The sequence below is a fragment of the Corylus avellana genome, chromosome 4 (assembly GCF_965113065.1).
Source record: "Corylus avellana chromosome 4, dhCorAvel1.hap1.2, whole genome shotgun sequence".
In the NCBI taxonomy this organism is placed as follows: domain Eukaryota; kingdom Viridiplantae; phylum Streptophyta; class Magnoliopsida; order Fagales; family Betulaceae; genus Corylus; species Corylus avellana.
In genome coordinates, this window is record NC_142493.1 from 12,762,918 (window position 1) to 12,884,813 (window position 121,896).

General features: G+C 38.8%; 3 protein-coding genes across 3 annotated transcripts; 2 read left to right on the forward strand and 1 right to left on the reverse strand.

Moving 5' to 3' along the window:
• The first annotated feature begins 11,489 nt into the window (after positions 1-11,489).
• LOC148586334 (uncharacterized) lies at positions 11,490-12,151 on the forward strand. Its single transcript, XM_088515570.1, has 2 exons — positions 11,490-11,745; positions 11,913-12,151. Exons 1-2 carry the CDS (start codon positions 11,490-11,492, stop codon positions 12,149-12,151), a joined length of 495 nt encoding a protein of 164 aa, XP_088371696.1.
• A 32,145-nt stretch (positions 12,152-44,296) lies between these two features.
• Positions 44,297-48,199, reverse strand: LOC148586335 (uncharacterized). The gene is made up of 5 exons (XM_088515571.1): positions 47,652-48,199; positions 47,066-47,166; positions 46,322-46,959; positions 45,126-45,322; positions 44,297-44,822 (listed from the first exon to the last, which is right to left on the reverse strand). Exons 1-5 carry the CDS (start codon positions 48,197-48,199, stop codon positions 44,297-44,299), a joined length of 2,010 nt encoding a protein of 669 aa, XP_088371697.1.
• Positions 48,200-63,084: 14,885 nt separating this feature from the next.
• Positions 63,085-109,301, forward strand: TOC64-V (translocon at the outer membrane of chloroplasts 64-V). Its single transcript, XM_088515770.1, has 13 exons — positions 63,085-63,453; positions 63,956-64,108; positions 64,201-64,325; positions 65,409-65,534; positions 71,979-72,161; positions 72,386-72,530; positions 79,769-79,937; positions 88,516-88,650; positions 88,742-88,942; positions 99,722-99,849; positions 99,940-99,991; positions 106,790-106,859; positions 108,901-109,301. Exons 1-13 carry the CDS (start codon positions 63,206-63,208, stop codon positions 108,981-108,983), a joined length of 1,818 nt encoding a protein of 605 aa, XP_088371896.1. The 5' UTR covers positions 63,085-63,205; the 3' UTR covers positions 108,984-109,301.
• Positions 109,302-121,896: the final 12,595 nt, after the last annotated feature.

Below are 121,896 nucleotides of genomic sequence, written 5' to 3' on the forward strand. Positions count from 1 at the left end.
TGCACTTTGAGATTCCAATTCATTGTAAAGATGGAGTTCATCTTTTTAAGCTCGCTTATGAATGAAAATCTTGATCTTGAAGTGATGCTTTAATTTTTGGAATAACATGAACTGTGCATGATGTTTGTGGGTAACATTTCTGGAAAACCCTCACGAGACTTCACTCGTCCACTAGGGAATTCCTAGGAGTTTAAAAGGCTTGTTGCATATGCTAAATGTAATCGTACATCCCACGAAAGATGGATTTATCTTTTGTTTTCTGTTTTTCCATTCTTGTTTTTAGTTTTGTATTGCTAAGGGACTAGCAATATGTAAGTTTGGGGTTGTGATAAGTGCTAAAATATTCATATTTTCAGCCCTTAACTTGCATATTTTAATCCTTTGGTTTTGGTTAATTAGGTCATTTTAATTCATTTTTGTGTTTTTCATACTTTTGTAGACTTTTGGAAGAAAATGAAGTAAATCTAGAAGATTTGGGCTCAAAAGAGAGAAGATGGAAAATTGAGAGCTCTCTGACACTGCGATCGATCACAGGGTACCTACGATCGAGCACAGTACCCGAGAAGACAAAGCACAATTCAGGTCAGGAGCGATCGAGGTCATGCCAGAAGAGGATCAATCGCAGACCTGCGTTCGAGTGCACACGGGTTGCGATCGATCGCACCCATGCGCAGGAGACATACCAAGTGGCAGCCAGATTGTCATTCTTTCCATATTAGGGTTTTCCAACTCCCAATTGTAATAGGTTTTGAAACCCTACGAAATTCCTAGGTTTACTACTTTGTCAAGGACTTCTAAAGCCTATAAATAGACCCTTAAGCCTTTAGAATAGGGATGCTTTGTAAGGAGAAGAAGAGGAGCTCTTGAAGTTCAAGTCTCGGGTTTATTCTTTTCTTTTCTTTTCTTTTATTTATGAAGATCTTTAACATCAATTCTTTGTGTAGCTAATTTAATTAGTAGGGCTAGATTGAAGCCCTAGTTATGTTTAGTTAATATTTCAATATTGGCGCCCTAGTGATGATCTTGTTGTGCTATTTAACTTAATTAATGCCTACTTGCATGAATTCCTCATATGTGTGTGCTTGATCAACATATGCATGTGGTATGGACTAGTTAGTTAAATCAATTTGGATGGCCGAGTCCTGGGTTTATCATAAGTAACAAAAAAATCCACACCACGATTCTTGGGTTAATCAACATGGGGAACTGGGAGTATATGCCATGCCTTAGGCCTCATGTGTTTGTCGATTTCCATAGAACATATGCTTTCCTAAGGAACAACTTAGTATACACCATACTAAATCCCTCAGAAAAGAAAAGAGCTAGAGTATACGCCATGCATAACTCATTGCTTAGGGAAATCTATAGCCTTAGGAGTATACGCCATGCTCTTAGGTTGACAAACATTAGATATGCATAACATGATCAAAGCATTGGCATATTGTTATATTAGCTAAATATAATTAGTGGTGGATATCAAAGCCCTACCTTTTATTATCATCACTTAGACAATCAATCTTTGTTTTACTTAAGGAATTTATTTTTAAACATAAATTCAGCAATCCTCGTGGGAATGATCCTGTACTTGCACCATATACTACTATGTTGACCTTGTGCACTTGCAGGTAAAACGTACAATTATTTACTTATTAATTTAGGTAGATATTTTGCACATCACTGTGTAAATAGTACCAGACATATACCCCAATAGTACCGGACGTCCGCTACTTTTTAGAGAAGTTGGTAGCGCCCTCTGCTATAAATACCCCCTACCCCCTTTAGTTTTACACGCTCTGTTCACTCCCTAACTCACCCCTAGGCTCTACAGTAATCCATCTTTGTGAGTGTGTTTTATGTGAGGTTTGTGAGTTTGGTGCTATCGGAGAGGAGGTTCTCGAAGTTTCGCTTCAAGGAGTTAATACCCTTAAGCCTAGGTCGTTTTTAGGTTGTTATGCTGCTGAAATGTTGTCTTAAGTTGCTAGTTTTAGTTCTAGCTAGGTTGCGTCTTAAATCTTGAGAATGTCAGCAATTGACTTGGTTTAACATGATTTCGTATGCATGGAGGTTTCATTTTGAGTTAGGAGACCCTAAATAGCCTTTTGGTAACCTTAGAAATTAGTTCGGGAGGATAGGAGGACGGTTGAACCAAATGAGGTTCTACTTGAAACTCTCTGAGCGGACGTACGGCTTCGAGCCCGGACGTACGGTACGAAGTAATTACGTGGACATACGGCCACGAGCTCGAACGTAAGGTCAGAAGCGTTCCAGGGAAACGCCACTTTGGCCAGTCATTCAACAGTTCCTGTTTTCATGTTCTAGGTTTGTTTGATTTGGATTTAGAACTAATGATAGGTTTTTTCTCAGTATTCGAGGTTATAGAGCCTCAAGGAAATTTTACGGAGGAGCCTTACGACTCGAGTGAGTGTAAACTCACATGGATGCTTGTTGTTACTTTTCCCGCATTGCATGTCTATTTTACATATATCAAACATGCATATTTTGCAACTCTCATGAAATATATTTTGGAACTACTGTGAACTCTCTTCTTGGAGTGAGTTGTTCACGGTGGTTCCAGTGATCGTAGGAGGTGGGCAGCGACTTTGTTAGGGCAGATTCTTTAGGTAAATCCTCTTTCCCAGTGTTATTTGTTTTCTCTCTTCGTTTTGAAGTTGGAAGCTGCTGTGGCTTTGATTATATGTAAACAATTTAGGTTTTCTGGCCTAAAATGAAAAATACTATGATGATTTCGTCTGGCTAATTTGGCTTTTATTATAATAGATATTTTAGTCAAAATAAATTGGCAAAATAAATAAAATTCATAATCTGTTTTCAAATAGACTCTCTAAGCCATAGTGCAAATCTATTATAAGTATATTTTTCAATCTTAAAAGTGTTCCAAATCTACTGATTACCTAAGTTAAAGAAGTAGTCAAAAAGGGAAGAAAATTCTTCTTGTGGTATGATTGTTAAACATATATCCACTATACATAAACATGAAAATATCCACTGTACATAAACATGAAAATTCTTCAAAAGACAATTAGTTTACATGAGAATATCATACATAACTTATTTCATATAAAAGCGTATCATACATAGCTTTACAAATACATGTTGTTTACTTATAATGTAGTCACACTATGGACAAAAGTTGGATGACAAAGTTTAGGGGTTCGGAAGAGTATATGAATGGAGCCAAGTCATTTGTGAAATTTGCAGTTCGCAAGTCTACAAATAAGGAGTACATAATCTGCCCATTTAAGAAATGTAAATTCAACAACAGTCTTAGTCCAGAGTTGGTTTTCACACATTTAATAGGTGGACTTGGTATTTTGCCTGGTTACACCGAATGGATGTTCCATGGAGAAAGGATGTGTGATCTTGTTACTGATCAAAGAGAACCAACAATAGAAGGATTTTCTTCGGCCCCCGTACTTGACGAGTCAAGAACTATGAATGCCATGCTCCATGATGTTTTTGGCATGCACGCATCAAGAGCAGACAAATTTGCTGGTCACATGGAAGCGCAACCTGATGTTGTAGAGTCAGTACAGGATGTAGTTGATGATGAGGCTGCGAGAAAATACTACAACTTGCGTATGGAATCAGAAAAGCCACTACATGATAAAACCAAACATAGCAAGCTAGGTGCTATTGTACATCTATACAATTTGAAGTATATGGGTGGAATTAGTAACACTATATTCACATCATTGCTTGAGTTCATCAATTAGTTGCTCCCGACGGATGGTGAAGCCTCTCCAAAAAATACATATGAGACCAAAAAGTGTTTGAGGGACTTGGGGCTTGGATATGAGAAGATTTTGGCTTGTCAATATGATTGCATGTTATTATGGAAGGATACTGAGCATTTAGATTTTTGTACAAAATGCGAATTATCAAAGTGGAAGGACAATATTAGAGTGGCTGAAGATGGGCAGTCCTGACCATCTAAAAGATGGCCCATTAAGGTGAAGCATGGAAGTCGTTCGATGAGAACCACCCAGAATTTGCATCGGATCCATGCAATGTAAGGCTTGGACTAACTTCAGATGGATTTAATCCATTCAGTAACATGAGTACAACCCACAACACTTGGCCAGTTATGGTGATTCCATACAACTTGCCTCTTTGGTTGTGCATGAAACAGCTGAATTTAATTTTATCCTTGATTATTCCAGGCCCAAGTTCACCTGAAATTGCAATAGATGTCTACTTACAACTCTTGATATCAGAACTATAAGAATTATGGAATGTAGGGGTAAGAACATTTGATGTATCGATGAAAAAGTCCTTTGTGTTGCGCTCGGCATTGACGTGGACAATAAATGACTTCTCGGCCTATACAGATTTGTCAGGATATAGTACAAAGGGGAAAAAAAGCGTGTCCAATTTGTGGCACTTCAACATGGTCTAAATGGTTAACACACAGGAAGAAATGTTGTTATATGGGGCATAGGCGATTATTGCCTATAGATTATAAGTGGAGAATGAACAAAAGAGCTTTTGACGGTACACAAGAGCTTGACGGTCCACCTGTTGTGCCAAATGGCGAGGACATCCTGAGGCAATTAGACGTTTTATTTGAATGTGGGGACCATGACGTATGTAGAGAGAAAAGACAAAAGACCGCGCAAGATATAATTGGTACAAATGTTGATGTTGGGTGGAAGAAGAAAAGTATTTTATTTAGTTTGCCATATTGGAAAGATAATTTGTTACGACACAACCTCGATATGATGCACATAGAAAAAATTGTCATGGAAAAGATACTTGGCACACTACTTGATATGACAGGGAAGACAAAGGACAACCATGAAGCCCATAAGGATCTGCAAAACATGGGGTTGAGAGAAAAACTTCATCCATTCACCGGCAACAATGGGAAAATATACCTGCCCGCAACTTGCCACACTATGTCCAATGAGGAAAAAACTAATTTCTTGACAGTGATTAGAGATGTACGAGTGTCGGATTGATATGCAACGAATGTCTCCCGATGTGTCAGACTTAAGGAATGTATCATAGTGGGTTTGAAGAGTCATGACAATCACATACTCGTGCAACAACTTAAGCCTATTACGTTGCATGGATTCTTGCTAGACAAGGTTAGGCCTCTAATAGAGTTGTCGCTATTCTTTCGAGGCATATGTCCGAAAACATTGTCAAAATCAGATCTAAACCGACACGAGAGTGATATCATCATAATTTTGTGCAAGCTGGAACAAATATTTCCATCCGAATTTTTTACAATCATGGTTCATGTTGTTGTACATTTAGTTCGAGAATGTCGGCTTGGTGGACCGGTAGCACTTCGGTGGATGTATCCGGCTGAGAGGTATTCAAATATATTTTATATGCGCGTGTGTGTGTGTGTATAATGAATGACTTCTATGAGCAACGTGATTAAATGTATGCAGAAGTCTTGGAGTATTAAAAAATGACGTGCACAACAAATCTGCACCGGAAAGGTTTATTGCGAAAGGCTACATAGTCAGAGAATTGGTGTCATTTATTTCCATGTATTTAGATAATGCACCAACAATACACAATAGGCCTCAAAGAAACACATATGAGGCTAAAGGGGTGGTAAACCGAGTCAAACTTGACAACCGCACCTTGGCACAGGTTCACCAATATATTCTGTTTAACTCGGACGAGTTCCTTCAATTGCGGATGTGAGTTGTATTCTTAACGCATATTACTTCATTTCTTACTGTTATTGGTGAATCATAAAACATTTATTTTCCATATATATATATATATATATATATATATGGGCATATAGGAGACACTTGAATACGCTTCGGCAAGGATGCAATAGGAGGTGAATGATGGACATTGAATTGGACACACAACATAAGGAGCAATTTTGTGATTGGTATCGTGACTACATAAGATGCAAGTTATGTATTCCAAATAATAACTTAACTTACAAGTTTGAATGACATATTAAATATTTTTCTTATTACTACTGAATTGCAGGTTAATCGAATGGACACAACATGCCGCACTGAACTAAGGGTGAAGCTTGTGTGCCATTCTAAAGGGCCGTCTAAAGACGCCCTAAAATATAACCACTACGTAGTTAACGGTTCATTGTTTCGCACTTTGGCTCACGATGAAGGTAAAAAGACTCAAAACAGTGGCATATGCGTGCCAACAGTTGATGGCCATACATATTATAGGAAGTTGACTTGAATAATCGAGGTAGAGTACTACGACAGCACTAGATTTGTGTTGTTCAAGTGTGACTGGGCGGACATAAGAAGGGATATGGGCTACAAGGTGGACCACTATGGGTTCACGCTTGTGAATTTTAAAAACCTGATACACACGGGAGAGCAAATTACTGATGAGCCGTATGTGTTATTTTCACAAGTATTTTATGTGGCTGATGAAAGGCACCCAAATTGGTCTTGTGTTGTAAGGACTAAAACTCGAAACGTGTACGACATTGGTGAGGGCGAAGGCAATGATGATTCATGTGCTAACTACCATGAGAGTGAGCCGCTCAACCTAAACATTACTCAAGATTTGGACGATGTCGTTGAATGTTGCCGAAACGACCTACCTCTAATCGACATACCCATACCCTCCAAACGACAAAAGAGCAAACGACCTACCTCCAAACGACATGGGTATTCGTTTTTTTTATTAAATTATTATTATTGTTTGTAATTACAACAATTGTATATATATTTATTCTAATATATTGGAATGTGATCTCACCTTCCTTGTTTATCTTGTAGGAGAAAAAGATGCCAAGGAAAAGAGCATACTTGAAGTTTCCAGTATGAGAGATTCCGATGAAAAGCCCGCGGTCACAACAATCGGCTTCCTACGACGACGATGAAACACAGGACCTGCAGGTCGGAATATACCGACCTATACCACCTCAGGATCAAGTTCATGATGACGGTGAATGGGCTAATGATCAACATTTATATACTAACATGGATAGGTTAATCGATCAACAATTCAATCTGTTCAATGGTGATGATGAGAATAGGCCTCACTCTACACATGGGTCGGATCATGAGACAGATGACACACAGGAGCCGGATGGGCAAGGTCATGTGATAGATGACATACAGGAGCCGGATGATCATCCTGTGTTAGCACATAATGAGGTCCAAACAATAGATACGTATATGTTTTGTATTTATTTATGTTATAAAATATTATAGTGATGTCGTTCATATGCTATAATTATTACATACAACCTCATACATGATTCTTGTGTTAAACATAAATACTGATAAAGAAAATAAATTTCATGTGCGCACTGTAAGTGGTCCGCTTAATATGTGGGGTATGGAAAGGGGAGAGATGATTGTCGTTGAGTTCAATAGTGTGGGTCAGCCCGTAGGTCTAAGTGGTCAAAAATTACGTAGGTGCGCTGGAAATCTTGTTCGTACTAGTGGCGTTGTGGGCATAGGTGCACCTACTTGGAAGTAGGTTTCAGATGACAAAAAGGAAGAAATCTGGAACATGTTGATGCTATGTGTTTGATGTAAGTTATTGTTGTTTTTGTGTTTTAAATTATTTTTTGCATGTTTCTACCTGTTGTGTCCCTTCTTTTTGTAGATGAAATTCTATGTCCCGCCCCATCTACAGATGGATGATATTAAACGGTGCACATTCATGGACTTCGGGAAAAAGTTGAGAAATCACAAGCATGTGGTGTAGAAATCTCTTCAAATCCAAGACGACGATATGAACGAAAGAATTCTACAGTCGATGCAGCACTTTGGCCAAGTCGACCCAGCGGCATTGGAAAGCGTCGTTGACATATGGATGACTCAGAAGAATAAGGTATGTCATCTTTGAGTCACTTATCATATTGATGCAATTGTATGAAGACTACCATATTCATAATGTAAATTGTGTAGGATTTGGCTAAAAAGAACAAGGAAATACGAGAGAAGTACAATATGCCACACTCAATTGGGTCGAGGAGCTAGCCTATATTGCACACAATATTGTATGTTATTTTCAACATATTTCATATTATATATATATATATATATATATATATATATAATAAATTTTATGTTGTTTTTTTTTTTTAAGAGGAAAAAAGGGAAAACACCTACGAGGGCGATCATTTTCAACGTAACCCACACGAGAAAGGATGGCACCTTCCTAAATGACGGCATTGCGGACAAAGTTGTATGTGCTTAACTTATAGATTTAATTTGTGTATGCATGTGTTGAATTTTTCAAAAACACTGTACTATGGTAAGTCTTTATGAGTCGATTAATTGGTGCGTAACACTTTTCCATATTCTATATATAGGAGAAGATGAGGGCTCTGAGTTCACAGGACATTGCAGAAAGCTCGAAGAGCTTGATGTAGGGACCAATAAATTGGCACCTGACGACGCTTATGCCACGGTCATGGGGAAGGCAGAATACACTAGCCACGTACGAGGAATGGGACTTGGGCATCTACTAGTCAAAGGCAGCACACATGCAAATAGATCATTGGCCTCAGCTGCACAAGTCCCTGCACTACTTGAGTGTATAAATGAACAAGACCAACAGATTTCCAAACAATCCAAACAGATTGCCGCGTTAACATCAGCCTATGTCAACGTCCGTAAATTGATGGAAACTTTGTTGGCGAGCCAAGGAATGAGCAACGTAAACATTTGTACTCCACATGACACCGAGTGTCCAGGACTTGTGAGAGCGAGATCATCAGTTGCTAGTTGACTGGGTAATTAACTTAATTACCTTATATTTGTTATATTTACATTTTCATGATTATAAATGTTACTTCCACATTGTAGTTGACTTAAGAACACACACACACACACACACACATATATATATATATGATTGCGTAATATACATTCGCAACGAATTATATGTAGGTGAGAATTCATTAACAAATGAAGATGAGCATGCAACTAATCATGTAGAAGGCGATCGTCGTGGATCATCACAAAGTATGTGTAGATCTTCATATCTGTGTCACTTACTTGTAATATAAAATCTAGTTATATATAGGTTTGCAATTCCAAAATAGTTAGATATAGGTTTGTAATTTAATTTTTTTTTTGGTTTCATCATTTGCAGGTAATCGTTAAGTGACGTACATATACTTGACTTGTTAGATTGGGTATGTATTTGACACCAAATGAAAAGTGAACCAGTTGTTTATATTTTATTTCATATGTATGATACAATTTTTGTTAACTCTTTGAGATGTGGTGGAGACACTTTGTGTTTATGATATCGTTTTTTGGATATTTTATTTCATATGTATGGTACAATTTTTGTTAACTCTTTAAGATGTGGTGGAGACGTACACTTTGTGGTGGAGACACTTTGTGTTTATGATATCGTTTTGGATATTTTATTTCATATGTATGGTACAATTTTTGTTAACTCTTAAAGATGTGGTACACTTTGTATTTATGAGATACGAGATTGTATTATGAGATATAAGATTGTATGAGATTGATGAATGGAGAAAATTGTATATTTGACTTTATGAATTGTATTGTGTATAAGTGTATTGTATATCAGGGGAAAATATGGATTGGATTGGATTGGATTGTATTATATGGGGAAATTTTTTTTCCCGTATATATTAATTAGGGGACGTTTTAGTGTTGAAGCGCCCTCATATGAAAATGGGGGCCTGCTATACCATCGTTTGATCTTGTGCACTTGCAAGTAAAATGTACCAAGTATTTGCCCATTAATTTATGTGGGCATTTGGCACAACATTTACCAAGAGAGACTTACCAAACTGATATGTAGTTCATTCATTGGTACGTGTTACATTTATTTTAATTAATTGTTTTGTTTCTCTCCATTGAATGAGTTACACATCAGTTTGGTAAGCTTCTCTTCGTAAAAAATTTGATACCTATATTATTTCTCTTGATAATTTGGTCGTTAAAGACAAAATTTCCAAAAACATTTTGCCCAAATTAAAGAGAAATAAATTTCATCAAAAGTTGTATTGCAAAAAATAAAAAAATAAAAAAACAAATTGTCAAATTAATTTGCCAAAAGTTAGTATTCTTTGAGGACCAATGGAATATACATCTTCACTTGTTTAGGCAATTTCCAATTGAAATCTTCGAAGAATATACAAATTGACTGTGACAAATTACTTCTTAATTGAATATTGCTTTTATGAAAGCATGTGACTTAGCTCAAGAGACAGTACTTTAAAAAGAAGCCTCTAAAATAAAATTTGTCAAATTTTAATTGGCCAAATTCTAATAATTTTAGACCAATAAATTATATATTTTTAATTGCTTAAATAGAAATGAATTAAAATCTTTGGAGAATACACAAGTTTACTATATATAAAAAAGAACTTAAATACCTGTAGCTTTTATGGAGTCATCTAAACTAGCTTGATGGATCTTACCTTTAAAAAAAAAATAAAAAAAAATCTCTAATTGAATTTTCCAAGAGGTAGTATTCTTAGATCAATGATGTTGATGACAGTTTTCCGAAGAGTGACGTGACACAAAGTCCGAGGAGTTGACGGTCTGCAAAAGAAAAAAAGTAGGATAACAGCTGCCGGGGTGTGCCGGCAGGGGATAGCTACGATGCATAAGTCAGTATTTTATTTGAGAGGGAGTAATAAGCAATGAGAACTTGAGTTTTCAGATTAACAAATAATGAATTGGAGCTTACCTTTTATAGGCATCTGGTAGAAGTTGTCTCCTCGCAATAATCGGCCCCACATTCCTAAGGATCCACGTGTGCTAAGTTGGCGAAGTGGGTCGTGGGTTGTGAATTACTCCACAATCATGAGACTGTGGAATGTGTTACTGGGTGGCTCTTCCATGCTTGTGTCGGACGTGGGTGCCCTAGAAATCCTCAGGTGCACGTGTTTCGATTTGGCGCTGATAACTATGCCACATTCTGGCAAATGTGGGTGTTGTGTTTGGGCGTTGGATGGATCCTGATCTACTCAAAGACATCGGAGGAGCATGAGGAACATCTACGGAAGGCATTAGAGAGGCTTCGAGGGAGTAGCTCTACGCTAAACTCGAGAAGTGCGAGTTTTGGCTGGACAACGTGTCTTTTCTCGGGCACGTGATTTTCTGGTGAAGGTGTGTAGCAGTGGACCCGGAGAGGGTCAAGGAGGTAGTAGAATGGACCAGGCCGACCAGCATGTTTGAGATTCGTAGCTTCTTAGGGCTCGCTGGTTATACGAGGGTTTCTCGAAGCTATCAGGACCACTTACTGTGATGACTAGGAAGAATGCTCGCTATGTTTGGACAGACAAGTGTGAGAAGAGTTTTCAAGAGCTGAAGAAGTGCTTGATAACTGCTCCTGTGTTGGCATTACCTACTTGATCTAGAAATTTCGTAGTGTATAGTGACACCTATAAGAAGGGATTAGGGTGCGTGCTTATGTAAAGTGGCAAAGTTATTGCCTACGCTTCATGCCAACTGAAGACTTACGAGTAGAATTATCCTACGCACAACTTAGAGTTGGCAGCGGTCATGTTTTCCTTGAAGATCTGGAGGCACTACTTGTTTGGCGAGAAGTGCGAGATTTACACGGACCACAAGAGCTTGAAGTACTTCTTTACTCAGAAGGAGCTTAACATGTGGCAGAGGAGGTGGTTGGAGCTAATCAAGGATTATGATTGTGAGATCAATTATCATCCTAGCAAGGCTAACGTAGTAGCAGATGCGTTTAGTAAGAAATCAATGATCAAGGAATTCGCTAGGATAGGACTAGAAGTGGTAGGCGAAGGTGCGCCTGCACACTTGAATAACCTAATGGTTCAGTCAGAGCTACTTGCAAGGATTAAAGCCGCTTAGTTGGAGGACCCTTAGTGTGCCAAGATCAAGCAATTGCTAGGAGAAGGGAAGGCACAGGAATTCTGCCTAAAGGACGATAGGTTGCTCATCCATTTCAAGCAAGTGTGTGTGCCGGAAGGCAAAGAGGACTAAGGAAGGAGATAATGAGCGAGGCTTATCGTTCTCCATACACGGTACATCCTGGAAGTACAAAGATCTATAAGGATGTGAAGGGGTCATATTGGTGGAACAATATGAAGCGGGACATTGCAAGGCATGGAACAATGTTCAACCCACCAACTCGTGAAGACGGAGCATCAGAAACTGCCAGGAATGCTCAAGCCGTTGCTTGTACCTAAGTGGAAGTGGGACGAGGTCACCATGGATTTTATTTTGGGGTTACCCAAGACACCTACCAGAGAAGATTCCATTTGGGTGGTAGTCGATCGTCTCACAAAGAGTGCTCACTTCATTTCGATGAAGGTTAAGGATACGATGGATAAGTTGGCCAGACGATAGGTTCAGAATATAGTCCGATTACACGGAGTACCATCAGCAATTGTTTCGGATAGAGATTCTCACTTTACTTCAAGGTTTTGGTAAAGTCTGCAGAAGGAGATGGGGACGACGGAGCTAAAGTTTAGTATCGCTTTTCACCCGCAAATAGATGGTCAGTCAGAGCGAACCAACAAAATCTTGGAGGATATGTTATGGGCTTGTGTATTGGATTTCAAGGGTAGTTGGATCCAGTACCTACCTTTGATTGAGTTTGCCTACAACAACAATCAAGCGACTATTGGAATGCCACCTTATGAAGCACTTTATGGAAGAAAGTGTCAATCGCCCTTATATTGGGACAACGTCAGTGAAAGACAGACATTGGGGCCAAAATTGATTCAAGATACTCAAGACAAAGTACTTATCACCAGAGAAAGGATGAGTGCAGCCCAGAGTCGACAGAAAAGTTATGCCGATAATCGGAGATGTCCGTTGGAATTTGAGGTAGGAGATCGTGTATTCCTTAAGATATGGCCCATGAGGGGAGTGATGCTATTTGGGAAGAAGGGGAAGCTCAGCACCCAATTTATTGGACCGTTGGAGATCACCCAAAGAGTGGGGAGATTGGCGTATAGAGTCGCCTTACCCACAGACTTGGTCAAGACGCGTGATGTTTTCCATGTCTCAATGTTGAGGAAGTACATCACTAATCCTGATGTCATTTTAGAATATGAGCCATTGGGAATACAAGAAGGAATGACGTACGTCGAGGAGCCAGTGGAAATCATGGACCGGAAGGAGCAAGTGCTACATACTAAGACGATTCCTATTGTCAAGGTACCATGGTGTAACCATGGTGTCGAGGAAGTATCATGGGAAGTCGAGCTGGACATGCTGAATAGATGTCCGCATTTGTTTGAAGCTTGACTTTGTAGGACTCTTTTCTTAAAAGATTGTGCTTGGATAGTATACCTATTTCCATTTTTGGTAATGGAATAGTCGACTTAGAAAGTGTTTGTTTTCTCTACAGGACTATGGCACCAATACCAGTCGATCCGGATTGTATGCGGAACTACTCTTTTTGTGAACTGATGCATTTAGGAGTTGAGATTAATGATGACTGGTATAGTGTGGGTAACATTGAGTATGATGCGCTAGACAATTTACGAGGTCACTATCCACAGCTGTTTGATGACAAAGAAGTGCAAGTTGGTGAAAGGGAGGAGCTAGCCCAAGAAACTACTCAGCACGATACTGATGATACTACGAACGGAAGGTAACATTCTACTTCTTTTCTAAGTGCTATTCTTTTGGTATTTTCCTGAAATTCCGAGGATGAAATTTTTATAAGGAGGGGAGAATGTAGTGACCCAAATAATTAACTAAGCTTAGGTAGCTTAGTTAGAGGGTTAATTTGGGTTTTAGGTCACTAGGGATAGCTGAAGGGGCATTTTAGGAATTTTAGACTTTCAGACTGTACGTACGCCCAATAGTACCGAATGTATGCCCTTGTTTTTGGTACGGACATACGTAGGGGGACCACCGTACATACGCTTACAAATAGTACACGGACGTATGTAGGGGGACCACAGTACGTACGCTACTTTTTGAATAACCCCTAGATAATACCAGTACGTACGACACAACCTTTGGACTGTTGAGTAAACAGTACTGGATGTACGCCCCTATAGTACCTGATGTACGCAACCTTTCAGAATTATTTGTAGCGCCCTCAACTTTTTCTCACCTATGAATACCCCTACCCCTCCCCCTCTCATACCCATTTTACGCCCCCAAGCTCTCTAAAACCCCTTGTGTGAGTGTCTTTGGGAGTGAGTGTAGTTTGTGGAGAAGAAGAGGTGATTCCTTGGAGGTTTTGGCTTCTAGGAGGTAACCTTCTTGGCCCTGCTTGTTTCTTAAGTCATTATGCTCTTTTAATGCTTTCTAGACTAGCTTAGTTGTTAATTTAAGTTTTTAGCTAGGGTGTGCCCTTTGACTTTTGCTTAAGTTGGGTTAAGCATTTCATTATGCTCAATGTATTTTCTTATGCATGGAGGCTTTATTTTGGGATAGGAGGTCTTTGAAACCCGTTTAGATAGATTTAGAACTAGTTTGGGAGGATAGGAGGACGCTTGGACAAATGAGGTTCTACTTGAAACTCTTTGAGAGGACGTACGACCTTGAGACCAAACGTACTGCTAGAAGCATTCCAGGGAACACCATTTTGACATGTCATCCGATAGCCTCTGTTTTCATGTGCTAGGTTCGTTTTAGTTGGACTTAGGTCTAATATAAGGTTTTTCATAGATTTGGAGGACTCGGGACGTTTGGAGGGATACTCAGAGAATTTTTTCGACCCAGGTGAGTTTTAACACACATAATGCTCGCCATTTTTTTTCCCGCAATGCAAGATTATTTTGTGTACCAAAACATGCATATTTACAACAGTCACGATATACTCCTTGTTGCACATGAACTCTAGCTTTTTGTGAAAATATGCTACTTAACAAGATAGTGAGATTGAGATATGTAAAAGGATGCATGTAAAATACAGACAAGATTAATTGCATCGTATGACATGGTACACCGGCATGTGCTGGATAACGGCCATGGGCTTTGTTGTGACGATTACCCACTTAAATTAATAGGCGAATAATCGGTACGTTTTACTTACAAGTTCACAAGATCAAGACGATAGTATAGCAGGCAAATACGAGATCATTCTCACGAGGATTGGTAATTTTGCTTAAAGTTGATTTCCTATTTATTTAACGGATTTAAAACAATTGTCACAGATTGAATTAAAATAAAGAAATAAAATAAAAGATTAACTAAAAAGACTAAGACTAAAAAGGATTAGGGTTTCGATATCCACCGCTAACCATAGTCGAATAAAATAAACAATATGTCAATATTCCAATTATATTTAGATATCCAATGTTTGTCAACCTAAAGGCATGGTATCTAATTCTTAAGCTATTGATTTCCCTAAGCTACGAACTAGGCATGATATCTACTCTATTTTTTTTTTCTTTCCAAAGGATTTAGCATTACACTAGGTTGTTCTTCAAGAAAGCATAAATCTATGGAAATCGACAACCACATGAAGCCTAGGGCATGGTATTGACTCCCGGTTCCTCATGTTGATTAATCCAAGAACTTGTGATGGGGTTCTTTTGTCACTTTATTAAGCCCAGGACTCGGTCATCCAAATTGACTTAAATAACACAAATTCAAACACACACATATGTTTATCAAGCACATTCATATGAAGAATTCAAGTAAACAAGTATTAATCAAGTTAAAGATCCAAAAGATAATTGTAGCAAAGGTGCCGATATTGCAATCCTAAACAAACATGATTAGAGCTTCAATCTCACCCTAATTAAAGTACTAACTACATAACAAAATAAATGGGGAAGAGAAGGAAAACCCAAAACCTCTTCTTGATTTAGCCTTCAGTTCTTTTTCTCGAGCTTGTGTCTACTTCTCCCCCCCTTTTACTTGGAGGAATAGAGGGTCTATTTATAGGGGTTCAGAGAAACCTAGAAGCCCTAGAAACCCTATGAAAATTGGAGGTTAGTCTCCTAGTCCAATTAGGAAGCAATCCTAGTACAAATCGGAATAAGATTCGTCCAAATTTGAGTTCTTATATTGCGGGATGATTTCTGCATAGTAAACGTCCGAATTAGGAAAATCTTATTTCACAATTATTTGTAGTATTTTGAGTTAGCTTGCGAATGCCGTTGGTTGTACCTCAATCCGATGTTTAAGCAGAAAGTTATTGTTAAAATATTGAGACATGTGCAGAATCCAAAGTTCCAATCCGATTTTGACTCTAATTGGAGAAATTCCGATTTAATCATTTCCTTGATTTAATTAAACTTAACCTCATTATATAGGTCCTCTATTATGATTGGTGAGGCTTAACCACTTCTTTTAGGTCTTCTCAAAGTATGCTTTAAGCCCAATGCTTCCAACTTTCTCCCAAATTGTCTCTTCAGCTTGGAACTTGCCAGAAATGCATGCTTTTCCTCAAAACCCTATAAAAAGACAGAAAATACAAAAAGAAAGTAAAACAACACATAATAACAAAACTAAGTGATTAACATATGTAAATTAAGGGGCTAAATATCTATATTTTAGTACTTATTACACCCCAAACTTACATATTGCTAGTCCCTTAGCAATACAAAACTAAATATAAAAAGAAACAAAAACAAAAGCTATCTACCTCCACTGTCGTAGGAAATATGATTGCATTTAGGATATGCAACAAGCCTTTTAAACCCCTAAGCATCCCTAGTGAGACAAGTGAAGTCTCGTGAGGGTTTAACAAAAATGCTACCCACAGACATTGATGTACAAATTTAATTGTATTCGCAAGCGCACAAGTCGTTAGCAATAAAGTGTGTGCAAGTATGAGGTCGAACCACAAGGAATTGTGTTGCAAAAACCAATTTTCTAATTTAAATTAACCCTATTTCAACCTAGTTTCGAATTTTCAAAATGTATCGTGCAAAATAAAATAAGCAAGGTGTTTTAAAAACAATTAATGGAAAAGCACTAAGGTTTTCCGAATCCGCCTCGCCAAATCAAACAACATATTCTTGCATTTTATGCATACACCCGACAAATAATTGGTTTTATACATTGTTCAAATTTTGTAAACATGCATGTTAAATCATTCGATAAATCCAACCGTTAAACGAATCACAACGAATATAAAATTGAAATCAAATCATCCACTGTATCCATAGATCATAATGGATATAAGTCTCAATCAAAACATTCGTTGTATCCAAGGATGAAACACAATGAATATAAGACTTTGCATGAATAAAAAACAAATCATCCATTGTATCCGTAGATCACAATGGATATAAGTCTTAAAGAAATGAAATTAATCAAGCAATTGAATTAAATTTGAACAACAATTTTATTAAAAATCGAATTGTATACATAAAATGACAAGAACATGAATGTTTATCAATGACGACGCTTCATCTTCAACCTTAGTTGAAGGTTTTAGCCTCTAATGATAACAAAAATCATAACAAAATGAATTGGCATGATGAAAAATGTAAAACATTCAATGGAAAATGAAGCAAAAGCTTTAGAACGACTAAAAGGTCGAAATATGGCTCTCAACGGCGCCTCCACATGTCGGGTTACAAGAAAAATATGCTATAAAGAATAAAAAACTAGGGCTTTAGCGCCACCAAGTCTGCTTGAGTGCGCTTGATCGCACTCACGGTGCGGTCAATCACACTCGGGGTCGTCAGAGCTTCTACGGCGCAGCACTTAAGCGCCGCGTGCTAAGGCTGACATGGATGTGCGCTCGAGCGTGCCGTGCTTGGGCTCGAGCGTAGGTGCGCTCGATTGTGACTCTGTGCGCTCGATCACACTTCCAAGGATCTTTAATATCTTTGCTTATTTCCACCCTCAAACCGTAGTTTTCTCTCAACAACCTGCAACACACCAAAACTAACAAAAACTAAGAGCTTAACAAATGCAAATTAAGGGGTCCAAATATGCAGTATTTGGCACACATCAAATACCCCAAACCATATCAAAACAAGAACATAAGTCCACTATCATGGGAGAAACGATTGCATTTAGCGTATGCAACAAGCCTTTTAAACCCCTAGGCATCCCTAGAGGACGAGTGAAGTCTCGTGAGGGTTTAACAGCAATGATACCCACAAACATTTTAAGCACTACGTTGACAAGCAATGACTTCCACACAAACATATGGTTCATACATCATGAGCAAGTTTAACCAAGTGAACACCACAATCATCAGGACATCCAAAAATCATTCAACTCATAGTTGGAAAATTGAGACAATGTTTGCTCCAATAAGTGCAAAGTGGAAATTAACATAGACTCGTGAGGTTTCAATTTTTCCCAAAGCTTGTGTACCTCAAAACTCATAGGAATTTGTTGTGCAAAAATATACCTAAATTAATAGGTAAATAATTGTTTGTTTTACCTGCAAGTGTACAAGGTCAACATGGTAGTATAGGGTGCAAGTACAGGATCATTCCCACGAGGATTGCTGAATTTATGTTTAAAAATAGATTCCTTAAGCAAAAGCAAGTTAAAGATTGATTGTTGATGATGACAACAAAGGGTAGGGCTTTGATATCCACCACTAATTATGTTAAACTAGTATATCAATATGCCAATGCTTTGATCAAGTTATGCATATTTAATGTTTGCCAACCTAAGGGTTAAACTCTAACTCCTTAAGCTATTGATTTCCCTAAGCAACTAGTTAGGCATGGGTGTATACTCTAACTCTTTTCTTTCCTAAAGGATTTAGCATGGTATAGACTAAGTTGTTCTTTAGAAAAGCATATGTTCTATGGAAATCGACAAACACACAAGGCCTAGGGCATGGGTGTATACTCCTGGTTCCCCATGTTGATTAACCCAAGAATCGCGGCGTGGATTCTTTTGTTACTTAAGTTAAACCCAGGACTCGGCCACCCAAATTGATCTAACTAACAAGTCCATATCACATGCACATGTTGATCAGGCATACACATATAAGGAATTCATGCAAGCAGGTATTAATCAAATTAAATAGCACAACATGATCATCACAAGGCGCCAGTATTGAAATATTAATTTAACATAACTAGGGCTTCAATCTAGCGCTACTAAATAAATTAGCTACACATAGAGTTGATGTTAAACATCTTCATAAAAGAAAAGAAAAGAAAAAAAAGAATAAACCCGAGACTTGACTTGAGAGCTCCTATCCTTCTCCTTTCTCCAAGCCTCCTATTCTAAAGGCTTAGGAGTCTATTTATAGGATTTAGAAGTCCTTGGAAAAGTAGTAAACCCTAGGGTTTTCGCAGGGTTTCAGTCCTATTACAATTTGGAGTTTGAAAAACCCTAATATGGAAATAGGGACATTGTAGCCGCCACTTGGAATGCCTCCTTTTAAACCCTTAGGAATACCCTAGAGGACGAGTGAAGTCTCGTGAGGGTTTTCCAGAGATGTTACCCACAAACATCATGCACAGTTCATGTTGTCCCAAAAATTAAAGCATCACTTTAAGATCACATTTTTCATTCATTAGGAAGCTTAAAATGATGAACTCGATCTTCACAATGAATTAAAATCTCAAAGTTCAATTACTTACAAAGGACATGCTAAAATATCACAAGTTTGAAAATAGTGTACGGTGAACTAGCACAAAATTATGGCGCTTCCAAATCCTTCCAATGTGTAATGTCTCAATATCTCAAAATTCACTGAAATCCCTATTAGAATGAACAACAATGGCATATTTCTTTTTCTTCTTCTCTTTTTTTTTTTTTTTGGTCAGGTTGTGCAATGTTTGGTTCTCTTAAGCTTTCTAATTGATCCATGTAATGAGTGTTCAGTCAATGACTCCTAAACCAGATGGTTTTAAGGTATTAGGTTTAGAGACACCCCTAAGGACCTACTAACTTGAGTAAAAAAGGCTACAAAACCAAACTAACCATGACATCAATCAAATCAAAAAATTTCAACTTATGGCATGAACACTCAATGCTTTGAGGCAAGATGTCTAGTTCTTCAGTGAAAAGCTTATCAATGATCTTATATATATATATATATATGCCAAAGTGTCCATCTAATAAGTCATCAAATTCATCCAAGATACAGAAACACACACATCAGACTTCATGTCATACCTCACAAATTATGTGCTAATGTGCTTGTGTGATCAAATCAAACTTATGATTTTTCAACTGTCCTAAGCAAGTAATCAAACTAACAAATTCACTCATCAGATCATGTGTTCAAAATTTTAAGCTCACTAATGAATTCAAGCCACAATTCTTTTAGATTATCCTAAAATTTAAGGGCAAACATGAACATGCATAATTTGTTTTTTCTTTTTTCAAATAAACAAACAACAAACAAAACAAATAACATGAAACTGGGATAAACTGTGTGGAAACAACATGTATTCCCATACCCCCAAACTAAAATGACACATTGTCCCCAATGTGTCTAAATTAAGGAAAGATTTCACCCGGGAGATGGACGACATTGTTTTGGAAAGCATGGCTCATAGCACACTCCCAAACTTGAATCGAAGCACACTTGTCCCTGCAAAATAAAATAAAAAAAAAATAAATAAAAAAGACAAAAACAAGTAAAAGGAAATAGAACTACAGATAAATAAAAAATATTAACAAAACAAAATAAAAGGATAAACTCTGGGGTGCCTCCCATGAGCGCTAAGTTTAACGTCTTTAGCCAGACGGTGGTCCCTGCTCAGTGCTGTCCTGAAGAAGATGCTCCAGCTGGTGGTGGCAAACAGCTGGGAATGGAACGCATCAATTCTTCTAAGGCAGCTAGTCGTTGATCCATCAACTCTTTTTACTCCCGAGCCTCCCTTCTTTGATCAGCCAACTCTCTCTAAAAGCCGGCCATTTCTTCACTGAGTGAGCGATACTATGCTGCACGAAAAATGATCGAGGCCTCTACCTCTGCCTCTGCTGCTTTCGGCTCAGCTACGGGTTCATCTTCTGCCATTGGCTTGGCTTCACTCTCTTCCATGCCAGTGGCTAGTGCTAGAGGTACCCGGGGTATATGGGAGCAGCTCTTGTTCCATTGGCGAATGCCAAATATGGGAGTAGTGGTAACTGGCTCATCAGTTGCGGTGCCCTTGATGCCTTTCTTCTGGAGGATGTAGGTGATTAAGTATGGGAAGGGTAACCCCCATGAGTGTGTGGACTCAGCTCCTCCAATGTGCACTCCATTCCAAAATTTGTGAATTTGGCTCCAGATGATATCAGGAATGGAACACCAGGCACCTTTATGGAAGGCGTAGAGTGTTTGGAGAAATTGATCTTGCATTTGAGTCTTGTGCCCCAAGGGAAAAGCATTGCGTTGCAATATGGAGTCCACAAACCAAAGCCGTGTCGGCATTATGATGGGCTTCGGCATATTGCCCTTGGCACATGTCCTCAATGATTTCCTCCACATAGAATCTGGGCAGTTGCTCGGCAAGTTGTGCTGCTTCTGGAGGGTCCTCATCATTGCATTGGAGGGCAGCAGCAATGTTGGCCCTTGTCACGTCAACAGCTCAGCCCTGCATTGTGGAAGAGAAGGCAGCCATCCTGTTGTAGTCATGAGACAGGTGGGCATAGAACTCGGTCATCAATTTTCTGTATGCAGTGGAGGTGACCGGCTTGAAAGCATCTTGAGCCCCTGACGCTTGAACTCAGTGATCACCCATTGAGTCGCCTCAAGGATTTGAAAATTTTCTCGAATGGTGAAAGTTGTCTCAAATAGTAGCTCCAGCTCCTCACAAGTGGACGGGGGAGAAGTGGCTTGGGCATCGAACCCCCGGGAGGATGAAGCTCGAGTTCTTGGCATGATGAGCTTGGTTTGGGATTTTTGTCGAACACCTGGTGAGCACTGGGATGGCTAAAGTAGCAACACACAGCAATAACGGCCCAAAACCCCCTGCAAAGACAGTAAAATCAAACCACAGGAGCAAATGTAAGTGGAGAAACTCCCATAATTTGCTAAAATGATGAAAAAAAATAAAGGTTGGGGGGGTGGGGGGTGGAGGGGGGGGGGGGGGGAACGGAGGTGGGTATGTGATATGTGAAGGGGAAAAGGGGTTGTGTGTTAGGTTTATGGAGGTGCGGTGGCCGGAGAGGAGAACTGTTGTTGCGGTGGCGCGGCCGTGCTAGTGAAAAACGGTGGAGGAGCGGTGAGAGCTGGGGGTGTGCCGGTGGAGTTGGTTGCAGGCGCTGGGGAAGGGTGTACAACACAAGGGGAGTGTGGTGAGAGTGGGGGAGAAAGTGACCTAAAATAGGTCACTTGATCGTCTACCCGAGTGCGCTCGATCGCACGCAGGGTGCGCTCGATTGTACTCATGCAGTAGTGTGCGTGTGTGGGTGATGTGCGCTCGAAGGCACACATGGTGCGCTCAATCACATTGACAGAATGCAATGTGTCCTAAAGTGGGGATTTGTGCTCGATCGCATGCAGGTTGCGATCGATCGTAGTAACAGACTAAAATATATATATATATATATATATATATATATATATATATATATATATATATATATATATATATATATTATGCATAATGTACAACAATTTTTTGAAATAAAAAGAAAACACAAAAGATAAGTGAGATATTAAGAGTATTTCAGAAAATAATGTAAAGTAAGGAAATTGACAAAATGAGAAACAAAGTAAGAGATGGAAAAGTGTACCGTCTCCAGTAGCCTCAGTACCATAGTTCTAAGTTGATGCGCTTGAGCTCCTGGCCAGCTCAAACCCTTTTACTTGAAGTTGTAGTGCTACTAGTGTGGAGAGCTGAACTTGAGCTCCACATAATGTGGCTCAAGTGCCCTTGGTGGTGCAGGGACAGGACTTTCTTTATAGGTCCACAATTTCAGTCCCACATAGGACTCCTTCTTGACACGTTTTCTGTGATGATGGTCCTCGGGTCTTTTCTTGTGGAGCATGGTGTCCTCACTTGCTTCATACCTCAATTCGTCCTGTTCATGTAGCTGTAGCTTCCTCTTAGCACTTGGATATGGTGGAAAGGCTTCAAGGGGTTGCTTTGCTCCACTGATGTCCTCAATGACATCTTCATAGACTAGCCCAATGTCCTGCCTTGTGAACTTGTGAGTGAGGGGGGTCTTTATTGGATCTTTTTGTGGGTCTTACAAAACTGGCTCACTAACACCTTGGATTATACAAACATCAAAACATTTGAAATCATCTTGAGGTAATTGCATTGTATAAAATATTTTGAACTCTATTGTCTCACCATTAACCTTCATACTCACAGTACCCTTTTTCACACCAGTTGTAGTATCAGCAGTTCTCATAAAGGGTCTTCCTAAGATGATAGGCAAGGGTGATGGCATAGAGGATTCCTCCACATCCAACACAATAAAATCAGCAAGTAAAATAAATGTACCTACCTTTACCAACACATCCTCAAGTATACCTCTTGGTCTTTTGATGCTTCTGTCTACCAATTGCAAGGTGACAGAGGTTGGTTGAAGCTCCCCCAAACCTAGCTTTTCATATATCGTGTAAGGCAGAAAATTAACCCTTGCTCCTAGATCCAACAATGCATGCTCAAAAAGATGGTCTCCTATTCTGCAAGGAATGGTAAAACTACCTGGATCTGTTAGCTTTGGTGGTAATTTTCTCAACAAAATTGTACTTACCTCTTCTGTTAGGGCCACAGTCTCATGCTCCTGAAACTTCCTTTTGTTAGTGCAACAATCCTTTAAAATTTAGCATATGAAGGAATCTTTTTAATTGCATCTAATAAAGGAATGTTGATTTCTACTTTCCTCAAAGTCTCAAAGATATCCATGAGTTGTTTTTCTTTCTTTGGTTTGACTAACCTTTGAGGGAAGGGTGGTGCATTCACATTCTCCATTTTGTTTACCTTGGAAGTTAATGCTTCATCTGGAGATGCTTGAGGTGGCTTCAGTTCCTATGACCTTGCCATTTCTAAGAACTGTGACTGCTTTTAACTGTTAGTGACCCCCTGGACTGGGTATTGTTTGGGCTGGAAATTCTCCCTGCTTTCTTTCACTCAACTCCTTTGCCATTTGCCCCATTTGCACTTCCAGTCTTTGGTTGGCTTGATCAGTTCTTTGGAACGCTTCATCGGCCCTTGTATTGATTTGTTTTTGATCAATCATAAATTGCTATTGTGAAGTCACCAGGGTGTGTATCATACTATCCTGTTAGTTCAACTTTGACTCTTGAGTTGGTTGGCTTGCTTGTTGGGGACTCTTCTGCTGTGCTTGATTGTTACTCCACGAGAAATTGAGATGGTTGCTCCACCCTATATTGTAGGTGTTGGAGTACGGATCGCTCTTGTGGGGGAAATTGTTTTATCCCACATAATTCACCTCTTCTTGATCTGCAAATTGAGATAACTGACATGTCTCAGTAGTGTGATCTAAATGGGAACATATAGCACATACCTGGATTGGTGTGTCCTTTTGAACAGGTGAGATATTTTGAGCAGTAATGGCTTTGACAATCATATCTAACTTTCTTTCCACAGCAACCATCTGATTTGGAGATCCACCATTGAGGCTCACTTCATACATGCCCTTACTTTTTACTCCTCGCCTCCCTCTAGAGCAAAACTGTTGGGAATGCTCACTTAGCGTTTCAAAAAGCTCCTTTGCTTCCCTACTACTCTTTTCCATGAGTGCTCCTTCACAAGCTGAGTTAACCATCCCTTTGTTAGTATCATCTAAACCTTCATAGAAAATTTGTTCCTGACCATCTTGAGGGATGTTGTGATGTGGGCACTTGAGAAGCAATGAATTGAAGTGATCCCATGCCTCAAAGAAAAGATCTCCATCTCTTTGTTGGAACATTTGAAGTTCCCTTTTAAGCTGTCATGTCTTTTGAGCTAGGAAAAACTTCTTCAGAAACTTGGTGGCTAATTCCTCCCAAGTATGAATGGAATTTGCAGGCACAGAATTATTCCACAGTTTAGCATTATCTTTCAAAGAGAAAGGAAAAAGGACTAACTTGAGTCTCTCTGGAGTTAAGCCTTGGATGTGCTACATCTTGCATAGATCAAAGAACTCCTTAAGATGTAAGTTAGGATCCTCAGTAGCTGTACCCCTGAAGTGAGTCAATGCATTGAGGATTTGAGGAGAAATATAATAATTGCCTTCCACCTCCGGTTGATAGGCAATGCATGATGGTTGATTGAGGTTCATTGGGACGAACGCCTTCTTCATCAGTCTCCGCACCAGTGGTGGATTTGCCTCTAGTGGTCTTGGCACTATTGGTGGATTCTCTTGCAAATCTTCCATTGTGTTCTCAATTTCTTCCTGTTGTTCTTAGTCTCTAGGTCTTTGTCGAATTGTTCGCTCAATTTCGGGATCAAGTGGAATGAGTGTTGAATCTTGAGATCGACGACCTTACATCAATTGAATTGCCTCTTCTGTAAAAGCAGCTTCAGTGCTGCCTGTCCGGATGCTCCCTGGAACTGCACTCGATCGCACTCGGCTGACACTCGATAGCAGTAATAGAATGCTAGTTAGCAAACCTGAAATAGAAAACAGAAAAAGTTAAGAAAAAGGGAAAATATTTTTGGTTTTTGTTAAAAACAAAATTGAAAATTGAAAATTAAAAATAACACAAATAAAGGAAAATCATTTTAAACAAAATTCGCCGCAATCTCCGGCAACTGCGCGAAAAACTTGTTGTTACAAAGATCTACCTAAATTAATAGGCAAATAATTGTATGTTTTATCCGCAAGTGCACGAGGTCAACATAGTAATATAGGGTGCAAGTACAGGGTCATTCCCACGAGGATTGCTAAATTTTGCTTAAAATAAATTCCAAGAGTAAAATAAAACAAATATTGGATTTGAGTTGATAATAATAAAAAGGTAGGGCTTTGACATCCACCACTAATTATATTTAGATAATATATCAATATGCAAATGCTTTGATCATGTTATGTATATCTAATGTTTGTCAACCTAAGGGCATGGGTGTCTACTCCTTAAGCTATTGATTTCTCTAAGCAACAAATTAGGCATTGGTGTCTACTTTAATTTTTTTCTTTCTTAAAGGATTTAGCATGGGTGTCTACTAAGTTGATCGTTAAGAAAGCATAATTCTTTGGAAATCGACAAACACGTGAGGCCTAGGGCATGGGTGTCTACTCCCAGTTCCCCATGTTGATTAACCCAAAAACCCGATGTAGATTTCTTTTGTTACTTTTGTTAAACCCAGGACTCGGTCATCCAAATTGATTTAACTAACTAGTCCATACCACATGCATATGTTGATCAGGCACACACATATGAGGAATTCATGAAAGCAGAATTAATCAAGTTAAATACCACAACATGATCATCACAAAGGCACCAATATTGAATATTAACTAAACATAACTAGGGCTTCAATCTAGCTCTACTAAATAAATTAGTTACACAAAAATTTGATTTTAAACATCTTCATAAAATAAAATAAAAGAATAAACCCGAAACTTGAACTTGAAGAGCTCCAATTCTTCTCCTGAGAAAGTGTGTCTATTCTAGAGGCTTAAGGGTCTATTTATAGGCCTTCAGAATATTCTAGAAACCCTAAAAATCGTAGGGTTTGAACCCTAGTTCGCATTAAGTTACAAAACCCTAAAAGTTGCACTTTCCATAATGAGGCTGGCGGCTTACTTGCCCATCACACACAGGTGTGCTCGATCGCAGGTCTGGGATCGATCCTTTTTGTGCTGGCGTTCAATCTCAGGTGCCTCGCGTGTTGTGGTCTTCACCTGTAGTGAGCTAGATCGCAGTTTCCCCGCGATTGATCGCACTACCAGAGTCTTCCATATTCCCAAAGTAGCTCTTTTAAGTCCAAAATTCTGAAATTGCTTCTTTTTCTACCAATGACCTACAAAATCAAGGAAAACACATAAAAGAGCTAAAATGACATAAATGAACTAAAACTACATGATTAAAACATGTAAGTTAAGGGCTAAAAATATGAATATTTTAGCACTTAATACACCTCCAAACTTATATATTGCTAGTCCCTTAACAATACAAATCTAAAGACTAAATGGAAAAAGAGAAAACAAAAAGATAAATCCATCTTTAGTGGGATGTACGATTGCATTTGGCATATGCAACAAGCCTTTTAAACCCCTAGGTGTTCCCTAGAGGACGAGTGAAGTCTCTTGAGGGTTTTCCAGAAATGTTATCCTCAAACATCATGCACAGTTCATGTTATTACAAAAATTAAGGTATCACTTCAAGATCATGATTTTCATTCATTAGCAAGCTTAAAAAGATGAACTCTATCTTCACAATGAATTGGAATTTCAAAGTTCAATTACTTACAAATGACATGCAAAAACATCACAAGTTTGAAAACAGTGTAAAGTGAACTAGCACAAAATTATGAGGCTTCCAAATCCTTCCAATGTGTAATGTCTCCATATCTCAAAATTCACTGAAATCCCTATTAGAATGAACAACAATGGCATATATATATATATATATATTTTTTTTGGTCAGGTTGTGCAATGTTTGGTTCTCTTAAGCTTTCTAATTGACCCATGTAGGAAGTGTTAAGTCAATGACTCCCAAACCACAATTTTTTCAGATTATCCTAAAATTTAAGGGCAAACACGAACATGCATAATTTTTTTTTTCTTTTTTTTTTTTTAAAAAAAACAAATAACATGAAACTGGGACAAAGTGTGTGTAAACAACATGTGTTCCCATACCCCCAAACTTAAATGACACATTGTCCCCAATGTGTTTAAATTAAGGAAAGAATTTACCCGAGAGATGGACGACATTGTGTTGGAAAGCATGGCTCATAACACACCCCCAAACATGAATTGAAGCACACTTGTGCCTGCAAAATGAAAAAAAAAAAAAAAAATACAAAAACAAGTAAAAGGAAATAGAACTATAGATAAATAAAAAGATTAACAAAACAAAATAAAATGATAAACTATGGGATGCCTCCCATGAGCGCTAAGTTTAACGTCTTCAGCCAAACGGTGGTCCCTGCTCAGTGCTGTCCTGAAGAAGATGCTCCAGGTGGTAGTGCTACATATTGGACAGACTGAAGTGCCAAATCTTGTGATGCAAAATCTTGATCTCTTGGTGCAATGTTTATTTCAATGTAGGGTTTTACTTTGTGTCCATTCACTTTGAATGATTGATTTGTCTATGGATTGTGAACCTCCAAAGCTCCATGAGGGAATACTTGTGTAACAAGGCAAGGTTCAGACCATCTTGACTTAAGCTTCTTAGGGAAAAGCTTCAATCTTGAATTATAGATCAATACCTTCTGTCTCACTTGAAACTCCTTCCGGACTAGTTGCTTGTCATGGTATGCTTTGGTTTTGTCCTTGTAGAGCTTGGCATTGTCATATGCATCACACCTCAATTCCTCCAGTCCATTTAGTTGGAGCTTCCTTTTGTCACCAGCTTGCTTCATATCAAAGTTAAACTTCTTGATGGCCAGTACGCTTTATGTTCCAATTCCACTAGTAGATGACATGCTTTCCCAAAACCAAACGATATGGAGACATATCGATAGGTGTCTCGTAAGCAGTCCCATAAGCCCATAGTGCATCATTCAAGTGTAGTGACCAATCCTTCCTACTGGGATTCACTGTCCTTTCAAGGATACCTTTGATCTCTCTGTTGCTGATCTCCACTTGACCATTGGTTTGGGGGTGGTATGGAGTGCCAACCTTATGAGTGATGCCATACTTCTTTATCATAGAGGCAAAGGCATAGTTGTTGAAGTGGCTCCCTCCATCACTAATGATTGCCCTTGGTGTCGCAAATCTAGCAAAAATGTTTTCCTACAAAAAATTCACAACCACTTTGTGATCATTAGTTTTTGAGAGGACAGCCTCGACCCATTTAGATATATAATCCACACCCACAAGAATATATAAATAACCAAATGAGTTAGGAAATGGTCCCATGAAGTCAATACCCTAGACATCGAAGAGCTCTACCACTTGAATATTTTGCAATGGGATTTGATTTCTGGATGAGATGTTACCTGTCCTTTGGCATCTATCACAAGAGCTGCAAAACAAGAAAGCATCCTTAAACACATTAAGCCAAAAGAAACAAGATAGTAATACCTTAAGAGCTGTTCTCTTGGCCCTAAAGTGTCCACCACAAGCAAACTGATGACATTGTTGCAAAATACTCAAATGCTCTTCTTCTGGAACACATCGTCTAATGGTTTGATCAGGGCAGAATTTGAACAAATAGGGATCATCCCAATGGTATTATCTAGATATGGACATCAACCTCTTCCTTGCTTGACTAGACATACCTGGAGGAAAAACCTTGGCAGTTATATAATTCACAATGTCTGCAAACCATGGAAGTTTGATATCAACTGTGAGCTCATCTGGAAAGTTTTCATTCAATGGAAGCTTATCTCCTTCCTCCTCATGGAGCAGTCTGGATAAGTGATCTGCCACTACATTCTCACTTCCCTTCTTGTTTCTAATCTCAAGGTCAAACTCTTGTAGTAGTAATACCCATCTGATCAATCTAGGTTTTGCATCTTTTTTAGCAAACAAGTATCTCAAAGCAGCACGATCAGTGAGTACAATAACCTTAGAACCAATTAGGTACGACCTGAACTTCCCCAAAGCAAATATGACATCTAATAATTCTTTCTTAGTAGTAGAATAATTTAGCTGGGCATCATTCAATGTTCTATAAGCATAATAAATGGCATGAGGTACCTTATTGATTCTTTGACCTAAGACAGCTCCCAAGGCAAAGTCACTGGCATCACACATGATCTTAAAAGGTAGACTACAATCAGGTGCCCGCATTGTTGGTGCAGATGTGAGTAGCTTTTTTAGTGTGTTGAAGGCAGTTATGCATTCTTCAGTCCATTCAAACTTAGCCTCCTTCCCCAGCAATGCATAGAGGGGTCTAGAGATCTTGGAGAAATCCTTGATGAATCTTCTATAGAACCCAGCATGTCCAAGAAAACTCCTCACCCCCTTCACTGTCAGAGGTGGGGGAAGTTTGGAGATGATGTCAATCTTAGCTTTATCCACCTCAATGCCCTTGCTTGAAATAGCATGACCTAATACAATGCCTTGTTGAACTATGAAGTGGCATTTTTCCCAATTGAGCACTAGGTTGCATTCTTCACATCTCTTGAGAACACTCTTCAAATGGTTGAGGCATTCATCGAAACTAGACCCAAAAACACTAAAGTCATCCATAAATACCTCAATGGATTTCTCCACCATATCTGAAAAATTGCTCATCATGCATCTTTGGAATGTGGCTGGGGCATTGCATAATCCAAATGGCATCCTTCTGTAGGCAAATGTGCCAAAAGGACATGTGAAGGTGGTCTTCTCCTGATCCTTTGGTGCTATTGCAATTTGATTATAGCCACTGTACCCGTCCAAGAAACAGTAGTAGCTATGGCCAGCTAACCTCTCTAGCATTTGATCAATGGCGGGTAATGGAAAATGGTATTTTCTTGTTACCTTGTTCAGCTTTCTGTAATCAATGCATACCCTCCAACCAGTGGTTATTCATATAGGTATCGGCTCATTATCTTCATTCTTCACCACTTTGATCCCACTCTTTTTTGGAACTACTTGGACTGGACTAACCCATTTATTGTCTCAGATAGGATAGATAATGCCCACATCCAATAGTTTTACAAATATTTAGACAATGAAGATAATAGGAAAATAATTGTATGTTTTACCTGCAAGGCACCCGAGAGATGGACCACTTTGAGTTTTCTCAAATAGTTTCCATCTTTCGTGGGATATACGATTGCATTTGGCTTATGCAACAAGCCTTTTAAACCCCTAGGAATTCCCTAGAGGACGAGTGAAGTCTCGTGAGGGTTTTCCAAAGATGTTACCCACAAACATCATGCACAATTCATGTTGTCTCAAAAATTAAAGCATCACTTCAAGAGCATGATTTTCATTTGTTAGCAAGCTTAAAAGGATGAACTTCATCTTCACAGTGAATTGGAATTTTAAAGTTCAATTACTTACAAAGGACATGATAAAACATCAAAAGTTTGAAAACAGTGTAAGGTGAACTAGCACAAAATTATGAGGCTTCCAAATCCTTCAAATGTGTAATGTCTCCATATCTCAAAATTCACTGAAATCCCTATTAGAATGAACAACAATGGCATATTTCTTTTTCTTCTTCTCTCTCTTTTTTTTTTTTTTTTTTTTTTTGTCAGGTTATGCAATGTTTGGTTCCCTTAAGCTTTCTAATTGATCCATGTAACGAGTGTTAAGTCAATAACTCTCAAACCAGATGGTTTTAGGGCATTAGGTGTAGAGACACCCCTAAGGACCTACTAACTTGAGTCAAAATGGCTACAAAACCAAACTAACCATAACATCAATCAAATCAAAAAATTTCACCTTTTGACGTGAACACTCAATCCTTTGAGGCAAGAGGTCCAGTTACACAGTGAAAAGCTTATCAATGATCTTTTATATATATATATATATATGCCAAAGTGTCCATCCAATTCATCCTAGATACAGAAACACACACATCAGACTTCATGTCATACCTCATAAATTATGTGCTAATATGCTTGTGTGATCAGATCAAACATGTGATTTTTCAACTGTCCTAAGCAAGTAATCAAACTAACAAATTCACTCATCAGATCATGTGTTGAAAATTTTAAGCTCACTAATGAATTCGAGCCACAATTCTTTTAGATTATCCTAAAATTTAAGGGTAAACATGAACATGCATAAATTTTTATTTTTTTTATTTTTTATTTTTTTCAAATAAACAAACAACAAACAAAACAAATAACATGAAACTGGAACAAAGTGTGTGTAAACAACATGTGTTCCTATACCCCCAAACTTAAATGACACATTGTCCCCAATATGTCTAAATTAAGGAAAGAATTTACCCGTGAGATGGACGACATTGTGTTGGAAAGTATGGCTCATAGCACACTCCCAAACTTGAATTGAAACACAATTGTCCCTGCAAAATAAAATAAAATAAAATAAACACAAAAACATGTAAAAGGAAACAGAACTAGAGATAAATGAAAAAGATTAACAAAACAAAATAAAAGGATAAACTATGGGGTGCCTCCCATGAGTGTTGTTCCACAATTACCCACCTAAATTAATAGGAAAATAACTAGATGTTTTGCCCGCAAGTGCACAAGGTCAAGATAGTAGTATAGTGTACAAATACGGGGTCATTCCCACGAGGACTGCTGAATCTTGTCTAAAATTAATTCCCAAAGTGAAACAAAACAAGAGATTGGATTTAAATTGATAATGATAAAAAGGGAGGGCTTCGATATCCACCACTAATTATATTTAGCTAATATATCAATATGCCAATATTTTGATCATGTTATGAATATCTAATGTTTGTCAACCTAAGGGCATTGGTGTCTACTCCTTTGAGCTATTGATTTCCCTAAGCAACGAATTAGGCATGGGTGTTTACTTCAATTCTTTTCTTTCTTAAAGGATTGAGCATGGGTGTCTACTAAGTTGTTCTTTAAGAAAGCATAAAACTGTGGAAATCGACAAACACATGAGGCCTAGGACATGGGTGTCTACTCCCGGTTCCCCATGTTAATTAACCCAAGAACCCGGTGTGGATATCTTTTGTTATTTATGTTAAACCCAAGACCCGGTCATCCAAATTGATTTAACTAACTAGTTCATACCACATGCACATGTTGATCAGGCACACACATGTGAGGAATTCATGAAACTAGGTATTAATCAAGTTAGACATCATAACAAGATCATCACAAATGCGGCAATATTGAATATTAACAAAACATAACTGGGGCTTCAATCTAGCCCTACTAAATAAATTAGTTACATATAGAGTTGATGTTAAACATCTTCATAAAATAAAAGAAAAGAAAAGAAAGGAAAAGAATAAACCCGAAACTTGAACTTGAAGAGCTCCAATTCTTCTCCTTACAAAAGCATACCTATTCTAGAGGCTTAAGGGTCTATTTATAGGCCTCAGAAGTCCTTGACAAACTAGTAAACCTAGGAATTTCATAGGGTTTCAAAACCTCTTACAATTGGGAGTTGGAAAACCCTAATATGGAAAGAATGACACTTTGGCTGCAGCTTGATGTGTCTCCTGCGCACAGGTGTGATCAATCGCAGCCCGTGTGCGCTAGATCGCAGGTCTGGGATCGAGCCTCTTTTGTTATGCGCTCGATCGCTCTTTTGTTATGCGCTCGATCGCTGGTTGCCTACTTCGTGCTGTGTCTTCTCTAGTACTGCGCTTGATCGAAGGTAACTTGTGATCGAACCAAGTGTCAGGGGCTCCCATTTTCCCATCTTCTCTCTTTGAGCCCAAATCTTCCAGATTTACTTCATTTTCTTCCAAAAGCCTACAAAAGTATGGAAAACACAAAAGGAAATTAAAATGACCTAATTAACTAAAACCAAACGATTAAAACATGCAAGTTAATGGCTGAAAATATGAATATTTTAGACTTAACAATGAGCGCTAAGTTTAACGTCTTCAGCCAGATGGTGGTCCCTACTCAGTGCTGTCCTAAAGAAGATGCTCGAGTTGGTGGTGGCAAACAGTTGAGAATGGAACACATCAATTCTTCTAAGGCAACTAGTCATTGATCCATCAACTCTTTATCCTCCCATACCTCCCTTATTTGATCAACCAACTCTCTCTGAAGGCCCGCCATTTCTTCATAAAGTGAGCGATACTGTGCTACACGAAAAGTGATCGGGGCCTCTGCCTCTGCTGCTTTTGACTCAGCTGTGGGTTCATCTTCTGCCATCGGCTCGGCCTCACTCTCTTCTGTGCCAGCGGCTGGTGCTGGAGGTACCCGGGGCATATGGGAGCAGCTCTTATTCCAATGGCGAATGCCAAATATGGGGGTAGTGGTAACTGGCTCATCAGCTGCGGTGCCCTTGATGCCTTTCTTCCGAAGGATGTAGGTGATTAAGTATGGGAAGGGCAACCCCCATGAGTGTGTGGACTCAGCTCCTCCAATGTGCACTCTATTCCAAAATTTGTGAATTTAGTTCCAGATGATATTAGGAATGGAACACTAGGCGCCTTTATGGAAGGCGTAGAGTGTTTGGAGAAATTGATCTCGCCTTTGAGTCTTGTGCCCCAAGGGAAAAGCATTGTGGTGCAATATGGACTCCACAAACCAGAGTTGTGCCGGCATTATAATGGGCATTGGCATATTGCCCTTGGCATATGTCCTCAATGATTTCCGCCATATAGAATCTGGTCGGTTGCTCGGCAAGTTGTGCTACTTCTGGAGGGTACTCATCTTTGCATTGGAGGGCAGTGGCAATGTCCGCCCTTGTCACGTCAATAGCTCGGCCATGCACTGTGGAAGAAAGGGCAGCCATCCTCTTGCAGTCACGAGACAGGTGGGCATAGAACTCGATCACAAATTTTCTGTATGAAGTGGAGATGACTGGCTTGAAAAGCTTCTTGAGCCCCCGACGCTTGAACTCGGCGACCGCCCATTGAGTCACCTCAAGGTTTTGAAAATCTTCTCAAATGGCGAAAGTTGTCTCAAATAGCAGCTCCCGTTCCTCAAAAGTGGGCGGGGGAGAAGTGGCTTGGGCATCGGACCCCCGGGAGGACAAAGCTCAAGTTCTTGGCATGATGAGCCTGGTTTGAGACTTTTGTCGAACACCTGGTGAGCACTGGGATGGCCAAAGTAGCAACACATAGCAACAACGGCCCAAAACCCCCTGTAAAAACAGTAAAATCAAACCACAGGAGCAAATGTGGTGGAGAAACACCCACAATTTGCTAAAATGATGAAAAAAAAATGGAGGTTGGGGGGGGGAGGGGGGGAGGGGGGAACGGAGGTGGGTATGTGATATGTGAAGTGGAAATGGGGTTGTGTGTGTGTTGTGTGTTAGGCTTATGGAGGTGCGGTGGCCGGAGAGAAGAACTGTTGTTGCGGTGGTAGTGAAAAATGGTGGAGGAGCGGTGAGAGGAGCGGGTGTGCTGGTGGAGTTGGTTACAGGTGCTGTGGAAGGGTGTACAGCACAGGGGGAGTGTGGTGAGAGTGGGGGAGAAAGTGACCTAAAATAGGTCACATGATCGTCTGCCCAAGTGCGCTTGATCGCACTCGTGCAGTAGTGTGCGTGTGTGGGTGATGTGCGCTCGAACGCACAAATGGTGCGCTCGATCGCACTGACAGAATGCCATGTGTCCTAAAGTGGGGAACTACGCTCGATCGCATGTAGGTTGCGATTGATCGTAGTAATAGACTGAATTTTTTATTTTATTTTTTATGCATAATGTACAACAATTTTCTGAAATAAAAAGAAAACACAAAAGATAAGTGAGATATTAAGAGTATTTCTGAAAATTATGTAAAGTAAAGAAATTGACATGATGGGAAACAAAATAAGAGATGGAAAAGTGTACCCTCTCCAGTGGCCTCAGTACCACTGTTCTAAGTAGATGCGCTTGAGCTCCTGGCCATCTCAAACGCTTCTACTTGATGCTGTAGTGCTACTAGTGTGGAGAGCTGTACTTGAGCTCCACAGAATGTAGCTCAAACACCCTTGGTGGTGCAGGGACAGGACTTTCTTTATAGGTCCACAATTTTAGTCCCACATAGGACTCCTTCTTGACACACATTCTGTGATGATGGTCTTTGGGTCTTTTCTTGTGGAGCTTAGTGTCCTCACTTGCTTCATACCTCAATTCATCCCATTCATGCAGCTGGAGCTTCCTCTTAGCACTTGGATATGGTGGAAAGACTTTAAAGGGTTGTTTTGCTCCACTGATGTCCTCAGTGACATCTTCATAGACTGGCCCAATGTCCTGCCTTGTGAACTTGTGAGTGAGGGGGGTCTTTACTGGATCTTTTTGTAGGTCCTGCAAAACTGGCTCACTAACACCTTGGATCATATAAACATCAAAACATTTGAAATCATCTTGAGGCAATTGCATTGTATCGAATATTTTGAACTCTATTGTCTCACCATTCACCTTCATACTCACAGTACCATTTTTCACTCCTATTGTAGTATCAGTAGTTCTCATAAAGGGTCTTCCTAAGATGATAGGCAAGGGTGACGGCATAGGGGATTCCTCCACATCCAACACAATAAAATCAGCAGGTAAAATAAATGTACCTACCTTTACCAACACATCCTCAAATATACCTCTTGGTCTTTTGATGCTTATGTCTGCCAATTGCAAGGTGACAGAGGTTGGTTGAAGCTCCCCCAAACCTAGCTTTTCATATACTGTGTAAGGTAGAAAATTAACCCTTGCTCCCAAATCCAGCAATGCATGCTCAAAACGATGGTCTCCTATTCTGTAAGGAATGGTAAAACTACCTGGATCTGTTAGCTTTGGTGGTAATTTTCTCAACAAAACTGCACTTACCTCTTCTGTTAGGGCCACAGTTTCATGCTCCTGAAACTTCCTTTTGTTAGTGCAACAATCCTTTAAAATTTAGCATATGAAGGAATCTGTTTAATTGCATCTAATAAAGGAATGTTGATTTCTACTTTCCACAAAGTCTCAAAGATATCCATGAGTTGTTTTTCTTTCTTTGGTTTGACTAACCTTTGAGGGAAGGGTGGTGCATTCACCTTCTCCATTTTGTTTACCTTGGAAGTTAATGCTTCATCTAGAGATGCTTGAGGTGGCTTCAGTTCCTATGACCTTGCCATTTTTTAGAATTGTGACTACTTTTAACTGCTGGTGACCCCCTGGATTGGGTATTGTTTGAGCTGGAAATTCTCCCTGCTTTCTTTCACTCAGCTCCTTAGCCATTTGCCCCATTTGCACTTCTTGTATTTGGATGGTTTGATTGGTTCTTTGGAACGCTTGATCGGCCCTTGTATTGATTTATTTTTGATCAGTCATAAATTGCGGTTGTGAAGTCACCAGAGTGTGTATCATACTCTGCAGTTAGTTCAACTTTGACTCTTGAGTTGGTTGGCTTGCTTCTTGGGGACCCTTCTGCTCTCCTTGATTGTTACTTCACGAGAAATTGGGATGGTTGCGCCACCCTGGATTGTAGGTGTTGAAGTACGGATTGCTCTTGTGGGGGAAATTGTTTTGTCTCACATAATTCACCTCTTCTTGATCTGCAAATGGAGATAACGGACATGTCACAGTAGTGTGATCTAAATGGGAACATATAGCACATACCTGGATTGGTGTGTCCTTTTGAACGGGTGAGATGTTTTGACCAGTCATGGCTTTGACAATCATATCTAACTTCCTTTCGACAGTAGCCATCTGATTTGGAGATCCACCATTGCAGTTCACTTCGTACATGCCCTTACTTTTTACTCATCGCCTCCCTCTAGAGCAGAATTGTTGGGAATGCTCACTTAGCGTTCCAAAAAGCTCATTTGCTTCCCTACTACTCTTTTCCATGAGTACTCCTCCACAAGCTGAGTCAACCATCCCTTTGTTAGTATCATCTAAACCTTCATAGAAAATTTGTTCCTGATCATCTTGGGGGATGTTGTGATGTGGGCACTTGAGAAGCAATGAATTGAAGTGATCCCATGCCTTAAAGAAAAGATCTCCATCTCTTTGTTGGAATATTTCAAGTTCCCTTTTAAGTTGTCATGTCTTTTGAGCTGGGAAAAACTTCTTCAGAAACTTGGTGGCTAATTCCTCCCAAGTATGAATGGAATCTGCAGGCACAGAATTATACCACAGTTTAGCATTATCTTTCAAAGAGAAAGGAAAGAGGACTAACTTGAGTCTCTCCGAAGTTAAGCCTTGGATGTGCTGCATCTTGCATAGATCAAAGAACTCCTTAAGATGCAAGTTAGGATCCTCAGTAGCTGTGCCCTTGAAGTGAGTCAATGCATTGAGGATTTGAGGAGAAATATAATAATTGCCTTCCACCTCCGGTTGATAGGCTATGCATGATGGTTGATTGAGGTTCATTGGGACGAACGCCTGCTTCATCGGTCTCAGCACCAGTGGTGGATTTGCCTCTAGCGGTCTTGGCACTATTGGTGGATTCTCTTGCAAATCTCCCATTGTGTTCTCAATTTCTTCCTTTTCTTCTTTGTCTCTAGGTCTTTGTCGAATCGTTCGCTGAATCTCGGGATCAAGTGGAATGACAGTTGAATCTTGAGATCGACGACCTTGCATCAATTGAATTGCCTCTTCAGTCAAAGCAGCTTTAGTGCTGCCTGTCTAGATTCTCCCTGGAACTGTGCTCGATCGCAAGTAAGTGCGCTCGATCGCACTCGGCTGACACTCGATAGCAGTAACAGAATGCTAGTTAGCAAACCTGAAATAGAAAATAGAAAAAGTTAAGAAAAATGGAAAATATTTTTGGTTTTTGATAAAAACAAAAATTAAAAATTAAAAATAACACAACTAAAGGAAAATAATTTTAAACAAAATTCGCGGCAATCCCCGGCAACGGCGCCAAAAACTTGTTGTTATAAATATCTACCTAAATTAATAGGCAAATAGTTGTATGTTTTACCCGCAAGTGCACGAGGTCAATATAGTAGTATAGGGTGCAAGTACGGGGTCATTCCCACGAGGATTGCGTAATTTTGCTTAAAATAAATTTCAAAAGTAAAATAAAACAAAGATTGGATTTGAGTTGATAATAATAAAAAGGTAGGGCTTTAACATCCACCACTAATTATATTTAGATAATATATCAATATGCCAATGCTTTGATCATATTATGTATATCTAATGTTTGTCAACCTAAGGGTATGGGTGTCTACTCCTTAAGCTATTGATTTCTCTAGGCAACGAATTAGGTAGTGGTGTCTACTCTAATTCTTTTCTTTCTTAAAGGATTTAGCATGGGTGTCTACTAAGTTGTTCGTTAAGAAAGTATAATTCTGTGGAAATCGACAAACGCATGAGGCCTAGGGCATGGGTGCCTACTCCCGGTTCCCCATGTTGATTAACCCAAGCACCCGGTGTAGATTTCTTTTGTTACTTTTGTTAAACCTAGGACTCGGTTATCCAAATTGATTTAACTAACTAGTCCATACTACATGCATATGTTGATCAGGCACACACATATGAGGAATTCATGAAAGCAGGAATTAATCAAGTTAAACACCACAACATGATCATCACATAGGCACCAACATTGAATATTAACTAAACATAACTAGGGCTTCAATCTAGCCCTACTAAATAAATTAGGTACACATAAATTTGATGTTCAACATCTTTATAAAATAAAATAAAAGAAAGGAAAAGAATAAACTCGAAACTTGAACTTGAAGAGCTCCAATTGTTCTCCTTGGAAAGTGTGTCTATTCTAGAGCCTTAAGGGTCTATTTATAGGATTTAGGAATACTCTAGAAACCCTAAAAATTGTACGGTTTGAAACCTAGTTCGCACTAAGTTACAAAACCCTAAAAGTTGCACTTTCCATAACGAGGCTGGAGGCTTACTTGCCCATCACGCACAGGTGCGCTCGATCGCAGCCCATATGTGATCGATCGCAAGTCTACGATCGATCCATTTTGTGCTGGCTTTCGATCGTAGTTGCCTTGCGTGTTGAGGTCTTCGCCTATAGTGCACACGATCGCAGTTCCCCTGCGATTGATCGCACTACCAGAGCCTTCCATATTCCCAAAGTAGCTCTTTTAAGTCCAATACTTCTGAGATTGCTTCCTTTTCTTCCAATGACCTACAAAATCAAGGAAAACACATAAAATAGCTAAAATGACATAAATTAACTAAAACTAAGGGATTAAAACATGTAAGTTAAGGGCTAAAAATATGAATGTTTTAGCACTTAACACTAGGCATCCCTAGTAGGATGAGTGAAGTCTTGTGAGGGTTTAACAGAAATGTTACCCACAAACATTGTGCAAAATTTATGTTATCCCAAAGGTAGATTGATGTACAAATTTAATTGTACTCGCAAGCGCACGAGTCGTGTGCAATATAGTGTGTGTGCAAGTGCGAGGTCGATCCACAGGGAATTGTGTTTGTGAAATTTAATTTCTATCTAAATCAATTATATCTTAACCTAGTTCCGAATGATTTTGATTTTGAAAATAAACTAACATAAACTAAATAAAATAAAAATAATCAAAAGATAAACGACTAAGGTTTTAGAATTCACCTCACCAAATCAAAGCTTACATTCTTATGTTTTCATTCATGCATCCGACAAACAATTAAACCCTATATATATGTTCTATTGTTTTTTTATAAACCAATTGAATCATTCGATGAATCCATCTCTATTACAAATCACAACGAATATCCAATTGAGATCAAATCATCCATTGTATCCGTAAATCACAATGGATATAAGTTTCAATCAAATCATTCGATGTATCCGTTGGATGAAACACAACGAATATCCAACATTTTCACGATTTATAAACAACAATCAATCACAATTTTGTCACACAATTGAACTGAAACGAACATACATTACATTAAACGACGAATTTGTACGAACGAAACATAAAAATATAAAACTAATCAATGGTGAGGCTTCATCTTCAACCTTAGTTGAAGAATTAGCCTCTCATGACAAAAGAAATCATAAAGAAACTAAATTACTTCATTAAAATTAAAAACTTACAAAAGAATTCGAGTTCCAAGCTACAAAAACCCAGAAAACACGGAAAGCGACCAAGAACGGCGCCCCCGGCGCGTCTTCGTCTGAACTCCACTCAATTGTGAGGCTTAGAGGTCTATTTATAGGGCTTAGTAGAGTCCTAAAAGCCCTAGTAATCCTAGGAATTTCGGAGATTTAAGTCCAAGCCCAATTAGGTTAAAGAAAACCTAAGCCCAAATCGGAATAGGATTCGCCCAAAATTGCGGTCCTATCTTGCGGCGTGATTTTAGCCTTGCGGCGCTCCGAATTAGGAAAATGATATTTCATAATGAATTGTATAAGTTTGAGTTATCTTTCCAATGCCGCTTGAATCACCTCAATCGGATATCTGAGTTGAAAGTTATGGCCAAAATACCGAGACGTATTCAGAATCCAATTTTGCATCCAATCCGATTTGACTTCAAATTGAGAAATTCCGAATTAATCCTTTCCTTTATTTGATTAAACTTTAACCATGATTGGTTAAGCTTAACCATATCTTCTAGATCTTTCCAATTTGCCCTTTAAGCTTGGAATTTTTCCAAAAATACTTTATTTTCTTCCAAAAGCCTATAAAACAAAGAAAATACAAAAAGGAAGTAAAATGGCCTAATTAACCAAAACTAAAGGATTAAAACATGCAAGTTAAGGGCTGAAAATATGAATATTCTAGCACTTATCATAGATGTTGTGCAAAAATATACCTAAATTAATAGGTAAATTATTGTACGTTTTACCTGCAAGTGCACAAGGTCAACATGGTAATATAGAGTGCAAGTACAGGATCATTCCCACGAGGATTGTTGAATTTATGTTTAAAAATACATTCCTTATGTAGAAACAGAGAGTGATTGTTAAAGTGATAATGATAAAAAGGTAGGGCTTTGATATCTACCACTAATTATATGTAGCTAATATAACAATATGCCAATGCTTTGATCATGTTATGTATATTTAATGCTTGCCAACCTAAAGGTATGGGTGTCTACTTATTAGGCTATTGATTTCCCTAAACACCGAATTAGGCATGGGTGTCTACTCTAATTCTTTTCTTTCTAAAATGATTTAACATGGGTGTCTACTAAGTTGTTCTTTAAGAAAGCATGAATCTGTGGAAATCGGCGAACACATGAGGCCTAGGGCATGGGTGTCTACTCCCGGTTCCCCATGTTGATTAACCCAGGAACCCGGTGTGGATTTCTTTTGTTACTAACATTAAACCCAAGACTCGATCATCCAAATTGATTTAATTAACTAGTCCATACCACATGCATATATTGATCAGGCACACACATATGAGGAATTCATGAAAGCAAGAATTAACCAAGTTAAAGAACATAACATAACTATCGCAAAGGCGCCAATATTGAAATATTAACTAAACATAACTAGGGCTTCAATCTAGCCCTACTAAGCAAATTAGCTACACATAAAATTTGTGTTAAACATCTTTGTAAAATAAAAGCAAGGAAAAGAATAAACCCGAGACTTGAACTTGAGAGCTCCTATCCTTCTCTTCCTCCCAGCCTCCTATTCTAAAGGTTTAAGAGTCTATTTATAGGCTTTAGAAGTCCTTGGAAAAGTAGTAAAACCTAGGGTTTTCGCAGGTTTCAATCCTATTACAATTTGGAGTTGGAAAAACCCTATTATGGAAATGGGTACATTGTACCCACCACTTGGAATGCCTCCTGCGCACGGGTGCGCTCGATCGCAGCCCGTGTGCGCTCGATCGCACGTCTGCGATCGATGCCTCTTCTGCCTGCGCTCGATCGCTTCTGGCTTGGCTTGTTCAGCATCTCCTCTGGTATTGCGCTCGATCGCAAATACTCTGCGATTGATTGCAGTACTAGGGAACTCCAATTTTCCTGTGTTCTCTTTTTTAGCCTAAATCGCCCAGTTTTACTTCACTTTCTTCCAAAGCCTATAAAAACAACAAAAACACAAAAAGGAAGTAAAATGATCTAATTAACTAAAACCAAAGGATTAAAACATGTAAGATAAGGGCTGAAAATAGGAATATTTTAGCGCTTATCACACCCCCAAACTTACATATTGCTAGTCCCTTAGCAATTCAAAACAAAAAACAGAAAACAAAAGATAAATCCATCTTTCGTGGGATGTACGATTGCATTTAGCGTATACAACAAGCCTTTTAAACCACTAGGAATTCCCTAGTGGACGAGTGAAGTCTCGTGAGAGTTTTCCAGAAATGTTACCCACAAACATCATGCAAGAGTTCATGTTATTCCAAAAATTAAAGTATCATTCAAAACCATGATTCTCATTCATTAGCAAGCTTAAAAAGATAAACGCCATCTTCACAATGAATTGGAATTTTAAAATTTAATTACTTACAAAAGACATGCTAAGACATCACAAGTTTGAAAATAGGGTAAAGTGAACTAGCACATAAATATGAAGCTTCCAATTCTTTCTAATGTGCAAATGTCTCAATGTCTCAAAGTTCACTGAAATCCCTATTAGAATGAACAACAATGGCATATTTTTCTCTTTCTTTTTTTTTTTTTTTTTCGTCAGGTTGTACAATGCTTGATTCCCTTAAGCTTTCTAATTGACCCATGTAACGAGTGTTATGTCAATGACTCCCAAACCAAATGGTTTTAGGGCATTAGGTGTAGAGACACCCCTAGGACTTACTAACTCGAGTGAAAAAGGTTACGAAACCAAACTAACCATGACACTAACCAATTCAAAATTCTTCACCTTTTGACGTGAACACTCAATGCTTTGAGACAAAAGGTCCAGTTACTCAGTGAAAAGCTTATCAATGATCATATTTTTTTTTTTTTTCACATATATATATGCCAAGGTATCCATCTAATAAATCATCTAGTTTCACTTAAGACATAGAAACACACACATTAAACTTTCATGTCATACCCCACAAATTATGTGCTAATGTGCTTGTGTAAGATCAGATCAAACATGTGAATTCTCGAGATGGTTGACCTAGTCTTGGAAAGCATGGCTCGTTGCACACCCCCAAACTTGAATTGAAGCACACTTATCCCTGCAAAATAATAAAACACACAAACAAGTAAAAAGGAACAAAACTAAATTGAAATAATAAAAAAAAAAAACAGAACAAAAGAAAAATAACTATGGGATGCTGCCAAGTGCGCTCGATCGCACATGTTGTGCGTTCGATCGCACTCACAGAATGTGGTAGCATCACCACTGGAGACTTGCACTCGATCGCATGTGTAATGCGATCGATCGCAGTAACAGAATGAACAGCATCAAAAAAATTGCGAAACATAATGAAAGACTCAACAACCCAAAAATCAACAAAAAGAAAGGATATGCGATGGGGTGCCTCCCATGATTGCTAAGTTTTACGTCTTCAGCCAGACTGTGGTCCTCTCTCAATGTGGTCCAGAAGTGGATGTTCCAGATGGTGGAGCTACATATTGGACATCCTGGAGTTCCAAATCTTGTGATGCCAAATCTTGATCTTGTGGTGCGAAATCCTTTTCATTGTATGGCTTCACTCTGTGTCCATTCACCTTGAATGATTGACATTTTGTGGACTATAGACCTACATAGCTCCATGAGGAAATACTTTAGTGATCATACAGGGACCAAACCATCTTGATTTAAGTTTTCCAGGGAATAGTCTCAATCTGGAATTATAGATTAACACCTTTTGTCCTTCATGAAATTCTTTCCTGACCAGTAGTTTGTCATGGTACGCCTTGGTTCTTTCCTTGTAGAGTTTTGCATTCTCATAAGCATCATGCCGCAATTCCTCTAGTTCATTCAGTTTTAATTTCCTCTTGTTACCGGCTTGGTGCATGTCGAAGTTGAATTTCTTCATGGCCCAATATGCTTTGTCCTCCAACTCTACTGGTAGATGACAAGCTTTCCCAAAAACCAATCGATATGGGGACATACCGATAGGCGTCTTATATGCAGTTCTATAGCCTTCCTGCTGGGGTTCACTGTCCTTTGTAGTATGCTTTTGATTTCTCGGTTACTGATCTCCACTTGACCACTGGTTTGAGGATGGTATGGAGTGCCAACCTTATGGGTGATCCCGTACTTCTTGATCAAAGCTGAAAAAGCATAATTGTTGAAGTGGCTACCACCATCACTTATTATTGCCCTTGGTGTTCCAAACCTAGCAAAGATGTTATCCTGCAAAAACTTCACAACCACTTTGTGATCATTGGTCTTTGAGGGGATAGCCTCGACCCATTTAGACACATAATCCACACCTACAAGAATATAAAGATACCCATATGAGTTAGGAAATGGTCCCATGAAGTCAATACCCCATACATCAAAGATCTCTACCACTTGAATATTTTGCAGTGGCATCTGGTGTCTGGAGGAATTGTTGCCGGTTCTCTGGCATCTATCACAAGAGCTGCAAAACAAAAAGGCATCTTTAAACACATTAGGCCAATAGAAACCAGATTGTAATACCTTAAGTGCTGTTCTCTTGGCCCCAAAGTGTCCTCCACGAGCAAATTGATGACAATGCTCCAGAATGCTCAAATGCTCTTCTTCTGAGACACATCTTTTAATGATTTGATCCGAACAAAATTTGAACAGATAGGGATCATCCCAATGGTAATGTCTAGATATGGATATCAACCTCTTTTTTTCTTGATTGGACATACCTGGAGGAAAAACCTTGGTAGTTATGTAATTTACAATATCTGCATACCATGGAACTTGGACCTCGATCACAAATAACTGTTCATCTGGAAATTTTTCACTTAATGGAAGCTCTTCTTCTTCTTCCTCATGGAGTAGTCGGGATAAATGATCTGCAACCACATTCTCACTGCCCTTCTTATCTTTGATCTCAAGATCAAATTCTTGCAGTAATAATACCCATCTGATTAGTCTTGGCTTTGCATCCTTCTTGGCAAACAAATATCTCAAGGCAGCATGATTAGTGAATACAATGACTTTAGAGCCAATTAGGTATGATCAAAACTTCTCCAAAGCAAATATGACAGCTAATAATTCTTTCTCAGTGGTAGAATAATTTAAATGTGCATCATTCAATGTTCTAGAAGCATAATATATTGCATGAGGTACCTTATTGATTCTTTGACCCAAGACAGCTCCCAAGGCAAAGTCACTAGCGTCACGCATGAGCTCAAAAGGGAGACTCCAATCAGGTGCTTGCATTATTGGTGCAGAAGTGAGCAGCTTTTTCAGTATGTTGAAAGCAGTCATGCATTCTTTGGTCCATTCAAACTTAGCTTCCTTCCCAAGCAATGCGCAGAGGGGTCTAGAGATCTTGGAGAAATCCTTAATAAACCTCCTATGGAACCCAGCATGTCCAAGGAAACTCTTCACCCCCTTTACTGTTAGAGGTGGGGGAAGTTTGGAGATGATATCTATCTTAGCCTTATCCACTTCAATGCCCTTGCTTGAAATAGCATGACCCAATACAATGCCTTGTTGAACCATGAAGTGGCATTTTTCCCAATTGAGCACTAGGTTGTATTCTTCACACCTCTTGAGAACATTCTTTAAATGGTGGAGGCATTCGTCGAAACTAGACCCAAAAACGCTGAAGTCATCCATAAATACCTCAATGGTTTTCTCCACCATATCTGAAAAAATGCTCATCATGCATCTTTGAAATGTGGCTGGGGCATTGCATAAGCCAAATGGCATCCTTCTATAAGCGAATGTGCCAAAAGGACATGTGAAGGTGGTCTTCTCCTGATCTTTTGGTGCTATTGCAATCTGATTATAGCCACTATACCCATCCAAGAAACAATAGTGGCTATGGCCAGCTAACCGCTCTAGCATTTGATCAATGAAGGGTAATGGAAAATGGTCTTTTCTTGTTACCTTGTTCAGCTTTTTGTAATCAATGCATACCCTCCATCCAGTGGTTACTCTTGTAGGTATCAGCTCATTATCATCATTCTTCACCACGGTGATCCCACTCTTCTTGGGAACTACTTGGACTGGACTCACCCATTTACTGTCTGAGATGGGGTAGATGATGCCTACATCTAATAATTTCAACACTTCTGCCTTGACTTCCTCCTTCATGTGTGGGTTGAGTCTTCTTTGCGCATCCCTAGTTGGCTTTGCTTCGTCTTCAAGGAAAATTTGATGCATGCACTTAGCTGGGCTTATTCCTTTTATGTCAACAATGGTCCACCCCAAGGCGGTCTTATGTTCTCTAAGAATTCTCAGCAGCTTTTCTTCTTTCCCACAACTTAGATTTGCAGCTATGATGACTGGTAGTGTCTTGTTTTCTCCCAGGTATGTATATTTTAAGTGCTCGGGCAATTGCTTCAATTCCAGCTTGGGTGCCTGTACAATAGAGGGAACAAGGAAGGAATTAGTAGGTTCAAGAATCTCGAATGGAGGATTATACTTACTTGGGTATTTGGGAGAAGTTTCAAGGTGATGCACTGTTTTGATGAGAATTTTAGTAACATCTTCAGATTTTTGTTCAATGTCTTGCCTTGTGAAACTATGGGTGAGGATGGCTTCCAATGGATCTTTGTATTGGTCCTGCAAGACTGTCTTACCCACATCGTGGATCATACAAACATCAAAGCAATCTAATTCTTCTTGAGGTAATTTTAATGCATCGAATATTTTGAACTCTATTGTTTCACCGTTTACCTTCATGCTCACAGTACCCTTTTTCACCCCTATTGTAGTATCGACAGTTCTCATAAAGGGTCTTCCTAAGATAATAGGTAACGGTGATGGCATGGGGGATTCTTCCACATCCAATACAATAAAGTCAGCAGGTAAAATAAATGTACCTACCTTTACCAATACATTCTCCAGTATACCTCTTGGTCTTTTGATGCTTCTGTCTGCCAATTGTAAGGTGATAGAGGTTGGTTGAATCTCCCACAATCCCAGCTTTTCATACACCGTGTAAGGCAGCAAATTCACACCTACTCCTAAGTCCAATAGCGCCTTTTCAAAGGAATGGTCTCCTATCCTGCAGGGAATGGTAAAACTACCTGAATCTGTCAGTTTTGGTGGTAATTTTCTTAACAGAACTGCACTTACCTCTTCTGTTAGGGCCACTGTCTCATACTCCTGAAACTTCCTTTTGTTAGTGCAACAATCTTTTAAAAATTTAGCATATGAAGGAATTTGTTTAATTGCATCTAATAAAGGAATGTTGATTTCTACTTTCCTCAAAGTTTCAAAGATATCCCTGAATTGCTCTTCTTTCTTGGGTTTGACTAGCCTTTGAGGGAAGGGTGGTGCATTTACCTTCTCCTTATTAGAAATGGATGGTCCTTCTGGAATTTCTTGAGGTGGCTCTTTAGTCCCAATTACCTTGCCATTTCTGAGAACTGTGACTGCTTCCAGCTGCTGATGATCCCCCTGATCGGGTAATGTTTGAGCTGAAAATTCTTTCTGCTTCCTCTCACTTAGCTCCTTTGCCATTTGACCCATTCTTACTTCTAGTTTTTGTATTGCTTGTTTTTGATCAGCCATAAACTGCTGTTGTGAGGTCACCAGTTGTCGTACAAGATCCTTCATATCATCCCTTTCTGGCATTTGAGCTGGTGTGTCCTGTTGCAGGGGTGAAATTTTCTGAGCAGTCATAGCTTTGACAACCATATCCAACTTCTGTTCCACAGCAGATATCTGATTTTTCATATCGCTATTTTCGTCACTCTTGCCTTTGCTCCTTACATCTTTCCTCCTTCTGGATGGGAATTGTTGAGTATGTTCACTCAACCCTTCAAAGATCTCTATGGCTTCCTCACTGCTCTTCTCCCTCAGCATACCTCCACAAGCTATATCAACTATCCCTCTATTAGTATCATCTAAGCCTTCATAGAATATTTGCACTTGCTCATCTTGAGGGATGTTGTGATGTGGACACTTTAGGAGTGAGGAATTGAAATGATCCCAGGCTTCAAAGAACAAATCCCCATCTCGTTGTTGGAACATTTGAAGTTCCCTTTTAAGTTGCTTTGTCTTTTGGGCTGGGAAAAATCTCTTCAGAAATTTGGTGGTCAATTCTTCCCAAGTATGAATGGATTCTGCAGGCAATGAATTGTACCACAGTTTAGCATTATCTTTCAAGGAAAAAGGAAAAAGAACTAACCTGAGTCTCTTGGGAGTTAGGCCTTGAACATTCTGCAACTTGCATAAGTCGAAGAATTCTTTTAGATGCAAGTTGGGATCCTCAGTAGCTGTGCCTCTGAAGTGGGTTAGTGCATTGAGAATTTGGGGAGAAATATAATAACTGCCATCCACCTTCGGTTGATATGCTATGCATGAGGGTTGATGGAGGTTTGTTGGTAAATATGCTTGCTTCATAGGTCTCCTCACTCTTGGTGGATTTGCTTCGAGGGGTCTTGCCCCAATTGGATTTTCTTGCACGTCTTCCATTTCAACTTCTTCTTCTCCTTCTTTGTCTCTAGGTCGTTTTCGAATTGTCCGCTCAATTTCAGGATCGAGGGGAAAAACGGTTGAGGCTTGAGATCGACGACCTTGCATGAACTTGCAAGTTTCAGCACTGCCTAGTCCGGATGCTCTCTGGAACTGCGCTCGATCGCAGGTTGGTGCGTTCGATCGTACTACGCTCGATCGCACTTGGCTGACGATTGATCGCAATCACAGAATGCCAATCCGCAACCTGTAACAGAAACACAAAAGTGAAGGAAAAAAAATTCTTTTTGATTTGATTTTTGCTAATACTAAATTAAAATTGAAAATTAAACTATCAAAACTGAAGGAAGATAAATTTAAACAAAATTCGCCGCAATCCCCGGCAACGGCACCAAAAACTTGTTGTGCAAAAATATACCTAAATTAATAGGTAAATTATTGTACGTTTTACCTGCAAGTGCACAAGGTCAACATGGTAATATAGAGTGCAAGTACAGGATCATTCCCACGAGGATTGCTGAATTTATGTTTAAAAATACATTCCTTATGTAGAAACAGAGAGTGATTGTTAAAGTGATAATGATAAAAAGGTAGGGCTTTGATATCTACCACTAATTATATCTAGCTAATATAACAATATGCCAATGCTTTGATCATGTTATGTATATTTAATGCTTGCCAACCTAAAGGTATGGGTGTTTACTCATTAGGCTATTGATTTCCCTAAGCACCGAATTAGGCATAAGTGTCTACTCTAATTCTTTTCTTTCTTAAAGGATTTAGCATGAGTGTCTACGAAGTTGTTCTTTAAGAAAGCATGAATCTGTGGAAATCGGTGAACACATGAGTCCTAGGGCATGGGTGTCTACTCTCAGTTCCCCATGTTGATTAACCCAAGAACCCGGTGTGGATTTCTTTTGTTACTAACATTAAACCCAGGACTCGATCATCCAAATTGATTTAATTAACTAGTTCATACCACATGCATATGTTGATCAGGCACACACATATGAGGAATTCATGAAAGTAGGAATTAACCAAGTTAAATAACATAACATAACCATCGCAAAGGCGCCAATATTGAAATATTAACTAAATATAACTAGGGCTTCAATCTAGCCCTACTAAGTAAATTAGCTACACATAGATTTTGTGTTAAACATCTTTGTAAAATAAAAGCAAGGAAAAGAATAAACCCGAGACTTGAACTTGAGAGCTCCTATCCTTCTCTTCCTCCCAGCCTCCTATTCTAAAGGTTTAAAAGTCTATTTATAGGCTTTAGAAGTCCTTGGAAAAGTAGTAAAACCTAGGGTTTTCGCAGGTTTCAATCCTATTACAATTTGGAGTTGGAAAAACCCTATTATGGAAATAGGTACATTGTAGCCGCCACTTGGAATGCCTCCTGCGCACGGGTGCGCTCGATCGCAGCCCGTGTGCGCTCGATCGCACATCTGCGATCGATGCCTCTTCTGCCTGCGCTCGATCGCTTCTAGCTTGGCTTGTTCAGCATCTCCTCTGGTATTGCGCTCGATCGCAGATACTCTGCGATTGATCGCAGTACCAGGGAACTCCAATTTTCCTGTGTTCTCTTTTTTGGCCTAAATCACCCAGTTTTACTTCACTTTCTTCCAAAAGCCTGTAAAAACAACAAAAACACAAAAAGGAAGTAAAATGATCTAATTAACTAAAACCAAATGATTAAAACATGTAAGATAAGGGCTGAAAATATGAATATTTTAGCGCTTATCAGTAGAATGATCACTTAAAACACTAATTTTCATTCATTACCAGGCTTAAAAAGATAAACTCCATCTTCATAATGAATTAGAATTCCAAAGTCTAGTCACTTACAAAAGATACGTTAAGGCATCACAAGTTCAATTTAGTGTAAAGTGAACTAACACATAACTATGAGACTTCCAAATTATTTCAAATGTGCAATGACTCAATACCTTAAAGTTCACTGGGATCCCTATTGTAATGAATAACCAAGGCATAACTTTCTTTTCTTTTCTTTTCTTTTTTTTTTTTTCTTTTCAGGCTCTACAATGCTTAATTCCCTTAAGCTTTTTAATTGACCCATGTAACAAGTATTAAGCCAATGACTCCCAAACCAGATGGCTTTAGGGCATTAGGTGTAAAGGCACCCCCCTAAGGACTTACTAACTCGAGTTAAAAAGGCTACGAAACCAAACTAACCATGATATTAACCATATTAAAATTTCAAGTTACTTAACAAAAATCTCACAATGATCAATTTTTTTTCTTTTTCTTTACTTTTTTTTCTCTTTTTATATATATATATGCCAAAGTATCCATCCAATAAGTCACGCAACTTCACCCAAGACATTGAAACATACACAATTAGATTAGCATGTTATACCCAACAAATTAAGTGCTAATGTGCTTGTGGCAATTTAAAATCAAAACAAGCGAATTATCAACTGCCAAAGGTAAGTAACCAGACTTCGAAACTCTATCATCAGATCATGTGTTCAAAATTTTAAACTCAGCAATGAAATTCAAATCACAGTTTTCTAGATCAACCAAAATCGTAGGAATATCATGAACATGCATTTTTTTTTTCCCAAAATTTCCAAAATGATTTCAAAAATTTCAAAAAATTTTAGACAAAGTGTCTGTGTGTTCCCCATACCCCCAAACTGAATTACACATTGTCCTCAATGTGTAGAAAAACATGGAAAGATCTTACCCGGGATATGAGAAAATTTGTTGGACTAGGTATGGCTCATAGCATACCCCCAAACTTGAATGTTGGAACACTTGTCATGGAATGGGGTGCCTTGATAAGTACTAAAAGATTCATATTTTCAGCCCTTAACTTGCATGTTTTAATCCTTTGGTTTTGGTTAATTAGGCCATTTTACTTCCTTTTTGTATTTTCTTTGTTTTATAGGCTTTTGGAAGAAAAGAAAGCGTTTCTGAAAAAATTTCAAGCTAAAAGGGCAAATTGGGAAGACCTAGAAAATATGGTTAAACTTAACTAATCATGGTTAAAGTTTAATCAAATAAAGGAAATGATTAATTCGGAATTTCTCAAATTGAAGTCAAATCGGATTGGATGCAAAATTGGATTCTGAACATATCTCGGTATTTTGATGATAACTTTCAGCTCAGATATCCGATTAAGGTGATTCAAGTGGCATTGGAAAGCTGACTCAAAATGATACAAATCATTGTGAAATAGAATTTCCCTAATTTGGAGCTCCGTAATGCCAAAATTGCGCCACAAAGTGGGACCGCAATTTTGGGCGAATCCTATTCCGATTTTGACTTAGGTTTTCTTGATCCTAATTAGACTTGGACTTAAATCTCCGAAATTCTTAGGATTATTAGGGCTTCTAGGACTCTGGAGACAACTTTGGGAAGAGGATTGGAGGCTACTTCTAGGAGCAGTTTTTGGTTCTTTCTTTCTATTTTCTTTTTCTTTTTATTTTAATTATGTGTAACTAACTCTTAAGGAGGGCTAGATTAAAGCCCTAATTATGTTTATTTAATATTTCAATATTGGCGCCTTTGTGATAATCATATTGTGTTGCTTAACTTGATTAATTCCTATTTTCATGAAGTCCTCATATATGTGTGACTGGCCATTATATGCATGTGGTATGAACTAGTTAGTTAAATCAATTTGGATGACAGAGTCCTGGGTTTAACATAAGTAACAAAAGATATCCACACCACAATTATTGGGTTAATCAAAATGGGGAACCGAGAGTATACACCCATGCCCTAGGCCTCGTGTGTTTGTCGATTTCCATAGAACATATGCTTTTCTAAAGAACAACTTAGTATATACTATGCTAAATCCTTTATGAAAGAAAAGAGTTAGAGTATACACCCATGCCCTTAGATTGGCAAACATTAGGTATTCATAATATGATTGGATCATTGGCATATTGTTATATTAATTGAGCATAATTAGTGGTGGATATCAAAGCTCTGCCTTTACCTTTACTTTATTTTTATATCTTTTTATTTTTCTTAATATCAAATCTGTGACAATTTGATATTTTAATTAATTCGAAACAAAATCACAATCTCCGTGGGTTCAACCTCGTACTTACTGCACTGTACTATTGTTTTGATCTTGTGCACTTGCGAGTTAAAACGTACTAAATATTATCTATTAATTTAGGTAGTATTTTGCACATCATGCCTCCCAAGAGCGCTAAGTTTACCGTCTTCAGTTAGAGTGTTGATAGTAGCTTTAGTGCTACTATTCTCTGTGAGATGCTGATTGGAATAGGTATGGCTCATAGCATACCCCCAAACTTTTGCAAGAACATTTGTCCCTAAAACAAATACATACTCCAACCAAATACCAATCAAGTGCAACACATTGTTGTCAAAAAAATCAAAGAATAAAAATTGAACAACAAAAGAGAAAATAAAACTTGGAAGGAGATCATGTACCTTGGCCTAATGGAGGAATCAAGTGCATAGGGCAGGCATAATGGCTAAATTATGAGATCGATGACCCTGCATGAAAAAGAAACCAATCAGATTCAGAATTTACAGCAGCTTCAGTACTACTCGATAGAGGTGTGCTCAATCGCAAGGGACATGCGATCGATCGCATTGATATGCTCGATTCCTATGTTTGGTGCTTTGTCGCACTACCGCAGAATAAAAATACAGCAACTGCTGTCTCGAAATGGTGCACTTGATCACTGAGGACTTGCGCTCGATCGCATTACCCCATGATAGCTCATAGTTGCGGACAGAAAACAGAGAAAAATGAAAAACAACAAAAATTAAAAATAAAATAATAAAAAAAAACTAACAGAATTTAAAACAGAAACAGAAAATAAAAAGCAAAATAAAAATAAAAGAAAACAAAAAACAAAAACAAAAATAAAAATAGAATTGAAATTAGCAGCTTCATTACTGCTATCTAACTATGCGCTCGATTGCAATGCACTTGCGCTCGGTCGCACAACTGCACTCGATCTCCTTAGAATGAGCGCTCGAGAGCACTGTTGCAGCACTGACTCATGAAGGACTCACAGCAGCATCAGTAATGCTGTGTCGCAGTGATGCGCTCGATCGCAGACCACCTACGATCAATCACACTGCCACATAAAATATCAGAGTTGCGGACTGGAACCGAAACGACTCACACAAAAACAAGAAAAATAAAATTAAAAACAGAAATACAAACAAACAAAAACAAATGAAATAAAATAGACAAGATTAAAAGAAATTAAATTAAACTAAAGGAAAAAAAGGAAAAAAATTTCTAGACATAATTTAACACAATCCCCGGCAACGGCGCCAAAAGCTTGTTGTGCCAAATACTACATAAATTAATAAACAATATTTAGTACGTTTTACTTGCTAGTGCACAAGATCAAAACGATAGTATAGTTAGGCAAATACGAGATCATTCCCATGAGGATTGGTAAATTATGCTTAGAATGTAATTTCCTAATTAATTAACCGAATTAAATAGATGTCAAATATTTAATTGAATTAATGAAATAAAACTAAAAGATTAACTAATCTAAAAAGGATTAGGGTTTTGAAATCCACTGCTAACCATATTCAAATAAGATTAACAATATGCCAATATTCCAATTATCTCTAGATAATTAATGATTGTCAACCTAAGGGCATGGTATCTACTCTTTAAGCTATTGATTTTCCTAAACAACGAACTAGGTATGATATCTACTCTAGTTCTTTTCTTCCCCAAAGGATTTAGCATGATATCTACTAAGTTGTTCTTTAAGGAATCATAAATCTATGGAAATTGACAAACACACAAGGCCTAGGGCATAGTATCTACTCTCGGTTCCCCATGTTGATTAGCCCAAGAACCTGTGATGAGGTTCTTTTGTCACTTTATTAAGCCCAGGACTCAGTCATCTAAATTGACTTAAATAACATAAATCCAAACACATTCATATGAAGAATTCAAGTAAATAGGAAGTAATCAAATAAAACACCCAAAAGATAATTGTAGCAAAGGCGCCAATATTGCCTAAACAAACATGATTAGGGCTTTAATCTATCCCTAATTAAAATACTAACTACATAACAAAAACAAAAGGGGAAGAGAAGAAAAACTCAAACTCTTCTTGATCTAGCCTTCAATTCTTTTCCAAAGTTTGTGTCTGCTTTTCCATCCTTTTTCCTAGAGGCTTAGAGGTCTATTTATAGGCTTAGGAAAACATAGAAGCTCTAGTAAACCTAGTAAAATCAGAAGTCTAACTTCCTAGTCCAATTAGAATTAGGAAAGCCTAATTTGGGGTAAAAATGAGTCTTGGCTGCATCTAGTTTTTCTCCAGCGCACGAGTGCGCTCGATCTCAAGAGGTTGCGCTCGATCGCACTTCTACGATCGATCCCACTAATGTTGCGCTCGAGCGCATGTGCACTCAAGCCTGATTCTTGTGCGCGTGGGCGCAGTTGCTTGTGCGAGCGGTCCTTGGTCTGGTGCTCGAGCGTTGCTGCGCTCGAGCCTAGGTCTTGTGCGATCGAGCGTAGATGCGCTCAATCTTGGTGGCTTGTGCTCGATCCCAAAGCTCCAGATTTTCCCAAAAATGCCCTTTAAGTCTGAAATTTCCAAAATTGCTTCATTTTCTTCAAAAACCTATAAAAAGACATAAAACACAAAAAGGAAACAAAACATCAAATAATAACAAAACTAAGAGCCTAACATATGTAAATTAAGAGGCTAAAATATGACTATTTTAGCTCTTATGAGTGCGCTAATCCATAGGTGCTGCCTTTGCCGCGGGTGCGCTCGAGCGTAGCAAGCAAGGCTACGCTCGAACACACTTGCGTTGGTGTGTAGAGACAGTGCGGTTCGAACTGCAAAACAAAGAACAAAAACACAACCTTTCTCTTTTTTCTTTTTTCTTTTTTTTTTTTTTTTGTTGTTGTAAGTGATAGAAAATAAAATAAAGAAAACAAATTGTCGAATTTAAAATCCTAACTATAACCAGTAGAAAGATAAAATCAATTTAGAAATAAATTGTTTTTAAAAATCAAATAATTCCCCGGCAACAACGCTGAAAACTTGTTGTAACAAAATTTAAAACTCGCAAGTGAACAAATCGTTTGCAGTTAATGGATTGCAAGTGCGAGGTCAATCCCTCAGGGAATTGTGTTTTTGAAAGCAGAATTTATGTCTAAACCAATTTAACCTTAACCTAGTTCCAAAAGTTGGGAGGTTGTTTTTGTGAATGAAAAATCAAAAGCATAAACTAAATTAAGTGAAGTTAATCAAGTAAAGAAGCACTAAGGTGTCGGAATCCGCACTCACAAATTCATAGCAACATATTCCCATGATCAATAATATTTCCCAAAGTTCTCACATTTTGTGTTTACAAAACATTTTATCATTTATACAATATGTTTGATAATCAAATTTCTTGTAAATTTTAACAAATTTTTATAACCTATCCTTGCTTGCAGGAATTTCTTTTTCTAGATTCGTCGATGATTTTTCAACGACTCATAACTCTTTAGATTTAACTTGAAATGAAGATCTGTTCAAACCATCGTGTCAACCACGAATTTTTCATGTATAAACAAGTCTTAAACATTAGAAAAAGTTGTAATTCCCATAGGCATTGCAATAAAAACTCCAATTCTGTTATGTTTGCTAAATTCAATTCAAAATAGCATACGAATTACAAGCGACCTGAAATTTTCCAATTTAGATCTTAACATGTTCAAGAACATGTTCTAGTTCAAAACAAATTTTTCAATCTTTAGAACCACTCGGATAAATTTCGAATTTCAACAATTAAAACAAGAAAAACTGTTTTTGTTCATCATGTTTTCAATAAAGATGGCTCCAATACCAATTGTTGGGAACACGTATGCAAATCGAGTACATGCACAGCGGAAAGGAATCGTATTCGCATGCCCAAGAATTCTTTATGAAGAACATACGAAGAACGAATGCCTATTTAACAATAGCATGAACAAGAATCATTTACATAGAAGATCAATGGCCAATTCTATGGCTTTTGACAAAAGAACTTTTCTTTTGTTCTTCAAGAACTTCATGAACACGAAAGATCGTAGCCTCTAGATCTTCTCACCAATGACTGATTATAACCAAGAGAGTGTGGACTCTTGTTTGGCTCTTCAAAACTTAAACTTTTGTTCTTCAGGAGTTAACACAAAGAACTAAGATAGTTTTCAGAGAATTTGCGAAAACTATGATCAAGAACACTTGATTGAATATTTTGAGAGCTCTAGGCTCCTCTCTATTTATAGGCACAGCTGGGCAGAGAAGTTTTAGATCTAAGCAATGTGGGAGAGGAGGCAAAACATAGTACAAGTCAAACTTGGACACTAGGGTGGTCGGCTAGGGCAAACCTTAGCTCCACCTAGTGTGGCCGCACGGCCTAGGGAGAAATTCTCTCTGGGCCGTGCCTCCCCTTGCCTTGGAGCATGGGCATGGGGTTTTAATCCCAGGCCCCTTTCTTTTGCAGTCCATAGCATAGAACCATAAATTAATTTCTGGCCTTATGCCTTCATGCTTTATTTAAAGTCCATGGGTTTTATCCCAAGCCTAACTTTAAATAATTTCTTTAGCCCATGTTTTAATTAAATAAAACACTTAGCCCAAATATAAATAAGAGAGCCTATTATATGGTTAAGATATATATCAGCTTGGTGAGGGACTCTAAGGAAAAAATAATTATTGGATTAAATATTTCCGTAATCATGTCTCCCGACATTCGTTACGCGATAATATTTTAGTCACAATTAATTCCACTAAATAATTGTGACTTGTGACTGCACTCCAACAAATATTTTTGCTTAAAAACAATTAATTCATTTAACTTAATAATAACTTGTGATTCTTCTATGAAATCTTTCGTAGCAAAATTAAGGTCAAAGATACTACCATTTAATTCTCTACCTCTTTTCCTTAAGTAACTGATTTTAAGATATTCTTATAATGTGATAAATCACATATATATTTTGGTATACCAACCAAAATGCTATGGCCAGAGACTTGAGAACAATATCCAAAAGATCTATTGTAAAGGAAAATTTCTTATCTCTTTGTCTACCTCACAAAAGATTTGGATTTCTTCTTGAAGTTTGTATTCCCACAATGTTCAAATGTTATTACCCAATGTAGTGAGTTCTATTGATCGACAATAGGTCTCACTCTATGATACATCTAAGTAATCAACATTTTCACATTTGGTCGCACGAACTTCTCAGAATTTAGAACCAAAGTCCAAATAAGTCTTTTAAGGGGTTTATTGCCTTTTTCTCAATGTATAGTATTTTTCTTGAAAAGACAACTCATTGGTCCGTTCAGTGCTTTAGGAACTCACCACACTACACATAAATCCCGAAGACACAGCTTCACTTTATCAAGGTAGATCATTAAGATTCGATGTGTAACAGTCTTATCAAAATGGAATACCTATTTCCATTGACTAATTGCGAACTTTAAACCTTTAAGGATACAAGGATCTATGGATTAAGACCTTGTCTGATAACAACGTTACTCACGCCCTTATCCATATTCAATGTTATCCTATGACCCTTTTACATATTGGATGAACAATTTATGTAAATTATGTAATACTCATGTAACATATAATATATGTCATAACTCAAGGATGATATAATAAATAAACAATGTATTCATTTCTAAACGTGGAATATCTTCGTGGATTAAAGATTCACTGGGATTATCCCATAATCCCAACATTTTTTGTATTAAAATAATTAGGCGATTGCCACTGGAAGTTCATTTCTTTCTTTTAATAAAATGATATTTTTATGGTGTATTAACAGAGACAACACTTCTCTAAAATCTTTGTCAAACTGCACGTTTATTTCCGATCAATAATAACTAGCTCGTGTTGTACCCAATTGTGAGGTTTACTTATTAAAGTCTTTAGACTTATGTGGTTATTACACCTTGTAGGAAACCTCTTCCTGGGAAGAGGGGGTGGCGAGGTTGCCACTACAGAATTGTTTAAGATAGAGATCTTCACATTGTTATCAGGTTTGATTAGCTTATTATTTCTATTAGTTGCCTTGTGTCTATGTTTCGATGATAGTATGTTTTCTTTACGGTTGTTAAATTTCTCAGATTAATCTCACATTCCTATGCATTAACTCTGATGATGCTTAGAGGGGCAATTTCCCAGTTAGCTCTATTGGGGTAATTGTCAGTAACCCTACCAAACTTGTTAAGGCCAAATTTAGGGGTGTTACAAAGGCTTTCCCACAATGTTTCATGTGATTACCCAATGTATTAAGGTTATTTTGACCGATGATAGGTCTCACTCTTTGATACATCAAAACAACCTACATAAAACATCTGAGCCCACAATTCCCTCAAAATTTATAATCAAAGTTTAAATCGGTCTTTTAATGAATTATTGTCTTTTCTTAATATGAAAAGACAACTCCTTGGTCAGTTCAGTGCCTTAGGATCTCAGCATCTACACATCAATCCGAAGTCATCTCTTCGTTTGATCAAGGTAGATCACCAAGATTTGATATGTAATAGTCCTTCTCAAAATGGAATGCCCAATTCCATTTATCGACTGTGAACATTATATGTTTAAGGATTACAAGGATTATGGACTAAGACTTTGTGTGATAACTATGTTACTCACACCCATATATAGCCATATTCAATGTTATCTTAGGACCTTTCACATGCATAATAAATATGATGAACTTGGTAATAAGCATGTAAAAGGCATTTTATATGTCAGATGCTCAAATCATTTAATTAGTGAATATATCATACATTCATTTTTTTTTTTTTTGGGGAAAAACATTCCATACTCATTTGTATTGATGAAAAGATCGGGAGCAAAAGCTCTTACAAACTGAGTAAAAGCTCTGAAGCAAATCATAGCCGAAGCTACAAGGTTATAGATGTCAAATATACAAACATTACAATCTAACAATCAAGACCTATCAATGACATCAACATTCGCTAACCCATGAGTAGTCTTAAGTTTTAACAACAGATCTGCTCTAGATAGACTCAATCCAATGCATAGCTAGCTCTTATTCCTCGGCCTTAAGAGCAGAAAACCCCCATGATGAAACTCTTCCTCCTCGACTCGAAAGTCAGGATACTATTCACATCCACAACCTAAGGGTCAGAACCAAAAGCAAATACCCCACAAAACACCAAGCAGGCAGATCAAGAGAGAGGACAGAGCCTTATTATAAGTAGCAAGAAATACAAGCAGAAAAACGAACAGGGAAAAAACTGGAAAAGAAAACAACAAGACAAGAAATAGAAAAATTACATGTAAAAAAAAAAAAAAAACCCAAAGCAAAAGCCACGTCGGAAAGGAAGGCTGCTGGGGGAAAATTGGCCGGAACGCGAGAACACAACCACGGCAAGTGGCGTCACACCTAGACGGAGCTGGAGAACCTGGTGGTGGGGTGCGCGATGACGTGGGTCTGACAAAGGATGGAAGATTGGGCTCTGACCAGACCGATCCAAGAGCCTATAAATAAATAAAAAAAAAAAAAAAAAAAAAAAAAAAAAGGGACGAAGGATGGGAAAGAGGCGGAGAAGAAGGGGGAAAAAACACCGCCCAAGGAGCTAAGGAGCATCAGGTAAATAGACTAGCTCACAAGATGAATAGAGCGAGGGGGGGGGGAGGCAGCAAAGGATGAGGGGAGGAGGAGGAAAACAAAGGTTCTCCCCCTCCGACAGTGCTCTCTGCTAGAGATGGAACCCTAGCCTAGAGAGTGCTTGGGTGTGAGCGCTAATATATCATATATTCATTACAAACATTTGAATGTCAACACAGATACAAGATCATTGGGATCCAGAGCATAATTCATAACATGACATTCCCAAGAAGTTTGTTTGAACTGCCTCTAGTCGTGGGTCATGGCCATGATGTTGACAACGATTGAGGCAAGTGATATGAGCACATAGGATAATTGTGCTTGTGACATGTAGAAGCTCCAATTGCCCCATCACTCTGTTAGGATAATGGGCCACACATGGTTTATGGGCCTTGCCAACCAACTTGGGCTTGAATGATTATGCATATCCCTACTGATCCATTACCCAACATATCTCTTACGACTAATTGATGTGGTAAACAGATGAAGGGGGGGGGGGGGGGGGGGGGGCAGCAAAGGATGAGGGGAGGAGTGGGAGAACAAAGGTTCTCCCCCTCTGGCGGTGCTCTTTGCTAATGATGGAACCCTAGCAGAGAGAGCGCTTGGGTGTGAGCACTAATATATCATATATTCATTACAAATATATGAATGTCAACACAAATACAAAATCATCGGGATTCAGTGCATAATTCCTAACACCACATTCCCAAGAAGTTTCTTTGAACTGGCTCTGGTCGTGGGTCATGGCCATGATGTTGACAATGGTTGAGGCGAGTGATATGAGCACATAGGATAATTGTGCTTGTGACATGTGGAAGCTCCAATTGCCCCATCACTCTGTTAGGATAATGGGCCACTCATGGTTTATGAGCCTTGCCAACCAACTTGGGCTTTAATGATTATGCATATCCCTACCGATCCATTACCCAACATATTTCTTAGGACTTATTTACGTGGTAAATGAATCGGTGCGAAGCGCACATAATTTACTTATTCATTTAGTTAAATTCCTAGGATGTTACAATACAAGTATTAGAATGGAGCTAATCAAACATATGATAGCATTCACATTGCTTTAGCCAATAGCTATAGGGTTTTTTGCTGTTAGAGTGCTATGCAAATTTTAAATAAATAAAAAACAGATGTTTCTTTCTCCTCCAATAAAAAAACTCATCATCTTTCTTGGGTGAAAAAAGTAAAGATTAGAGAATAATGCCCCTGGATTACCCTTTTGAAACATCTCTTGTAAAAAATTAATTAATTAAGTTTTTCGTGTGTGATTTTTTATTTTTTACAAATTCATCATAACTTTTAAAATGAAGTCAACATTGAGTGTCAATTTTTTTTTTTTTTTTTAATAAAAAAATGGGAACTTCTGGACCTTTTTCCCTCTTGGCCAAGTAACTCTATGGACGACAATATTTATTTATTATTTATTGTTGAATAATTAGAAAATATAATTTAAAAATACCACTGTTAGAAAAACCAAAGAATTTTAGAAAATATTGACCTTCAAACCTCTCCTTCTCCTCCGACAACTGAAGGGTTTACCCTCGAGTACAGGTGTTAAGTGAGCATGCTGCTCGCTCGCTCAAGATCGGCTTGTATAAGTTCGGCTCATGTTCTACTCGATTATTAAATGAAACACTTCGTGAACACAAATCCTGGCTCGAATATTAAATAGAACAAGCTCGGCTCGACTCGGTTAGGCTCGTGAGCAAGCTTGTCTTGTATAAGCTCGTGTGTGTGTGTTTATATATATATATATATATATCAACTAAGTAACACATAATTAATTATAAATCTCATAATTATTAAAATCTTAAAATTGTATTTATATTTAAGCGTTAAAAAATGAAAAATTTTAGACCCTTCGTGATTAGAGAGAGAGAGCAATCATTAAAAAGACCCCAATTCAATTGCAGCAGACTCAAATGAAAAAAAAAAAAGAATTAAGTAGAAACTATTGAGGGAGATTGCAAAAGATGAAAATTATTGAAGAATCAAACAGACCCAAACATTATCACTACTTGTTTGGTTAGCAAGAGTGAGAAAGTAGAAAATGAGAGTTCAGGTAGAAGATGCGCTTTGACTGGTGAGGGAGATTGAGAGAGACGTTAAAAAAATATTTTTTTGTAGGGGCATTGTCCCAATGCAGTCTGAATACAACTTGTTAATTTGTCACACATTGATAAGAAAACACAAATTTTCAAGTTTGCTTATCTATAAAAGAATGCATATCCTCTCTTTTTGAAACCAAGTGTGTTGCTGTATTGACTCAAACTCCATACTTGACTAATTAAGCTAAGTAAATACTTATACGCAAGCTGGTTTCTTAAGCCGTTTAAGAGTACTTGAAGTTAATATATATATATATATTTTTTTAAAAAAACATTAAATATAAGAGCCATGCGAGTTCGAGTAAAATTTAAATGAATCAAGCATAAACAAGAGAAACTCGCTCAAACTCAACTTGTTTAGACCCCTGCCCTCGAGGTTCCATTGATGTAACTGTGAATTTGATGGGTTTTTCACATGTCGCCGCCAACACCGAGTAATGTTGTCGAACGATGACGTCACAATTCATTTACTCAAAAAAAATATATCGTAAGCGGTAGAATATTCGCGCGTCTTGTACACCTACCTTGACACCCACGCACACTCGGCGCACGATAGCACGTAAGCATTCCCAGGGCGATCTCCCCCCCCTCTCTCTCTTTCTCTAAAACCCTCCCTAAACCCCACTTCTACTCCCAAAAGCCCAGTAAGCGATGTCGAGGCCGCTGAAGCTGATAAAGGCCAATGCATCCAACCCCAAGCTCTGGATCGTGGTGGGGATCGGCGTGGCGGGGGTCCTGATCGTGGCGGAGACGCGGAGGCGGAGGCGGCGATCGAAGGTTGTCGAAAGGAAGGATTTCGGTGCTTTTGTGGAGAGATTCGTCGTTCTCCCTTTCCCTCAGCCCCCGCCTCCCGCCGCTACGCACCTTCTTGCTGGCCTCACCTTCGCCATCAAGGACATGTTTGTTTTCTCACACTCACTCTACTTTGCTTTGGTTTTCAATTTTGTTTTCTTCTTCTTCATCTTTTCTTTTTCTTTTTCTTTTTTTTCTTTTAAAATTTTTGATGTGGGCTTTTCGAGGAAGTTGTTGTTCTATTTATTTGATTGATCAAAAGCACAAAGGAGGTTTGTCTTGCGTTATTTTATGGGTTTTGAGAAATTTGCTTGTTCTACTTGTGTGAGCGGAGAACATGTGGGTTATGTTGCCATATCAATATTTTATGGGTTGTGTTATAGTATTTTGTAAACACTTTGAACTTGTAATTTTTGTTTTCCTTTCGATTCTATTCTTCGTTGTTTTAGTGGTTATGTTAGATTTTATGTTAACTGTTCACGTTTGTGCGCAGAGAAATTTTCACATTTTCTTATTTACGATCGCTTCTAGATAGATTTGGTATAGAATACAATATTGATTTTGATTTTTTTTTTTTCCTGTCTATTTCGTTTTTGGTGGGTATGGCAGATTTGATTTGAAGGGTTATGTGACTGGTTTTGGGAATCGGGATTGGGAGAGAGCGCACGAATCTTCTGGGAAGACGGCGGTGGCGGTGACTGCTCTGTTGAAGAATGGGGCTACTTGTGCTGGCAAGACTGTTATGGATGAATTTGCTTTTGGGTAAGCCCTTTACTTTCCCCACTACTCTCCATCTTTCTCTAGAAAGATGTAGTAACTTTTGTTATGGTGCTTGTGCCTGATTGTTATCTCAGAATAACTGGGGAGAACATGCATTATGGGACCCCTACCAATCCACAAATGCCATCATGTATTCCAGGAGGTTCTTCTAGTGGTTCCGCTGTAGCTGTTGCAGCTGAACTTGTCGACTTTTCTCTTGGTATGTTGGTGGGTTATGTTTCATGTTGCAAATGCTGAATTTTCCCTCTCTTATATCTCCACTTTGGAAAATGGAAAGGCTTGGTTAAACAATGTATGGCTCAGGTCTGCGATATTTTAAGGGTTTTGGGGAATTGTTCTCTGGGCGAATACGTTTTTGCTTTTATTACTTTCGAGGTTTATTCTTCTGTGAGCAGAATCTGTTATGTGGTTCATAGAACATTGTTCAGTCTCGTCTCTCTATCCATTTCCGAAATGATCTGGTTTTCCCATGATGACACATGAACATTATTTGGATTGAAATTAACTTAGAATTATATATATACTTTCTTTGTTGCTAAGAGAAGGGAGGTGATAAAAAAGACAATTTAAATCACTTCGACGCCAAGTAGTTGTAATGTTTTCTTACCTTTATCTTCTTTGGATAATTTATATTTTATTTGTTACTACCATTTCGTAGTAACAAATTCACACAAAGCTCTTGAAATTTTAAACAAATTAGACACTGCATGAATGGTGCACTACATAAAATTTCTGTTGTAAGTTACACTGCTATTACGATGTTATTTTCATCTTCCTCGCATATTTATATTGTACTTTGTTTTCCTTATAATATCTCACCTTTTCACATAAGGAGGGTATCTCAACTTTGATCAGACAATTTGATCACATGAAGCTGTTTCAGTCTCCCTCTGTTTTCTTTTTTGTGTGTGTGTGAGACTAGTTTTATCATATCAACTTCTTTCAAGGTTGGTTAAATTTCAACCAAGAATCAACGCATGGGCATATAACTTTCCTTCTTTCGATTTTCATTATATTTTCTCCCTTTTCTCCCACCCTTCTATGCAGTCAATTGCCACTGAATGCCTTTGTTTCCTGACATTGTAAGTAAAATTGATATATACACTGTCCATAATAATCAGAGCAACGAAGATAGTGCACATTTTTAAATACTTGATGCAGTTTTTTCTTATTGACCTTCTTTCCTTATTGTCTATGATGGTGACTGAAAGCGTTCTGTTATTTACATAGTTTTGCTTCTTAATAATGCAAGTTGACCATAAAAAGGTTCTTTTATTTGTAGGTACTGATACGATTGGATGTGTGAGAATTCCAGCATCATTTTGTGGTATCCTTGGATTTCGTCCATCTCATGGGGCTATATCAACAATTGGAGTTCTGCCAAATTCACAAAGTTTAGACACTGTTGGTATGGCAGATCAACACGGTCCTTTAAAAATTGTTCTACGAAATGGCCCTGTATGCTAGATTGTTTAGTTCTATAATGAATAATCATGTGGAGAAAAACCCTGTTAGCATTGCTCGAGTACAACCATGACAGTTTTGACTCTTAACTCTCCTGGAGCTTCTATGATGGCCCCACACCAGTAAACTGTGGGCTCTTTTGGTGAATGAGAATGTGTACGGACGTTCTCCCTCTCTCTCTCTCTCTCTCTCTCTACGTGTGTGTGTGTGTGTGTGTGTGTTCGCCGTCGGTATTATAACAACACATGAATTGTTTTGGATGGTAAAGTCAAGTTGGTTGTTTGTTGAAGCCAAGTCTTTTGAGTTTGCATTTAGGGAGGGGAGTGAGAGATGCAGGGATGCTCTAAGATCTGTCTTTCTGGTAAAGTTAGTGTGGTCTGGTTGTTAGCCAGTGTGGAAGCTGTCTCAAGCAGAGGACTCTATGGAGTTTGTGAAACAATCTAGTGTGGTAATATTGCCTTCATTGCCCAACATGGTTCGAATAGTCATGGTCGATTCTTGGCAGTTGCAAAATACGGAGGTGGTGGTTGGAGAGGCAGGAAGGGAGAGGTGGTAGGGGCTGGAGGGGTTTCGTAATTGAATTGTGAAAGTTCTAGGGTACTATTAGACCTAAAACATTGGAGGCAATGTGAAGCTCCCTCAGTTTTTAAATGGAGGTATTTACTTGTTTGGCTTGGGTGTATCCCCATTGGCACCGATGTTGCAAGTTCAGGCTTGTTTTGTTGGCAAAAGATCATACATGAAGGTGGTGGTTGGTTCGGGTGGTACACATAAAAGATCATGATGTGTACCACCTGAAGCAATGCTTTGTATTCCATTAGGGTGGGTTGGGGAGGTGACTATAAGTTATGTTGGACTCCTTCGAAAAATAAAAATCTTTTGAGGTCAAATCTTTTTAGAAAGTTCTCCTCCCCAAAGTTGACTCCTCTTTCCCTTGGAAGAGCATTTGGAGAACTAAGGTACCTTTAAGGATTTTTTTTTTTTTCCCCCCCCACTTGGATAGCATCCCCAGGGAAAATTCTCACTTTGGATAATTTTCACAAGCGTCACATTATAGTGATATATTGGTGTTGTATGTGTAAAAAGAGTGAGGAATCCTGGACCATCTCCTTCTTTATTGTGATGTTGCCATCTTGTTCATTGTAATGTCATAAGAGATTTGTGGAATATGATTTTTTAGATGTTTGGAGTAGCTTGCAGCTTATGGGGGCGGAGTCATGTGGATTGGTGTTGTTTGGATTCTAGTGGGGCCTCGGGTGATATTTTGATCATGTGAGATACAAGGGTGGTGGAGAAGGTTGATGTTTGTGTAGGGGCTTATTCTCTGGATGTGTCTTTCAGGAATGTGGTAGATCTGTTTGGGCGTTTGCAGGGGTGTATGGTCCGAACCTTGATATGGATAGAAGACTCCTTTGGGATGAGGTGGCTGGCGTTCTTAGTTGGTGGAACTTGCCATGGTGTATTGGGGGAGACTTCAATGTTACTCGGTTCCCTAGTGAAAGATTAGGTGGAGCTCGTCTGGATTTTGTTATGATGGGTTTCTCTGATTTTATTTCTGAACAAGGGCTTATGGACCTTCCACTTGTCGGGGGTGCTTTTACTTGGTCGGTTTCTCAAGATCCTCCTCTGTGGTCAAGGATTGATCGGTTTCTTGTTTCCCCAGAGTTGGAAGCCTAGTTTCTAGGGGTGAGGCAGAAGAGGCTTCCTTGTCTTTGCTCGGATCACTTTCCAATCATTCTTGAGTTGGGGGATGTTTCCAAGGGGAAAAGGCCGTTCAGGTTCGAGAATATGTGGCTTAAAGCGGAAGGGTTTATAACCTTAGTGAAACAATGGTGGGATTCTTATGAGTTCCAAGGTACGCCGAGCTTTGTTCTCGCTTGCAAGCTCAAGGCCTTGAAGCTGAATTTGAAGACATGGAATGAGGAGGTGTTTGGTAACATTGAGAGGAATAGGAGGATTCTTCTTGAAGATCTTCGGGCGTTTGATGTACACGAAGAAAGTAGGGCCTTGGATGAGGAGGAGTTAATAAGGAAGGCCGAGGCTGTTCGAGAGTTAGAGAAGTGTACACTTATGGAGGAGATAAGTTGGAGGCAGAAATCTAGGGTGTTATGGTTGAAGGAAGGAGACAAGTGCACTAAATTCTTTCACTCCATAGCCAACTCTAACAGAAGATATAACTCGATAGAGACTCTTATGATTGGGGATATTCCTTCTTCAAATCAAGACGAGATTAGTGAGCACATTGTTGAGTTCTATCAAAAGCTCTTTGCTGAGCAACACAGTTGGAGGCCCATGGTAGATGGTATTTCATTGGATTCCATTTTGGAGGAGGAGGCCAGCTGGTTGGAGAGAGATTTTGAAGAGGAAGAGGTAAAAAAGGTCGTGTTTAAGATGAATGACAATAAGGCGTCGGGCCCGATGGGTTATCTATGGCTTTCTTCCAAGCTTGTTGGGATGTTGTGAGGGAGGATATTATGAAGGTGTTTAGTGCTTTTCATGCCAGAGGGATGTTTGTAAAGAGCCTCAATGCTTCATTCATTTCGTTTTTTCCAAAGATTCCCGGTGCCCTCAATCTCAAAGACTTCTGCCCAATTAGCCTTGTGGGAGGCTTCTACAAAATTATTTCCAAGGTTTTAGCAAACAAATTGAAGGTTGTGTTAGATAAGATCATCTCCAAGTCGCAAAATGCTTTTATCAAATGTAGGCAGATTCTAGATCCCATCTTGATTGCTAATGAATGCCTTGGTAGTAGGCTGAGATCTGGGGAGCCAGGGGTTATTTGCAAAATGGACTTGGAAAAAACTTATGATCATGTGAACTGGGGTTTCTTGATGTACTTGCTAAGGAGGGGTGGTTTTGGAGGGATTTGGTGTTCTTGGATTCAACATTGCATTTCCTCGGTGCGGTTTTCGATTCTTGTAAATGGGTCTCCTAAAGGTTTTTTTAGCAGTTCCAGGGGTTTGCGACAAGGGGATCCCTTCTCTCCTTTGTTGTTTGTTTTTGTGTTGGAGGCTTTGAGTAGGATGATTTCTGTGGCGGTTCATGGGGGGTTGTTAGAAGGCTTCAAGGTCGGTAACACTACTGTCTCTCATCTTTTATTTGCCGATGACACCTTGATTTTTTGCAATGCTAGGCCCGCCTAGTTCCGCTATTTGCGGAGTTTGTTTTTGCTGTTTGAAGCCGCCTCCACTTTGAAGGTTAATTTGGCTAAGTCAATGCTAATTCCTGTGGGGAATGTGGAGCAAGTGGAATCGTTAGCTGGTATTTTAGGGTGTGGGGCAGCTTCTTTGGTAGTGAAGTACCTTGGTCTCCCCTTGGGAGGCTCTTATAAGTCCAAGCATATTTGGGATGGAGTTATCGAGAAGATAAAACATCTGTTGGCCAGTTGGAAAATGTTGTAGTTGTCGAAGGGGGGCAGGGTCACCCTTATCAAGAGCACTCTCGCTAACTCGCCCACTTATTACTTGTCTTTATTCCTTATTCCGGTGAGTGTTGCTAAGCGCATTGAGAAGCTACAACGCAACTTCTTATGGGGTGGGATAGGTGAAGAGTTCAAGTACCACTTGTGAGCTCGCAAGAAAAACGGAGAGTCAGTTGATCATCTTCTTCTCCACTGTGAGCTCGCAAGTGCTCTTTGGCACATGATTTTTCAGTGGTTTGGGTTGCATTGGGTCATGCCGTGCCGGGTGAGGGACTTGTTTGCTAGTTGGTGGTCGGGAGGACGATCTTGAAGCGCGGTTGTGTGGAAGATGATCCCTTTGTGTCTTATGTGGTGTATTTGGAATGAAAGAAATGCTAGATGTTTTGAAAATTCCACTAGGACCTTAGAGGAATTGACTCATTTTTTCTTCTTTACTCTTTACTCTTGGATGGCCGCTTGGCTAGCTCCTTTAGTGATTAATTTCTCTGAGTTTCTTTTTCATTTTTCTCCTTCTTAGGCGCCCTCTGTTATACTTCCCGTGTATATGGGTTGCGCCCCTCTGCGCTCTTTTTATATCATCATTACTTATCAAAAAAAAAAAAGTACCACTTGTTGAAGTGGTCGAAGGTGTACACTTCGATCAAGGAGGGAGGGTTGGGTATTAAGAATTTATTGGTGTTCAATCGCGCTCTTTTAGGGAAATAGTTGTGGCGATATGGGTCGGAGAGAAATGCTTGGTGGAGAGTTGTGGTAGATTCGAAGTTTGGAAGCTTATGGGGAGGGTGGTGTTCTGCTGAGCCTGGAGGAGCATTTAGGGTGGGGTTATGGAAGAATATTAGAAAAGGGTGAGAAATTTTCAAAGGCTTTACGAGATTTGTAGTGGGGGATGGGACTAGGGTTAGCTTTTGGCATGATTGGTGGTGTAGAGATACAGCTCTCAAGATCGCTTTCCGATTTTTTTTAGTATTGCTTGTGCGAAGGATGCCTCAGTTGCGGATAATTTGGAGATGCTAGGTGGGTCCAATCAGTGGAATGTGAGTTTTACTAGAGAGGCTCATGACTGGGAGGTGGATGTCTTTGCCTCTTTCTTCCAGGTGTTGTATGCAGCTAGAGTGAGAGGAGGGTTTGAAGATAGATTATGGTGGAATTCCTCCAAAAGAGGAATTTTCAAGGTCAAGTCACTCTTTATCTCCTTGGCGTGTTCGGAAGGGAGGAGGTTTCCCTGGAAGAGTGTGTGGCAGACACAGGCTCATCCAAAGGCAGCTTTCTTTGCGTGGTCGGCGGCTTGAGACAAAATTCTGACCATTGATAACCTCAGGAAGCGATATGTGATTGTGGTGAATAGATATTGTATGTGCAAGAAGAGTGAGGAGACGGTGGATCATCTTCTTCTTCATTGTGAGGTAGCGTCTGCTTTGTGGAGTGCCTTTTTTGGTCGTTTTGGGTTATCGTGGGTGATGCCTGGACATGTGTTTGAGTTGCTAGCTTGTTGGTGGTCTTCAGGAAGGGGGGGAGTGCTGCGGTCTTGGGTTTTTTGTGTTTATGGAGAGAGAGAAATAATAGGTGCTTTGAGTACTTGGAGAGGTCCTCTGAGGACATTTTATCCTATTGTTTTCATTCTTTGTATCTTTGGACTGTAGCGTATGTTTTTCCGGTGTCGATTAACTATAATGATTTCCTTCTACGTTTTTCCCCTTCTAGTTAGGTGATCCCCTTTGTATACTTCCAGTGTACTTTGGGGCGCCTTACACTTTTAATAAGACTATTGATTACTTATCAAAAAAAAAAAAGATGTTTGGAGTAGAGTGGGTCATGTTTAGATGGGTGTTGGATCTTCTAGTTTATAGGAAAAGAAGGATCGGTCGGAATCCTATCAATATTGCTTGGAATGTAATCATTTCCTTTTTAATGTGGTGCATCAAGAGAGAAAGGAATGCTCAATGCTTCGATGATTGTGAGAAGATGAGTTTGGATTTACAACTTTGTTATCTTAAATACCTTTTTCAGTGAATCTTTGCTAATGTCCTTCTCAATATCACTATCTGTATAGATTTTTGTACTCCCTTTTCTCATTCTTGATTTGTTGGGTTGTTTTCTCTTGTATACTTCCTGTGTATTTGGGTTGCACTCCTTGTGCTTTTAATGAACTTATTTCACTTATCAAAAAAAGAAAAAAAGAAAAATCATGTGGACATGTGTGTTGCCAGACTCTTAACTTTTTGGGATTATAACACTTCACACTAGCTTTTCCCTTTTTGTGGTCTCAAAAAAAAAAAAAAAAAAACTGCTGCTGCAGGATGTGAGTTTTTTTCGATAAGTAATCGAAATATCATTAAAAAGGTAAAGCGTCCCTATGTACACAGAAAGTATACAAGAGAAGCCAAGCCCCCTAGCTAGTAGGGGAAAAAAGAATAAGAAAATTATGATAACTAATCACTAAAGAGAAACAAAAGCAGCTGTTCAAAGAGTTAATGTGTTGCAGGATGTGAGTTCATAGTTGTAAAACTTATCTTTTACAATTTTCAATACACAGATGGTAGAGTTCCTTATACCAACACTGAGATCTGCATACACTCATTGTATGTTTGGGATTGCGTTAAGGAGTTTAAAAAGTAATTTTAGTACATAAAAAGCTATGCCAAACCAAAAGTTGTTTCGTTTGATAAAAAACTCAAAAAGTATTTCTTTGACTTTTTGCTCTTCAAAAAGGCTAAAACACACTTTTAGGAAAACTTAAAAATGAAGCTTTTTCTAAAATGCTCTTTTTGGCTTTAAAAGCTTTATTTTCTAACGCAATCTCAAACATGCTCTCAATTGGATAACTTTATTGGAAATGTAACTGCAGTTGGTATCTTTCCTGCTTATAATGATATTTGGGAACTTCTTTCGGCCTATTTGTTTGTAACATTGCCTTAATTGATTTTCCTGCTTTTGTTTTGTTCATATAATTATGTGGTTATCTTTCAGGATGGTTTGCTCGTGATCCATCTATTCTACATCGCGTTGGACATGTTTTACTTCAACTGAATTCAGTGGAGCCTAGAAGGGCAAGACGGCTTCTTTTTGCTGGTGACCTGTTTCAGTTTTCTAAGGTTCCCACACAAAAGACATTATATGTTGTTAGCAAAGCAATTGAAAATCTTTCTGGGTGTAAGTTGCAGACTTCACAATATACACATGCGTAGATATATGCATATCTATAGACACATATACATGCACATGCAGAAATATGTGGTTTCATGTTTAGTTGCACTTATTTATGTTTGATAATAAATACTTCTGAATAGCATTCTTCCAATCAGACCATGATATATTGACCAAGTAAATGTAGTAATGATATAAAAGTTGCAGCTTTGTTTTGTTTGGTTGTACAGACCAGCCGCCGAAGCACATGAATTTTGGTCAGTATATCGCTTTAAATGTACCCAGTTTAAAAGGGTTTCGAGAACCATCAACAAACTTGCAAAACGGGACATCTACTTTAAAAGCTCTCTCTTCTGTAATGGTTTCATTACAAAGGTATTCAAGAATGATTTAATTTTTTTCTTCTTCCTTTCGCTTGTGTTCTTTTGGTTTTCTTTACTAGATTTATATGTTATAAAATTGATAATGTTATAAAATTGATAAGTCTTGATGAAGAAGGTATGATTTGAAGTACTTATTTTCTTAATTTATTATCATGAGATTCATGTTTGCCCTCTTGTTGTATGTTTGTCCTCTTGTTATTGCTTCATAGGTGAATCTGGAGCATCGTTTGCATTAAATAAATCAAGCTGACAATTGTATATACATGTTTAAGAGTGGGAGGCGGATGAAGTGTACTGATGCATGAAGTTAAGTACTAAGGACACTGACTGGTTTGTTGATTTCCAATGGTTCTAATCTGATCTGACAAAGTAACCTATTTATGTATAGATGTGGTATGTGAATTATAAGGCCGCAAATCCTAAAGTAGTACTCTTGCAGTTATATAGGTGATGCAGCCATGGAATAAGAGTGAAGGTATTATTTTAGAGTGATTTTTAGATTTGGCAGCTTAAGAGCTTCATGTGTGGGTCATCATCATGTGATGGTTGATTGAATTGAGACCTATGTGTTTTCTAATCTGATGTTCCAAGTGTCGTAGTGTGAAAATTGAGTTATTAGTTTATGAGTTGCTGGCATGATGATTCACATGACAGATCTGGAATTTTATTAAGTTCGTATCCATAAAATCATGTTGAGTATTCATGTGTGAGTGTAAGAAGGTTAAGTCCCACATTGGAACTTTCACATGTGTGATTGGTTAATATATATAGTTTGATCCAAATTCATAGACTTAAGCTTTTGGATTGAGTGGTGTCCCATTATGTTATGGTTTTACTAAAAGACTTCCCAAGGTGTCAGTCTACTTAACAAGTGGTACTAAAGCCAATGGTTGTATGTGGTATAGTGGATGATAGTAGTCACTTTTGGTTGGAGCACGAACGGTACATATGAATGGATGATGAGTCGCTTCCCACATAACTTATAGAAGTAATCCTAGAGACAACCCATAACATTGGTAAAAGCTTCTATTCAAGGGGGAGTGTAACATTGTACTGATGTTCTAACAAGGGGCAGATTGTTGAGTATACACATGTGAGTGTATAAAGGTTAACTCCTACATTGGAAAGATGTCACATGTTTCAGTGGCTCATATAACATAATTGGGTCTAAACCCATATTCTTAAGTTTTTGGGTTAAGTGCTATATCAACTTGTTATATTATGGTCTCACTAGAAAACTTTCCAAGGTGTCAATCTCTCCAACATTTTAGTTTTATGGTTATTTCCACAATTATGTTTGTTCTAGATTATTCTTGAATTTCTAGTAGTATTAGGAGTCTTTTATTAAATTTTCTTAGGCCTTTAGTTTACTAGTTAATTAGGAGTCTTAATCCTAGTAGATTAAGAGCCAATGATTTTACATAAATAGGTTTTATTGTATTTAAAGACTTCAGGCTTGGTTAACAGAATTATGAGTGATTCACTTTGTTGAAGTGTGCTTGCCTTTGAGTTTTCTTCTCTCTTCTTCTTCTTCTTTGGCACAATGTTACTAATTAAGTCACTATTCACACAGTCCCTGAATAGCAACAGTCTTCTCGTGTTTCCTTCTTTACAACTTAAATCTAGCCCCTTCTCCTCACTTATCAAAACCTGAAAAAATTACTGTCTTACTGAATAGCCATCAAATAACCCATTAACAAAAGCCTTCAAATTCTATTTATTTGCTCATAGTTCTATTATGCAGAGCTGCATTGCTACCTTCTTGTTCTCTATTTCAGCCCTTGTTTGCCATTCATCCTAATTTTTCAAGCCATAAACAAATTACAAGCCGAAACCATAAACCCTAGCTTTAAAAACCCCATTTTCAAACCTTTAGATCACCACAACTATCCATAGAGGAGTTTCCCAAATCTATCGGACGTCAATAGGTTGGGAGTGAGATTGCTTGTATGGCTGAAGAAAAATTTATTTCATAAATGGATTGACATTTGTTGGAAGTCCCATATTGCCTGGGTATTAAGGAGATGGGCCATTTATAAGGGTGAGGGGAAACCTCAACTCTAGAGCTAACTTTTGGGTTGAGTTAGGTCCAAGACCCATTTCTAATAACATTATCAAAGTAGGCTATTGTTTTAAATTATATTAGCCATTGTTAATATCATAATCCCTCTATGACAGTTCAAATACATCATCTTTCATGTTGAAAAGCTTTTGCTTAGTGCAGTTTTCGGTTTTGGTGAATGGCTACTCTACAGGCTTCTTTAGTAATTCTTGTGGCTTGAGGTAGGGGATCATCTGTCTCCTTTGTTTGTTCTAGTGATGAAGGCATTGGGTACGATGATTTCAGTTACTGTAAGTGGAGGTTTGTTGTCTGGATTCTCTATGGGGACAACGGTTGATATCTCTCATCTTCTGTTCGCAAATAACACTTTCATTTTTTGTGGGACCAACCCAAATCATCTTTGCAGTTTGCGGAACTTGTTCTTATTATTTAAAGTTGTCGGGTTTGAAGACGAACTTAGCTAAGTCGGAATTGGTTCCAGCAGGAAATGTTGATAATGTGGCTGGGTTGGCTTGGATTTTGGTTTGTGGGGTTGCGTCCTTGCCTTTGAAGTATCTCGGTCTTCCATTGGGGGCATTCTACAAGACCAAGCATATTTGGTACAATGTTATCGAGAAGATATAACATCAGTTGGCTAGATGGAAACAATGTATTTGTCTAAGGGTGGTAGGTTTACTCTTATCAAGAGCACCCTATCCAACTTACCTACATATTTTATATCCCTCTTTCCTCTCCCTTTGAGTGTTGCCAAACGTATTGAGAAGCTCCAACGTGATTTCTTCTGTGGTGTGATAGGCAAAGAGTACAAATGCCATCTAGTGAGTTGGCTGACAGTGTGTACGCTGATCTCTGAGGGAGGGTTAGGAATTAGGAACCTTTTGGAGTTCAATCATGCTCTCTTGCGTAAATGGCTTTGGCGATATGGGCTTGAGATAGAGGCTTGGCGGAGAGTGGTGGTGGACTCTAAATATGGAAGTTCTTGGGGAGGGTGGTGTTCTAGTGAGTTTGTTGGGGCGTATAGGGTGGGCTTGTGGAAGAATTCTAAGAGGGGTTGGGGGAAGTTATGTAATCACTCAAGATTTGAAATGGGTGATGGTTCCAAGGTTATGCCTAGATGAGTATGCGATTTGTTTGCTTGTTGGTGGACTACTGGCAGTACTTGGTGTTTTGCTATATGGAAGATGGTGCCTTTGTGCCTTTTGTGGTGTCTTTGGAGGGAAATGAATGATGGGTGTTTTGAGGACCATGAGAGGACCTTGGACGTGTTGAATTCTTTTCTCTTCAACATTTTGTATCTTTGGACTATTGCTTATGTTTCTCCTTTAGTGATTAGTTATCATGATTTTCTTGCTTTTTTTGCCCCTATTTCTTAGGTGGCTTTTCTTGTGTACTTCCTATATACATGGGGTTGTTATGCTTTTAATGATATTTTAATTAATTATAAATAAAAACAAGGAAAAGCTTTTGCTTCATTGGGCTAGGAGTCGCTGCTATTAATATCCACTTAGACATGTCATAGATTATAGAACAACAGGGTTGAAAATTGACCATGTGGAGAATATCTATTGGTAAACATTTCTAGTTGTAACTTAGTGACTAACAAGTTATTAATAAATGGAAAAATTTCTGCTGTATTGTCTAGAACTTCATGTAGCCTAGCTTATGGCAATGGCCACTCTTCGAGATTCCAAGATGACTGTCTTGTTAGCTTTATTTGCATCCCCCAATTTAAAAAGAGCAGAGGAGCCCTGAAAGTTCCTCTAAATCTTTAGTGAGCTAGGTTACTGTTAGGATATCGTGTAGGCTGTTTGAGAAAAAAGGGCTTAATTATTCTTGCCCCTTGTTAGCTATTCTTTTCTATTTATAGAAGCTTTGTACACTGTTCTGGACTAGGACAACTCACCCATACAGCTTACAATAAGACAGCTCATTAAGGATACCTCACTTCATAGAACATGGGCACATCACATTCTTCTAGCATATGTACATATCACATCATTATTCTAAGATTCCCCGTCAAGCTAGAGCATATGTGTCATATACCCCCAACTTGGAACTTATAAACTTTAACTGGCTATGACATAGGAATTTCATTAACATATTAGCAAGTTGATCGCCAGACTTCACAAATGGTATAGATATGTTTCCGCTCAATATCTTATACAGATAAAATGACAGTCAACCTCAATATGCTTGGTTCTTTTATGGAACACAAAATTAGAAGCAATGTGCTTTTTTTTTTTTGATAAGTAATTTAAATATCATTAATAAAGCGCAAAGAGGCTAAAGTAGGAGCATCTGCAAGATTATGTGCCACCATTCACATATGCAACTAATTAATCATATTCCTTTGCAACTCGACTACCGAAAGCTCAACATCCTCAAATGTCTGTGTTTTTCTCCCTCCAAATACACCACATTACGCACAACGAAGCCATCTTCCATATTTCCTTTACTAGACCACACCCAACCGAACCATGCACCCCAGCATGTCAACAAATCCAATTTCCACCTCGGGATAACCCACTCTATCCCAAACATTGTAAAGATGTAATTCCACAATGTGCTTGCCACTTTGCAATGAAGCAAAAGATGATCAACGAACTCCCCACTCTTCTTGCACTTACAATACCATTTAACCACCACAATATGCCTCTTGTGCTGGTTATCATGTGTCAATATTTTCCCAAGAGCTGCTGTCCACCCAAAAAAGGCCACCCACAAGGGAGCCTTTACTCGCCAAATGTTCTTCTAAGAGAAAGCTTGCTGATCCGAACCATATAAAACCTTAGAGACTGACTTCACTTCGAAATGACCCCCCTTGGATGGGCTCCATCTAATCCGATCCATCTCTCCATGACGAATCTTGAAAGAATACAGCCGCTCAGAAAATGCTAAAACCAACTCCATCTCCCAATCCTGGACTAGTTGCATCAAAATGACATTTCACTCAATAACCCCATCATCATTTCACCACCCCACGCATCTTTGTATCTTGCAATAATGAACAAGGATGGAAAAACATGCTTCAACGGTCTGTTGTCACACTAAGCATCATGCCAAAATCGAACTTTAGACCCCATCCCCACCTCAAAATGAACAAAATTGGAAAAGGTGTCCTACCCTCTTCTAATATGTTTCCACACACCCACTCCATATGTCCCCATAACCTCCTTCGAACACCAACCACCTCTCAAGTTCTCATAGTTAGTTGTGATTACCATTTTCCATAACGCCTCTCTCTCCATATCATAACACCACAACCATTTCCCCAATAAAGCTTTATTGAGAAGCAAATTCTGAACACGTAGCCCTTCTGTGTGGAACGGCTTGCAAATCTGCTTCTAGTTTACTAAGTGTATTTTTACCTCATCCCCCATGCGACCCCAAATAAAATCCCTTTGGAGTTTCTCAATCCTGGTAGCCACTTCCACTGGAATAGGAAATAGAGATAAATAAAATGTCAGAAGGTTAGACAGAGTACTTTTGAGTAAAGTTAAACGTCCTCCCTTCGACAAATACAGTTTCTTCCAACCAGCCAACCGACGTTCCATTTGCTTAATCACACCATTCCAAATGGACGTAGCCTTATACGAGGCCCCCTGGGGCAAACCCAAATATTTCAGAGGTAAAGAGGCAACTCTACATCCAAGAATATTAGCCAGATTGTCTATATCTTCCACCTCTCCTATAGCAACAAGTTCGGATTTACCCAAACTGATTTGCAAACCCAACATTGTTTCAAAGCACAAGAGAATATGTCAAGAGATAAGATGGATTTGGTAGTATCTCATTTATTATTTGCTAACGACACATTGATCTTTTGTGGTACGTAGTCCGAGCAAATTCGTCATTTGTGGTTTATTCTCTTGTGCTTTGAAGCAATATCGGGTTTGTGAATCAATTTGGGTAAATCCAAACTTGTTGCTATAGGAGAGGAGGAAGATATTTAGTATGAAACTGCAACTGCAAAAACTATTTTAATCTATGAATGCCTTTAGATCATTCCAATAATCACAATATAATCTTTTTTTGATAAGTAATAACCAGTCTGATTAAAAGCGTAAGGCGCCCCAAAGTATACCAGGAGTATACAAAAGGAACCACCTAACTAGAAAGGGAAAAGCGAACAAGAACATCATCATAACTAATTGACAATGGGGACACAAACGCTACAGTCCAAAGATACAATGTATGAAAACAAGAGGATAAAATGTCCTCTGAGGACCTCTCTAAGTCCTCAAAGCACCTATTTTTGTTCCTTTCCCTCCATAAACACCAAAAGAGGCAAGTAGTCACCATCTTCTAGACCACAACACTCCTCCGCCTTCTAGAAGACCACCAACAAGCAAACAAGTCGAAAACCGGCTAGGCATAACTCAAGACATCCCAAAATGACTAAAGATGGCACTTCACAAAGCATAAGCTACCTCACAATAAAGAAGAAGATGGTCCACAGACCCCTCACTTATTATTCTTGCCCTCTATTACCATTCATTTCTACTTACAGAAGCTTTGTACACTATTCTTGACTGGGACAGCTCACCCATACTTCTCATAATAGGACATCTGGTTACTCGTATTCTTTCTGCAAGGTGACAAAAGCGTGAAGTTTCTTTGCTTACTAAGTTAATGCTTGATTGTCCAAGAGAATTTGACCTACAGATTGCTGAGGTCAATGCTTACCTTTATTCTTATACGGTATGAAAATACACTTATTCAAGCACACAATCTACTGGTCCCCTAAACAGCGTTTTCAGAATGTGTAGGCAAACAAGGAATGTGTTCTCGTAGGTTTTTAATGCATTGTTTTGTCTTTAGAGAAAGGTGGTTTGAACATAATTTGTGGCCTATTTAGTATTAAAGTATGTGTTACTTGCTTAGCTGCTAATCTCCTTCAAGGTTTACCTGTGGGTCAGTCTTTGTTTTGGATATGATTTGCTCAGTTGTCTAATCTTTCGCTTTCTACTGATCTTTCCTTCTTAAACTGTTTGAGATGATATTAGTTCATATTTGTTCCATATATCATGATGCAAACTTGATCTTATGGGTTCTCTCTTTCTGTAGTGAATGCAACCCTTGAATACTGCTAGTACTATGGCAGTTCTCTACCTGATGCCTTTAGTTTTCTTTTGACTAATTTCTATGACGTGGACATCTGCTTTCAGATATGAATTCAAATCAAATCATGAAGAATGGGTAAAATCAGTCAAGCCCAAGTTAGGACCTGATGTGTCTGATCGTATTCTTGAAGCAATTAATACGTCATATGAGAACATGAAAACTTTGTATAAGGTCAGGACTGAGATGCGGGCCGCGCTTCAAAATCTATTGAAGGTATCCCCAACTTCTTATTTAATTATTGTGTTTCCTATGTATTTCACTAGTAAGTGTTAATTTCTAATAATATTATTGTTGCTCTTCCTTGTTTTATTTGTTCCTACTGATAATCAATTTTATAATGAGTTTGTTGGCTTTTGATATGCATCTCTTTTATTTGTTGTAATAAATTATATGGAGATAATGAAAAAAGAATATAGTAGTTTAGGTAAAATTCTTAACTCATTCAATCATACACTAGCATTTATAGGGACACCTTGCACTAGTAAACCTCATAGGGACACTTAACCATGTTCTAGAAGGGGTGACACCTCATCACTCTTAACACTTTCCCCTTATGTTGGAGCGTATATATCATATAAGCCCAGCTGGAGCAAATAGATTCCATCTTAATACGACATAAATACTTTGTAAATATATCAGCAAGTTGGTTCTCGGATTTTGCAAATGATATAGATATCTCCATTCTGAATCTCTTCCCAGATGAAGTGGCAGTCAACTGCAATATGCAAGGCAGCTTGGTTATCATAAAACAGTGACATAGGAGTAGCAGTTGGAAAACCAATTTCCTGAAGGAAGTTCTGTAACCATGTTAATTCACTTGCTGTCTGAGCCATTGCTCTATACTTTGCTTATGCAATGGATCTTGCTACCACCGTCCGTTTTTTACTTTTATACGAGACCAGATTACCCTCTAAGAACGTACAGTACCGTGTTGTAAATTTTCTTTCCAAGGGACCCAGTCCTTAATATTGGTCTTCTTTCTTAGACAAAAATTGAGAATTTTCCAATCAAAATATTTTTGATCCATATCTTTTTTTATATCTATACTATCATCTTCTACTAGATAATTATTGATAAGGATACATTCCATCATATCAAATAGTTTGCGTTTAGGCGTATTGTAAGTATAAGAAATCTCTTGAACCTGCCCATTCATTCTGCATTTGTCAAAGTTCACCTTGTTATGTCCCATTTCTTCTGTATAAGATACCAAGGCCCAGAGCTTTCTTGAGATAGCGAAAAATATGAATAACTGCATCCCAATGTACTAATCTAGCAGCTTCCAAAAATCAACTTACTACACTAACTGCATAAGATATGTATGGTCTGGTAATTGTTAGATAATTCAGTTTTCCAACCAACCGGCAATAACGACCAGGATTTTCAAACAATCCCCTCTCATCCTTTAACGGTTTCTTATTTGGATCCACAGGAACATAAATACATCTTGCTCCCAGTAGATCAGTTTCATCCCGCAAATCAAGAATATATTTCTGCAAAGAAAGATTAATGTTTGCTCGAGACCTAGCAACTTCAATTGAAAGAAAGTATCGAAGCTTACCTGGGTCTTTAGTATGAAATCATTGCTACAAAAATAGTTTTAATCTAGCAATTCCTTTATTCACAATATCATCTACAAATACTACAAAAAGAATATATCCTGCATCAGTTTGTAAAAGACTGAATGATCTATGAAGAACAAATTCTATAATTGACTCAGAAAATTTCCCCAACCATTCCCTCATTGACTGTTTTAGGCCATTCAGAGCCTTCAATTTACTAACACTGCCTTGATACTCCTCAGCAAATAAGTCTGCGTAGAGAATCATTTTTGATATCTAACTGAAATAGTGACCAATCAAGATTAGCTGCCAGAGCTATTATCACATGTACAGAAGAAATTTAGCGACAGGGGAAAAAGTTACTTCATAACCAATACCACAGGTTTGTGTGTATCCTTTGGCAACCAGCTGTGCCTTCAATCGGTCAAGTGTGCCATCAGGATTAAACTTGATTGTTTATACCCATTTACAATTAACAGTCTTCTTACCATGGGAAAGAGGAATAAACATCCAAGTTCCATTCTAATGCAAGGCTGCCATTTCCACTTTCATGGTTTTCCTCCAATCTAGATCAAATACAGCTTCGTGCATTGTCTTAGGGTTACAAATGGCAGATACGTGGGAGGTAAAACATGGAAAGGAATGAGATAATAGATGAGTGGAAACAAAATGACTAATGGGGTGCTTAGTAACACAAGAGCGAGTACCTTTTCTAAGAGCCATGGGCAAAGAGTTGGGCTGCAATGGGGAAAGTGGATCTAAAGAAAACGGGGGGAAGTTGGTGGTGGTGGGTGAAAGGAGTAGACTCGTAAAAGAGAAGAAGATTGAGGAAGTAACTACTCAGAATGGGAAGATTGGGTATGGAGTAAGAGACTTGGGCAAGAACAGGGATGGAAGAAGGTGACTCAGAAACATAATGATCAGGAGAACTAACAGTGGAGAAATATGGAGTAGACTCAAGAAAGGTAACATCTGTGCTGGTGAATAGCGTCTCAGAGTTAGACTGTAACACCTATACCCTTCTGAGTTCAAGAGTAACCAAGAAAGATACATGTAGTTGCCTGAGCATTAAGTTTATCAAATTGTGGATCCAAATTGTGAGCATAGGAGGTACATCCAAATACTTTTGGAGGTAAGGAAAACAAAGGAGAGGAAGTGAAGTGAGATAATAAAGAGATGAGTCAGCACTCTGCTAATAAAGATAACATCTGCACTGGTGAAATAGGTTCTCAAAGTTGGATTGTAGCACCTATAACCCTTTTGAGTTCAAGAGTGACCAAGAAAGATACATTTAGTTGCATGAGCATCAAGTTCATCAAATCCAGGACATAAATTGTGAACATAGCAGTTACATCCAAATACTTTTGGAGGTAAGGAAAACAAAGGAAAGGAAGGAAACATGAGAGAATAAAGAGATGAATCATCTAAGACAGGTGGGGGCATTCTACTAATAAGATAACTTACAGTTAGGATAGCGTCACTCCAAAAATTTTTGGGGACTTTCATTTGAAATAATAGAGCTCGGGCAACTTCCAACAAATGTTGGTTATTGTGTTCAGCCACACCATTTTGTTGTGGAGCGTGAGCACAAGACGTTTGACGAATAATTCCTTTGCTAGATAAACTAGTAGTAATTGAAGAAGACTCATACTCTTTAGCATTATCAGGACACAAAATGTGAATTTTTCAGCCAAATTGAGTTTTAATTTCACTCTGGAAGAGTTGGAAAATAGTAAACAATTCGGAACAATTATGCATTAAAAACAACCAAGGTCTACGGGAGTTATCATCCACAAATGTGAAAAAATATTTGAATTCATTGGAAGTAACATGTAAAGGTCCCCCATATATTAGAATGCACTAACTCAAAAGGGTTAGCAACCTGACTAGGAACCCTAGAAGGAAAGGACACATGATGTTGTTTACTAAGTCCACTAGACTCACAATGAAAAGGAGAAACATAACTAAGATCCTTCACTTGGCGCTTCAAAGCAGGTAGAGAGGGATCACCCGGAGAGCAATGCCATTGAAAAGGAGAGGGATGATTGAAGTGCTCATGGTGGTACCGAGGTAGGTGAAAGGTTAAGGCAATAAAGACCACCTGCTTCATGCCCCATACCAATCATCCGCTTTGTTTGGAGATCGTAAAATATTCACAAAAACTAACACAACATTAAAGAGTTTTAATAATTTTTCTAATGAATAATAAATTAAAGGAAAAACTAGAAACATGTAAAGCAAATAGTAAATCAAGATCAGAAGTGATATGTGTAATTCCCATGCCTGCAATTTTAGCTAGGGAGTGTATCACTTTGTGATGAATGAGCAGGGTGATAATCAAAAAGGGTGGTGGAAAACCAATCATATGGTCAGGTGCACCATAATCGATGACCCTTGGATCATGAGTTGATTAGAGAAGACAATGAGGTAGAGTACTGGCTGGGCAAGAGTAGCCATAGATGATGAGGCAGTCCGTTTAAGGGCCAAAAATTGAGCATCAGTGATGTGAAGATCATATCAACATTAGATGTTTGATACGAGAATTCCATAACTGAAAATCGAAGCAAACTACTATTTATTAGACCAATTCAAACTAGAGATATAGTTGAAGATAAAGACAAGGAAGATATAGTTGAAGATAAATACAAGGAAGATAAACATCAAGTAGAATACTCACAATAGGACTCTAGTTCTCATCTTGAGTTTAACGTGTATTACTGTTATAGAGTTTAAGTTAGAATTGTTTGTATAATTGATTATATATATACAATTCTGCTGTACCAGTTGGGGTGAGCAGCATTGCAGAAACGTACATCTCATATGGTATTAGAGCCAACACACGACTAAAGTCGGTTCCTTTTTTTTCTCTTTTTTCATGGCTGCTGCTTCTTCATCCACCTCCACCACCGACTCCATCACCCTCCCAATGAGCAAAGCCAATATCCTCTCCTATGTCCTCATCATCCACATTGAGCAAGTATGAAGGCAATACAATCACTAATCCAACACTCTACCGTAGCACAGTGGGATCTCTACAATATCTCTCAGTCACATGACTGAATCTCTCCTTTGCAGTTAACAAAGTGTCCCAATTTATGCAAGATCCTCGAGAACCACATTGGGTTGCTGTCAAATGCATTCTGCATTACCTAAAGTTCTCAAGTGATCACACTTTCTTCATCTCTAAGTCATCATCATGTCAACTAGTTGCATTCTCTGATTCAGATTGGGCTGGATGCCTCAATGACCGCCGTTCTACGTCTGGTTATTGCATCTTCCTTGGCAGCAATCTACTCTCATGGAGCTCCAAAATCAACCTACTGTCTCAAGAATGCCTCTACCGAACTAACTTGGATTCAATCTCTCCTAGGTGAACTTGGGGTTCCTCTATCTAGTGTTCCAATTCTACATTGTGACAACATTGGTGCAACATACCTTACCTCCAATCCTATGTTTCATGCATGAACAAAGCATATTGCCATTGACTACCACTTTGTATGTGATAAAGTGGCTCACAAGATTCTAGATGTCCGGTTCATATCTAGTAAGGATCAAGTGGCTGACATTCTCACTAAGCCTCTAGTCTCCAAGAAGTTTACACTACTCAAGTCCAATCTCAATGTTAGACCTTCACTTTCGAGATTGTGGGGGCATATTAGTACAATTCAAACTAAGATAAAGACAAGGAAGATATAGTTGAAGATAAATACAAGGAAGATAAACATCAAGTAGAATACTCACAATAGGACTCTAGTTCTCATCTTGAGTTTAACGTGTATTACTGTTATAGAGTTTAAGTTAGAATTGTTTTGTATCTCAATTGATTATATATATACAACACTGTTGTACTGGTTGGGGTAAGCAGCATTGCAGAAACGTACATCTCATACTATTCAACAGTTATCCACCAGAAGAAAACTACAGAACTATGAACTAGCCGAAATATAGTCTGAACTGGCCAAAGCAGTGAGAACTGGTTCGAAAACCATGTGAACTGACCAAAATATGGGCTGGGCTGAACAGACCAAAAACAGTAAGAACCTATTTGAAAACCATGTGAACCGGCTTGAAAGTTGTGACCGGTGTCTAAACTGGCCAAAAACAGCGTGAATCAGCTTGAAAACTCTGAACCGGCCGAAATAAAAGCTGAGTTGACCAAAAACAGTGAACCAGCCAGAAACATTTTTAACCGGCTTGTGAGCCGGCCAAAAATAAGAAAACCGGCTAAAAAAAAGTATTTGAAAAAGGACAGACCAGCCGGCAAAACAATGTTGTTTGATGTAATGTTAAAACAACATTGTTTTAGGCTGCTAAATAGTTTGGGTTGCTAAGTCAAAATGGGCGAATTTTAAATGGAGGTGATCGGCCAAGTTGAAAAAAAAAAAAGGATTGGGCCTTTTCTTTTTCTTTTATAGGAGAATTGTGAAAGATCTATTTCGTATGAACGGGCCCAAATGTTGGGCTGGATTGACTTGCTGGAATTCTAAAACTAGAATAAGATATCCCTGTTTTGGATCCCATTATTCCAAACAAATCGAGGAGTATCCTTGTCTGGGATAAGGAATAACCAACAACTACAGCCAAACAGGGGTCTTCCCTATCACCTTCGTCAAGAAACTTTACCAGTGATGCTCACATTCGCCCTTTGAAGGAATCCGGGGTTATTTTGTCTTGCTCGAAATAGGGATGCTCTGGCGGCTGACCTTAGGGTTGTCAGTAATGTTGTGGTTCATCGGGAAATTAGTTTCTTCACGTTGGTGCATGATTAGGAGGTGGACTTAGTCTCCTCTTTCTTCAATGTCTTGTATTCAGCTAGGGTGGATCAGGGGGAGATGATAAATGTTGGACACCCTCGAAAAGAACTTTTGAGGTTAAATCTTTTTACAAGGTTCTTCTTCCCAACATTGACTCCTTTGGAGGAGCATTTGGAGGTGCAAGGCTCCTTTGAAGTTGGCTTTTTTTACTTGGAAAACATCCCTAGGAGAAATTTTCACCTTGGACAATCCTTCGCAACCTTCACATCATAGTGATAGATTGGTGTTATATGTGTAAAAGGAGTGGGGAAACCCTGGATGATCTTATTTGTCGAATATGGTATGTCAGATGTTTGGAGTAGAGTGGGTTATGCCCAGATGGGTTGTGGATCTCATGGCTTGTTGAAAAAGAAGGGTTGGTCGGAATGCTATCTATATTGTTTGCAATGTATACATTCCTTCTTAATGTGGTGCATTTCGGGAGAAAGGAACAATTGAAGCTTCGAGGATTGCGAGAGAACTAGCTTGGATCTACAAATTTGTTTTCTTAAATCGTTTTTGAGTGGATCTTTGCTATTGCCCCTCCTTGTTTTTAGCTTTGCGTATTTTTGTACTATTTTTTCTCGTTCTTGATTTTTTGGGTGTTTTTCTCTTATATACTTTCTCTGTGCTTGGGTTGCCCCCTTGCTCTCTCAATAAATTTCCTTTACTTATAAAAAATAATAATAATAAAAAAAAAAGAAACCATTGACAACCACCATGGCAGTACCCACCAGATCCATTGACAAATCAACACACTATCAAAACTCGGGATTCTACCACTGAACAAACCAAAACATGACAATTGCCGAGAACCACCACAAATTATGGTGAACTCATAGGGAATCGCCGTAGACAACACCGACTGACCACAACAACCTCCTTAGATGTGCTTTCACATTAGGGAATCGGAGAAAACTCAGCAGCCATTAGTTGGGTGTGTTGTTCACCACTAGAATACTGACGACGATGGTGGTGAAGAAGGTAGCATACCAAATTGCCTTCATACAGCTCCTGTCACGGGCATGAAGCCAATCAAACCAACCTGTGACATTATATTGGATTTAATGACATCCCCCCGGCCCCCCCCCCCCCCCCCCCCCTTTGTAACTGACCAATTCAAAGCCAACGAAATGGTTTGGCTCAAACCAATTATTCTACAGCTTTGACACGGTGTTTGGTTTTGGAAAATCCCAAGCTAACTACTATGGTTCAGCAAAGAAATATACCTTGAAACTGAACAAACCATCCAACTCTTTACCATCTGTTTGAATTTAGTTAAAGCCCATATAGTAACGGTGAAAAAGTGTATTTTTTGATGACAGGGATTTGAGAAGCTACGAACACGGACTAGATATACTCATCTCTTATTCACAAACTTTTTTAGTGACCAACCTTTTTTATGTGGCTCTTCAGCATTGCAGATCCTTCTAAGATGTAAAAGTCCTGAAAATGAAAATATTCAGGGTTTGGGAATCAGTATATTTACAGAGTAACATACATATACATGCATACATATATGTGTGTGTGTGTTCTTCCACAGCCGGAAGTTTTTTCTCCCATGAAATTAGATAGCAGAACTTCATAACACCATGTATCAGTCATTTCAATCAAACAGAAACTTTTTTTTTTTGAGAAGTTTCAATCAAACAGAACTTCACTACAAAAGCACACAACTAAATAAATTTCAAGACTCTTTTTGAAAAGATGTTACAAGAGATAACTAAACTAAGAACAAATGAATAAGGGGGACTAAACAAAACTACGAGCCGAGCATTTTGTCTTTGTCATTGATTGGCAAGCTTCTCGCCTTCTTGATCCAGCTTCATCAAAAAGCGCTCTCATTTTCCATCATGATCAGGACAATCTTGCTGGCTCTCATGTTGTCAAAAAGGATCTCCATTGGATAAAGAGGACTTCTTCCCCTGTCATTTCTTGCTCAGGGTTGGTTGTCATTCTTTTTGTTGTCTTCAGAATGTGTGTTTGTGTGTCTGTGTGTTTGTGTGTGTATACATATATATGAACAGAAAGTAGCTATAAACTAGTTTGTAGCTAATTCATACATTCTATAAAGTGACGTGTTCCTAAAGCATGTGAGAAGGACATGTTTTCTTTATTAATGCTATTAAAAAAACATGTGCTTCTCACATGCAAAAGGACACATGTCATTTTACTAGACTAGTTTGTATGAATTAGCTACAAACCAGTTTGTAGCTAAATTTTGTCCCATATATGTATATATATATACACTTATATATATATATATATAGAGAGAGAGAGAGAGAGAGAGACCCTTTTCATAGTTTCACAATTGTTTTTTCTCTTTTTTGGAATTTTTTGCAAAAGTCAAACAGTCGTTGTATGTGTTATTTTTTTTTTGTCAGTATGTTAAAGCAGCTCATGTTGCTTCTATCTGTTAATGCTTTATTTTTTCAGGATGATGGTATATTAGTAGTTCCCACAGTGGCTGATCCTCCATTAAAACTCAATGTGAAGAAACAACTTTCTGCTGAGTTCCATGATCGTGCATTCGCGCTATCAAGCATCGCTAGCATGTCTGGGTGCTGTCAGGTAACTTATTGTTTGTTGCGTCAGTTTTTATCTCAATGTTTTCTTTCTGTAGCCTGGGAGACTATACATCTATTTTACATTCTATTGGCAGGTTGCCATTCCATTAGGAAAGCACAATGATTGTCCAATCTCTGTTTCATTTATCACTTTCCATGGTGCTGATAAATTTCTTCTTGATACGGTCTTGGATATGTATTCATCCCTCCAAGAGCAAGCCAGCAATGCATCTAATTTGGTGCCGTTGCCAGATACCAATGGTAACATAGATGCTTCTCAACTCTTGAAAGAAAAGGTATGTTCACCCCTAGTATTTTGGACCCTGTAATATTAACACTTCATACAATGAAATGTTTCCAGTGCAAACTTATTTAATTTATTTATTATTGATCATATGATGCATCTTCCAACATATTGTGTTTGGGTTCTTGCTCAAATGGTACATACCAGCACCTTTTGCATGAGATTTTGGATTGGATTTTGACCTCTCCTCTCATCATGATACTCTTTGGTGTGCATTAATGCCTCCTTTCCGAGATATAACCCAGAGTAACATTTTAGTGTCTTTGCTTTTTTTCCTTTTGCCAATAAGATTGTCCTTTCCGTGGATGGAAATGAATTATTCTGTGCACTCTGCTTGTAGTTGAGTTTTACTGAACCAGGCTATTAGTGAGATTCAATGTCTTGCAGTTGTTCTTTGCAAAGTGAAATAACCTGGCTGGGGATTAGACATTAGAGCATTCCCAGTAGCTACCCGATCATTTTCCCTAAGTTTAAAGATTCAAACTACTTTTTGCTTCCCTATGTCAATATGCACCCCAATAGCTTCCTTAAATGCTTCCCTATATTAATAAAATATTATTTTTTTATTTTACCTTTTTTATATTTTATTCCTTTAATTTATACTTTCTCTCTCTCCCTCATATTTTCTTCTTCTCCGATGGTTCAAGTTTGAGTTCCAACCACAGATTTGAGTGTGAGGGAAGACCGCACAGATTTGAGTTCCAACAACAAATTCTTTCCTCTGTGTGGTCTTCTCCGGTCTATCCATCTGTGATTTCGTCCTTTTCTTCTCCGATTTGCGTCTTCTCCATTGCAGGTTAGCGTTTCGTTATTTTGGCTTATTGTGGTTGGTTGTATTTGATGTTTTCGTTCCAGTCTCTAAAATTTTTGTTTCTTTCTCAGCTCAGTGTTCTTGCATTTGATTGCTAGAATATCAGAGCTCAAGCCCAAAAGAACTGAACCCAAATCCCAACTCCAATCCTACACTCTCAACTTCTCTGAGACAATCGTTTTCGAAGCAATCGGATGGCGCCACGGCGAGCTCCAGCGTCGAGGCGCCGTCGACGAGTAGGATTCGGATGGGGGAGAACGGAGAGTGGGTGTCGTCCGGCAGAGCTCAGGCAGCAATTTCGTAAATTACTTGCCAAAATCTCTAGCTGTTTGATGAGGTGCGATTGACAGAGAGAAAGAGAGGTGAGAGAGAAACGTGAGAGGAGAGACGAGAGAGGAGAGAGAGTTTTTTTTTTTTTTTTAGGATTGCTACAGTGGAACCCAATACATTGGGTTCCACTGTAGCATCTGATGGTTTAAGGAATCATATAGGGAGTCTGCTGTGGGTGACTTTTTACGATTTTTTTGACATTTTTCCTAAACTTAGGGAACAGACCCCCTTATAGGGAATCTGCTGGGAATGCTCTTAGAGCTGATCATTTACAGTTGTTTAAGAACTGCCGTGTCTGTCCCTCTCATTGAATCTTCTTTCTGCCGCTTAATCATGTAAGGCTCTGAAGTAAGTTTCCTGCTCCAGATGTCATGTATAAATAAAGAGAAATGCTACTCATCATTCTCAAGTGTCCATCTCGTAGCATTCTTATCTATGTGGCACATTTACATCCACTTGTTTTTCTTGAAAAAGAAAAACAAAAAACAAAAGAAGAGAATGCTAGGAGATGGACAATTGAGATTGCTAAGTAGCATTTCTCATACATAAATTGGTAAACCTTTTCACAGAATTTCTGTACCAATTTCGCAGATTTATGTATGCATAAATTGAATTATTATGTGCTTATGGAGTGAACATGTCAGAGGCTGAGAGGCAATCAGACAAGTAGTTTTTGTCTGTTTCTGCCAAGAAATACCTGTAAATACCGAACTTTTAGTGAAATTTACAGTGAAATTCTTGAGTCTCTCTTCTCTCTCTTGCCTGTGTCGGCGCGTGGGGGGCGCGTGAGAGCTGTTCTGTGCTAGTATTAGATTGTGTCATGGCTGGTTCGAGGAGGTGGTCAGTGGAGTCCAAGGAGTTTGAGGTTTTGATTAAGGTGGGGGCAGCTGGGGTAAGGATTTTGGAGAGGAGTAATAGATTCAAAAGGTCAATTTTCATGAAAAAGGACGAGTTAGCATGGATGGTGCGAATAGGTGAGGCTCTGGTGGCTGTCGATAATTCAGAAGTTTTTTGGGATCAGTCTAGAGCTAGATATCCTAGAATAATAGCTCAGAAATGTTCAAACAGGCATGGATGTTTTTTGACAGTGGAGGAATTTGATGGAAGAAGGAGGTGTGGCTCAATCATCATTCCTGAAGGATGTCGTGGGTTTGGGTGGGATCATTTCGTCAAGGAAATGCGAGTGGCAAACACATCTCTTTGTGAGTCTCGAGGCGTAAGTGAGCACCGAGTATTCAGGGAAGACAAGAGAGATAAGGAGGTGAAGCAAAGAAGAAGCTATGCGGATACACTGAGAATGTCATCAAAGTCAACCAAGGATTGCTGCAATTCTTTCCAAGAACCGAAGATCAGAGTGAGTAGGGAGCCGAAAGAAGACTTTGAACACAGGAAGCAGCAAGCTCAAGATTATGGCAGCAAGGCGGTGTTTCTGTCGAAGACCCATGATTCGGCATTGGCTATCGGTGTTTCTGGGATGGGTCCGACGAAGCTGCCCTTGCCGGCGAGGTCTGATAAAGGTCCGATAGAGGCTGGTAGGCACAGCGTGAAGAATGGAGGATGCATGGGGGCACCGATAGGAGCTCCGGCGAGTCGCAATTCATTGCCGGCAGGGCAGAAGGCGTCGACGTCAGCTTCTGTGCACTTGAAGGGACGGAAGGGAGTGGTGAACCATGCTGGGCAGACCTACTCTGCTGTACATGTCGAGCTCCTCAACGTGAGGGAGACTTTGAGATGTCTGAAACAGGATTGTGACGTGGGATTGACAAAACTTGACAGAGTATTCAAGCAGTTGGAGGGCAATGGGCTTGGGCGGGGAGATAAGAAAGATGTAGGCCAGCAATGTTCAGTTTGGAAAGGAAAGGAAAAGTGTGGGCTGAGCTCAAAGCCCAACAGCAAGATGAAGGTGAAAAAAAGAGTAGTTTTTAAGCCCAAAGGATTGCTGGGCTCAGGAGCGGGCTGCTTTAGTAGCCCAGGGAGAGTTGGACTGAAAGATATATGTCTTTCAGCTGAGGTGGCAATCAGGGAGGAGGCTGAAGAAAATTCATTAGAGCTGAGACCACAATTGACACAATCGGAGAACACGTCGTTGCTGGCCGAGAAGGTTCTACCTGTGGGTGGGAGGGCTGTTTCAGCGGAAGGCGGTATACTCACAGAGGTCTTCGGCACTTTTGCATGGGTTGGCGATGGGTTTATGGTCGGTGAGAAGCCAAGCAACAGAGTCTCCACCATTTCAGCGATCAAGGCTCAGTCTACCAGAAAGGGAAAGGGCTTGTTGACTTATAGGAGACGCAATTCTAGCCGGAACAGACCCAGACCTCACCGATGTGTACTGTGGAGACCGGAGATGTGGGGGCAGGTACGGGCGTGGGCGCAGATCAGTTCCTGGTGGAGATACCCTCTCGTCGGAACAAAAGAATGGTAGGGGGGAGCTGCTCGCAGGAGTTCTGTCGGGGGGAGGCAAGCAGTACGAGTCCGCAGTTTCTTGAGGGAAAAAAAGGAGTGGACTGTATGCCGGCAAAGGAGCCTTTCGGGCCTGGCTCTAGTTTGGAAGAGGAAAGTATCTCAGATTCTGTTGGGTTGGAGGATTTAGGGCCAGGGTTGATGCCTTCCAGTTGGGTAGTTAATAATTGCCTCAAATTTTGCCCTAAAATTGGTATTACTGATGAAGGAAAGAAAGGGGAGTTGGAGTTTTTGTTCAACTCTATCGAAGCTTCTAGGATACAGGGTGGTGCTGATTTGGGAGGCATCTCTGCCTATGTTCCAGCCCCAGCAGGATTAAAGGAGTTCAAGGATTGTGAGAGGGGCACGTTGGTGGATCATGAAGCTTAACATAATGGCATGGAATGTGAGAGGGTTGAATGCCCTCAAAAAAAGGTTGTGTATTAGCGGTCTATTGAAAGAGTGGAAAGTAGATGCAATGTGTTTGATTGAAACAAAGATGGAGGTTATTTCCCGAAAGGTGGTTCATAGTCTTTGGGGAGGCCAACATGTGGGGTGGAAGTTTAAAGGGTCGAATGGCTTGTCAGGGGGGATGTTATTGATGTGGGATAGGAGGGTGGTGGAGTGTAAGGAGGCATGTGTTGGGCATTTCTCCTTGGCTTGCTCTTTTCAAAATGTGGAGGACAACTGGGAGTGGGCTTTTGGGGGGGTGTATGGTCCGAATGAGGATGGGGAGAGAAGGGCCCTATGGGAAGAGTTGGCTGGTTTGATGAATGTGTGGGAGGTTCCTTGGTGCCTTGGAGGAGATTTTAATATCGTTCGGTTCCCTAGTGAGCGATCCAATGTTTCTTACTATTCCACTGGCATGATAGATTTCTCGGATTTCATCTCAGAGAACAACTTGGTGGACATGCCCTTGATGGGGGGTCAATTTACGTGGTCTAATAATCAAGAAAATGAGAGCTGGTCTAGAATTGACCGTTTCTTGATTTCCTCGGATTGGGAAGATCACTACCCTGCAGTGTCACAAAGAAGACTTCAGCGCTTGATTTCCGATCACTTCCCTTTATTATTGGACTGTGGGGCCCCTTGTGGAGGTAATAAGAGCTTTAAATTTGAAAATATGTGGCTTAAAGCTGGAGGTTTTGTTGATAAGGTTAGTTCTTGGTGGGGGTCTTACTCGTTTGAGGGTTTACCTAGTTTTGTGCTTGCTAAGAAATTGAAATCTCTCAAATTGGATTTGAAAAAGTGGAATGAGGAGGTCTTTGGGGACATTGGGAGAAAGAAAAAGGAGTTGTTGGGAGGTATTTAGGAGATGGATGAGCTGGCAGAGGAAAGAGGGCTAGCACAGAAGGAGAAGGTTCGAAAGGTGGATATGGTGAAAGAATTGGAGAACACCTTGCTATGTGAAGAAATCCATTGGCACCAAAAATCGAGAACTTTGTGGCTCAAGGAGGGGGACCGCATTACTCGTTTCTTTCACAAGATGGCTAACTCTCATCGCAGGTTCAATCGTGTGGAAGTGATGCGTATTAATGGCGTTCTATCCGATGATCCAACTGAGGTAAAAGATCACATTGTGAGGTATTATCAAAGCTTATACTTGGAACAAAGCACGTGGCGGCCTAGAATGGACAACCAGCCTTTTTTGTCCATAGATGAGTAGGATAATAGATGGTTAGAAAGAGATTTTGAGGAAAAGGAAGTTTGGGAGGTGGTTAAAGGCATGGATGGTGATAAGGCTCCGGGTCCGGATGGCTTCTCCATGGCTTTCTTTCAAGCCTGCTGGGGTGTTGTCAAACACGATGTTATGGCGGTTTTTGCCGAGTTCCATCGGAGACGACAGTTGGTGAAGAGCTTGAATGCAACTTTTATTTCCTTGATCCCGAAAAAGGCAGATGCAGTGGAGATGGACTTTCGGCCTATTAGCTTGGTGGGAGGGGTGTACAAAATTGTTTCTAAGGTTCTTGCAATCAGGATGAGAACTGTGTTGGGTAAGATCATATCATACTCTCAAAATACTTTTATTGGGGGTCGCCAAATCCTAGATTTTGTTCTTATTGCAAATGAAAGTGTGGATAGTCACATGAAGTCAAGGGTGCCAGGTGTTCTTTGCAAATTAGACTTGGAGAAGGCCTATGATCATGTGAATTGGGATTTTGTGTTCTATTTGCTGCATAGGTGTGGTTTTGGCGAGAGGTGGAGGGCGTGGATAGAGTGGTGTATTACGTCGGTAAGATTTTCCATTCTTGTGAATGGTTCTCCGGAAGGCTTCTTCAATAGCTTGAGGGGAATTCGGCAAGGGGACCCTCTTTCTCCATTACTTTTTGTGCTTGTTATGGAGGCTTTGAGTAAGATGGTGAATACGACGGTTGACCAAGGCTTTTTGACTGGTTTCTCGGTGGGAAATAGGGTGTTATCAGAGTTAGTGGTCTCTCACTCTTTATTTACGGATGACACTTTGATCTTTTGTGAAGCTTCCATCGAGCAAATCCGGTATGTGCGTCTCATTCTCTTATGTTTTGAAGCTGTTTCGGGTTTGAGAGTGAATCTTGGAAAATCTAAAATTGTGGCTATTGCTGAGGTGGAGAACATAGGGGTTTTAGGTAATATCCTTGGGTGTAGTGTTGCCGATTTGCCGATGAAGTATTTGAGTCTCCCTCTTGGGGCGGGGTATAAGGATAAGGTTATGTGGAATGATGTGATCGAAAAAATGGAGCGTCAGATGGCAGGTTAGAAGATATTGTATCTCTCTAAAGGAGGTCGTTTAACTCTCATTAAGAGTACGCTTTCTAATCTTCCGACTTACTTTTTGTCTCTGTTTCCGATTCCTATGAGTGTAGCAAAAAGACTTGAGAAAGTTCAAAGAGATTTCTTATGGGGAGGGATGGGAGATGAGCCTAAGTTGCATCTTGTAAATTGGAATCAAGTATGTCATCCCCTTCGGTACGGTGGGCTTGGCATTCGTAAGTTGCATCAGTTTAATCAAGCTCTACTGGGTAAATGGCTTTGGAGATATGCGAATGAGAGCGAGGCTCTGTGGTATAAGGTTATCAAAGCTAAATATGAAGATTTGGAGGGTGGATGGTGCACAAAGGAGGTTTCGGGTTCCCATGGTGTGGACTTATGGAAGCACATTCGTCAAGGTTGGAAATTATTCACTAAAGGTATCCGTTATGAGGTGGACTTTTGGCATTTTTTCAGTTTTCAAAAACCAATGCAGTGGATTGTCCTGAGAGTTTGTGCTTCGAGAGAGAGAGAGTTCAGTTAGGTTAGCAAGATAGTTTTCTGCCCTAGCGGCGGCGCTAGGCGCTATGCGCTAGGCTCTGGTGAGCCGCTATGGAACGGCGCTTCTCCATAGAAGCGAAATCCTTCTGCCTGTCAGCGAGGAAAGGGTGTCCTGATCTTCGGTTGGAGGAGAAGAGAAAAGGGTTCGTAGGGGTAATTTTCGTGAGTCATTCTTGTGCTTCATGGTTGGTGGATATGGTCGAGGAGGCGAGTCAATCTCTGCTGAAGGTTGATATTGCCAAGTCATACCGCGAGGGCGATAAGGCTTTGATGGTGCATGGGGGTGTCAATAAGGCAGGTAGCTTCCTGGAGGTGGCCGTTTTTGCTGAGGGAGGTCGTAAAGGAATCATTTGGCTACCTGCGGGCCGTGGAGGGAGGGGATGGCGTCGGTTTGCAAATGAGTTGCGGAGGTTGTTGGGTCCTCCAGCCCCTACGCACCCTGTTCCGGGAACGCAGCTCAAGCTTGGTTTGGGAGAATCCATCTCTGGATGTCACCCTAGGCGCTCCTTTGCGGAGGTTCTTCGTCTGACGGCTGGTTCTGAGGAGCCTTCCGTCGGGAGGAGGGTAAGATCTTCGCAACTCATTGATCTTTTCCCGGTGAAGGACTCTTTCGAGTCCGGGTACGGTGAGTATGAGTCGCGGGTGATGGTGGATTGTTTGGAGTTGGAGTCGCCGGATTCTGCTTATCCTGTTACAGGTTCTATCCCGGCGGCGGATCATTCGAAGAAGAAGAAGGAAAATAAGACGTTGCTAGGTTTTTTACGTTCTGCTTTGGGCCGGGTCCTAGCTGGGTTAGTTAAAGGGCTTTTATTTGGGCTAGGTGTTCGCGAGTTTGGGTCTTTCCTTACGCCCAAACATACTGGGTACCTCAAGACAGTTTTGCGCAGGGGTATGAAGCGTCGTGTTAAATGTTTGCCCAAGCCTCAACAGCGTGGATCTGCCTCGCCAGGAGAGTTCGATTCTCCGGCCGATCGTAGTGAGGCGTGCGTTTCTGAGGTTTTTGCGCCGTTCGCCGGTGGTCTCGCCGGGGTGTCCAGCGATGATTCCGAGCTTGCGTTGATGGGGTTGTCGATGGCGGAGGTGCATCAGGAGTCAACTCTACAGGTTTGTGCGTCGGGGTCTGTGTCTCTTGAATCGGCGACGGTCCCTGTTTTTCCGACGGAGGCTGCTCTGCTGCCGGAGAATACCCAGAAATGGTTGTTGACTCCGGTGAGTACCCATGTCTCTCCTTTGCCTCCGGTGGTGGTTTCTGCTCCTCCGGTGGGAGCTGGTGCTGTTCCGGTGAAGGAGGTTGATCCCGTTAAGACTGCTCCGGCGAAAGGGTTGCTTCGTCGGGGGTTTTTAGGGTCTAGAAATGTCTCTTCTTCCTCTCTGCCTGGGATGAAGGAGGCTTCATCGTCGGTAAAGGGCTCTAAGGTTGTAGTCGAAGATTCACAGACCTGTTCTTTTTCAGAAAAGCATGCGGCTGAGCTGGGTTTGAGATTAAGCGAACCTTTTCCTCGAATGTCGGAGAATGGTGCTCCGATTTACTCCTCTGTTTCCAAATCTCAAATAGGGTATGCCCGGAGGGTGAAGGAGAAGCTTGCTAAGCAGTTGCAGAAGAATAAGGAGCTGTTTGTCGAGGTTGTAGCAGAACCCTCCGAGAAGGGGGTGGGGAATGATTCGGAGGTGGCTATAGATGCGGTGAATTTCGCCTCTAGTGTGGGTCTATCTAATGGTGAAGGAGGTGATGAGAAAAGTCTTTTGCATCTCTTTTCGAATATTGAAGCGGAGCGGGAGCCCTTTACCCCTAAGGCAAAAGGAAAGCGGGAAATCAAGAATTTAGAATGCTCCATCAATTATGAGGCTAGAGAGAGACTTTCTCCTAAGCGGTACTATCGTCGTCGGGGTTGTGTTGGGACTAAAAATGCATTCTCCTTTCCTCCAGAGGTGCATTAGGGGTTTGGTATTTTTTTAGGGCTGGTGGTGGGTTTGTGGGCTTCAGTATTTGGGTTTTTTGGGTGCTTTGCTTTGGTTTTTCGTTTGGTTGTGGTTCTAGTTGGGTTGGGTTTTTTTGGGGTTTGTGTTTTGGGTTTTTTTGCGCTACCTATGTATACTCTCTTGTGTACTTAGAGGCGCTTTGCGCTTTTTTTTTGATATATACAATTTACTTATCAAAAAAAAAAAAAAAAGGTATCCGTTATGAGGTGGGGGTGGGTTCGATAAGTTCGTTTTTGGCATGATATTTGGTGTGGGGACTCCTCTTTGAAGCATGCTTTCCTGTCTTTGTTCAGCATAGCCAGATATAAAGAAGCTTGGGTGAAAGATAACTTTATTTGGAGGAATGGGGTTGTCGAGTGGAATGTCATTTTTGTGCGATCAGTACAGGATTGGGAGATGGATTTGATTTCTTCTTTCTTTGACCGGTTGTACTCATGCAAGATATCCATAGGTTCTATGGATCGTATTCGATGGTCTTCATCTAAGAAAGGCAAGTTCAAGGTTAAGTCTCTCTTCAAGGCATTGTCAAAATTTGACCATGAGGTGTTTCCCTGGAAGAGCATTTGGCGTACTAAGGTGCCTATGCGAGTGGCTTTCTTTGGGTGGACCGCGGCCTAAGGCAAAATTTTGACTCACGACATCCTGCGGAAGAGGAACCTAGTGGAAGTGGAGTGGTGTTGTATGTGCAAGAAGAATGGAGAGTCGGTCGATCATCTTCTTCTCCATTGCGAGATCGCGAGTATTCTTAGGCATACTATTTTTGATTGGTTTGGGATGCATTGGGTCATGCCTTGTAAGGTGAGGGGCTTGTTCGATTGCTGGTAGTCGGGAGGACGCTCTCGAAGCGCGGTAGTGTGGAAGATGATCCCTCTGTGTCTTATGTGGTGTATTTGGAACGAAATGAATGCTAGATGCTTTGAGGATTCCACTAGGACTATAGAGGAATTGACTCATTTTTTCTTCTTTACTTTGTATTCCTGGACGGCCGCTTGGCTAGCTCCTATAGGGATTACCTTCTCTGATTTCCTTTTTCATTTTTCTCCCTCTTAGGCGCTCTCTTTTATACTTCCCGTGTATGTGGGTTGCGCCCCTCTGTGCTCTTTTATATCATATTTACTTATCCAACAAAAAAAAAAATACCGAACTTTTAGGCCTGACATTTACTTCAGATTAATATATTCTGAAGTTATATTTACTTTGGCTGGGTAACTTAATGTCACTTCAATACCAAGTGAGATATGAACTATTGATTGACCGGTTCAGAGTCTCCGTGTATATGTTATCACCAGTTTATCTTTATGCTCGGTTAAACATAAGATTAATTATTTTAAAAGTTTGATAACATAAATTGACTTAACATTTTCCTGCTTCCTGGTATAAGGATTGTTCACTGTTGTTCTGGTTTCCAAACTTGTGTATATGCTGCTTTATCGCCTGTCTTCTATCATGAGTCATTGTTGCAATTTTAGAGAATGCTCTGTCAGCAGTTCCTAATAAATCTCTATGGTCATTATTGGCTACATTTAAAGAGGTTCACTGTAAATTATCTTAGTCACTATTTCTGTTATTGTGCTGAAGACTTATCTATCTGTGATGGTACATAGGCTATCTGAAAGGTATTTTTCGTTATATTTCTCTTGAGCATATTAGTTTTTATTGGTTAGGTTACTCTGCTGGTTTATTTTTATTATTATTATCAATTTACAGATTTGTTTCAGTTCATGGGTTGAAGATTCACTAGGTGCATGCATAATTTACCAATAAAAGAATCTATTAGACTTGTTTGACATTCAAGAGAAGCACCTTATCCGCACAAATTATTACTCTTATGATACAAGCATGCAAATATGCATACACAAACACATGCATGGACAAACTATGCTGTCTGAGCTTTTCCATATAACTTCTATAACGTTGTTGCAGGGAAATGCTGCTTTTAAGGGAAGGCAGTGGAATAAGGCTGTCAATTACTACACTGAAGCTATCAAATTGAATGCAACAAATGCGACTTACTATTGCAACCGTGCAGCTGCTTATTTAGAGTTGGGATGGTATGCTCTTCTTTAATTTGTTATCCAAAATTATTCATTTCTGTGCTTTGTATCCAAAGCCTTTGTATTTGTTGTTCTCAATGTATGCAGTTTTCAACAAGCTGAAGAGGATTGCAGTCAGGCAATAGTACTTGATAAGAAGGTGAGTGGACAAGCTTGTTGTGCTGATGGCTCTTTGCAAAATGTTTTCTTAATATCTCCGTCTTTTTAATTCTTTAATTTTTTAGCGATTGGCCATCATAGACTCATAGTACCAAAAACGGGGTCCTATTATGCTTAAATAATTGACCTAGTATTATATTGATTCTGATTTGCAGTTGGTTTGGTCTTCTCTACTGCATTTTTTGGGGGCTTTTAGTGATTTAATTACACATGAAGATGCTGACTTTTGAGTAATTAAAAAATATGTAACATTGCAAAAGATTTTTGCTTCATGTCCTGCATGGTCAAAAATAGGATGTGAGATATATATGCGACAACCTTTAATTTTATTTAGGTTTTTAATTTGGTGTATTAATTTATGTTTTATTATTGAGTTATTTCTTTTTGTAATTCAATAAATGGGCATTACCATTGCCCTAGGTTATGTTAGGCAAGAAAATAAAACTATGTTAGGTAAGTAATAAATGGGCATTGCCCTAGGGTTTTCGGTCATTGTAGTCCAATGGAGAGACTGTAATATGGAATAAAATTGTTGAGAAATTGGTTTTCTCTTGCCTCTCCCTTTCCTTAGCCCCACCCACCCCCCCCCCCCCCCGCTTTTTCTGGGCTTCTCTCTATCGGCTTCTACCTCTCTTTATTAAAGCTTTCTTTTCAACGTGCTTTCATTCTACATCAACTTGGTATCAGAAAAATGTCTTCATTGTTTCCTACAACAATCATGATCCATGTTCAATTTTGTCCCCTATTTCAACTTCATTGCTGAAATACCCAAACACCCAACGGCCTCCCAGAACTTGCTCCACCGCTCATCTCCTCGTCAACCTAATCCATCTCACCCAACAGCCTCGCTAAAACTCCATCCAACCAAAGACCCAACCAGAAAAAAACACCCAATTGAAACGCTTCTGCACCGCCACGATAGGGCTGGCAATTTTAACACGACCTGCGAACCCGACACGAAAACGACACGATAAAACAGGTATTGGGTTTGGCCTTATCGGGTGTTAATTTCGTGTCTGGCGGGTACCCGAACAGTATCCGAGTTTGGTGGGTACCCGTTTAAGGCTCGGTTAATTTCGTGCCTGGCGGGTCTTCGAGTCTGGTGGCCGGTAAAAAAGAAACAAAAAAAAAAAAGTCAAAAAAACCCTAAAGACTAACCTAGTAATGAGTAACCCTAAACGCTTTTTGTTAGCTTTTTTTATTATTATCTTTTTCTTTATTGCTATGATGGAAATGTCGTGGGAAATCTAATTTGATCCATTTTCATTTCATATATACACCATTAAATATATATGTGAAATTTAATATAAACAGTAAAACAGAGAACATCTAGACTAGTCATAGCAAATGAGTCTCCTTAAAGAGAAACTAAAATCATTATTGCATTTCATGAAATTATGGAAATGGACTATCTAATATGTATAGAGTTGAAAGTTGCTAATTTTGTGAATGTTTTTATTAACAATTGCATTGGTATTCATGTATTATTATTACATTTTTTTAAAAAAAAATTTTAGGGTTTAGGGTTTTTAATGGGTCGGGTCAAGTCGAGTTACCTTTTAAGAGCACAGGTCGTGTCGGATCGTGCTTACCCGATATGACCCGGTTATTTTAAACGGGTCATGTTATAATCGTGTTAGACCTGCTAACCCGTTTAGCTAAACGGGTCGTGTTTGTATATAGGTTAATCGTGTAACGGGTACCCACGAGTCGTAATCGGGTCGTGTCAGGTACCTGTTTTGCCAGCCCTACGCCACGGTGCCACCCAATCTCCATAGCTCAAATGTGCTACCACCTACAAACCAACCCATCTCTGAGCCTCTCAATAGCAGAATCCGGCCACTCCATGCATTGGCCACGACCACCCAAGCTCCACATCCTAGACGCACTGCCACCCCAAGTCCACCACCATACCGTAGCCTCATGGCTTATGCTGTTCACACATCCGGCAACCCAAGAACCGCCATACCACCCAGACAACTTTCTTCGTCACTAGCCCGTGACCCAGAGGTGCTGCCACCTGCTGGCCATCGCCAGCGTCAGCCTTACTGCTCAAACAGCACCACTCAATATGCTTTATTTATTTAGGTTTTTAATTTAGTGTATTAGTTTATGCTTTATTTTATGAATTATTTATTTTTGTAATTCAATAAATGGACATTACCGTTGCCCTTGGTTATGTTAGGCAAGAAAATAAAACTATGTTAGGTAAATAATAAATGGGTGTTGCCCTAGGTTTTTCAGTCGGGGTCTATTTATGTAACACCCCCTTCCCGTAGGAAGATGATATTACGCATTTCTCATGAGGTTATAAACATTCTGTAAACTAAAATGTTAATAATCCATCAGAGTGTCATAATGCTATTACAACTCATCTAATAAAACTTAAAATTTAAACTTCAAGTCTTATGATAGAAAGTAAACTGAAAACCAAATCATGCTAATGTGTTAAGTTCACTTATTCCACTCCTCCCCTAGGTGTGGCTTCTGTCTCTAGTTCCCCTGGCCATTAGAACCATCCTTGCTTTCATTTTGTTTTTTTTTTTAATAAGAAATCATGAACAATCAAGTGTGTTGCCGAGTGTGTTTTAGCTAATATCCTTGGGTGTAGCGTTGCCGAGTTGCCTATGAAGTATTTGGGTCTCCCTCTTGGGGCGCCATATAAGGATATAGTTATGTGGAATGAAGTGATCAAAAAGATGGAGCGTCAGATGGCAGGTTAGAAGAGAATGTATCTTTCTAAAGGAGGTCGTTTAACTCTCATTAAGAGCACTTTGGCTAATCTTCCGACTTACTTTTTGTCTCTGTTTTCAATTCCTGTTAGTGTAGCTAAAAGGATTGAGAAAGTCCAAAGAGATTTCTTGTGGGAAGGAATGGGAGATAAGCCTAAGTTGCATCTTGTAAGTTGGAACCAAGTCTGCCGCCCTCTACGCTTTGGTGGTCTTGGCATTCGGAAGTTGCACCAGTTTAATCAAGCTCTTTTGGGGAAATGGATTTGGAGATACGCAAATGAGAACGGGGCTCTTTGGTGTAAGCTGATCAAAGCTAAGTTTAAAGACCAAGAAGATGGGTGGTGCACGAAGGACGTTTCGGGTTCTCATGGTGTGGGTCTATGGAAGCATATTCGTAAAGGGTGGAATTTTTTTGCCAAAGGTATTCGGTTTGAGGTGGGGGGGGGGGGGGGGGGGGGGGGGGTTGTTCGAAAGTTCGATTCTGGCATGATATTGGTGTGGGGACAATTCTTTGAAGCAAGCCTTCCCGTCCTTATTCAGTATCTCTAGACACAAAGAAGCTTGGGTGAAGGATAATTTTGTTGGGAGGAATGGGATTGTTGAATGGGATGTCATTTTTGTTTGATCGGTCCAAGATTGAGATATGGATTTGGTTTCTCCTTTTTTTGATCAGTTGTATTCTTGCAAGGTTTCCCTAGGCAGTGTAGATCGTATTTGCTGGTCTTCGTCCAAGAAGGGCAAGTTCGAGGTTAAGTCGTTCTACAAGGCCTTGTCCATTTCTAATCAAGAGGAGTTTCCTTGGAAGAGCATCTGGCGTACTAAAGCGCCTCAACGAGTGGCTTTTTTCGGGTGGACTGTGGCCTTAGGCAAAATTTTGACTCATGATACATTGCGTAAGAGGAATATAGTGGTAGTGGAGTGGTGCTGTATGTGCAAGAAGACAGGAGAGTTAGCCGATCATCTTCTTCTCCACTGTGAGCTCTCAAGTAGTCTTTGGCACACGATTTTTAAGCGGTTTGGATTGCATTGGGTCATGCCTTGCAGGGTGAGGGCCTTGTTTGATAGCTGGTGGTCGGGAGGGCGATCTCGAAGCGTGGTTGTGTGGAAGATGATCCCTCTGTGTCTTATGTGGTGTATTTGGAATGAAAGAAATGCTAGATGTTTTGAAAATTCCACTAGGACCATAGAGAAATTGACTCATTTTTTCTTCTTTACTCTTTACTCTTGGACGGCCGCTTGGCTAGCTCCTTTAGTGATTAATTTATCTGATTTTCTTTTTCATTTCTCTCCCTCCTAGGCGCTCTCTGTTTATACTTCCCGTGTATGTGGGTTGCGCCCCTTTGCGCTTTTTATATCATCATTACTTATCAAAAAAAAGAAAAATCAAGTGTGAGTCAAATACTCAATAGGTAAATACATCACACAATAAATGCAGTTGAAAACATCATATGTTCCAAAACATCAACCAATAAGAATATTCGTACGCATCGTAAAATCATTTTCTTATTAATTCAATATCATGTTGGCCAACACACATTTACGCCCTGTGTGCAAGGGTTGGCAATCACAAGGATATTGGTTCCAATCCTGTGGCCACAGGTGGAACTGCGTCAAGGATATGAAAATCACTCAATAAACTATGGTGCACTCAAGTGAGCCATTCCCGGCGGACCATACAAGATGGTTACCTCCGTCCCTTTAGCTTTCGTACCATCGCTCATTCAGTCATAAGGCCATTAAGTATATTAAAACATTTCATACATTCAAACATTCATTCCCACTCTTTTCTTTCTTTCATTCATTCTTTCTTTCTTTCTTTTCCTTTCTTTCCTTTCTTTCTTTTTCATCAAGTAACATAACATACTTGTAACATTTTCATAACATAGCGGAAGGAGTCATATAAAATCATTTCATACAAAATCATATAATTTTGGATACATTAAAAGGGGCTATCAAAGAAAGGCTAACATTGTATTTTGTTTCCTTTGAAACAACTTTAAGAAAACATAACATTAACATCAGGAAGAAATCAAAGAAGTGATCGTATCTACTTACCTTACTCCTTAGCTTCCACAGTTCAACACTCTTCACTTAGTCTAAGCAAATAATCACAATAATTACTCTTGTTAACACTCGTAAACCATTCATTCTTTCCCATTGTTTTATCCTAAACATTGCCTTTCATACTAAAGGCAGATCTGATTTCTCCTCTTAAAACATTTATTTCATATCTCAAATTCAATTATTTCCTTTGAATGATCATGCTATGCATGAATGCTCAAATACTACACATGTAATATGGCAAATACATCTATTTTCATGCTCTCTAGAGTGTAGATGTTAACACTACATATTACTAGTATTGATAGGGTCCTTAGCTCACCCTAAAGTTTCCTAGACAGATTTGTACTTGGGTAGAAATATAGGTTCTTAAGGCTTCAAAGTTCAACTAGTGTGTGTGCATGTGTGTGTGCTGTGATTCCAGCAACATGTTAGCAAAGATTACTTCGCTGTAAATCCTACAAGTGACCAAAAATTACATGATTTGAATTATTAGGAAGGTAACTCAAAGAGGATTTTACTCTAGGGTCCAACTATAACAAAATATCTTTCCAAAAAGGCCCAACGGTCACCTTTCTTGGTGACTACGGTGCTGCAGGAAATTCAGCATCAACCTAGTCTTAAGGTTTGCTCCTTATAATGCGATGCAACACACTTAACAACTCATACACATGTTTTGTTGATGTCCCATACTTAAGAAAATCATGTAATCATGCTTTACAACTATATTCATGTCTTTTAGGAGAAAGAAATCAGATCTAACACGTTAGTGTTGGCAGCAAGTATAGGAAGATTAAACACCACCCATTTAATGCACTTATCAATGTATTGCTAGATTTTCTTTGTACTATTCACAAAACTAACACTATTCATCCATTATAGGGATTAATAGAACCCATACCTAACAAAATCCAGCTGTCTTAGGAGAAAAACGAAGAGGTAGATTCTGCTCTCTTGGAAAACAATCTGTTTGGTGCAGGAAATTAGCTTCTTGCATTGATTTTGGAATATTTAAGACATAAGGGGTCAATAAAACATGAAGGAAGAACTTTTCTTAAGGTTTGATAAAAAGAATTGAAGAAAACATTGAAATACTTGCAAAAGGAACTAGGCAGAAATTGCAGCTTCTAGAACAGCATTGACATCACTGATTTGGCTTCAAGGTTTTTGCTTGGAGGAATAGAGGAAGAGAGAGAGATTTGAATTTTGAAAACTAACGTAGGGTGTGTTGGGGCTGTAATTGACGGCTGAAAGGTGTGACTTTTAGGGTTTTAAAGGTGAAATATATAAGCTGCAGGAGGAATATAAACTGACGGCTGCAGGGGGATTTTAGGGTTTTAGGGCAGCACTAAAACTCACGTGTGTTTTTAATTTCTTGAGCTAAGGTTGCTGAAAAATAATGTAGAGTACTTGGAATAAAACTGGCAGCAATAAACATCAAGTTTCCTTTCCAAACTAAACTTCTTTTCTTTTTGAAATAACTTGAGAAACAACTCCTACAAAATAGAGATTTATTTAGGCTTAAAATTAGGACTTGTTTTAGCAAGAAAACTTTCATTTTTGGGGGAAAACAACAGCTGGCCAGATTTTCTTTGGACCTAGCCTTCAACTATATTAACTTTCTTGCCCTTTCTGGGTCTTTTTCACCCCTCTAACATACCCCTCTATTAAACCCTCGAAAATTAGAGACGATTAAAAACAAATAGCTATCAAACAATAAAACAAATATAAACAAGCAATCATCATAAAATTTACCCTAGAAGGTCTAGGGTATTACAATTTAAGCATGGTTTATTGTCCAATGGAGAGACTTTGATATGGAATAAAATTCTTGAGATGGCTTCATTCTCTTCTCTCTCTTGGATTCTCTCTTTTTAGTCTCTTTCTCTAAGCTTTGTTCTCAAGTGAGTTTGTTCTGCATCAATATGCATGCACAGAGAACACATATTAATGGTGTTATCTATAATGTTTTATTGTTTGTGCAGAATGTTAAGGCATATCTGAGGCGTGGAACAGCTAGAGAATCTCTTCTCCGTTATAAAGAGGCTGCTGAAGGTAAGAATCCTGATTATAGACTATTTAAATGTTCATCTTTATTGCGATGAGCTGCAGCTTCTCCAGGTTTTGGAATGTATAGTGATTTTGCACATTTCCTGTTCAGCATCTTCCATCCAAGAATTTAAAGGTTACTTCGTGATCAATACTCTGTACACCGATGAAAAACGGTCCTATCGTTATGGACTATCAATCGTTGTTTATCCCCTTTCTTTTTCTAGGCTCAAAAATCTAATTCCTTGAGTCATGGGGTGTATTTGTGTGGAGAGAGGGAAGGGTGTCGATTCATGCATATTAAATCCTTAAAAGGCGTGCCCCCCAATTTTTGAAAAGGACATGTGATTTTGCTTTTAGTTTCTACAAATTCGTTTGTAAAAGTTGTTCATTGTACTGATCAGTCCCTGCTATGCTTGGATTGGAACAAACCCCCCCCCCCAAAAAATATATATAGCTTTTTTTTTCTCTGAATCCTAGCTGTCAGCTCCTCAGACGACAAAAAGAACTCTCCCTCAGTTCTTCCTCCTCCTCTTCAATTCTTTCTTCTTCTCCTACTTCTCTTGATTTATTGGAGTGCTTATCATCCTCTTCTTTTGAACCCCAAATGTGATTGGTTTTTTCGTTTTGGTTTTCCTCTCATTCATCTACAGATCTACTACCAGACCACTCAATCTACCAATCTTAGAGATCCAACTCCCATGAGACAACCCCGCGGCCCAACTGACATAGCCAACCGATCACCAATGATTAAAGGCTGGTTGTACGGGCGGTTCATTCTGAAAATTTAACTTCCAACCCCTCTCGGGTCGGCAGTCGGAAATACCTCTATTCCAACCTGAGGAGGTCAGTTTGCACCCCTAGAATCAAGGCTTAGTTGAGTAATGTCCCTGCTAGTAAGTGGGAGAAAATAATTTTAGTTGTCAAATTATTTAAACGAATAGAGATTTATGGCTGCCTCATGACATAGCCAACCGATCACCAATGATTAAAGGCTGGTTGTACGGGCGGTTCATTCTGAAAATTTAACTTCCAACCCCTCTCGGGTCGGCAGTCGGAAATACCTCTATTCCAACCTGAGGTCAGTTTGCACCCCTAGAATCAAGGCTTAGTTGAGTAATGTCCCTGCTAGTAAGTGGGAGAAAATAATTTTAGTTGTCAAATTATTTAAATGAATAGAGATTCATGGCAGCCAAGCATCAGACATTTTACCCCTTCCTTTTTTTTTTCTTTTTTTTTTTTTAAATTGAAGATATTAAAAGGAAATTTAAATTTGAGGTATTAGCACCAAATTTGAGACATTAGCACCAAATTTAGGATAATCGAATCCCTTTTGGATGATACAATCCCTAAAGGGTTAACCTTTCATCCCTAGATTTTAGTTTTAAATCCAAAAATAAAATTTGAGGCATTAGAAATTAAATATCAACTCATACAAATTTAACCAAAAAAAAAAAAATATCAAAATCTAGCAGGACTAGGAAGAGAGATTTTTCTACAATTTTTTTTTTTTTTCTTTTAATAAAGCCACATCAGACTTTGGCAAACACTTGTCTGACTCTTGGCAGCGTGATAGCAGGACTCTATTTAAACTTTAAAATACTGGGAGTTTGATGGATGGTCAACTTACGTGTCCAGGCTTCTGTGTTGCATGTGTCTGCGTACGTGTATGCGTGTGTAGGATCTAGAAGAGATCCTACTGCAAATTTAAGGGAAACACATGCTAGTTTATCTTATATGCATGTTTGTTTCTGAAACAACCATATAACTGAATTATTATTTCGGACTCACAATACCGATATAATTCATATCCTTAATCAACCATGTCAAATACTAAATTGTGTTTTGCCACCTGCTTATCTATGCAGTCCGTGGTCCGATCCATGTGAATATCCTGTTGCCATGTCATGTTATGGAACACTGAATCAGACAAACAAATAGATGCATATATGGCTCATCATTCTTATAGGTGTACATTTGCAAAATATTAATTTACGTTTTGCAGTCTTCAACCCGCTTATAGAATTTCTTCTCTTTCTGTATGCAGATTTCAAGCATGCTCTTGTACTTGAACCGCAGAATAAAGTTGCTAGTCTTGCTGAAAAAAGACTTAGAAAGCTGATGAGTTGACACATGCTCACTTGTCTCTCTCCCTGTCGCCCCCCTCTCCCCTTCCCTTCCCCCTAAGCATAAAGAAAACAAAAACAAAGAAAGGACACTTTGGGAATGTTGAATTCTGCGAATATAGACTACCCCTCTTCTGTACCCAAACTTAAAAAGAGTAGGAGAAAAGAATATCAAAAGGCAGAAAAAGATGTGAGGCTCTGATTGCGGCTGCTGCAATTTTTGTTTGTTCTTAATTCTGTGCAATTGTAAGTAAATGTTTTTTATCTGAACTTTCATTGAGAAACATCAATATAATGTTGTCTACCAATGCCATTTTTTTTTTCTTCCAATTTTTTCGTTTCAACTACTCAACTATTTTCCTCTCGAGTGGTCAAGAAGAGAGGACAATATTATTTCTTTTTTTCTTTTTTTCTTTTTTGAACAATGAGGTTACTGCTTGTTGATTAAGGTGAGTGGATGAGGTTAAAATTATAAAATATAAGCCCTGAATGGAGGCAAGGATTTGGTCCGGATTGACTCGTTTTCATTAATATTTATGCTCAAATATTCCTTCTTGCACATATATTTATAATTTATGTGGACATCATATGAAAATATAATCCCTATCCTTTTATTTTAAAAGATCAATTACATATTGGACAAATAACATAATTTTAGAGAAAGAATGAAAAAATAATGTACACCATGTAAAGAATATACACGTGAAATTATTGGACGATGATTGCCTGCAATTAGATCGCTTAAATTTTATAGAAATTTGAGCAGTTTAAGAAAAGAGATTGTGGGACTTACTTCCCAGTAAGGCTGACAATTTTGACACGACCCGACAACTCGACACGAAATTATCGGGTTTGGGTAATAAACAGGTCAACCTGTTTATTTCGTGTTTGGCGGGTTGTGTCGCGGGTCATTCGCGGGTGACCCGACAGACCAGTTTAAAAAAAATTATTTTAAGGCATGCGGATGCCAGCCGGTGGAATATTGTTTTTCACGTGAAATGTTGTCCTCTTCCAGTGGTTTTTCACTTTTTCCTTTGTTAATCTCAACACGAGTACTGTTTCCAAATTCTCATTTCTCACTACTAGCTACTTTTCCTTTTTGGGAAACTTTAGAAAGCTCCCCTAAACTTTCAGCCATTTTGACAAGCACCTCTTGAATTTCCAAAACTCTCACTTAGGCCCCCCTGAACTTTGGTTTGCTTTCACTTTGGACCATTTTAACTTTAAAGTCAAACAATTTGACATTTTATACTCATTTTACCCTCCCCAAAACTAAGTCGTTTTGTGTCCTAAGACTACAACACCTACCCAGCCCAAAACAATGTCGTTTTAGGCATTAATTTTTTTTTTTTTTTTAAGAAAAGCAAAATATTAAAAAAAAAAAAAAAAAAAAAAAAAAAAAGTTGGGGTGGCTTTGGTCCGGTAACCCCCAAACCGGCCAGGGGGTGGCTCAGCCACCCCGATTTCATTTTTTTTTTAAAAAAAAATATTATGCTCAAAACGACGTCGTTTTGGGTTGGGTGGTGATGTAGTTTGAAGCCCAAAACAGTGTAGTTTTGGAGTCTAAAACGACGTAGTTTTGGTTGAGGGTAAAATTGGTATAAAAAGTCAAATTATTTGACTTTAACGTTAAAAGGGTCCGAAGTGAGAGCAAACTAAAGTTCAGGGGGCCTAAGTGAGAGTTTTGAAAATTCAGGAGGTGCTTGTCAAAACGGCTAGAAGTTCAGGGGCACTTTCCGAAGTTTCCCCTTTCTTTTTCCTTTGTTTTTTCTCCTCTCTTTTCTTCCTTTGCCGAGAACCTCGCCCACCCCCATCGGCATCTCCTTCATTTCTTTTTCTCCTCTTTCTTCTTGCTCCCAGTCCCAGGCTCCCACCTTCTCTCTTTTCTTCCTCTACCGACAACCTCACCTCACCATCGCAATCTCCTTCATTTCTTTTTCCTTTCTTTTCTCCTCTTTCTTCTTGCTCCCACTCCCAAGCTCCAGCCTCCCACCTTCTCTCTCTCCCTCTCACAGACTTACTCTAAAAATCCTTCATTCAAAAATGGGTTTCAAACTTTCGAAGAAATCTCCTTCATTCAGAGACGGAACAAACAGAGAAGAAGCTGAGAGAGAAAGCAAAGTTTAAAAAATAAATAATAATAATAATAATAATAATAAAATAAACGGGTTAAATGGGTCGTGAGATGACCTGTGAAATTCTCGTGTCTGAGTTTGGTGGTTAACCCATTAACTAAACGTGTCATTTCTAGGTATACTCTAAACGGGTGGCGAGTCATCACGGGTCAACCCTCTGACCCGTTTTGCCAACTCTACTTCCTAGACAACTTAGGGTGTTGGTTGCATCTTTCCCGAGCAGGTGACCCCAAAGTCTCTCTCACTGTCCAAATTTAGAAACTTAATTTTAGGTATCCCAATCCTAATTATTTGTTTATCAATTATCTTGAAGCTAGCCATTGGAACATGTTAGCCAACAAGTTGCCAGTAATGCATCCTGTTCTCGAGTCTCTACGGTATAATGCGTCCACAATTTGACAAACTCAAATAATAATAAATTAAGAGATCTGTTATTCTTTCATTTCTCATTTTAAATTTATCATTAAATCTGTAGGATTTATATACAAGTCAAGTCTTACAGATTTAACGATGAATTTGAATATATATATATATATATATAATGATCTAATGCCACATGTTTAAAAAGGAAATTTAAAGACTAAATTTTTGTCACATCAAATGTTACTACTAAATAAACCTCACATTAGGGGTGACAATAAAGCCATTCTATTAAATAGGAAGAAACAAAAACAAAAAAGTGGGAGTGGGGGGATCCCAACAACCATTAAGGTGAAAAAAAAAAAAAAAGTACAAATAAACTAAAAAATGTATCTAAATAAATCCTATCTCAAAGATCCTTGACCAAAAGGCTTAGGACAGACCCGCCATGATGGCAGTATGTGATGCAATCCAATAAATAGATCGCCAAAAATAGGGTGCACTGATGATGATTGCAATGAGGCAATCAATGTAGGTCACCTTTTCTTGAATCATCCAGACAAAAGAAAAAACCATTCCCGTTTTATTGAAGGAGGTGGGAATGAGCTCTCAACGGGAAGATCTAGAACTAGATACAACCAGAGAAGGCGGTGGTGGTAGATATAACTTCCAACCTTCCCACAAAAGACGAGGCCCAAAAAAAGAAGAAGTAGACAATGAGATCCCTCCTCCATTTGGTTTAAGGCATTAGCAGCAAATACCTTATAGCTCATTCCCTTATATTTAGGAAAAATTTCAAAAAAATCACAACTCACCCACATCAGTTTCCCTAAATTTAACCAATACCCTTGGGTAGCTACAATGTTTCCCAATGTATAGGAAACCAAAAGTAGTTCCCTATACATTATTTTAAATTTTTAATATAAATATTTATCTTTCCTCTCTCATATTTCATCTTTTTGTCTTTTATTGAGGATTGTGTTAGGATTTTGTTAAAAAAATGTGAGGGTAGGTAGGAAACTTATATTTTGTAAATATTTTAATGGTATAGGAAAAATTAAGGGAAATTATTGTGAAATATACTTTGATAGGGAAGCAAAAAATAGTTTTGTTCCCTAAATTAAAGAAGGGAGTTCAAAATGGGTATTTCTGAGGAGGGGATGGAGAGATTTTTTCTATGGGGTTTAAGATTTTAAAGTCTTTAAAACCAATAAATGTCTTGACATATGTAACACCCCGGTCCCATATTGGGAAGATAAGGAAAAGCCTACATAGAGTTGGTGGTTTATAAAGATAGTCATGAGTGCTAAGTCATGTATTGCCTAGTTACTAGGTGAAACTAAGTTTTAAAATGAATTATAGGGAAGCTTTAAATTGACTAGTCTTTTTGGGGTGATAGTACAGATGTGGCTAGCGCTTTTCCCTAGGTCGTTACAAATGGTATTAGAGCCACTTAATAACGTCAAGTCATGTGATATTGATGTCAGGAATTTAAGAGAGATAGTTTGTAACACCCCGGTCTCATTAAGAGGGGTAGTTTTGTAACACCCCGGTCTTATTAAGAAGGGTAGTTTGTAACACTCCGGTCTCATATTGGGAAGATGAAGAAAAGCCCATATAGAGTTGGTGGTTTATAAAGATAGTCATGAATGCTAAGTCCCACATTACCTAGTTGCTAGGTGAAACTGAGCTTTATAATGAATTCTAGGGAAGCTTCAAATTGACTAGTCCTTTTGAGGTGATAGCGCAGATGTAGCAAAGGCTTTTCCCTAGGTCGTTACAACATACATAGTTGCCATATCCACTAACACTTCCAATATGTTGACATCTTCAATTCCGATGGCACACACTAGGTTGCTTCTTCGCATGGTTTTACGATCATAAATGATTGTCGCAAAACTCGCCACACTTTGCCTTATTTCTCTAAGTCGTAAGATGGATTTTTGGTTTTTTTTTTTTTTTTTTTTTGGTTCTCTCTTCGTTTGGTTCCAAAAAAAAAAAAAAAAAGGTTCCCATTTTTCTTATTCTTGATTTGTTGTATTTTAGATATAAAAATGGTTCCCATTTGAAGTATTCAAGCAGACGTTTCATATGTATTCAAACATTTTTATCATTTCCTTATCTTCTATTTGCTAAAATAAATTGAAAATGAACTCCATCGACGCCGACTCTATGAAATCCCAAGTATGCAACTTGGTCATGCTTAGCTACCGTGTGTTTTGCAACCTCTCTCCAGTTATTTTCTTTTTCACTATATTACTACTGACAAACTTTTAGTTTGTTTTTATTTTCCACCTGTAAATCTCTATTAGTTGACGTGGCACAAATCTATTCACTAATGGGGTGCAAATGGCAAGCTCCCAATAGGACTATGCAACTTCACGTGCGGCCTACCACCCGACTTCCGACTGAGTGTCGCCCGTAACTGGTGATGACCGCCTAGCTAACGAACGATAGGCGGCATGATTTCCACTATTCCGACATGGTCGGGGTGGTAGGCAGAACACCAAATTGAGATGTCAGTTTTCGACCAACATCGACCCAACATTATCGTGTTTACCGCTTTTCAAAACAGCATTGTTTTGATATGTCAAAACGACATCATTTTGACATATTATATATTTATATTTATTTAGTAATATAGCCATATCAAAACGGCATTGTTTTCATCTATTCTAAACAACGCCGTTTTGATATATATATATGTAACTCTTTCATTTCCCTAACCCTACATTCTCACGTCACTCTCAACCTCTCACCCCGTTCAACTATCCGTTCTGTCACTCGCACAGCCCATCCAAGGTCACACTTGGGGTCCCCGAAGACGACTAACTTTTTCTCAACTTCTCACTACCTCTGGAGACGATCGTTTGCTACCAACCACGACAAGGTATTCATAATCCACCCCCCTCCCCCCTTTTTTTTGGGTTTGATGGATATGTTTTAAACTTTTCAATTTTCATAATATATTTAAAAATTACCGATATTGTTTTCAACCTTTCATCACAAACTTTCTATATTTTTTGTTAGGATACTGTTTTAAATTAGAATTTATGAAAAATGTAATTTTATTGTTAAGCATTTGTGTTGGTTAGGGATGTGTGGTTGAGCTAACTATTGTTATCAGAATTTATTTATTTATTTATTTATTGTAAGTATTGTTATCAGATTTGGTTATGAGTTAACAGATCAATGGTCCTTGGCATGTTGGTTTTGAGCTTGTTGGGTCATGGATCAGCTCTTAAAGCCCAATGGGTCCCAAGCCCGACCTTAAAAAGACAGAACACCCGACAAGGCCTCGGATAGCTTAACCCGAGGAGGTTTCGGAAACCGAGGGAGTCTCGGAGAAGACTTTGAGACAACCGCTCAGTAGATGTCAGTCGCCAACCCCGAGACTCAACTCCTCGGGAGCTAAATAGTCAGGAGCCGAGGGTAGAGCAGTCATTTTACAACTAAGAATATGCATGTATTCAATTTAAACAAGTGATCATTATCTCACATTCAAAAAAGCTCTCTACAACACAAATAGCCGTCAACATACAAATTGTCCCTACATAAACGGGATAGGTAACCATTCAAAAGGTTATCTGGCTCAAATAAAAGCCTTATCGCTTATGTTGGGATCTTAGGTTACTAAGATCACAAAGTGGTGAAGAATCCCTATCCTCATCAAATAACTGTGAAACAAATATTGAGGGATACGAATTCCGAGACATACGGAAAACAAACTCTACTCCATGCCTATAAATACAAGTCTCAACTTCAATTGAAGGGAAGCACAATCCTGGCTTGAAAACTTTGATTGCTTATACACTCCTTCACATTCTGACTTAGGCATCGGAGCCTCCCCGCTGGGACACCACCCGGGCACTAATCCTATTTTTCTTTGTGTGTGTAGCTTGATGTATCCTCGAAGTTCTCAACACCCCCTGCAAGGCGTGCCACATCACCATCTTGGAAAACTGTGCATCAACAGAGTTAACATAAATTTGACACACGTGTATTTATACTCATTTTTTGTGGAGAAATGCTTAAATATAATAAAAACTCCACATTTTGCCTATAAAAGTCCATGTGGCAAGATGCCACATAATTTTTTTTTTTGTTGAGGGAAAAAAACAAAACAAAAAGAAGATGATGTGGCATCTTGCCACATAAACTTTTATAGGCAAAATATGGAGTTTTTATTGGATTCTAGCATAATGAATCATGTTCTGTTTTTAACTTCCTAATGCTTCAATTAATCATTCATAGATGGATTCACCTACTGCAAAGTCTTCACCTGCTGCTACTACGACATCTTCACTTGCTACTGTTGATGCTATAGTATCTTTACCCATACATCTTGTACTGCTTTCTCATACTCTATTTCTTGGTAGCCCAATTGCTCCATGGAAGTTGAAGATGTAGAACATGGGACTGGGGATGTTCATAGAAGAAGTGTAAAAGATGTTGGTTCCACATGAAGTGCTGGTGTTAGTCGTGGTGGATGGCCACCATGATCTAGGAAACCTAAGAATGTTTCCAAACCATCTTTAGCATGAGATTATTTCACTAGGGATGATATTTCTTCCCAAGATGATCCTATGACCCATTGTAATTATTGTGAGATTAATTATAAGTGTCACCCTAAACTTAATGGGACCTGCTCCATGCTTTACCATGTCAATACATGCCCAAAGTGTGACAACCACAACCCGTTAAGGCTAGGTTTGTCATTTTTCCTCTTTTATAATTTTTTTTTTTGCAAAAATCTATAAGGTCTATCAGAGTACTTAATACAAATTATTGGATAAATTATTCTGGCCTTCTATTCCAGCTTGCTCTTTACCTGAAAACAAGAAATAAAATTGAATGAGCCCAAAGGGGCCCAGTAAGTAAAATCCACAACCATAAATAATTTTACTCCTTGTTCCTAGTTTTGAAAAATATTTTGCTTTGAAATCGAAAAGCACAAAAATATATTTATGCAAGCCAACCATAACGGTATACATATGTAACTGTCCCATACCAGTCTCATATGCATATTAATACGTCTAACAATAAAACATCATCATAAATCAAAGAAATTTCTTATTATCATCATCTCATAATAGGGCCTATGTACACTGTTACCTCGTGTACTAGGGTTGCCGGCCCTTGCGACCTAGGATGAGATACTGTGGCCACACCACCATCCCCTTAGCCAGCCGATTAACTCTAGGTGCACTCAGCATGACAAAAATGATGGAACCACCTTCTAGCAGAGCCTCTTTCAGCGCTTGTGCCTCCATCATTAGCATCAGTACCGAGCTTCTTTCTTGTTTCTCCTAGGGCCAAAAATACTCTCCTCCCTACATATGCCCTCACTTTATAACTTTTCTCATTTCTTGTACTTCTCTTGGTACCTCTTAGGCCACATATAGGAGGGTTTATCATAAATCTTATTTCTTATTCTTGTCATTTTCTCAAAATTTCTTTTTCTCATTTTGAAAATTTTCCAAATATCAATTTGCTATAATTAGAAAGCATTTTTAGAACTAAGAGCTTTCTAAATAATTCTTTAACATCAATAACATTTCATCCAAAAACTGTTTAGAAAATCTTTCATGCATGCATCATAACTCAAAAATATGTAAATAAAATAATTATTTACAATATCGAAATGTATAAATAGCATGACATGATAATTTTAGAAGGGGTAGTGAATTTACTTACCTCTAGACTGCAGCTATAAGTACTCCTTTAACGGATAATTAATCTCCTTGAAAAATCTAGTTGTTCCATTCTGTTTAACCACAACTAAATTAATAACAATTCACAATAATCAACTTAACTCTCCACTACCCACTAGCCACTAAGAATAAGACTTAAACGTCAAACCCCCAAAATATAACTCACGGTTTCTCCTAGAAATTAACACCCATCAAACATTTCAAATCTACAAATCAACACACTTTCGGTTTAGACCCAGCAACCCAAAACAGAATACTAACTATTCTGCCAAACCACCCAAAAATCAACTACAAGAATAGTTCCAATATCCAATAACCCATAGTTAAGACTTCACAAGCTTCCATCGAAATATACCCATTCTAATTCTTCCAAAAAAAGCAAATCAGTCCTTTGAAAATCTAACTGAATTCAAGAATCACGTTCAAGGAAAACAAATTTTTTACCTTCGATGTAACCCATTTAACTGCCATCTCTTCTTGGCCTCATCTCCTTCTCTCAATCTCTGTTTAAATTTCTTTCTCATCTCTTACTGTTTCTATCCGTCTCCTTACCTCTCTTTGATTTCTCTTGTTAACCCACTCTCTCTGCTGTGTCTCCGATCACCCTCTCTCTCTCTGCCCTCTCAGTTTCTTTGTGTTTATCTCCTTCTCTCAATCTCTATTTCTTCCCTTCAGCATCTCGCCCTCTCTCTCTTTCTCTCTCTCCTTCTCTGTAATTCCTTCTCCTGATTTCACTGTCTCTGTTTTGTCGTTGAAGACAAGGAGAAGGTGATAGGACTCCATGTAGGACTTGTCATACACATCAGCCGAACCCACATTATTTGGTCATGGAGATGGATAAGAGAACCAACGTGAAGATCATGGGCAGCTAGTGGTGTTTGCCATGGGCCATGATGTGCAACGTAGCTTGGGTAATGGGATTAGTGTTAGTGTTATCTTATAATAGGAGTTAGTGGGAAGTTTACTTACTAAGAGGTTATTTAGTATAGGCAGTTATGTGTTGTGGTGTGAGATAGTGCGAGAGAAGTGCTAGTGATTTAGGTAACTCCTAGTAATAGAGTATTTAAGGGTCTTTGTATTATGTTATGAGTATGGTGAATTTGTGTTGTCTTGTGTATGTGGTTCAACTCCCACCCTAAGTGGAGTATTATCATGTTCTTGTTCTGATTGGGACCCACTAGGGGTATCAGAACGTATTATCTTCTTTATGTGTTTGTATTGTGGTAGAACTCTAGCTATAAGTGGAAATTGTAACGTATATTATCTTTAAATTATATTAAATATTAGGAAAAAATGCAGTTTACCCCCTGAAGTTTCAGGAGTTTTTCAATTTTAACCCCAAAGTTTAAAAATTGGCAATCTACCCCCCTGAAGTTTCAAAAATTGGCAATTTAAACCCTCAGTTTAATTTTTCCGTCAAAATGGACGGAAATCCATGAAATTACATCATTACCCTCAGGCTTTTTTAAAAAAAATTTCGTCCAATTTAACGGAAAAATTAAACGGAAAGTTTAAATTGCCAATTTTTGAAACTTCAGGGGGTAGATTGCCAATTTGTGAACTTTGGGGTTAAAATTGAAAAACCCCTTAAACTTCAGAGGGGTAAACTGCATTTTCCCCTAAATATTAATTGTGTTTCTATTATCTGTTTAGGACCTATCAGAAGGAGTGAATTAATAGGAAAAGAAAAAGAAAGGAAAAGAAGAGTGGTGTGCGTGGAAGATGAGAGAGAGGAGAGAAGAATTGGAAAGAAAAGGAGTAGATGTCGGTCAAGGAGAGATAAGAGGGAAAAGAAAGAAAAAAAGAAAGGAAAGAAGGTGGAGGCTGCGACACTGCATTGATTGAGGAGAGGAAAAGGAAAAGAAATTATATAAAATAAAATAATAAAATGAATAAGGAGGTGTCGGCAATGTGTTCTAAAAATGGGAAAGGAAGAAATGTGAAATGATTTGGGTGCAGAGTTCCCAAAATTGACCTATCACTCTTAAAATAATCTGTCTAATTTCTTCTACTAATCAACCATCAATTATTAAATCATCACCTAAATTGATACTCTAATATTCTGCTAAAAATCAAGCCTTATAAAATAATCATATATCTTAAAACACCAAATAAAACAATATGAAATAATTTCTAATACTATTCAATCTACCAACTATTTCATCTATCATTATCCTGCTCTATTTCATTTAACATTCTCCTATATTATTACATCTACCATTCTCTTGTACCATTCCATATAATATTCATATATTATATTTTCCTCAAAATTAATATCTTTGCCTAATATGAATATTAAAATAATCTTTATCACCAAATAAATCTCTTTAATGAGGGTTTTAAAATCTAGGGAGCTATACAAAGTATAGGAGCCTTTAAGTGTAATGCCCTACTCTAATAATACACAATATTGTTTGCTTTTGACTTCCCCGAAAGTCAGCTTAAGTTTACCTTCGGGGCTAAGAACGGGGAGGGTAATACATTGATGATTACAAAGTATGATGAGAAAATAATAATAATAATAATAATAATAATAATAATAATAATAACAGATGCACTTAGTGAAATGGTTATTTGAGGATGAGATGCCTTTTATGGTTGTGGAGGGAAGCAGGTTTCAGAATTTTATAAGGGTAGTTGAGTCTCGCTTTAAGCTTCCTTCTCACTATACAGTGATGAAGGATTGTTTGAAGATGTATTTGAAGACTAAGAGTGATTTGAAGCAAATGTTTATGACAACTAGTCAAAGGGTTGACCACTGACATATGGACTTCTATTCTAATAAAACACAAGGATCGTGTTCTACCCCCAAATCAAACGCATAAGCGATTCATATATCCAAATCAAACGCATAAGTAGTTTATATAAGAAAAATAAATAGCTACGCTTAAGATTAAACCAACACAACAACAAAGAACATCCATACAACTACATCACAAAATTTGTTGACGAAGTGGAAAACTCTTTGAACCAATCAAAGGGAAAAACCACTCCGGGGCAGCCAAACCCGAGAAATCACTATATGAAGATTCAGAGTTATAGACTACACGATACTCACAATCCTGGAGGACCTCTAGAATTAGTAAGAACAACAAGCTCCTAGCTTGTCAGCATCCTAACCATCTTCATGGAGTGCATCTCCTCACCGACCCATCGGTAGACTTGTTTACGGTTGAACGATGAGTATGGTGTGGTTTGAAATCAACAATAAAAAACCCCAAGTGGTGGAAAGCTTCAAGCTTTTTAGAAACTCCACTTGGTACAAAATGGTGATCATGAAAGAAAGCATCACAGCCATCAAGAGGGGGAAAACAACAATGGCTGCCAACCCTATATGAAAGAACAATGAGGATCGTGTTCTATCCCCAAATTCCCAAATAAACAAAATAAGGAACTAAGCCTTTTATCGAACACATAAAATGCACAGCATAAAAAAAAAAAAAAAAAATACAATATTTAAAGCATAAGCGATTTATATGAAGAAAATAAAATGCTATGCTTAAGATTAAACCAACACAACAATAAAGAAACATTCATACAACCACAACACAAGATTTGTTGACGAAGTGGAAAACACTTGAGCACCTCAAGGGAAAAACCACTCCAGGGTAGCCAAACCCAGGAAATCACTATATGAAGACTCACACTTACAAACTAGACAATACTTACTCCCTGAAGGACCTCTAGACTGTAAGAACAACAAGCATCCCAGCTTGTCTCCATCGTGACAACCTTCAGGCAGCGCATCTCTTAACCGACCCTTCGGTAGACTTCTTCGCGGTTGAGTGATGTGTATGGTGTGGTTTAAAATAAAAAATAAATAAATAAGAAAAAACAAGGGCGGGGGGGGGGGGGGGGGGGGGAAAGCAACCATGGATTCCAACCTAATCCCCCTTGGATCAACCTAGAGAGGTGATCCACATTCTCTAGAGACTCTCCCTTATTATTTTCTAACCTTCTCAAATGGCCATCATTTTCTCTTTATAAAAAGAGAAAGGGCAAACTTGTCATAAGCTGAAAAAGTCATTTCGGGGAACCAACCCATTCCGGGTATTCTGGCTATAACTTCTTCATTCGAGCCCCAAATGATGCACACTCAGCGTCTCTAGAAAGCTCTTTCCCAGATATACAACTTTGCCACTAATGATCATCTTCAATTCAGACGTTTGTTAAGTCAAAAACAGGTCTGAACGTTCTGCAGACATCAGCCGTGTTCTGATGGGATTCAAGCCCGTTATGACGGGAATTGAGCTATAGTTCCCTGTTTTCTCGTCACTTATCCCGTTATGATGCCCAAAAATTCAAGTGTCACTCGAAACCATGATTTTCATTCATTGGCAAGTTTGAAAAGATAAATTCCATCTTCATAATGAATTGAAATTTTAAAGTCTAATTACTTATAAAAGGCAGGCTAAGGCATCACAAGTTCGAAACAGTATAAAGTAAACTAACACATAAATATGAAGCTTCCAATTATTTCCAATATGTAATGTCTCAATATCTCAAAGTTCACTGAAATTCCCATTATAATGAATAACTATGGCATAACTTTTTTTTTTTTTTTTCTTGGTCAAGTTATGCAGTGTTTGGTTCCCTTAAAACTTTCTAATTGATCCATATAACGAGTGTTAAGTCAATGACTCCCAAACCAGGTGGTTTTATGGCATTAGGTATGAAGATACCTCTAAGGACTTACTAACTCAAGTAA

What these genes read in the sequence shown, in the direction of transcription:
- LOC148586335 (XM_088515571.1), bottom strand. Translation starts at nt 48,199, where the DNA reads ATGCTGAGGGAGAAGAGCAGTGAGGAAGCCATAGAGATCTTTGAAGGG. An exon ending in GCACCACCCTTCCCTCAAAG is followed by an intron (nt 47,167 to 47,651) that starts GCTAGTCAAACC and finishes TGGATGTGGAAG; the next exon opens with AATCCCCCATGCCATCACCG. An exon ending in AGGGTACTGTGAGCATGAAG is followed by an intron (nt 46,960 to 47,065) that starts GTAAACGGTGAA and finishes TGGGTAAGACAG; the next exon opens with TCTTGCAGGACCAATACAAA.
- TOC64-V (XM_088515770.1), top strand. Translation starts at nt 63,206, where the DNA reads ATGTCGAGGCCGCTGAAGCTGATAAAGGCCAATGCATCCAACCCCAAG. An exon ending in GCATGTCTGGGTGCTGTCAG is followed by an intron (nt 88,651 to 88,741) that starts GTAACTTATTGT and finishes TTCTATTGGCAG; the next exon opens with GTTGCCATTCCATTAGGAAA. An exon ending in CTCAACTCTTGAAAGAAAAG is followed by an intron (nt 88,943 to 99,721) that starts GTATGTTCACCC and finishes ACGTTGTTGCAG; the next exon opens with GGAAATGCTGCTTTTAAGGG.
- LOC148586334 (XM_088515570.1), top strand. Translation starts at nt 11,490, where the DNA reads ATGTTTTCCTTGAAGATCTGGAGGCACTACTTGTTTGGCGAGAAGTGC. An exon ending in ACTAGAAGTGGTAGGCGAAG is followed by an intron (nt 11,746 to 11,912) that starts GTGCGCCTGCAC and finishes ATCCATTTCAAG; the next exon opens with CAAGTGTGTGTGCCGGAAGG.